The 144,179-nt window shown below is 37.1% G+C and overlaps 6 protein-coding genes, 1 long non-coding RNA gene, 1 other non-coding gene and 1 pseudogene across 9 annotated transcripts; 6 read left to right on the top strand and 3 right to left on the bottom strand.

Annotated features, from left to right (window-relative positions):
* Window positions 1-6,321: 6,321 nt before the first annotated feature.
* On the bottom strand, window positions 6,322-9,290 carry LOC145638764 (glyceraldehyde-3-phosphate dehydrogenase B, chloroplastic-like). The gene is made up of 9 exons (XM_081689774.1): window positions 9,071-9,290; window positions 8,887-8,991; window positions 8,633-8,794; window positions 8,353-8,520; window positions 7,944-8,104; window positions 7,735-7,796; window positions 7,475-7,524; window positions 6,744-7,150; window positions 6,322-6,593 (listed from the first exon to the last, which is right to left on the bottom strand). The coding sequence occupies exons 1-9, from the start codon at window positions 9,173-9,175 to the stop codon at window positions 6,458-6,460; spliced, it is 1,356 nt and encodes a 451-aa protein (XP_081545900.1). The 5' UTR covers window positions 9,176-9,290; the 3' UTR covers window positions 6,322-6,457.
* An 888-nt stretch (window positions 9,291-10,178) lies between these two features.
* Window positions 10,179-16,505, bottom strand: LOC145640760 (uncharacterized). Its single transcript, XM_081691993.1, has 5 exons — window positions 16,322-16,505; window positions 14,939-15,050; window positions 14,435-14,531; window positions 12,864-12,950; window positions 10,179-10,670 (listed from the first exon to the last, which is right to left on the bottom strand). The coding sequence occupies exons 1-5, from the start codon at window positions 16,380-16,382 to the stop codon at window positions 10,536-10,538; spliced, it is 492 nt and encodes a 163-aa protein (XP_081548119.1). The 5' UTR covers window positions 16,383-16,505; the 3' UTR covers window positions 10,179-10,535.
* A 39,799-nt stretch (window positions 16,506-56,304) lies between these two features.
* Window positions 56,305-64,118, top strand: LOC145640759 (protein S-acyltransferase 21-like). The gene is made up of 10 exons (XM_081691992.1): window positions 56,305-56,850; window positions 58,497-58,613; window positions 58,771-58,885; window positions 59,394-59,596; window positions 59,849-59,917; window positions 60,115-60,186; window positions 60,296-60,424; window positions 61,212-61,292; window positions 61,457-61,660; window positions 62,875-64,118. Exons 1-10 carry the CDS (start codon window positions 56,806-56,808, stop codon window positions 63,808-63,810), a joined length of 1,971 nt encoding a protein of 656 aa, XP_081548118.1. The 5' UTR covers window positions 56,305-56,805; the 3' UTR covers window positions 63,811-64,118.
* An 11,021-nt stretch (window positions 64,119-75,139) lies between these two features.
* On the top strand, window positions 75,140-75,211 carry TRNAD-GUC (transfer RNA aspartic acid (anticodon GUC)). Its single transcript has one exon. It is a non-coding gene; the product is annotated as a tRNA-Asp (tRNA).
* A 57-nt stretch (window positions 75,212-75,268) lies between these two features.
* On the top strand, window positions 75,269-81,516 carry LOC145640758 (MLO-like protein 9). 2 transcript variants are annotated; one of them, XM_081691989.1, is made up of 15 exons: window positions 75,269-75,965; window positions 76,728-76,785; window positions 76,912-77,144; window positions 77,643-77,759; window positions 77,901-77,961; window positions 78,503-78,591; window positions 78,885-78,959; window positions 79,042-79,130; window positions 79,246-79,295; window positions 79,406-79,446; window positions 79,539-79,712; window positions 79,946-79,981; window positions 80,078-80,145; window positions 80,562-80,622; window positions 80,811-81,516. In XM_081691989.1, exons 1-15 carry the CDS (start codon window positions 75,819-75,821, stop codon window positions 81,018-81,020), a joined length of 1,509 nt encoding a protein of 502 aa, XP_081548115.1. In that variant the 5' UTR covers window positions 75,269-75,818; the 3' UTR covers window positions 81,021-81,516. The 2 variants fall into 2 exon arrangements, with proteins under 2 accessions (XP_081548115.1, XP_081548117.1); XM_081691991.1 differs by having other exon boundaries at window positions 80,785-80,973.
* Window positions 81,517-97,966: 16,450 nt separating this feature from the next.
* LOC145640757 (dolichyl-diphosphooligosaccharide--protein glycosyltransferase subunit 1A-like) lies at window positions 97,967-103,432 on the top strand. The gene is made up of 10 exons (XM_081691988.1): window positions 97,967-98,148; window positions 98,624-98,668; window positions 99,490-100,124; window positions 100,217-100,364; window positions 100,454-100,630; window positions 101,707-101,775; window positions 101,913-102,002; window positions 102,331-102,489; window positions 102,595-102,819; window positions 102,971-103,432. The coding sequence occupies exons 1-10, from the start codon at window positions 98,020-98,022 to the stop codon at window positions 103,160-103,162; spliced, it is 1,869 nt and encodes a 622-aa protein (XP_081548114.1). The 5' UTR covers window positions 97,967-98,019; the 3' UTR covers window positions 103,163-103,432.
* A 932-nt stretch (window positions 103,433-104,364) lies between these two features.
* LOC145638763 (outer envelope pore protein 21B, chloroplastic-like) lies at window positions 104,365-109,284 on the top strand. The gene is made up of 5 exons (XM_081689773.1): window positions 104,365-104,528; window positions 105,333-105,404; window positions 105,651-105,812; window positions 106,273-106,371; window positions 109,008-109,284. Exons 1-5 carry the CDS (start codon window positions 104,436-104,438, stop codon window positions 109,089-109,091), a joined length of 510 nt encoding a protein of 169 aa, XP_081545899.1. The 5' UTR covers window positions 104,365-104,435; the 3' UTR covers window positions 109,092-109,284.
* A 6,842-nt stretch (window positions 109,285-116,126) lies between these two features.
* Window positions 116,127-116,987, top strand: LOC145640756 (RING-H2 finger protein ATL80 pseudogene; annotated as a pseudogene).
* Window positions 116,988-127,201: 10,214 nt separating this feature from the next.
* LOC145640755 (uncharacterized) lies at window positions 127,202-127,646 on the bottom strand. Its single transcript, XR_014114967.1, has 3 exons — window positions 127,590-127,646; window positions 127,440-127,519; window positions 127,202-127,348 (listed from the first exon to the last, which is right to left on the bottom strand). It is a non-coding gene; the product is annotated as an uncharacterized LOC145640755 (long non-coding RNA).
* Window positions 127,647-144,179: the final 16,533 nt, after the last annotated feature.

The raw sequence follows: 144,179 nt of genomic DNA, 5'->3' as shown, positions 1-144,179 counted from the left end.
CTTATAACATAAACTTAACTTATAATCTTAATAACAACTACTTAACTTATAACATAAACTTAACTTATAATCTTAAAAAAAACCAGTAATTGACAGAAAAAATAAAGTAAACACAAGAAAAACAGAAGGCAAATATGTAAAAAAAAACAGTCTAGTCAATAGATTAAGAATGAAAGATAATCAAAAGGATTATAATTGACAGAAAAAATAAAGTAAACACAAGAAAAACAGAAGGCAAACATGTAAAAAACAGTCTAATCAATAGATTAAGAATGAAGGATAATCAAAAGGATTATAATTGACAGATTAAATAAAGTAAACACAAGAAAAACAGAATCCAAATATGTAAAAAAAGTCTAATCAATAGATTAAGAATGAAGGATAATCAAAAGGATTAAAAAAACAGAAGAACAATTACAATTACCGCAAAATAGTCGAATTTTCGCTTGCGGTTTCCAGTTGAAGTGCTGCTTATGGAGGCTCTGGAATGTGAGGCATGTGCCATATCAGTGTTGTTGTTCAATGTTGATGATGTTCCAGTTTGGGCATATAGCTTATAAAATTTCTCCAACTTAAGATGGAGATCACTAACTCTCAAGGTAGCCTCAACATCTCCAAATATGTTTTCATAACAAAACTTTAGCACTGATAATTTGCAACGAGGATCAAGAATCATAGCAAACGCAAATAACATGCCATAATCATCTTGTTCTGAGTTAAACCAATACTTATCAAACTTGCTCTTCATTTCTATTGCCATTGTCCTCAAAACATCATCATCATCGTGCTCCAACTCTATCAAAAGCATGAGAATCTTCCAAACATTCCCAAAATAAAGATTTGAGGTAGGATACTCACTTCCCGAAAACATCTTAGTTATCTCATAAAAGGGTTCTAAAACATCTCGAATCTTCTCAAGAACATCCCACTCTTCAGAGGTAGGACACCATTTTTGAACTTCAGACATCTCCCTAAAAGCCTCACGATATAAGATAGCCCTATCAAGCATCATGTATGTAGAATTCCACCTCGTAGGAACATCAAGCCACAATGATTTTGTTTCTTTTATCTTAGCTAGACTTACACAAGATCGAAAAGTGTTTTTTCTTGTTTCAGAATATTTTACCTTCTTCACACAATGTCTTACTTTCTCAACTATATGTTCAATGACCTTAAGTCCATCTTTAACAATGAGATTTAATACATGTGCAGCACATCGTACATGAAAAAACTCACCATTATACAATAAAGCATCTCGTGCAAGTAGAGTTTCCTTCAAATAGTCTTGCATTCTATCATTACTAGAGGCATTGTCTAATGTGAAGCAAAAAATCTTATCATCAATACCCCAATCTTGAAGCATGGACAACACAGCAGAATACATGGTCTTTCCAGTGTGTGGTGAATCAATATGACTAAAGTTAAGCACTGTACTAATTAATTTCCAATTATCATCCACATAGTGAGCTGTCAGACACAAATATCCCTCTGTTTGACAAGAGGTCCACATATCACATGTTAATGAGATACGACTAGAGACTTTACTTAGAGTTTCCTTTAACTGGGCCTTCAAAGTTTTATGCATTTTTAAACAATCAGCTTTAGCAGTGTTCCTACAAATGAATTTTACATCATCACTTAAATATGCATGAATTTCTCTATTACCATCATGCTCAACCCAAGAGAAAGCATACCCATGTTTTATTATTGCTTTAGCTACCAGATTTCTGTACACAATTTGGTTAAAGATTTTACCTTTGTTTGAAGCGTTTCCTCCTTGGTTTTTCATATATTTCTCATATGCACTGCATTTTCTGAGATGTCTTTGCATATTTTGGGTTCCATAATGGGGGTCGGTTATGAAGGATGCTTTCTGGCAATGTTTGCAAATTGACCTCTGTTTCCCATCACTAGATTCCGTCTTGTCAAACGTGAGGAATTCCAGCCAAACTAGACTCCGTTTCTTTTCTACAGCTTGAAATCCAGATTCCATAGTGCTCACATTGTTGTTTTCAACTGTAAGTTCAGGATCACCGTCTTCTTCCTCTTGTGTACGAACATTGGCTCCTTCCTCTGGTGTACACTCATCCTCTGTACCCTCTGGTGAAATAATAGGCTCGTCATAAATAATATGATCATCCATTGCTGCAAAATAAGCAAGAATAATATCATTAGTTATTGTCAGATTAAGATAAGGTGTAGCATCTCTTATCCAATAATGTTCAAATATTTGAATCATAATTCTGAAACTAATATCCACACAGAATTTGAAATGTTGCAGTGGAGACAAAATAATAATATCTAAACCAATCAAAAAGGGAAAATCAACCTTCTGTTTTTATATACATTCAAATTAAGGCCATGTCAACACACTTATAAAAGATATTTGTTTGTTAGAATGCAGCTTGCTTGCAGTTTAGTTGTTTAATCAATCGAATGGACTCTTCCATTTGCATACCAAACCACATAATGGACAATTGAAATAAGCTCAAAACCCCATCAATCATTACATCAATTTCTATCTCATTAATCACTCTAAAACATATCTAACACAAAAATAAGTTAACCCCAAAAAATAAAGCACAGATTTATATATAATAAACAAAATGCAATACAAATTAATATGATTCATTCTTATAAAACTCAATAAATTTAGAATAAGAGAGAAATACCGTCAGAATTTATCTAATGCATTAAGATTTATCCCATAGAAACCCCCAATTGAATTTTTTTTTTTTAAAAAAACTAATTTGTTGTACGCCATTCCTACACATTCAGAAGAAAGCTCAAAAATCTCAGATTCCAATTCACATCTTCTAAATTACAGCAAACCTACAAGCTACAACCATAAAAAGCTGTCATCTCGCCTTTTTGGTGATCAGGAGCTAGGTGAGCACAGAGATACTTATGCTTTGCATAGTTAAACAAAGATAATGAAAGAATTGAAAGGATTTGATCATTAATCTCTAAATTAAAAGTAAAGCAGTCAACCTAAGCAGATAAACTATTTTCCGAATCATCAGAGATTAATTCAATATACATTATATCAGATCTAAGAAATAGAAGTAAATTACCTGAGATTCTGGGAATACGAAATCTTCTAGGCCACTTGAGTAAAAAACGCTTGAATGGAAAATGAGATTAAGTGTGTAGAGAATAGAGATTAGAGAAGAGTGAAGTCAGTGAACACAAAAGAGAGAGATTGGACTTCAATGGAGTAATGGATGGAATGAAAAATGAAAACGGCTGAGGAAGTGAGGAAGATTCTAGGGCTGTAGATTTTTTTTTTCTTTCTTATTGTTTTACTTTATTTTTGTTTTTTGTATTTTAGAATTTACTTAATTTCGTCACTTTACCAATTATCCTTTCACTCGTGGAAATTTGGAGGGAGTATTCCCGCTTATAATTTACCAATTATCCTCATAATGAAATACTTTTAGAGTTTTAGCCATTTGGGGGGGAAGAATTTCCCACAATTTTTAACCAAGTTAAATGTTTATTTTTGTTTCCCTCTTAAATTTTCACTTTTAAGTTGTAACTTTGTTAAAATTGAAATTTTGAAAATTTTTAATTGATCAACAGTGTGTTCGTAATCTTACATATGATTATCTGAATATGAGAATATTTCACTTAATTAATAATACCTTCGTTTTTTTTAGTTGACACGTTTTGACTTTATTCACACACTCCTCTTTGACCGTATTTTGTGTTTTATATGTAATGAAAAATATAGTATGTGGGATCTTGTAACATTCGTCACGATATTTATTTTCAAAATATCAACTTTTCATAATTTTTTATTATCGGTGATTAAGGATATAAATGGTTGAAGTTATGCATCAGCAAACATGACTAAAGAAACGTGTCAACTAAAAAGAAACAGAGGAAGTATCATATTATGTGCAACTGGCCAACTGTGCACCAATTACCCAACACTCAGTCATTATAAGTTTATAATTTAATAAATTTTTTCTTTTTATAAATATAAACATCAATATATAATGCACGATAAATCTTATATTCAATCAAAAAGTAATATTCATTTATTACATTAGTTTAGTTGTTTAATTGAGTAGTAGACTAGTAGATAGATACAAGCATAGTTGCATAACTGATAACTGCAATACTTCATAATTCATTAATTCATAATAGACTAATAGTGATGAGACATCCTATGAAGTAATTTAGACCGGAGAGTCGGAGACTGAGCTATTAAGTAGCCCGAAAAAGCTTTAATCTAATCTTATCAAGTTTGAATTTGAGATCAAATTACCTTGAACAGGAAAAACCTTGTTATGAGTTTCGTTTGAAAAAAATTGATTGGAATCGGATATGTTTACAATAATGTTGTTAATCAACTTTATAATTAAATTTTGTGTCGTTTTCCACCCTTATGTTTAAGTACTTGATCACATATATTATTATACATTAAAGCATGTAATTTTAAGAACTAATTACAACTGAGTTTAAGTTGACTTGAATTCCTAATTAACAATAAATTTTTTATCAAACGAAGCATGTTATAACCTATTTTTGATTGAATCGGTCACAAAAATAAAATTGAGTATATGTTGGCTGGTTTGACCTCCTAATTTGCAATTTAGCAGTAAATTTAATTTCAAACGAAGCATGTCATAACATATATCTGATCGAATTGGTTAAGAAAAGTTCACAACGCGAGTAAGTGTACTTGGTGTCCATCCACGCTACTACTCTTTAAGTCTTTATTAGAAAAAATATAGTCTTGTCACTCTTGTGTCATTGTGTGTACTTGTTGAAATCGCCACCACAATAAATATTTTAAGAATATTCAATTGGTAAAATTTTATAATGTAAATTACTGATAATTATAATAGGAAGTCCATTATTGATCAATTTCCTGCACTGGCATGCCTGCATACATGTATCAATGTATGTCCAGTTAAAATTAATGGAGCACTTAAAAAACATAGATTATATTATAGATTATTATAAGAATAATACAAAGAAATTATTACAACAGTGACAATGATAATAAGAGTATTAAAACTAAGGTCAATAAGAGAGTGAGGTATAACTCAATTAGTTAGAGCATCCCTCTTAGTTTCAGGAGATCCTGAAATTGATTCTCAATCTAAACACCAAAAAAAAAAAACGTCAATAAAAGTCTAACAATTACTATATTGGTATATTCCATGAAAAAAGTAGCCTTACTAAATAGTAAATAATAAATATAGTGAGTTTCTCGTCAAAAAATAAATAAATATATATACAGAGTTGAATTTAACCCAATGCATCGACCCGAATATGACCCGACCCGAAGTTGACCCGAATTTTGGACCCGAAAATTGACCCGACCCGAACTGACCCGACCCGAAAATTGACCCGACCCGAACTCACCCGACCCAAACTCGACCCGACCCGATCTCGACCCGAAGTGTTGACCCGATACCCGACCCGACCCGATTATCAGTCGACCCGAAATCAACCCGAAACCCGAAATGACCCGACCCGACCCGAACTTGACCCGATAACTTTTTGACCCGAAATTGACCCGACCTGAAATGACCCGACCCATACCCGACCCGAATGACCCATTTGCCAGGTCTACACCAAACTAGTTAAATATAAACATGCAATTTACAAGTAAATATGAAGAACAATCAATAAATTACGCTAAACAAGCACACCAGCGAAAATACTTGAATCATGTTTCCATAAAAAATACCGATTACATGCCTAATAATCTTTTGTACGTTCATTTGATGAGTTATTTTAATCTCTCAATGATCAATATGACTGGCAGTGCATAACACAAAGTTATTTGCAGTTAGATTAATGGTTTCTTAATGAGCAAGATCCACTAATGTACATACGATTAAGCATTGTTTGTAGCTGCCAGTCAGTGACACGTCCGAGTTATCAGCCTTCGTATGGGAGGATGTTTCAATTCACTCTAGATTGTGGTTGCTCTGTACAATCACTGAACTGATCCAAACGCGAACTGCATCAGCTTACAATTTTTATAGATACAATTTGATTTGTAGAGTCTTTGGCGCTTGTATCTTGCAAGGCTAGATGTTGGAAACTATCTGAATATATCAGATTGCAAAACAGCGCGTTTAAATTGTCTGTGGAATAGATTATTCTGATATCATAATCTCCAAAGATCACCGAGTTTCTTTGGAATAGTTTAACAAATGGTCAAGTTTATTCAGAATTGCTAGTAAAACTCACTGGAATATCTAGATCTAGTCCCTTACAGATTCAGATTGGAAATTATGAATGTGGTTGTGATTTATTAACCTCAAAGATTGTTCTTACGCCTTGGGCTGCCGGCAATTTACAAAATGAGAAGCTGATGCAACTGTGTTATAAATATATAAATGTGCAGCCTTTGTATTAGGCCAAATGCTGAATAACCAAAAAAATAAAAAGAAATGGAAGTGGTATAAGATATAGGAGATCACATTGAAATCTACTCGTAAACTTTGCACTCCTCATCAGCAGGGTTGTCCTTGCAGAAATCCTCCAATGGGTCTCCACTTGGGACAGTTCCCTCCATTCCCGGCCACTTGCTTGCTACGAGGTGAGCCAAGTCCACCACCCGTTGGCTACAAAAAACACCACAGCACATTGAATGAATTGCATTTAATAACTTTCGGCTAGCTATCTTCATGCTAAAAAAATCTTTGGTGGGATTATTTTAAGAAAAACAAAATTCAGAACACAAAATAAGTGCCTGTTTGATCAGATTATCTCACCTGTAACCCCACTCGTTGTCGTACCAAGCAACAACCTTGACCATATCATCACCCATGACCATGGTAAGAGATGAGTCAATTGTAGATGAGACATCAGTGCACCTGAAATCCACTGACACAAGAGGGATGTCACACACTTCCAACACACCCTTCAATGGACCTGCTGCTGCTTTCCTGAAGGCGTTGTTTACATCCTCAGCTGTGACACCTTTGTTCTCGATATTGACAACAAGATCAACAACAGACACATTAGGGGTTGGGACACGGAGGGCAATGCCATTGAGCTTTCCCTTAAGCTGGGGTAAGACCAAGGACACAGCCTTAGCTGCACCTGTGCTGGTTGGGACTATGTTTAGTGCTGCAGCCCTGGCTCTTCTCAAGTCCCTGTGGGAAGCATCCAAGAGTCTCTGTAGCAACCAACAAAAAATTATTTAGGATCAACCAAATCATACTTTTATCTAAAGAAAAAAATAGTATGGCCTACTACTACGTAGTTGATAGAGTGACAGTTCAAAGAGATGTCAGGGAAACAATTTCACTAGACTAATATGTAAAAAAACTAAAAACAGACAGAAATTAAAGAACAAGTTGGATGAATTGGATCCAATCCGCACTCTGCCCTAATCTTCAGAGTCCAAGTACTATAATGAAGCAGACTGTGCAATAAATTGCCCATCAAAAAGAACCAACTTTATTTTTCAATAGAACCACTGATGTTAATGAGTCATCACCTGGTCACCAGTGTAAGAGTGAGTGGTGGTCATTGTCCCCTTTACAATTCCTGCAAGCAAATTCCAGTATAAGATATACTCCGTAGAATTTACTAATCGCTAAGCGGAAAGAAGAGCTACTAATATTTTATACTGAATATGTTAAATAGGATCTGAGCAACAATCAGGTGACAGAAACAGCCAGTGTATATTTCCTTGGCAGAGATTTTGTCAAATATATCTAGATTGATGCATCGGGTTATTAACTCTTTGGTGCTTACCTAATTCTTCATCCATGACCTTCACAAAAGGAGCCAAACAGTTGGTGGTGCAAGAAGCATTGCTGCAGATTATGGAGAACTTCTAATCAATTTCACGTTTAATGTTCCAACATAAAATCAATTATCATTTACATAAGAAAAAAAAGGTAGGAATTAATGCTGTACAAGATTTTGGAGTTATAGATACAAATAACTTGAGGGTTACAAACCTTATGATGTTTGCAACATCGTGAGAGTAATCTCCCTCATTTACTCCAACAACATAGGTCGGGATATCAGAGCCCTTAGCAGGAGCAGTGATGATTACTTTCTTGGCACCAGCTTGAATGTGTTTGCCAGCACCAGGACCATCAACAAAGACTCCCGTTCCCTATTTATTACAGGACGCGACCATCATATCAGAATCGTTTACATGTAATACGACAGCTTTGCATATATATTTAGATAATCAGGTGAGATTTATCTGACATAGTTAAAGCTTACTAGGTATAAACCATTAACCAACCAGACTTAATTTTCATCTTATAGTAAAAGTTTACTATATTGAAATTTATAATTTTCTATGATTTACAAAGTCTCAGCTTCACAAAATCAAAATAATGTGAAAAAGAAGATTACCTCAATAACAATATCAATGCCAAGATCAGCCCAAGGGAGTTTAAGAGGGTCCCTGCCAGAGACAACCTTGATAGGCTTGCCATCGACAGTAAAGGTTTCGTTGTCAACAATTTTAATATCAGCCTTGAAGGTGCCTAGTATGGAGTCATACTTGAGCAAGTGTGTCGCCTACATTAACAGCAAAATATATAAAAATTCATATCCATAGAAAGCCTATATTCTTGTCATCTGTAAAAACCATTATTTCAATTATCTAACTTTGTGTAAAAATAACACTTACATTCTTGACACCTCCGCTGTCGTTGACAACAACAACATCAAGGGGAGAGTCCTTACGGCCGTGCCAGCACCTAAGGAAGTTCCTACCAATGCGTCCAAATCCATTGATTGCCACCTTAAGCTTAGCCACTGTCTCGCCCCTAACAGGAGCTGCTCCTGTAGGCTAGATTATCAAAACAAACACATATTCATCAGGGAAAGTTAAGACAAATTCTTTACTGCATACTAAAACACAATCTGTAGCATAGGATATACCTTGGTAGTTAGCTGGGAAGCTATAACATCATGAAATGAAGCCTCCCGGGTGAATGTCACGCAGTTGCTGGATCGCAACCCCGAGAAATCAGCTACTTCAAGTTTCTGCATTAGCATAATGAATTTGATCAACACCCAAACAACCAAAGAAACAAAAACAACAACAATGAAAACAGTAAAAGACCTTGAAGGAGCATTGAGTAGGAAAGGAGTTCTGCTGAGAAGCCTTGGATGAGAGTCTTGTGCTTGCAGGGATTCTTGATGGAGCTAGAGCTGCATGAGAGGCCATGGTTGATTCTATTCAACTGTGGCCAGCAACTACAGAAGAAGTAAGCTCACACTTTCTGGCAGATATATTAATGATTTAGATTTATACCATATAATTTCTTACCACATACTGATTTGTCTGATAAAAAAAAGGTTGAATATTATGGTTCCAAATGCACTGAAGAAATGAGTGGTAGAGAACTTGGGATGGTATATCAACAAAACATGAAGAGATAAGATGATATATGGTGCCTCAGCTTTACAATCTGAGCCAATAATGGGTGTTGTATCCCACAGCATCTGGATATACCCACAAGCCACAAATATCTTTCTTGGCACCAGCTCGTACACGGCTTGGACCGGGGATGCAGATGGTTGAGTTGGGGTCTGTCTCAATAATTAAGGCCCAGACACTAATCAGGCCGTTAAGGCCTTAATTAATTAATTAGGCAATTTTAACTGAATCAATAGGCTCGTTTGGACCCACGATAATTAAGACCTAGGACTAGCCTATGTACCGTCCCGCCCTGAATGATTAAGTAGTTCATGGCTTCATGCACTATTCCATTTTAGTGATCCAGATGTAGACAGTTTTTTTAAGAAAAAATAATAATAATAATTTCAATTTATTTAACAATTCATTAATCATAATATTCGTATGTTAACACATCAGGTGCATTATGATCAGACAAGAGAAATGCATATGTTTTGAGCCAAGTTTCTATAGTAGTAGATAGCACCACAATATCTAACCAAAGGGTGTCTGCCTGTCTGGTAAAGGTCTCAAGTTTAACTGGCGCTTCAAAGACCAGAAGTTTAGTGGAGATATTCAGTACATGACGAGGCCGAAATTAAACCTGTCTGTGGCCTGAAATCTGGATGCAAAAGGCTAACCCTGCTGCAGCTAAGTCACTATCCAATTACATACTTGATCTAAAGTTACAGACTGAATTTCGGACAATCTATTAGTCTTGCATCAAAAGGTGACAGCATCTCCTTTACCCTTTTGTGGAATGATTATCATCTCAAGAATAATTGTCTTTCGTAAATTTAAAAAAAGAATGCAGGTATGCCTTTCAAGCCTCACATGAGAGGGGTGATATCCTGTGCTACTACATACTCGGTGCTAAAGCTGGAGCAACTCGCACAGCTAGAATACTAACCAATTACAAACATCCAAAGTAGACACAAACTTGCTAATTTGCTACTTCAGTGTGTAGAATATTTGGGCACTTATATCTCATAATAGCTGAACAGCAAATCCGACAATTTGTTCCAAAGACAATATATTACCAATACGGAGTGAGCTTCAACATCAAATTTCACTAGTACACTATTTGCTGATTAAGACGCACATGAATCGAAGAACATGATTTGACAAGTCATATGGTAGCTTCAATTTCATCAGAGGTCACAGCAGCTCCATTTGGGGTACCATCAGAGCGCAGCTGAGATGACACATCATCAATAGCAGAGTTCAACTGATCAATTTTCTCAGTCAAGATTTTTCTTGTCCTCTGCAGAAGCAACCATCAAAAAATTGTTCAGCCATGATAAGAGGCGACAGAAAATATAAAAAGTTTCATGGTTGATGAGTACATAGGAATGTTCAAAAATCTTCCACTCCCAGTCTGAGGTATCGTATTCAGCCTGTAAACTATATGAATATGCTTGACAAGAATTCTGGTGATAGCTTACCGATTTGGTCAACAAACCAACTCACTGAACCAGCATTATTCTATTATACAGTACACAAGTACAGCTTCTTAAACTTGAACTTGTATATTAGTTCTTAATCTGTTAAAATTTGATCAAGCTTATCATGAATTAATTTCACCATAAACCCCATCATATTTAAAAATTACAGAGCATCATTCTCCTTAAATGTCCATCGATTCTTTATTACGAATTCAACAGCTTCTTTTATCATACACTTTTAATACATTCAACTAGCTTTAACAACTTTTCAGATTTAACTAGCAGTTTCACAAGCACCAAATAGCTTTTCATCTTTCAACAACCATTTTGCCAAATTTTACCAAATAAAGCCTTAAAATGTATAGTTATAATTTAATCCTACAAATTTGTGAAATTTTCAAATATTGGCTGACCTAAAACACGTTTGAAATTTATCAAAATATGCTGAGAGTGCATAAAAGATTAGACTAATCATGATATACATAAGAGGGCAAAACTTCAACAAAATACATTGAACGATTGAGGAATAATTTCAAGATTTAAAAACAGAAAAAAGAGTACAACTTCTAGTTCCAACAGAATACAGCAGTATACCGGCAATTAGAGATTAATTTGGAAGAGGAACAATTGAACAAAACAAAATTCTAAAACACTATATACTAAAGCTTGCTACTCCCTCCGTCACTTATTTTTTATCCCCATATGACTTATCATGGACTCCAAGATGCGTCTTAAAAGGCACATATCTTCATTTCTATACACGTAAAAATTTTAAAAACTTGATATTAATAAATCCAACAAGATCCCGCTTGACTATATACTTTTTTTATACATTAACCGGAATTTAGGGTCAAAGTTTTCAAAGCTTGACCTAATATTAACAATGGGGCAAAAAAAATAGGGATGGAGGGAGTACATGATTAGAAACACTACCGTAAAACAAACTGTTTTTGGAATATGATCAGTATTTTATCAAAGCTATGACACCAAGAAATAGGATAACAACTAGAACTGGACATTCAAAACATGACCAAAAATTTCAAACACAATAGCTTCTTCCACTCATGGGTCAGAGATTTAGCAGCCTAACCTCTAACCACACAAAAATATAGGAAGGGGCTGCTTCAAGATATCCGCCAGAAAATCTTTTCATGAACAGGGGTAAGAAACATAGTTGGAAAAAATAAGTTATGGCGTGTATAAATTAGTTGAGTACCTTTCTACAAGCAGTGACCAAAAAAATAATAGGAAAGAAGAGCCACACAAACAAATTTAGTCATTTTCAGACTTCAGAATAGGCAGAAGAAGAAGAAATTCACTTGATACACTTGCTGGTTTAAATAAATGAATTCTCCTTTCGGAATATTATGATATTGGAAATTGGGTCTGGGACAAAAACTATATCACCAAGGTCCCGCCCTCCTCACCATAGCTGATCTACATAGAAATAAGGGTAGGCACTTGTCTACCTCTACTCAGTATAGGAAAAAAAATAATAAATACTAGGAAATTGCCAAGCATTAGGTCGTAGCTTTGTGTCATTTGCTTTTGCTTTACATGAATGTTTTAGTACGGATGGTATTGGTCATGGCTTCATGGGTTCCATCTTCATACCAAGGCATAAATTTAATATTGCTCTTTGTTTTGTTAAGCAAAGTGCTATATTTAACATCACCACAATGTAAAACTTGGAGACATTGTCTTAATAAACATGTACAATCTTTGGTTTAATAAGCTGTCTACCCTATTTGAATTTCCAGATTTCCAGGATATTCCTGACACCCCTGTAAAAAGCAGGGGACAAAATGGTATGAAGAAAGGTCTAAGCATCTTCAGGACATTTTTCTACAACATAAAGGACAAAATGGTCAAAATCTAAGTAGGTCAAGCTTGAGGAAAGTTGGAAGAAAGCCAAAGCTACAAAGATGTATAAAAATACATTTGGTGATACGAAAACAGCATGTATCCAGCCTCTAGCAATATATTATTTACTTGAATGAGTAATCAATTACCTCCAAAGCTTTCTCCTCGTCATAGATAAATTTTGGTAGTTTCCGCATCAAATCCTTTTTGTCAGCTCCAGCAAGAGCCTTACTTATCTATCAAATAAGTGAAGTAACAGAATTAGCATATATTTCTTATTATTAAGTATAAGATAGAGTGTCAAAAAGAATCACATGTCACATTTCTTACATATGAGTATGACAAGGCAAAAGCAGGAAAGAAAAAAGATAGCAAAAACATTATTTTAAACACTCCAGGACGAAAGTCAATCACATAATTACATTACCAAGCATAGAGTCACTGGTGTGCTAATATATTGAGCATACTAGAAATAGTATTGCAACACTGCAATTTGATTAAGGAATTTACTGATGAATGTGCTTGGACAGCCACAAGTCCCTTCTGTTTGAACTAGTGCTATAGGTTCAGGCACAAATACGGGCCTCTATAACTTTAAACCAAACATTGTTTTTTTTTTTTTTTTTTTTTTTTTTCCTGAAATTGGTAGTTCGCATAAAAAGGATTGATGACTGAAATTTTGGATCGGACTTGGACTCGAAAAAGTCTGAGTAACAGCTCGCACAATTTTAAATTTGACTCAGGCTACACAAAAACCTAAAGTAGAATTTGAAACCTTAGCGGAAGCAATCAGTTGGTTTTTCCTTTCCAAGTGCACCCCTTAATCCCTATAACAAGAGAATGTATTCATGAAGGATAAAAAAGACCAACATATTCTTCATCCTTAAGACACAAATTGCAACTTGGCCACTTGGGATGAAAAAAGGTCATTTACTTAAGAGCATCCTTAGTTTGAATCTTCTTTCAATCGTAGCCAAATTAAAAAGTTACTCTTACTATGCCACTGAATTATCTGGTCTATTCACTCCAAAATAATCAAGAGCTAAAGTACTGCCAAACTCTTAAGACTTCCAAGAGGATGTTTACACTCACTAAACTGCACTAAAAACAACTATCAATCAACCGTAAAGGAGAAGATCCAGCTTACATAAAGGAGATCAGCACACCTCTGCATAAATCTACCAACGATGCAAATATTACATCTAACCTAATCTGCAAGAGGGGGATTTCTAAAATCTTGTGAACTAAAGCAATGATGTGAACCTTGAAAACTCAATTGTAAGTATAGTGTATACAATATACTATCTTTGAGCAACTGAACAATTACTGCCAATTTAGGTTAAAATCCCATAACATCACACACATAACTAGCCACTAATTGCCACTATTTCATGTTCCAAGAATGGAGAACCGGTTAGATACAGCATAAATTTTGTCTCAAAGTAGCCTTCCCATGGACAACCTTTTTTCCTATTTTTTCATTTCATTATGGAATTGCCAACAATGTGCAAGCTTCAGGTCAGGTAACCACAAGACATGTGCATTCAAAACCATCCAAAGAATCTTTCTTTTCCAGATCAATGATGAGAACAAGGTATAAATCAGCACACTCGATACAACACTCTTACCATGCTTCACAATTCACAAGTTTAAAAAAGATAGGACACGGCAAGGATAACATAAATTGCCAGAATATAATCACGCATTGAATTAAGCATACCTGGGGTGCATACACACAGCCAAGGGTACCAACAACTAGTCCTCCCAGAACGAACCCACTAACAAAAACGCTTGCACTGCTGGGCCTACCACCGTCACTGTCACAAATTAAACAAATTCAACATGTGGACTAGATTATTAAACTCAAACTCCTGATAAAACTTATGAAATATGGGGATCATGAACACTCTTTAAATTTGGAAAAACTTCTCAAACCCTAAGAGATTGTCACTTTTTTGCCAATTCTTCCCTATATTTCCTACTCGGTAACTCACTTACATAAACACCTAAGCCTTGTAGCCTTGTAGCCTTGTAAGAAGGTGAGAATTGGATTGGCCAATAATTCTAGAAGAAAGAATATGAGAGCATAATAAAACTACAAAAGCCAAACATCAGACACATCATGATTTTCCCAACAATCATGTAGCCTTCAGTGTGATGTTCAATGCAGCTCCATCAGAAACTAATATAATTGTGAGAGCATGTTTGAGAGAAACAGTAATACCTATAGGAAGCCTGGACAACAAGAGGTTTTTGTGTAGCCTTTTTGGTATGAAGTGGAGAGAAGCTTGAGTTGGTTGGGCACAATACTCGATCTGACTGCTGGAAAGAATAACCTAAACACCCATTCAATTATAATCAGAGAACAAAGATGAACAAAACCCACCACAGATACAGGACAACAAGAAGTCAAACATGTTTCATGATATAAAAGTTAAGACAAGAAACTCGTAGAACATGCTCATCTGAATCACACACTTCAGGATTTACGGTATGAAAACTTCAGTCAAATAAGAACTAAAATTACATGTGCCTTTTGTGTCTTTCGGATTTTATAAAAAAAATATAGGGAGTGCAATACAAATGCAAAGTCAACCAAGGGATTCAAACAAAAAGGATTAGCATTAGGCTTCACCTTCAACAACAGCCGAGGAGGCAAAGATAGCATAAGCACAAACGGAACAGAAGCACATAAGTGAATAATCTTATCAATGATGCCAATATGTTAAATGATTTAGCAATTGCAGTGAATTGCAAGCTTCATTTTACTACAATTACACAAGACAATTTCATCTCCAATTTAGTTTATCCACTCATGCCTACCTATGAATGTGAAAATAAAATCAATGGAGCTGAAACTTCTACAATTCAACCACAAGAGACCAGTACATCTCATATCCATTCACATGAATATCTCTATCAATAATTTTGTATAATCAATGGGGCTGGAACATTACAGCACAATCACCTAAACCATAAATAACGAGAGAATCGTGTATATCCTACAAAGACTCCTTAAGCAACAACCTCAATCCCTCAACATGAGATGGTCCCAGGTAGGCAAGTAGTCCAAACAAAGAACAACCCCCCGGCAATTAAAGAATGGTCTGGGTCCGGGTCCAGGTCCGGAAAGGTCTAGACGTAGGCAACCTAAAATCCTAAGCAATCTTACTGAATAAGTTGATCAAGCTATTCAATAAATCAATCTACTCAACAAATATCAAAATAGACTTTCCTTTGACTGTATCCTTACTACAATACTACCCCCCAATATGATTGTTTTTGGTATTTCTGGGTAAAATTGCACCTTCTTGTCAAAACCCCATTTATCTATAAATTGAAAACTGTCTGTAACTAAGAGTTCGACCCATTTTGACCCATTAAAATTCGATCAAACAGAATTCAAAAAGCATAACCACATTTAGCCATAATCTAATTCAACAACAATATGCATCAAATCAAAGATACCCACATCAAAATACCAGTAAAATGATCAATTAAATTACTTATAAACCCCAATTACAGCAACTAAAGACATTACAATTAATAAACAGTGTATGATAATAATATGACTAAGCAGCTGAAAAGATCAAGTTTAAATAATTACCAGATGAAAGCTGAGAAGGGGAGTTACGAGCCAAGACCAGAGAGCTGGATAGAGAAGACATCTTTCGTATAACAATGAAGGGAAGAGGAGAGAGAAAGTCAGATTTTAATGGGAGAAAATTCGATAATGCCGAAGCTCTCTTAGCAAACTGATGATTGTTACGTACATCGTAGCTTAAGTGTGAACCTGTGAAATTGTAACAAAAATGTTACTAAAATATTACTCTCTCCGTTACTAATTGTATAATTGACCATAAAATTAAATATTTGGATAAAGCTTTAAAACATTTGATCCGTTAATTTTTAAGATGTAGGGTCTGTTTTCTTCAGCTTATATTCAGTTCAGTTCAGTTCAGCTCCAATAAATTCAGTGCATTTCTTAATTTTCTTCTCTCATAAGTCATAAAATATTCAGTTCAGTTCAGTTCAATTCAGTTTAGTTAAGTTCAGCTCATTTCACTTAATCAGAACATGCCCGTAATATAGTCATGTGGATATTGTTTTATTATCAGTTTTTATACTCAATCCATCCCATAATACTCGACACGGTTCTCATTTTCGTCCATCTCACAATACTTGATACGTTATTAAATATGAAATGAAACCAATATATATATATATATATATATATATATATATATATATATATATATATATATATATATATATATATATATATATAAGAATCAATCAATTATCAATTATTCAATTATATTATACTAAAGGCGAAACTTAGAGAACACTTGGCAAAATATTATAAAAAGTTTTTCCTCCAAAACCACTTACTAAAAAAAACTTATTGTAATTAAATTATGACTTTTAGTTTATATAAAATCTAAAATAAATTTCCTTAAATATCAAATTGCCCATTATAACTATTACATGTTTAATTAATTTCTTTCACAATATTTTGTACTTTTTACTACTAAGTCTATTTATAATATTTATATCCATTATTTTTGGTAAAATTTATTGTCATTAGATTATTTAACAACCGTGCATTGCACGGGGTTTAATCTAGTTATTTTATAAAAAGGGTATTTTAGTAAATTTATTTTATATTCATATTTTCTATTTCCTCAGCTACCCTACTTCCACCCCACTTAGAGATGGCAATGGATTTAGACTCGATTCAGATTCGTTTTTCACAAATATGGTCTTCAAAATTTAGAAACGTCAAATTTATATCTTGCTGAAAAAATGGATCTGGATCCGGGTCTAGCCCTTAGACCCGAACCTAGATCCCTTTAACCGTTTTTTAATTTTTATTATAAAAAAAAATAAATAAAAAATTGTTTTTTTTTTAATTAAAAATGTTGATAATGTTAGTAGTGATAAAGATAAACCCTATCAAGAAATGAATTTTGGATGTTCATATTGGATACATCATCATTGTTTTTAATTTAGGTTGAACTTAATAACGCTGACGAAAATTTAAAATGCATTTTTTGACCCAAACATTACATTTATTGCAAAAAAACTAGGCAAAATATATTGGATCCGGATCCATTGGACCCGTCGGATTTGGATCTGAGTCTCCATTTTCCAGACCCAATGGATCCGGGTCGGATCTGGATTCTAGATACAAAAACGAATCTAGATCCGAATCTAACCGACCCGTTGCCATCCCTTCCCTACTCGTTCTTTTCTTACAATATAAATAAAAGAGAATTTTTTATACTACCTCCGATTTTTTTTAGTTGCAACTTTGGAATATTTTATGTCTCTCAAATAATACCCCAAAGTTGTAACTAAAAGAAATCGGAGGTAATATAATAAACAAATGTGTTTTAATGAACGCACTTGTAGTTTTCTTAAACTACGTGTCTACCCCAACGTACTAAGTATTATGAGACGGAGGGAGTAATTTTTACGATACACGTTTTGAAGACCATATGAAGCCAATAGGGCAAAATATTAGGGACATAGGGGTACTAGCATATATTTTTCCATATATTTTGCTCCATTGTCCCAATCTTTGAAAACTTCCATAAATTCTTATTAATGTATAAAAGATTATATACTCACGTAGATTGTCCTGTTTATATTGGATTCAAATTTTTTAAATTTTTACACGTATAGAAATGAAAATATATACAAGTACATTTTAAGACGCGTTTTAGAGAACATAATTAGTGTGTGACTCAGGTATGCACCGAGTTTTACAGTGAATATCAATATATAAATAATATTTGAGCTATAAAATATAAACTATATTTTTTTTTTGTTTTTGAAAAAAATAAACTATATAATTAGTGAACAATAATAACTATGAAAATAAATAAGTGCTCTCAAATTGATATTTTATACAAAGTATTTATCATATTATTATTGAATGTAAAAAATAATTAAAAGATAGTAGAGATTGTAGACATTTATGTCTTATTGGTCTCGTGCATGTACAAACCTTGTGATAAACATTATCATTGCCATTAAAACATGTTTATAATACTTGATGAATGATGTATCACACAATACAAGAAAGGTGATGTGGCATAATACATGTGAAGGGTTCCAGGTGGCACATATGCTATTTTAGGAACACTTTTAAATACTATACTACACAACCTTTTTTTTTTTTTTTTTTTTTTTTTTTTTTTTTGATAAAAGAGCTTCATAAATAAATAACAAAGATAAATTACAACCTAAGAACTAAGTAAAGACATATAAACACCAACTTAAACACACAGACAACAAAAGAACACCTTGTGGAGGAAGACCGAAGTATATGATATAACCCGAAAAGCCTTGCACCATACCATTTACTCTGGAGCTTGGACAACCATAAAAACCTTACCAAAACCTTATTGTGGACCGAGAATTGCTAAATGACCCAGAAACCTCGAGATGGACCTTAATCGCAGGTTAAATAGAACCGAAACTTGCAATGGCTCCTAAGGCAATTTGCGATGAATGCACTCTGGTGCTGTAAAAACCCTTGACATGACTCCACTCCCAGGTAATGAAAAGCATATCTACTTCTTAGGAGTCCAGGAACAGAGCTAAAAGAGTCGTGTGTTTAAACGACTCTACCATGAGAAACCTGACACCAAAATGCAGGTTCCTTTTGACAGGGTAAAGTCGTATCCCCTAATCAAAAATAATTACCTAAATCACTAACTAAGGTAGATAGGGAAGTAGGGTCGATCTCCACAGGGAAACAAGTCTTTTTACTCCTAATTAATTATTATAATCTAAATTATTTAAGTAACCAATATTTATAATTAAGTAGGAAACTAAACTACAAAGAATAAGAGTAGGAAGAGAACAATATATAAAGGGATCTAGGGCATAGGTTCACCAATAAATAATACTCCAGGGTAAAATAGGGTAATCAATCATTGACATTGCATAAATAACATGATTAACAGGCTCTCGCAATTTATTAACCAACATAGATCTAACAGGCTCTCGCAATTTACTAGATCTAAGTTCTTATTGAAAATAGCCTTTAATATCAAATTAACATATGCTCGATTCATCAATTTAATATTGCTATACTTTTACAAGCCGCAATTGTAAAACATTAAAACAATCCAATAAGAAATTATCATGCAATAACAACAATCAATAATGGTCAATCATCAATGCATCAATTAACCAGATTGTAAAGGGCTTTCGCTACGTATTACAATCACACAATTAATTTACCGGTATTAAATCTCATCTCTCGATTCTCGACTTAACCATTTATAAATTAATCTGCCTATTGAAACTAGACCTAAACATTAATTCTCATCTCTCGAATCTTGAATCAATATTGTCAAACTCATGCATAAAAGATAGGCCTAATCTAGTCACAGAGCATTAAATCAATCAATAGGAAATTAATCTAGCATTGATAATTAACAATAATAATTTACCCCTTCATATTATTTATTAGATCCCCATAAACCCTAGAAATTAGACTACTCACACATATTAAAAACTAAACTAATCAAAATAATAAAAACAATCATGATGAGAGAAATAAAATAAATAACTAAGATTAAGGGAAAAGAAATCGTTACCAAATAATCTGGAATTAATCAAAGAAATAATAACAAAGGTTTAGAGAGAGAGTTTAGAGAGAGAGAGAGAAAATCTAAGAGAAAAGATTAAGAGAATAAGAAGTAGAAAGAGTAAAGAGGAGAAGAAGAAGAGAAGATAGAGAGAGAGAAAGAAGAGAGAGAGAGAGAGAAAACTAAGTAGAGAGAGAAAGTCTAAGAGAAGATTAAGAGAAGAAGAAGTGGTCTAAGAGAAGAGACCCCCTTAATCGTCCTAAAAAACCCGTACTTAAAACAAAACTAAAACAACTCCTAATTAGAAACTAATTGCTCGACAAAAGAGCCTTTCCAGAAACACATGCCCGATCGGGCGAAGGGCCGCCCGATCGGGCCCGCCTTTTTACAACACCCATTGCTGGCATGCCGCGCCCGATCGAGCCCACGCTCACCCGATCGGGCCCGGTCTTCTTCTTCGAGGCTTGGACTTCGATTGGGCTAGATTTCTCGGCCCAATCCGGAATTCCTCTCGGGTCTCGAATACTTGGTCCAAATGCCTCGTGATCCAAATAACCGAGCCCTTAATCACCGGCTCTCACCGGTCTTGGGCTCCGAAAGTGGTCGCGTCCTTCTAGCTTTCGTAGTTGATCCATAAAGCCCGGGAAAATGCTCCAAGAGTGCAATTTCCTGTAAAATACAACTAAAACTACAAAAACACTAGATCACACAAATTAGTAATAAAAGTGGCCCGAAAGAGCCAAAAACACTACTAATAACGACCAAGGGACGGGGGTAAAACACTATATAAAATGAACATATCACCTTTCCTGCTACTCTACTAACATAGAGTGCAAGAGAATGGAGGACTTTGCTTACCCCAAACATTAAATATTGGGAGCCTCCTACAAGATTTAGATTAACATTGATGACTATCTCTATTATCACCAACACCAATAATGGGATGATTGTAACTGTATGAATACCCAAATCATCCCACAACCTAAAAGAACCAGAAAAGGCAAACAAACCTCTCCCCGCAAAACCACCCTCCTCCTGTAGACACCAAATGCAGGCTAAACTATTTGCCTACACAAATAACACTACCCCTGGAAAGTATAACACAGTAAACCTCCCAAACTACCGAGGGGAACCATGCATTCAATCCTAAAACTCCCCCTGTAATACCCTATATTTTCATACGTATTTTCTAATTAATTAATTAAAGAATTATTTTATAAAAAGGTTATTTTAGTAAATTCATTATTTAGAGCCAAAATAATATTTGAATTTTGGCGCCAAATATAAGTATTTAATCATTTGAATAATTAATTATTTTCGGATTACTAAAATTAATAATATAGGTTTAATTATCTTTTTTAAGGTCGGTTCATATTTTATTACTAGGTTAAATCCCGTGCAATGCACGGTTGTTAAATATTTTTGACTATTTTATTATAAATTTTTTAATATAATGACTTGAGTATTAAAAAATATAGAGTATATTAAAAATAAAAGCATGCAAGAGAAAATATTTTAAAAACATGTAATAGTTATAAACTTATAATGGATAGTTTAATCTTTTAGGAAAAGATTTATATTTTATAGTATAAAACAAACACAATTATGTCATAATTTAGATATAATTTATTTTTTCCTTAAGTAACAACAATTTATTTAGAAGGTACTTTTGGCGGGAAATTTTTTGATAATACGTTGACAAGTGTGTCTTAAGATTCGCTTTTAGTAGTATGTAATTGATACTAACTATTTCAAGAGAAATATCTAATATACATTATGTATTAAACTAATTTTAATATTATCTAAAATATATATTTATTCAATTATTTTATTATGATTTTTCGTTTTTATTTTTAAAAAAAAATTAAAAAAAAAAATTGTGAACGTGAGTTATCATGTTTTTAAGAGTGATTTTATCACCTTAGTTTGTTAATAATTATTTAACTTAACCTCTAATTCTCTATCTCATTTTGTTCTTAACTTCCTTTTCCCAACCATATGTGTATCCATTTAATTTTTCTTATCTTTTAACCAACCTACTAATCTAGACCAAATGTTACTCAAATTCATTCAACAAACATAAACTTATCATATTATTATTCTAATCTCATTCCACCTTAAGCTCTATCCTTTCTACACCCTCAATACTATAAATAGACCATTAATTCTTCCTACTTATTCACACCAATTCTCTACTTTTCTTCTCCTCTTTTTACACAAATCATCCCGTTTATCTTTGAATCCAATTTTCGGGCACTTCTGATCAGTTTTGGGGTATTGACGTTTCACATAATATTGTTCCTCTTGAAAAATCCTTGAGGATAGGCTCAAGAATCACCCAATTCGGAGTTATATCGAAGGAGTTATAGCTTCTGCAAGTTCTGCTTATTCTTTCCAACGCAAATCCAATTCTTCTCTTTTCCTTGGTTTCTTATCTTTTCTTATTCTCTTCTCTTATTCAACTATTATTATTATAATTATGGGGGATTTATAAATAATTATTATGAGTAGTTTTAATTATATAAAATCAGATTTTTAATAATATTTATGTTGAAAGGTTCATGTACATATAGTTGGGAGGTTTTATTTAATTATTTTGTTAACCTTATATTGATTAAGGTTATATTTATTTGTAGGGTGTGTTCAATCAAGGTTCTTGAGGTTCTTTTTGTGTGGTTTTTCTAGCAAGGATCAAGGTACGTTTAGGTGGCTAGATACCTTTGAGAGTAATTGGTTTGAATAACATGTTTTACATGATTTGGTTGGTGATTGAATTAAATTGATTTTGAAATAAATTATGTTTGAAGGTATTTATTTTAATAAAAGTATTTGAATGATTGATTTTTAAATCATGTTTTGAATGGTTTGGATTACTTATCGTGTTTAAATAATATTGGGAATTATTGGATATTAAAAGGATTTATTGAACCATTGAATTATTATTACTAATGCTTTATAAGCATGTTAGTAATCCCACTATGCAGATTTGATTTATTGATAAGGCCTTGGACTTTGTATGACCGGTTCTTTCCTCAAGAATAGCCTTGTAATATAAGGAGACTAGCTTGGGGGGTGTGCACACTTGGGTGAGAAATTGGATTAAAAGGAATTGGTTCTTAATAAAGGAATTGGTTTTATTAACTATTATTTTGAATATTGAATCAGTGGAATCGGTTTTGGAATAATGAGTTTTGAATTTATTGGATTAATTATTGGAATTGGTTTTAAAAGCATGTTTGCAAAGAAATTGAGTTTACACTATCTTGCACTTATCGTACTTAGCATATTTTGCTAATCCGTATTTCTTATTTGTTTAGGTTCGCCCTGTTTACCATAATGGTAAACAGTGTTGACTATTTTCAGGTGGAGTCATGAATGAGCATATGGGAGTCCAGGATTGCTTCACCTAGTTTAGGAGTGTTGGTCCTTTCTTTATTTTTGAGCATTCATAACAATGTTACTATTTTTATAAGTATTAATAAAAGAAAATTGAGTTTCCGCTGCAAGTTTTGTAGTTGAGTTAAGTACTTTGAGTAGTCTTGCGTAATCACGCGGTGGTAATATGCCCAAGTCTATCTCTACGGTATAATTATACGTATTATACTAGTATTTTCGTAGAGGGAAATTTGAGGGTGTTACACCCCCTCACCAAAAGGCTTATAATTTCCCGGGAAACATATTTCCATCTTGAAAAGGCAATCCAAAGGACCACAAACCTAACAAGCCACGCACTGCCTAAACTTACATCCCTTAAACCCAAGGGGAAACATGACCAGCCCAACTCCAAGAACAACAACACTTCGAACGCTTCCATAACTAGAGCTATCCTATGAAACTTCAAGTTATGAACACGAAGAGCAGGAGTATTCTTCAAATACATAAACCCAAAAAACAAAGCGAACAAACTATGCAAGAAGAACACAATAAAACTAAAGCAAAACATAACTTAAACTAAAACAAAACAACTGACTGAAGCAAAGAAAACCAACTAATACCCACAAATCAACCCATGAGTCCCGGAGAAGCAAATAGGAACGGTTTGCTACCTCATCGGTGTTATACTACTAAGCAATAAAACAGAAATTACTTATCTCTTGATGCGTGAACCAAAGTGACAATAGCCGCGTCGTGGAAAACCACTGACCTAAAAGACGATTCCGCGCTACCTCCCGGTGCAGTAGACTAGAAGCGGTCGCCCTCCAGGATAAGCACGGCGCCGGAGTTTATGTGCACTCACAAACCCGACTGGAACTCAGAATACTTGCCCAGAAAACAGAACAGAAGAAACTCGTGTTTAGATAATTTTAGAGAGGAGAGATAACTGAATGTGTTGTGTATTTTTGACTGGAAAAAGCAACGAGTATATATAGGCAGAAGAAGGGAGACATGAAACGTAAAACGAGGTACGAATCTGGCTAAGAAAACGACCAGATTCATTCAACCAGTCAACAACGTAAGCAAGAAACAAGGAATTAATTAATCGGCTATAATCAAGGGATTAATGACTGACTTAATTCCGTAATCCCAAAAGTCAGAAAAGAATATTCCCAACAGACAGAAAAGAATATTCCCATCAGACATAAAAAGAATATTCTGTTTAACAAGGAAAAAGAAATAAAATTCCTCCAAAAAGATAACAAGGACCCACGCCCGCGCATCGCATTCCCCAAGACCCAAGTCCCGAGGCCCGAGCCCGACCCGACCCGGCCCGGCTCGGCTCGGCGCGCGCGCGCGCGCGTGTGTGTGTGGAGTAACACTTAACTCCCACTCACTCAACTAAGTAGTGTTAAGACACTACAATATAAAAACAAGGAAAAACCTTTCCCCCCAACCAATGTGGGATTTTCCCCTTTCATTTGTTTTTCTCTCTCTCTTGTTTTCCCCATCCCTCTTATTTTATATCAAGAACTTCCAACAATCCTCCATAGGTTCGAAGATATGGAAAAGAAAGGAAGGAAAAGATGAATTCTGGGCAAAACAAAACAATCGCATAAGTGTCAATGTCTCGCGACTTGAATTAACACATAGTGGACATTAAGCTATGATCCCTCACCTACCAAGTGACTTTCTTCTTGAACTTAATAGGGAGTTAGGAACCCGTCACTTTGAGCCACACAACTGAACATGTATAATATTCTGAAATTCCGCGAATAAAGGTGACGCATTATACTGGCCATACGTCCAGCCTGGATGCTCATAGGTGCTCTAGAGTATAAGCCCACGAAATACTCATAGGAAGCGGCCACACTTCCACACCTAAGTAGGTGAACTCCATCAAGTGTGAGCTACAACACACCTCCAAAAATATGGATATGGGTTCATTAAGAGCCATATGCTCAACCTCCTTCTCATTTGTAGCTAAGCACAACAAACATCTAGAGATGGTCCAATAAAACAAAATGTGCTTCCGAATTATTATATAATGTTCCCCTTTGAACTCATGGTGAGTAGGAGTTCACTATTTCACAATTCATACAACGGGCTTTAGCCCCATCTCTTCCGATGTTTCCAAAACTAGTTTTTTACATAGGCCTTTAGTTAACGGATCCGCAATGTTCTTTTCGGACTTAACATAGTCCAGTGATATCACCCCTTCAGACAACAGATTTCTGACGGCTTTATGCCTCAGACGGATGTGTATCTTTTTCCCATTATAGGCATGGTTGTGAGCAACAACAATAGCAGCTTGCGAATCACAATGAAGTGCAACTGAAGGAGTTGGCTTCCCCCACAGCGGAATATCTGCAAGCATGTTCCTCAACCATTCTGCCTCATGACCTGCCAATTCAAGAGCAATAAACTCAGATTCCATTGTAGACATAACAGTACAAGATTGCTTACAAGATTTCCAGGATACAGCTCCACCACCAAGGGTGAAGACATAGCCACTAGTAGAGTTAACTTCATCATTATCGGATACCCAGTTGGCATCACAAAAACCTTCCAAAACTCCAGGAAACTTGGAGTAGTGCAATCCCCAATCCGCAGTACCCTTAAGGTACCTAAGCAACCTCCTAAGAGCAATCCAATGATCACTGCTTGGGTTATGAGTGTACCTGCTCAACCTACTAACAGAATAAGCAATGTCAGGTCTAGTGTAGTTCATTAGAAACATAACACTACCAATAATTCGAGCATACTCAGACTGATTAACTGGATCACCATTATTTTTCTTTAGGTGGAAACTTGGGTCAAATGGAGTCTTAACTGGATCGACATTAAATGAGTCAAACTTTTTAAGAAGCTTTTCAACATAGTGTGACTGATTAAGACAGATGCCTTTTGGAGTCCTTTTGATTTTTACTCCCAAAATCACATCTGCCTCACCCATGTCTTTCATTTCAAAATTCGAACTCAAAAACTGTTTTGTCTCATTTACTCGATCCAAGTCAGTCGCAAAAATCAACATATCATCCACATAAAGACAAATAATTACACAACCATGACTATCATGCTTAAAATAAACACAAGAGTCACCTTCATTAGCATGAAAACCATTACCAGTCATAGTCTTATCAAATTTGTCATGCCATTGCTTTGGAGCTTGTTTGAGCCCATACAATGACTTGACTAACTTACAAACCTTGTTCTCTTGGCCTGGAACAACAAACCCTTCAGGTTGGACCATATAAATCTCCTCATCCAAATCACCATTCAAAAAAGCAGTTTTGACATCCATTTGATGAACAACAAGATCAAAAATGCAAGCAAGAGCAATTAAAGTCCTAATGGTTGCAATTTTAGTAACAGGGGAGTAGGTATCAAAATAATCAATGCCAAACTTTTGAGTAAAACCCCTTACCACTATCCTTGCCTTATACTTGTCTATGGATCCATCGGCCTTTAACTTTTTCCGAAAGATCCATTTACAAGTAATGGGCTTACAACCTCTAGGAAGTTCAACCAATTCCCAAGTGTTATTATTGAGAATTGATTGTAACTCACTATCAATTGCTTCTTTCCAAAAAACAGCATCAACTGACCTTATTGCCTCATCATAGGTTCTTGGATCATCTTCCAAAACAAAAATATGCACAAAATCATCATCAATTAAGGAAGATTCAGATAAACAGGAAGTAATAAAATCAGGACCAAAACTGTTTTCCTTTCTTGCCCTTTTGCTTCTCCTTGGCTCTAAAACAGAATCATCGTTAGTAATAGGAGCATTAGCAATAGGCAAACTAACAGAACTACTAGCATGCAATTCACTATCATTAGAAGAAGACATCTTCAAAGGAAAAATGTTCTCAAAGAACTCAGCATCTCTAGCTTCAATGATATGACCACCTGCATAAGAGTTGTTAGCACCTTTAACAAAGAAACGATAAGCTGCACTTTGATAAGCATAGCCAATAAAAATAGCATCAACAGTTTTGGGACCAATTTTATCCCTCTTGAAACTAGGTATGCCTACTTTTGCTAGGCACCCCCACACTTTCAAGTATTTCAGGTTTGGCACTCGACCTTTCCATATTTCGTATGGAGTCTTGTCAAGCTTCTTGTGAGGAACCCTGTTCAAAACATGACAAGCAGAAAGAATAGCCTCCCCCCACATGTTATTAGGAAGCCCAGAACTAATAAGCATAGAATTCATCATATTCTTTAAAGTTCTATTTTTCCTTTCAGCTATACCGTTCTGTTCGGGTGAATAGGGAGTCGTCGTCTCATGCACAATGCCAAGTTGCTCACAAAATGCCTTAAGAGTGTCAGGGCTGTACTCACCACCCCTGTCACTCCTAACCCTTTTAATCTTTTTGTCCAATTGGTTTTCTACCTCAGCTTTATATTTGAGGAACATTTCCTCAGCTTCGTCCTTAGACCTGAGAAGATAAACCATGCAAAAACGTGAACAATCATCAACAAAAGTAATATAATACTTTTTACCCCCTCTACTTTCGTGATTATTAAAATCACCTAAGTCACTATGAACAAGCTCTAGTACTTCAGTCTGTCTATCTACCGATTTAAATGGCTTCTTTGTAAATTTGGCTTCAACACAAACTTGACATTTTGAAAAATCCGTATTAGAAAAACTTGGAATCAACTTTAAGTGTTTAAGCCTTTTAACAGAATCAATATTAACGTGACCTAATCTAGCATGCCATAAATCAATAGACTCAGCAATATAAGCAGAAGAAGTACTAGCATTCTTATTCATAGTGTCAATCTTAACATCAAGAGTAAAAAGCCCCCCATTACAAAATCCCTTCCCCACAAATTCCCCATTGCGAGTAAGAACTAATCTATCAGAATCGAAAGAGAGCTTCAGTCCAGCTTTCATGAGTAAACTGCCAGAAATTAAAATTCCTGCGCATTTCTGGAACATGCAAGACATTAGTCAGAGTAAGCAATTTTCCAGAAGTGAGAGTGAGAACGATCTTCCCTTTGCCTTGGATAGAAGCAGAAGCTGAGTTGCCCATGAAGACATTTTCACCTTCAACCTTGTCATAGGTAGTGAACATGTCCTTGTTGGCGCAGATGTGCCTGGTAGCTCCAGTGTCAACAATCCACTCAGCAGCATTACCTGTAAAGTTAGCTTCTAAAACAACAGCAACAATAACATCAGAATCCTCAATAAGATTTGCTTGACTTTGCCCATTCTTCTTCTTGACCCTGCAATCTTTAGCCTTGTGACCAGTCAGACCACACTCAAAACAAGTACCCTTAAACTTGTACTTCTGAATCTTCCCTTTAGGCTTAAGGTTACTGTTTTTGGCTTTGGACTGGTTGTTTGATTTGGGTTCAACAAGGTTGGCTTTGGCAGAAGAAGAGGAAGGAAAAACAGAAGGGGTTTTGTCTTTGATACGGTTTTCCTCCTCGATTTTGAGGTGGGCAGCAAGTTCCTCTAAGGTTAGGTCTTTCTTTTTGTGCATGAGTTGGTTACGAAAATCCTTCCAAGAGGGAGGGAGTTTCTCAATCAGAACAATAGCAAGGGTAGTATCACAAATAGACAGACCTTCAGCAGCCATATTAATACAAACACTCTCATAAGCATGAATCTGATCAATAATAGGCTTATCATCAACAACTTGAAAACTTAACCACTTACTAACACAATAACGTTTAGTACCAGCATCATCAGTTCCATATTTTTTCTCTAAAGCATCCCAAATAGCCTTAGCATGATAAAAACCCATATAAATATCCAACAGACTATTCGACATATAATGCAACAACATGCCCTTACAGGTTCTATCATCCTTAGCAAACTTAACATCACTTTCAGACAAATTATCCTTATCATCAGGTTCAACAATATCATCAAGAACATATGCAACATCAATTTGCTCCAAATAAAAACGCATCCTAACAGCCCAACGTTTATAATTCTTTCCATCTAGAGGTTCTAACTTAGACATATCAGGAATCAGAAACTTGGAAGCCATAATCGTCTTTTAGATTGTTATACTACTAAGCAATAAAATAGAAATTACTTATCTCTTGATGCGTGAACCAAAGTGACAATAGCCGCGTCGTGGAAAACCACTGACCTAAAAGATGATTCCGCGCTACCTCCCGGTGCAGTAGACTAGAAGCGGTCGCCCTCCAGGATAAGCACGGCGCCGGAGTTTATGTGCACTCACAAACCCGACTGGAACTCAGAATACTTGCCCAGAAAACAGAACAGAAGAAACTCGTGTTTAGATAATTTTAGAGAGGAGAGATAACTGAATGTGTTGTGTATTTTTGACTGGAAAAAGCAACGAGTATATATAGGCAGAAGAAGGGAGACATGAAACGTAAAACGAGGTACGAATCTGGCTAAGAAAACGACCAGATTCATTCAACTAGTCAACAACGTAAGCAAGAAACAAGGAATTAATTAATCGGCTATAATCAAGGGATTAATGACTGACTTAATTCCGTAATCCCAAAAGTCAGAAAAGAATATTCCCAACAGACAGAAAAGAATATTCCCATCAGACATAAAAAGAATATTCTGTTTAACAAGGAAAAAGAAATAAAATTCCTCCAAAAAGATAACAAGGACCCACGCCCGCGCATCGCATTCCCCAAGACCCAAGTCCCGAGGCTCGAACCCGACCCGACCCGACCCGACCCGACCCGGCCCGGCTCGGCTCGGCGCGCGCGCGCGCGCGTGTGTGTGTGGAGTAACACTTAACTCCCACTCACTCAACTAAGTAGTGTTAAGACACTACAATATAAAAACAAGGAAAAACCTTTCCCCCCAACCAATGTGGGATTTTCCCCTTTCATTTGTTTTTCTCTCTCTCTTGTTTTCCCCATCCCTCTTATTTTATATCAAGAACTTCCAACAATCCCCCACAGGTTCGAAGATATGGAAAAGAAAGGAAGGAAAAGATGAATTCTGGGCAAAACAAAACAATCGCATAAGTGTCAATGTCTCGCGACTTGAATTAACACATAGTGGACATTAAGCTATGATCCCTCACCTACCAAGTGACTTTCTTCTTGAACTTAATAGGGAGTTAGGAACCCGTCACTTTGAGCCACACAACTGAACATGTATAATATTCTGAAATTCCGCGAATAAAGGTGACGCATTATACTGGCCATACGTCCAGCCTGGATGCTCATAGGTGCTCTAGAGTATAAGCCCACGAAATACTCATAGGAAGCGGCCACACTTCCACACCTAAGTAGGTGAACTCCATCAAGTGTGAGCTACAACACACCTCCAAAAATATAGATATGGGTTCATTAAGAGCCATATGCTCAACCTCCTTCTCATTTGAAGCTAAGCACAACAAACATCTAGAGATGGTCCAATAAAACAAAATGTGCTTCCGAATTATTATATAATGTTCCCCTTTGAACTCATGGTGAGTAGGAGTTCACTATTTCACAATTCATACAACGGGCTTTAGCCCCATCTCTTCCGATGTTTCCAAAACTAGTTTTTTATATAGGCCTTTAGTTAACGGATCCGCAATGTTCTTTTCGGACTTAACATAGTCCAGTGATATCACCCCTTCAGACAACAGATTTCTGACGGCTTTATGCCTCAGACGGATGTGTCTCTTTTTCCCATTATAGGCATGGTTGTGAGCAACAGCAATAGCAGCTTGCGAATCACAATGAAGTGCAACTGAAGGAGTTGGCTTCCCCCACAGCGGAATATCTGCAAGCATGTTCCTCAACCATTCTGCCTCATGACCTGCCAATTCAAGAGCAATAAACTCAGATTCCATTGTAGACATAGCAGTACAAGATTGCTTACAAGATTTCCAGGATACAGCTCCACCACCAAGGGTGAAGACATAGCCACTAGTAGAGTTAACTTCATCATTATCGGATACCCAGTTGGCATCACAAAAACCTTCCAAAACTCCAGGAAACTTGGAGTAGTGCAATCCCCAATCCGCAGTACCCTTAAGGTACCTAAGCAACCTCCTAAGAGCAATCCAATGATCACTGCTTGGGTTATGAGTGTACCTGCTCAACCTACTAACAGAATAAGCAATGTCAGGTCTAGTGTAGTTCATTAGAAACATAACACTACCAAGGCCACCCCTTAAAAACACCGACGACAGCTTTCCCCAGAACACAACCATGCCAAAGCATGAATCATAAGTACAAATAAAGAACCCAGCTTTGGAGAAATCTAGGATGTTGTTCGATCGGAGAGGGTGATTCCGGTGACGTTGGGTTTGAAGCAACCCCTATGATGAGTAGACCCGAATTCGTCAATGGGTAAATATGGCTCGATTGTCAGATTTGCTTTTGTTTGATTGGATTTCAGCAAAGGAGAGAGAAATAAAGTTAGGAAGAAGAACTGAGTTTATGGTGGTGATGTGGTGGCAGTGGGTCTATTTTGAGGGTTCTGGTTAGGGGAGAGGGAGTTTTACGACGTAGGGGAGGGTTGTCAGCATTTCCCGGTGGCAAGGGGAGGGGGTGATGGTGTTTATCGGTGGGGGAAGGGGGAGGGATGGAGTGCTAACGGTGGTTTCCAGTTTTGTAATTTTTTTTTGTTTTTTATTTTATTGTTTTTGACTAATTAAATTAAGACATGTGTCATTTAAAGAAAAAAAAAAAAACTAAAAAATAACCTTTTAATCAGGTCATCGGTCATTAAAACACCCCTTAAAGTTGGGATTATTAAAAAAAAATCGATAGTTGGGATTAATGAAAGTAAATGGCGCAAAGTTGGGACTAATAATAATAAATTTTCCTAAAAAAAAAAAAAGCATACTTTCATCGGGATTGATTCAACAAACTGATAAAAAATCTTTAACAACACAAAATATAATCCACTAATTGACTAATGTAGACATATGCAACTCCACACTCTTTTTTTTGGTCCAATATAAGAACGAAGTTACATGTTACAAGTTATAATTTTTTTTTAAGACTGTTACTACTTACTAGTATAATAGATTAAGTTATAGTATTATGCTAGTGATGAAAGTCATTGTAAATTGTTTATTATTATTATTATTATTATTATTATTATTATTATTATTATTATTATTGTTAGAGATATGAAATCATTAGTATCGGAAAATATGTGTGATATATTTTCCGTATCGATCTTATTAGGAGAATAATGATATCATATCTCTAACAAAAAAAACAATTTACAAAAAAACCATAATTTGAGCTTTTGACCTTGATTTGAAAAAAAAAAAAAAACGGCTCTCTTGCATCGTGAGACAAGACATTATGGTTTTCCTTACTATGCAATAGAGTTTGTTGGTTGATTCTAGCATGATTTTGCTCTTTTTTTTTTGGTGATCACGTGGGGCAAGCCCCAAAGAAAAGAACAAACTAGAAACTAGAAACAAAAGGGAATAAACGAAAGCAACAAAATAGAAAAATAAAACAAAGCAAGAAAGAAAGAAAAACTACAAATACAACAAACACTAATCACTCGGACTAAGCAGGATCAGGGATCATCCTAGCAGGCCTTGTGACACCACCAAGGTCCTCCAATAAAACGGCACAAAGATCCTCCGGGACCACCTCAAAGTTCACCAATTTTTAGGATGAAGACTATGTTAGCTTCTCTATAACAATGTTTTATGGTGACTTTCCAATCTCTTCTGGAAATTAGCGACTTACATTTTTTTATCAGATGATAATAAGGAGAGTTAGGAGGAGTAGGATCCACCAACAAACGCACTATTGTGCTGGAATCAACCGTAACTTGGACACTTCGATGGCCTCCATTCCAAGCTATGGCCAAATGACATGATAAAGTCGTATCCCCAAATCAAAAGTAATACCTAAATCCTCTAACTAATGTAGGTAGGGAAGTAGGGTCGAATCCACAGAGAAACGAGTCTTTCTATTCCTAATTAACTAATATAATCTAGATTATTAGGTAACCAAAATTTATATTTGAATAATAAACTAAACTACGGAGATCAAGAATAAGGAGAAAATAATATATAAAAGGATCTAGGGCATAGGTTCACCAATAAATAATATTCCAGGGTAGAATATAATAATCATTCATCAATGCATATATTAATCAGATTATACAGGGCTTTCGCTACGTATTACAATCACACAATTAATTTACCGATATTAAATCTCATCTTTTGAATCTCGACCTAACCATTTATAAATTAACCTTCCTATTGAAACTAGACCTAAACATCAATTCTCATCTGTCGAATCTCGAATTAATATTGTCAAACTCATGCATAAAAGATCAGGCCTAATCTAGTCACAGAGCATTAAATCAATCAATAGGAAATTAATCTAGCCTTGACAATCAACAACAATAAATTACCCCTTCATATTATTCATGGATCCCCATAAACCCTAGAAAGAAAACTACTATACTCACACATAATAGAAACTAAACTAATCAAAGCAGTAAAGCAAGACATGATTAAAGGAATAAAATAAACAACTAAAATTAAGAGAAGAGAAATCGTTACCAAAATAAATCTGGAATTAAGAATGGATTAAGAACAAAGGTTTTAGAGAAAGAAGTTCTAAGAAAACAATTAAGAGAGTAAAGAAAGAGTAAAAAAAAGAGAGAGAGAGAGAGATCCTAAAATCGTATTACGGAGGAGTATTTATACTTCGTACAAATCCTAAACTAAAACAAACTTAAACGACAAAATTAACTCCTAATATTTACACGCGCCCGATTGGGCGCGCCTTTTTGCTCTTCAGGTAGACTCTCGCGCCCGGCCGGGCGCGTCATCGGGCGTCGACCTTCGTTTCTCCTGCCCGGCCGGGTGCGCCTCCGGGCGCCAGCCTTTTTGGCCGGGCGGCTCTCTTGGGCCACTATTTGGACTACGATTGGGCTCCAATTTTTCGGGCCAATCTGGTTTCCTCTTCCGGTCTTTAATACTCGGTCCAAATGCCCCGGTATCACCTATACCGAGCCCTTAATCACCGGTTCGATGGCTCTAACCGGCCCTGGGCTATAAAATCTGGTCGTGCTTCTCCAATGTTCGTGATTGCTCCAAAATATCTCGGGAAAATACTCTAAAAGTGTAAATCCCTGCAAAAGTCAACCAAATCTACGAATACACTAGAAAACATCAATTAGTAATAAAAGTGGCTTTAAAGAGCCAAAAAACACTAGTAATTATGACCAAGGGACGGGGGTAAAATACTATATAAAATAGACACATCACCAAACCTCTCAAAACACCAATAAGTTCAGCTTTGGTACATGAGCATACTCCACAATTAGTCGCATAAAGCTGAAATGATTCCCCTTGTAAGTCTTTGATTACACCCCGAGCTACATCCGGTTTCCCATTGAAGCATCGTCAGTATTCAATCTCACCCAATCTTCTCTTGGGAATTCCCACAACACAAGAAACTCTGTTCTTCGACGCTTGCTTCTGTTTTCACCCCAAAAATTTGCTTCATATGCACTCTTGATGTCTCCAATTCTAGCCATTATAAAGATTTCTTGATCTAAAGTAATTGACACATCTCGATTGAAGCTTCTCTCGTTGAGCCACCGCCAAAGCCGCCGCCAAAGCCACTAGCAATTTGTGGAAAAAATTAGCTATCAGTCTTCATCTTTCGAACCAATGTTTACATCCAGCCACTTCTTGACAGGTAATTGTAGCCATTGACCATTTGAATTTCTTCGAATATTTTCCCAAACAACCTTAGCAGCCGGTTTTCACCCACGCAACCACACATGTTTTCTTCTTGAGAGGTAATTCTAGCAATGTTTTCGTCCACACAACCACACATAAAACATCTTGGATCATGAGTTAAATGCCGAAGAGATTTTCTCCAATAAAATCCTCTTCTTTTCTAATAATCGACAGAGCATACTTAATTAAAAAAAAAAAAAAAAAAAAACTCCAGCAGGTGACCCTCCCCAATAGATATTATCAATGGCATCTTCATCTTCTATTAGTTCATGAGACTGAATTTGGAGTAGAATGTTAGATGGAAGGTAATCTGAGAAGAGATCAATTTTCCAGCCTTGAGTGTTATCCCAAACATCACTGACAGTCTGCTCAAGGACTATGTTGGGAGGTTTGGGATCTGCTAGTTCAATCAGAGGTAAAGGAGTAGCCTACTTGTGCATCCAGAATGAAGTAGCCTTTCCGTTTCCCACTGCAGTGCTTATATCTTGTTACAGAACATCAATATTCTCAGTGATCCCCTTCCACGCATTCGAGTAATCCACTTTTGCAACAAACATATCTGTATCACACCGGCCTTTGCAATATTTGTGTCTAACCACTCTTGACCACAAAGAGTCAGGTTCGGCTAGAACTCTCCAACCAAGCTTATAAAGAAAAGCCGCATTAACCTGTCTCATAGATCGCATTCCCAATCCTATAGCCACCTTAGGTTTTGTAACAGTTTGCCAATTAACAAGATGCATCTTTTCCTTTCTTTAGTGCTGCTTCAAAGGAAACTTCTCGCTATACTGTCAATTTGATCACAAATTCCCTTTAGAATTCTAGTACTCTGCATCGCATAACATGGAATTGAAGCCAAAGAGGATTGCACCAAAGTTGCGCGACCAACAATTGACAGAGTTTTAGCTCTCCATCCCATCAATTTTTTATATACTTTGTCTAGAAAAAACTGATAATTTTCCTTCGTAACTCTACCACTAATCGTGAGAAAAAGACATGGCTTTTGGTGACACTTAGGGATGTTAGTGGGGCGGGGATAGGTCTCAGTTTGGCGGGTGGTGGACCAGGGATGGGGATAAAAACCATATCCGCTATGGGTGATGGGGCGGGGATGGATTTTAAGTTGTACTCATTATGGCGGGGACGGGGATGAATATTGGACCCACCGCGGGGATGGGGATAGGGATGGGGATAAAAATGTTAGGTGGGGATGGGGATGGGGATGGGAAGGCCAACATCCGCCCCGACCCGCCCCGTTGATATTCTTAGTGACACTCACTTTGCTTCTTGAAGCTTGACAGAAAGTATCAAGACAATTCTTCATCAACTCGGCTTGTTCAAGAGAAGCTTCACAAAATAGAATCAGATTGTTAGCAAAGGCAAGGTTGGATATCGGGGGGCCATTCTTGCTAGCCCGTACAGGTTCCACGATCCCATTTTGCACTCTTTATCTATAAGACGTGCAAGGCGCTCCATACAAATTACATAAATGTAGGGAGAAAATGGGGTCTCCTTGTTGGATCCCCCTTGAAGGAGTGAATTCTTCCGTTGGTTCACCGTTCCAAAAAATCCTCAACTTCGTAGAACTCATACACATCGTGATTAAATCAATAATATTCTAAGGCAGCCTTAACTCCAACAAAGAATCTCTGATAAACGACCACCTAAGTCTGTCGTAGGCTTTTTCAAAATCAATTTGACTGCCATATAGCCTATTCTTCCTTGCTTTCATAGTGTGCAACATCTCTTGCACAATAATGATATTATCAGTAATTTATCGTCATGGAACAAAGGAACATTGAGTTGGGAAATCAGAGTGGGAAGTAGAGGTTTAAGTCGATTGACCAAAACCTTTGTCACAATCTTATATGTGATATTGCAGAGACCGATTGGTCGGAATTGGTTTGCTTTTTGGGGAATCTCCTCCTTTGGAATTAAAACTAGAAAAGCATCAGTGAGGCCATTAGAAAAACTTCTGCCTTTAAGAATGTCAAGGATAGCACGGTTTAGACTCTAGTGTACTACATCCCAAAACTTCTGGTAAAATATTGGTTGGAATCCATCGGCCCCTGGGGCCTTATATGGGTCCATACTCTTTTGAATTTAATATATAGGAGCAAAGGGTCTTGTGAGCGTCTCCCATGAATCCGCATCAATCTTGGGAAATAATTGAGTAACATATATGACAAATTGGATGCAGTATTTTCCTCCTAAAATAGGTTTCTCCAATAATCCATAACAAGTTGTTTAACTTGTTCTGGGTCCAAAGTCCACTCTTCATCACAGTTTTGGAGCGTTTTAATCATATTTCTTCGCCTTTTGATTCTGGTTGAAAGATGGAAATACCAAGTATTCCTATCACCATCACATATTGCATTAGCTCTCGATTTTTGAAACCACAAGATTTCTTCCTATTCTAGGATGTCACGCATTTGTTGCATTAGTTTCTCCTCTAGCTTCAACAAATAAATAGTAGCACCATTCTCTTTTGCTTTCTGAATGCCTTCTAACCTAGCCCATAGTTCTGATTTCTTTCTGACGATGTTGTGAAATTGTTCCCTATTCCACACAGTAAGTTTCTCCGCAAATATTTTCAAGAAAGGAATAAGAGGTTCTTGATTATTCCACATGGAATGCACATAGTCTTCAAAGCGATCATGCTTAATCCAGGCGGTCTGGAAACGAAAAGGTTTGATCGCCGAGGGAATTGGCGCAAACCCATTAGTATTGATCAAGAGGGGACAGTGATCCAAAGCTAGTCTAGGAAGGTTACGAATTGCATTTTCCTCAAACCACAATCTCCATATTCACTAGACCTATTTGTCTATTCTAGTCGTTTTATATGTAGCTGGAGATCGACCCCTACTCCACGTATGCTTAGGCCCCGAGCAACCAATGTCAATAAGCTGATTATCATTCACCCAATTCAAAAAATCTCTGCATCTTTTCACTATCTTTGAACCCCATGTGTCAATTCTTTCGGTCATATACATTGTATCATTGAAGCACTACTACAAAATTGGCAATAGAGAACGTCTTAAATAGGTAATATAGAACGCCTTAGAGGCGTACTGCAAGTGGGGTGCCTTATAAAGTATATAAGACGCCTATTTGAGGCATTTTATATTTAATGCAATACATAACACGTATCTAAGATAGGCGTTTCCAATTCTATGTACCAAATAATATAAAAATAAGGGAAAGAGAATGCCTATCTTGTGATAAGCGTTCTATAATTATATGAAAAGAGAACGCTTATCTCAGTTAACAGTTCTTTTTTTTCTCTCTCTTTTTTTTTAAAAAAATGAATTGGAAAATATTTAAATTATTGGCCAGTATATGATTTGGTGTATTAACATTTCCAATTCCGTAAAAAAAGGTTAAATTAAACGATATGATACTCCGTATTATTGATTTATAAACCTTAGTACTTTGTACAATACAATTGTTCTTCAAAAAAAAAAAAAATATTAATACAGAAATTAAACTTCTCTCAAAAAATATAAATGTGCAAAGCAAATTAATCAGCTACTGTAGCTTCCATTGATATTCCTTTATCAAAAGGAAAACAAAGATAGAGAAAATTAAGATCAAAAGAATTAAAACTATTGGTAACATTATCAAACTTAAAAGAACTATGCTATGTATGGAAAAACTACAACAATTAAACCTGGTTTTTTTAACCTTTAGTCGATCAACATCAAGAAATTAGAAATTGCGAAAAGATCAGTTTTAGATCTTCATGAATATATTCATTGATTTGCAAGAATAAGATAACAATAATTAAGATGAAAATCAGTTTAAATTCTATCGAAAAAGACAGTATAAAATGTGTAAACAAAGCATGCATATACAAATCTAATTATTTTCACCAAAATCTCTAAAATTGAACCCAGGTCAAAACCACACTAATATCTAATTTTCCTAAAATTAAACTGATTAAACTAAATTCAACATCCATGGGTTAAAAAAAATTAGATAGAAGAAAAAAACGAGCAATTCGCTGATTTCAACAATATTAGTAGCATATTCAAAAGCAAATCGATAATTTCAAGATGAAATTTCAGGAAATCTATAATTCATATCAGGCCAGAGAAAACAATTACTAGAAAATTGATGAAGAAATCGTAAGACAAAAGACTACGGGCGCCGCTGCCGTTGACAAAATCGGAGCCGAAGGTGGCCTAGAATCAATGCTGATGATAAGACGTTTTAGTGAAGAACGGTGGCGAGTTGGTGATAGTTTGAAGCTTATAACAAAGGAAAAGGAGGGAAGAATTAAGAGAAACTTTGGTGAGATAAATTATAATGGGTAAAGGAGGGTTTGTGGGAGACTTACAGTTGATCTATTTCATTTGTGGGAGGAGATTGAGATCGTGGGATCTGAAGGGAGGGAAATGAAGGGGTGAGATTTAGAAGGTCATAACAGAAAAAGAGGCGCATATAGTGAATAAATGGATTTAGGTTAAGATTTTTATTTTGAAAAAAATATTTTGTTATTAATATGGTTATATGGTAAAACTAGAGAGAACGATTCTAGAGTAAAGGCATTATGTTTGACTCCATTTACAAAACTGTGATCATTCATAGGTGTTCTATATTATGAAGTTAGATTTTGCTTAATTTTTTTAAAAAAGGTAAAATCAAATGAAACTGTTATTATAGAGAAGCTTTCTATATAATTCAGTGTATAAAACTGTCCTCCAACAAAGGCGTTCTATATCATTCTATAGAATGCCTATCCAACTTGATAGTTCTATATTACGTGTCACTTTTTCCTCTTTTTGTGGTAGTGAAGTCTCCTGTTACCATCCAAGGACCATTTAAGCCTTTTCTAATATTCTCTAATTCCTTCCATAATTCTTTTCGAATGGTCGAGTCTGGACTTGCCTAAATGGCATAAAAAACCCAAGGTGTAGGGAATATTTCAAGTATTAACCCCTAGATTGAACCCCACTGTGATCATACACTAAAGTACGGTGGCGTCCAAAGGGAAAGAAGATAGAGCAAAAGAGTCGCCAACAAGTTTTTTTAGGAACTTGTAAACCGTTCACGAGGTGAAGGTTACACCCCTTAACGATCCAAGAGATCGTCAACTCCATAAGGTCTTGAACCATGACTGGTAGTTCGGAGATGAAGGTACAAATCCAACCTAAAAGAGATTGAACTTGCCCTAATAATAGGCCTCTACTTTATTCTGATCGTATTCATGTGCGATTTCTGACTAACATGCAATCAATAGGATTACCCTAAACATGTTTATCTATGTTGGTTGAATATAATGCACAAATAAAACTATTATTGGCGATCACTTGAATTATAATCAAATTAACCCTAAACAAGATTATTAATTATCTTATTAAGCGTGATTACAAGTACCAATTCCATTTAAACATGCATAAAAGGCGTGATCAAACAATAACAATAAATATCAAGCAACATAATAAATAATCATCATAATAATAACCATAAATTATAATAATATTCTTAATCATGTTAACAATCATAATAATTAAAATAATCTTGTTAAAGCATAATAATAGCAAAATCCTAGGCATGATACTAATAAGATTAATAACAAACCCTAGCATGTCACTAAGCAATAAAGATCAAATATTTATCCCTAACATGATACTAACATGAATACTAGGAAGAGAATAGGAAGCATCGCAGGAATCATAATTGATATAAGCAAATCACCCTAAATATCATACTAAAGAAAGCATCCTAACATGATACTAGGAACATCCTAAACATGATACTAGGAATCAATAAAACATCCTAACATGATACTAGGAATCAAAATAACAACCTAGACATGATTTTTATATCATAATATCAATAAATCAATTAAAGCACTTACTTGGATGTCTCGTACTTCTTTCTAATAACAGAATACACGCGTTAGTAACTTTAAGGAAAATAATAATTAAAACAATTAAATTAAATAATTGAAATAAAGATTTGGGACCAAACCCTCAGAAATTAAAACCTTTCACGTCTAGGGCGAAGGCAACTTCGAATATGGCTAGGTGTATCTAAGTCTTGTGAATGCGGAATTTTGTAATTGAGAAAAGGCTAGTTTAGAAAAGAGAGAGAGAGAGTAATCAAGAGAATCTTGATGAGAGTTGGTGACTGAAAACGGAGTTTTTAGGAAGCTATTTATAGAGAAAATCAACCAAAAAGATAAAAAAATCAAAAACAGAGTTCTGACGCGCAAGACCAAGTTAGCGCCAGGCGCTAAGGCTAGCGCTAGGCGCCAAGCTTAGCGTCAGGCGCTAATGCTGGCGTTTTGCGCTGACTAAGTTTTTGACGCGTTTTCTTAAAATCAGATAGAAATTGCCGTACAGGAGGATAAAATCGTATTTTCCTCAAAAACGTTCTTTTATTCTGATAAAAAATCTAAAAAGTCAACAAAAGTCAATTTATCAATGCTAATCGAATTAGGAATGAAAAGAACCTTCTAGAAAAATCTAGAAGACTAAAACCATTCCTAATTGCATTAGGAATGATAAATCTAAATTAGGCCCTCCTCTAGATCATTGGGCCGCATATAAGGCTCAAACCAGGCCCAATTTGGTAATTTGGCCATAACTTCCTCAATATTCATCGAATTGAGCTTATAATATATCGCTGGAAAGCTCTTTTCAAGCCCTATCCAACTACACTACTATTGGACACATATCATGGACCAACCAAACTGGATTGGCTGTTTTCTTTAAAATAGGTTTTCAAAAACAGAGAGAAGAGAAAAGAAATTAAAACTTTCCGTAACACTAAACTTTCCACACTTTCACTTCATTCGATTATGATTCGACGTGAAAGGTACTCATCACTTGGTTTTGTTTTGGGGAGACACAAATGGGTGTCTACACAAGGGTCTTTATTCCCTTTCTTAATTTCAACAGTCACATGTTGAGTGTGATTGTATAACACAGTTACAGTAACCACTTCTTGTCTCAAAAAAAGCCAAATCCCACTACTAAACCCTTGAGCTTTGACTCTAAATTGTCCCAAAAAGCCAATTCAATCACAAATTTTTTGAGCCTGATCACCACATATATGAGTTTCAACCAATGCTAAAACCGTTAGATCATTAATTCTAATTAGCTTGCGGATAGCTGATAATTTATTACCAACAGCGTACCTTGAATGTTCCAAATCATAATTTTAATTGACATATTAAACATTGGGAAGTAAGGATAACGATCATGAACATTCAAAGGAATGTTAGGCAAAGTGCTCACGAACGCTTCTCTCAACGCTTGCATTGGTCCGTCTATCTCCATCGGAATCGCTATTGAGGCGAGCATATCCGATGGATTGTGGATCGGTGGCAAGAATGTACTCACTTTGAGTAGTTCTTTGTTCGCTAAAGGATGAATTATCCCCATGGTTGGACCATCCATCTAATAGTCCATGAACGCCGTATAAGTCGGGGGGATTTGTGTTGCCAAGGTGATTGGAACTTGCGGGTATGCCATTGTTAGGTGCAGTTAGCTCACGAGGGGAACCACGTAAGGTAGAAGGAGTTTGAGATACAAAAGAATATTCCTACTAAACTCCCCCTAAAGGTGGGATAGATTTTGGAAAAGATTGGAAATTATCTTTTTCCAAAATTATATAATCACGAGGGTCCACATTTTCTTATTGCTCATAATATTTGAATTGTTTCCTAGCATAGAACTTTGAATTTTTCCAAAATAAACTTGATTTTTCTTAACCGTAATTTGCTCCTCTGTCATATCTTTTTGTGGAGATTCTGCCAAATCAACAGTTGGTTGAAAGTCTTCATCGATGTCCATCCCATTGCGAGATTTTAGGTCCAAAGAATTATCTTTTTCCTTAGATACATCATCTCCATCAAGATTGATGGCTTCCCCCGAGATATTCTCATAATCCGAACTACCCAAAATAGGAGCATTACCCACAGCAGTCGGGCTTCTATCAAGGTCCTATTTGTTAGTTTCCATATCCTGATCTTGGTTTAGAACATCAAACCTAGAAGGAGTAGACTTTCTACTTTCTTTTGCCTTAGTCTTGCTTGATTCTCCAACATGCTGTTGTTGAAGCCTAGCCCCTTGACTATTCTTGGACTAAAGATTAGTATCCCTAGTCTTTCCTGCCTCTGGTTGTTTTTTCTAGTAGGGTCTCTTCTCGATTTTAAGAGCTTGTTTACTTGCTTATCTTTAAACTAACATCCATGACCCATATTGATCACATTCTTCTGGCCTTGCCTTAGGAACTTGGTTGACATGCATCTAATTGACCTTTTGCAAACGTTGCTCCCCATTATCATCATGAACAATATTAAGAGAACACTCACTTTCCTTGTGACCAAGTTTGCCACATTTGAAGCAAATCTGCTTTGTAGACACCCAAATGTATCTCCCCAAAACCAAACCCAGTGATGAAAACCTTTCACGTCATTTGAATATCGAATAAAGCGAAAGTGTGAAAAGTCTAGTGATGAGGATGTTTTTATTAAAATATCTCTTCTTTCTGTTTTTGAAAATATTTCTTTTCTTACCCTATTTATGAAAAATGTGAATTCCAGTTTAGTTTAGTCCATGATAAGGGTCCAATAATAATGTTGTTGGATGGGGTTCGAAAAGAGCTTTCCAACGATATTTTATAAGCCCAATTCCGATGAATAATGAGGAAGTTATAGCCAAATTACTAAACTGGACCCGGTTTGATCTTTATATGCAGCCCAATAATCTAGAGGAGGGCCTATTATGATTTATCATTCCTAATGCAATTAGGATTGATTATAGTCTTCTATAATATTCTAGAAGGTTCTTTTGAATCCTAATGTGATTAGCATTGATAATTGAGTTTTAAGAGTTTTATTAAGAATAAAAGAAGTGTTTTAAAGGAAATTACAGTTTTACCCCTCGTTCGCTTAAATTTTATCAAAATATGAAAACGTGTGAAAAAACTGTCTGCAGCGCCGCACCACAGGCTGTCGCCTGGCGACAGGCCTGTCGTTGCGGCGACACGTCTGTCGCTTGGCGACAACGTCGTGTTTTATTCTTCTCGAAACTCTTATTCTTTTTTATCATAATCTAGGTGATTTTCGTTATAAATAGCCTTCTTAAACCTCCGTTTTTAATCACCAACTCTCATCAAGAATTTCTTGATACTCTCTCTCTCTCTTTCTAAACCAACCTTTTTCTCAAACAAAATTCCGCATTCACAAGATCTAGACACACCTAGCCAAGTTCGAAGTTGTCTTCGCCCTAGACGTGAAAGGTTTGATTTCTGAGGGTTTGGTCCCAAATCTCAATTTAAATTATTTAATTTAATTGTTAATTTTATTATTTTCCTTGAAGTTACTAACGTGTGTATTTTGTTATTAGAAAGAGGTACGAGGCATCCAAGTAAGTGCTTTAATTGCTTTATTGATATTATGATATAGAAATCATGTTTAGGTTGTTATTTTGATTCCTAGTATCAGGTTAGGATGCTTTTCTTAGTATGATGTTTAGGGTGACAACAATAAGTTCCTTATATCAATTATGATTTCTATGATGCTTCCTATTTTCTTTCCTAATATCATGTTAGTATCATGTTAGGGCTAAAGCTTTGATTTTTAATGTTTAGTATCATGCCTAGGATCTTGCTATTAATATTATGCTTTATTTTTAACATGAACATGATTATTTTAATTATGATTGTTATTATGGTTATGATTATAATTATTTGGATTATGATTATTATTAAGTTACTTGATGTCCATTGTTATTGCTTGATCACGCCTTTTATGCATGTTTAAAGGGAATTTGTATTTGTAATCTGGCTTAATAAGATAACTAATAATCTTGTTTAGGGTTAATATGATTATAATTCAAGTGATCGCCAACAATAGTTTTGTTTGTGCATTAATATTCAACCAACATAGATTAAACAGGTTTAGGGTTAGCCTATTGATTGCATGTTAGTCAGAAAGCGCACAAGAATACGAGAAGAATAAAGTAGAGGCCTATTATTAGGGCAGGTTCAATCTCTTTTAGGTTGGATTTGTACCTTTATCCCCGAACTTCCAGTCATGGTTCCAGACCTATTGGAGTTAACGATCTCTTGGATCGTTAAGGGATGTAACCTTCACCCTGTGAATGGTTTACAAGTTCCTAAAACTTGTTGGCGACTCTTTTGCTCTAGCTTCCTTCCCTTTGGACGCCGCCATACTTAAGTGTATGATCACAGTGGGGTTCAAATTTGGGGTAATGCTTGAAATATTCCCTACATCCTTCAACCCTTCATACTGGATGCGCCACACCCTCCCATTGAGACTAGACTTTGATAGCAGTGGCTTCGAAAGATCAACTTCAATACTAACGTCTAAACCTAACAAATTGGCCTCTGCTCATAGACTATGTATTCTTATCTATGCTGATAACCTTCCCAATCTTTGATCCAATCCTATGAAGGAATTGTTTATCAAAGTACTCTACTGACAATTGAGGAATACGAACCCACACAGTAAAAAATTTAATAGGTGCCTCATCCACAACAAAATTTGGAACCCATTTTCGAATAGTTGAATAGCTATCTCCAATGATCCATGTTCCTTGGGAGAGAACAAAATAGTAGTCATCCATGGATGTGAACCTCACTATGCAGTAGGAAAAACCCACATCAGTTAAGGTTATATCACCCTTGAGACTCCATTTGATGCGCAATCTCTTAATCAATACCTCATAACCCATTTTCTTATCAAAAAGCTTGATAATTAAAGCATTTTGTCAAGGCTTTCTCTAAAGCCAGCCGCTCTCTCTCTACTCCTATCACTGATTGTTCCACAGGAAAACTAGAGCTAACTTCTGACAGGCTAAAGTCGAATCACCTAATCAAAAGTAATTCCTAAAACCACTAACTAAAATAGATAGGAAAGTAGGGTCGAATCCACAGAAAAACGAGTCTTTCTATTCCTAATTAATTCAAGCAATCTAAATTATAAAGTAACCAAAATATTATAATCAAAGGAAACTAAACTACAATGATTAAGAGTAAGGAGAAAACAATGAATAAAAGGCCTAAGGCATAGGTTCACCAATAAATAACATTCCAGGGTAAAACATAATAATCAATCATCAATGCATAATTTATCAGATCATAAAGGGCTTTCGCTACGTATTACAATCACAAAATTAATCTACCGGTATTAAATCTCATCTCTCAAATCTCAAATCTCAACTTAACCATTTATAAATTAACTTGCCCATTGAAACTAGACTTAAACATCAATTCTCATCTCTCGAATCTCGAATCAATATTGTCAAACTCATGTATAAAAGATCCGGCCTAATCTAGTCACAAATCATTAAATCAATCAATAGGAAATTAATCTTAGCATTGATAATCAACAACAATAAATTACCCCTTCATATTATTTATGGATCCCCTCAAACCCTAGAAATAAAACTACTCATACATAATTAAATCTGAACTAATAAAAGCAATAGAATAAGACATGATGAAAGAATTAAAATAAATAACTGAGATTTAAGTAGAAGAAATCATTACTAAAGTAATCTGGAATTAAGAGTAGAGTTAAGAACAAAGTATTAAAGAGAGAAACTAATCTAAAAGCTAAGTAGAGAGAGAAAATCTAAGAGAAGAATTAAGAAAGAGTAAAAGAAGATACTAAACTCGCTTAACGGAGAAGTATTTATATTCAGCAAGAATCCTAAACTAAAACAAACTTAAACGACGATTAAACCGCCTAATAATAACACGCGCCCGATCGGGCGAGGCAGCGCCCGATCGGGCGCGCCTTTTCTCATCAGGTATGTTTCTCGCACCTGGCCGGGCGCGAGTTCGGGCGCGGACTTTACTTCTCCCTCCTGGCCGAGAGCGCCTTCGGGCGGGAACTCCTTTGCCCGGGTGGCACTCTTGGGCCACTCTTTGGACTTCGATTGGGCTCCAATTCTTCGGGCCAATCTGGATTTCCTCTTCGGGTCTTGAATACTTGGTCATACCGAGCCTTTAATCACCGGTTCGATGGCTCTAACCGGCCCTGGGCTATAGAAATTGGTCGTGCTTCTCCAATGCCCGTAGTTGCTCCATAATATCTCGGGAAAATGCTCCAAAAGTGCAAATCCCTACAAAAGTCAACCAAATCTACGAAAACACTAGAAAACACCAATTAGTAATAAAAGTGGCTCTAAAGAGCCAAAAACACTACTAATTATGACCAAGGGACATGGGTAAAATACTATACAAAATAGACATATCAACTTCTACTACTAAACACTTGGATACCGTGTCAGGAGATGATCATCTAGTGAAAGATTTTGCTTTGCCAAATTTACACTCCTCCTCTTCTCGTGTTTTTTCCATAAAAGAAAACCCTACACTTGAAATAAATACTCTAACCACTGCTTTAACTCCCATTTGCATTACTTCTCCTTAAATTACTCCTTTTGTTCTTCCTTCATCTTCTCCAAGGTTTGTCAAAAATGGAAAATAAAAAAGTCACCGTCCTTTCTTCCTTGGCAATGGCTCAACCTCCAGTGACAACAACATCCAGATCACCACCAATATGGAAACCAGTTCCATCTCGTCACCACCCAATTCCAGCCCTACCTCCAAATATAACACCTCCCCTAAACCCTTGTCCCACTTAACCCTCCCTATTGAACCTCTACCAACCACCTCCTTAAACATCGCCTTCTCAGTCTCTAACATACCATTTTCAAGGCCCTGCCTTGGTTCAGAACTGGACATACAAACCCCAGGCTGCGATTCAACCTCTCCCATCCACTCTAGCCTGTTCCCTTTGATACCAACACCAATTTGCACTACCACCATAACTCCCGCCACTACATCCCTCTAGACAACCTCAACCTTGGTAGCTATGGATGCTCTAAGAAGGAGGGAGGAGCAGATGCCCCCTCATGCGAGAATGAGCCTATCTCTCCAATGGCCATCTCACGAGAAATTGTTGCAATTCCAACGCATGCACGAAAGCCTTCCATCCATTCCCTTGTAGTGCGTCACTGAAGGACAAAACATGGTCCAACAAGGGCGCCATATGACGATTTATCAAACACAAGGGGACATGTTAGGGATATAAGCTCAGATTCTTTGTCTGAGGGACCCTCGTTCTCATGTAGCTCTAAGGAGCTACATCTTATCACTCAAGGCGGAAGACGTCCATGGACTGGGGCATTGGGCTCATTGGAGGGATTGGGAGTTCTTCCTACCATTGAACCATCAACAAGGTGATATTCCTCGTTTATCTCCTCAAAAACCACTTCCCAATTTACAATTGAAGCTTATTAGTGTGGAATGTTAAAAGAGTAAATAATGATTATTTTATCTCACATGCTTGGGATTTAGTAAAAACTCATTAACCTAATATTTTAATCTTGTAAGAAACTAAATGTGATTCTGGGAAGGCTTTGGAAATTAAGAAACAATTAGGTTTTGTTAAACATAGAGTCATTCCTGCTAGGGGTTCAAAAGGTGGAATATGTGTTTTTTGGAAGGCCACTTTGGATTTGGTCTATTATACTGATGATGATCACAAATTTCACTCACTGTTCGAATTCCATAATCATCAACCTAATCTTTTTGCCACTCCTTGGTTGGTAGTAGGAGACATGAATGAAGTGACATTTCAAGGAGAAAAACAGAGGGGGGTAGACCTTTTTGAGCTAAATAGTGTAGGGATTTTAATAATTTTACAAATGAAGCTGGTCTTATGGATTTGGGGGATGTTGGTAATCCCTACACTTGGGAAAATGCAAGGTTTGGAAGACGTGCAATTAGGGAACGGCTTGATCGTGCCATTGCCGATGCAGCATTTGTGGAAGTTTTTCCTCAGGTAAAGGTCACTAATCTTGTTAGAACATACTCTGATCATCATCATCCCATGTTGTTAAAATTTTTACCGAGGCTCAAAATCTTGCAGATGTCAATCACTCATACATATCCCTTATCCCTAAAAAAGATCATCCCATGTCAATTTCTGAGTTCATACGTACCTATAGACCTTTGTAACACAAATTATAAGCTAATCACAAAAATCATTTCTTCAAGGCTTAGGAATGTGTTACATCGTTTCATCAATCCCTTCCAGTCAAGCTTCATCAAGGATAGATGCACGGGAGACAATATTATTTTTATTAAGGAAATAGCTCATCTTTTTCATAAATACAAAAGAGGGAAAAATGTGATGGCTTTAAAGCTAGGCCTAGCCAAAGCTTATGACTATTTAGAACGGTCCTTTATTTCTGATACTTTGTCTTACTTTGGATTTACTGACTCCACTATTAAATTATTGACGCATTGTGTTTTCTCCACTCAAATTTCTGTTCTCTGGAATGGTGAAATCACAAGTATTTTTAGGCCTTCAAGAGGGATAAGACAAGGTGATCCTCTCTCATCTTACCTCTTAATCTTATGTATGGAAAGATTGTCTTTTATAATTGAGGATAGTGTGAGACCAGGGAATTGGAAGCCTCTCAAAATTTCTAAACACTATAGCCTTTCACATCTTTTTCTATGCAGATGATGTTTTTTCTTTTTGGGGCAGCTAATACTCAAAATATTAACAATAGGATGAGTATTTTGGATGAATTTGGTGCCTTCTTAGGTCTGAAAGTCAATGATCTTCAGCCTAGCTAGTACTATTTTCCATTCAAAATGGAACATAATATTAGGAGTCAGTTAGTCCAGCTCTGTAATTTCAAGTCTAGATTTTATTTTGGTAAGTATTTGGGCATTAACATTGCTCCAAACAAGCTAAGAAAGGCAGATTAATAGGAGTTAGTCACAAAAATCCTAGACAAAATTAAAGGTTGGCAGGCTAAGCTTCTAAATATGGCTGGTAGATGCACTTTAATTAAATCAGTTCTAAGTTCTTATCCAGTTCATGCTATGCAACATAGCCTTCTTCCTATCTCCATCTTGACTGATACTGAGAAGCATTGCAAGAGGTTTTTGTGGAATAGAACTAATTCAATTAGATATACTCCTAGAACAAAATGGGATAATGTTACTATCCCTATTTCTATAGGGGGCTTAGGTCTAAGATCTTTGTCTAATTGGAACCTCTCTTTCATGGCTAAACTAGGCTGGACCTTCTTGACTAAACCTGATAAACTTTAGGTGAAAATCTTGAAGGATAATTATGCTAGTAGGACTAACTTGCAAGACTGTATCCCCAACTCCTCTCAATCTTCCATGTGGAGATCGAGATATTTTAAGGGGGAGAGATTTGTTGTTTAAGGGTATTATCATTAGGATTGGGAATGGAGAGGACACCTCTTTGTGGTATCATCATTGGGTTGGGAATTGTAGACACCCATTTATGTCTCCCCAAAACCAAACCCAGTGATGAGTACCTTTCACGTCGAATCATAATCGAATGAAACGAAAGTGTGGAAAGGTCTAGTGTTGCGGAAAGTTTTTATTTCTTTTCTCTTCTCTCTGTTTTTGAAAACTTTATTTTAAGAAAACAGCCAATCCAGTTTGGTTGTTCCATGATATGGGTCCAATAGTAGTGTAGTTGGATGGGGCTTGCAAATACCTTTCCAACGATATATTATAAGCCCAATTCCGATGAATATTGAGGAAGTTATGGCCAATTTACCAAACTGGGCCCGGTTTGAGCTTTATATGCGGCCCAATGATCTAGGGGAGGGCCTAATATGATTTATCATTCCTAATGCAATTAGGAATGGTTTTAGTCTTCTAGAATCTTCTAGAAGGTTCTTTTCATTCCTAATTCAATTAGCATTGATAAGTTGACTTTGTTGACTTTTCAGAGTTTTAATCATAATCAAATAGCATTTTCGAAGAAATTATATTATTTTATTCTCCAGTACGGGAAACTTATCGGATTTTCGAAAACGCGTTAAAATCAAGACTGGCGTCCAACCCCAGGCCTTGGCGCCAGGCGCTAGCCATTGGTGCCTGGCGCCAGCTAGCCAGGGTTGGCGCCAACCTTGTTTTGCGTGCGTCAGACTCTGTTTTGTTAAATTATCTTTTTTGGCTGATTTTCTCTATAAATATCGTATTAAAAACTCCGTTTTCATTCACCTACAATCGAGAATCATCTACATCTACATTCACCTACAATCAAGAATCATCAACAACAAGTTTTAATTAGCATTCTTTAATTCATTCAATTCTTTCTTACTTTGCTTTTCATACAAAATTCCGCATTCACAAGATCTAGAAACACCTAGCCATATTCGAAGTTGCCTTCGCCCTAGACGTGAAAGGTTTAATTTCTGAGGGTTTGGTCCCAAATCTCTCTTTCAATTATTTAATTTAATTGTTTATTTATTATTTTCCTTGAAGTTACTAACGTGTGTATTTTGTTATTAGAAAGAGGTACGAAGCATCAAAGTAAGTACTTTAATGGTTTAATTGATATTATGATATAGATATCATGTTTATATTGTTATTAAGATATTCCTAGTATCATGTCTAGGGTAATTTTAATATTAAATATGATTGTTATGATGCTTCCTATGTTCTTCCTAATATTTATGATTGTTAGTATCATGTTAGGGTTAAAGATTTGATTTTTATTGCTTAGTGACATGCTAGGGTTTGTTATTAATCTTGTTAGTATCATGCCTAGGATCTTGCTATTTTTATTAGGCTTTAATATTAACATGAACATGATTATGATTATAATTGTTATAATTTATAATGATTATGAATATTATATTATTATTATTTTGATGATGATTATTTTATTTATGATGATTATTATTATGATTATAATTTTATTGTCATGACATTGATTATTATTATGTTGCTTGATGCTTATTATTTATTGCTTGATCACACCTTTTATGCATGTTTAAAGGGAATTTGGTACTTGTAATCATGCTTAATAAGATAATTAATAATCTTGTTAGGTTAACTTTGATTATAATTCAAGTGATCGCCAATAATAGTTTATTTGTGCATTAATATTCAACCAACATAGATAAACAGGTTTAGGGTTAATCCTATTGATTGTATGTTAGTCAGAAAGCGCACATGAATACGAGCAGAATAAAGTAGAGGCCTATTATTAGGGCAGGTTCAATCTCTTTTAGGTTGGATTTGTACCTTCATCCCCGAACCCTTATTTGGTTTATGACCTTATGGAGTTGACGATCTCTTGGATCGTTAAGGGGTGTAACCTTCACCTCGTGAACGGTTTACAAGTTCCTTAAAAACTTGTTGGCGACTCTTTTGCTCTATCTTCTTCCCTTTTGGACGCCACCGTACTTTAGTGTATGATCACAGTAGGGTTCAAGCTAGTGGGATTTTAAAGGCTTGAAATTATTCCCTACAGGAATGCACCTCTTTATAAAATTCTACTAGTTGATATACCACAATCAAAGTGTCATTAGAGGGTTTCAAGTATTATCATAAATGGTCAATGGTATATTGATGACATCAAGTATCTTTTACCAACATATATTTGCAACCAAATCCTATGCACTCCCATTTGCCTATTTGATCCTCCTTTATCTTGAGATCAACTAAGATGGAAACATCATGTGTCTGGAGTCTTCACAATAAAAATAGCTTATTTTCTCTCTAAAGATCCCTCTCCTTTCATCCTCCCTTTTGCCTTTAGTTGGAAAGCTTTTTAGAAGCTCAAAGTATTATTTAAATATAAAATGTTTATGTGGAACTGTGTGCACTCCATTTTACCATTTGTAGCTCTTCTTGCTTCCAAGTTTCCAGGATTTGATCCTGTCTGCTCAAGGTGTTTATCACTTTCTAAAACCTTTATTCATTTGTTTAGAGACTGCCACACTTTTGGTATTCTCTGGAAAATGATTTTACAAAAGATCAAGCTACCTTCTAATTTCAATTATTCATCTTTTATGAATTCTGGTTGGAATGATTGGATATTGTATAACTTCTCCCAAACACCAAAAATGGAAATCTATTTTTATCGTGGGCCTTTGGAATATCTGGAGATTAAGAAATGGATTTATTTTTAACAATGAGATCTATAACTGTAATTCTGTGCTCAACAGATTCATTATAGATTATTAAATCAATTCATTTGTTCTACAAGGTACCTCTGGTTGCAAGGGGAAAAATTCAGATGGTGTAGGTCCTTCCACTATTAGACCTCCTTGTTGGTGCCCTCCTAGACATGGCTGGATCAAGCTTAATACAGATGTTGCTTGGGTCTGTTCTGAACAAGGTGGAGGTGGTGGAGTTTTCAGAAACGATAAGAGAGAGTGGTTTTTTGGCTACTCCGACAAGTATAATGCTCCAAATGCCTTAGGAGTTATGCTTTAAGAGAAGGACTTAACTTTGCTCAAGCCATGCCTCTGCAATACGTAGAAGTGGAAACAGATGCGCAGGCCATAAAAGGGTTGCTGAACAGAGAAGGGAATTACATGCAAAATGAATTAGCTACAGTTATCATTGATGTGGCCAGGGCTCATAACAACAAGAAGATGGTTGTCATGTTTAATACTATCCCAAGGGAGCTGAATCCTCTGGGCCACTACTTGGCCAAATATGCAATGACTATGGCTGTGGGTCATAAACCACATTATATTGTTATTGCTGCCTATGAAGACAATCTCAATGCTTTACAAGCTAGGCCTAACCCCTAGCCGTTTTCAGTCTGTCCGTATTGTTTTAGTTAAGCTTATGAACACCTTATATGTAGTAGTTTTAAGAAACTTTTGCACTTCTGGCATTCAAAGAGTGCATTTTTCTTTGTGCACTGCTTGATTACTAATATGCACTATTAAGGCTAACACCTAAGTAATATATGCTTCCTTTTGTGTAAAAAAAAAGGATATCATTAGTATCGGAAAAATATATATGTGATATGTTTTTCGTATCGATCTTATTATTAGGAGAATAATATATTTAAGTTTATTTATGTTAAAGATATTATTTAGAGAATATTTCTTTTAGGTAGTATGGTTATGGTAGATATCTTATAGGAAAATTGTTTTCTATCGTATGATTTTAGGTTGTATAAATAATCAACCTATTGATGAATAATAATAAAGCCATTTTAAACTATTTCCTCTCTAATTTAATGTCATGATGCTTTACAATCAAATAATGAGGGAAAAATATTGTGTAGAACGGACTCACATGAGTCCAATCATACAAACAGGAAAAAATAAATTTTTAATTGTCAGAAATTAAATAATAATGGTCCGGTATTAGATTATAAATATTAGATATTAGATTATAAGTGTCAGAATTTAGATAATAATGATCAGATGTTAGATTTCTTTTGTTTGATACTAGGTTATATTGGTCAGGTAATAGATTTCTTTTGTTTGATAATAGGTTATATTGGTCAGGTATTAGATTTCTTTTGTTTGATAATATGTTAGTATGGTCAGGCATTAGATTTTTTTTTGTTTGATAATAGATTATATTCGTCAGGTATTAGATACTTTTTGTTTGATAATAGGTGATATTAGTCAGCGACTGTACCACCATATAATCATCACCACAATCACCCCCCGCATCCCGCAACACCGAACCACCATTCACCATTTGACCACCCAAATCAGCCACAAACCGCATCCACCTATCGTAGCCAGCCATCTCCACCTTCCCTCACGCACCTAACAGCAGCATCGTTCCACCAACTCTCATTTCACAGCCGTGTCCAGCCACCACTTCGCAGCTCACAACCCCACAATCCGTCAACCACAAGCAAACCAAACGACCACCTCCTCAACCCCCACAATAAATTCGTAACCACAATCCTAAATCGACCCCCTGCTAATTTTATTCTCAATGACATTGATAAATCAACAAAAAAAGTTGGAAAGAAGTGCAACATGTTTGATGGTCGATGGGTTTATAAGCCAGAGGAGATTCGTTCTAGTATGAAGGTGTTGCAAGTACCTTACTTAGGTGGGGAAGGGTCATCGGCGCCAGGATGGGAGGAGGAGGGTTGCCGGTCGCCGATAGGGGACTAGACAGTGGCAGTGGCCGGGGATAAATGTGTGCATTATAAACCGAACTCACGTGAGTCCGTTCTACGCAAAACCATCTCTCAAATGAAATATATATCTATACATAATACAACATTATAAAGCACAAATCACTCTATGTAAACTCTTCAATTGATCTTTATTATTTTATTTTGAATTATTTTTCCAAAAATCCTAGATTTTTAGGCATCTAATGTAGTTTCAAAAAAAAAAAAAAAAAAGTATCAAATGTTGTTTCTTTCATACTCTCCTTGTTTTTATGTCTTTTATGAACATATCTATAGTTTCATAAGAGTATATAATTGATGGATTATTTAAATTATAAATAACTCAAGAAATAACAAAAGTAGTTATTACTCCGAATTGATTTGATATTTGTGTTGCTTTGTTATTTATAACTTCTAAATTCTAATAAGTATGGAGTAATAAATAAATTTTTATAGGTGAAAATGTGAACTTATTGTAAAATACGTCACATATTGTGTTAAGAATTTGTTATTTTTTCAAATGAGTAAACAAACATTTTTAGGGGTGTAAATATACGTGCGATCCCCTATTCATAAGCATTTGCTTATTAAACATTTTAAATGGTAAGCCTCAGCCTTTATATAATCCTCAATAAAGACCCTACCTTGTGGTGAATGATATTAATTTCAAATTTCAAACGATAATAATATGAGTATTAGTTCAAACAAAAATACCAATTGTAATAAACAAACTACAATAATGAATACAAGTATACAAGGTACAAAATATTATTAATTGAATTATTTCTCAATCAAGCACCTATCATTGAAAATTATAAATTCATGTCATAAATAATTTCCTATCCAAAATATTAATTTTGATTTCATTCCTAAACGGGAAGATACAAATTTGTTACAACAATAACCTAAAATTGCTAAACGAACAAATTAAATAATTTAAAATTTTGCGTGCCGTCTTCCACGGTCGTCTCTAGTCCCAACACCCTTCACTAAACTATTGCAATTTCCAGTATTTTACTTATTTTCTCTCTCCTCCTTTCTCTCTCCTCTCTTTCTCTATCATATTCACTCACATTGCTGTTGTTGCTGTATTCAATGGCAATTAGTGTAAGATTAACACTAAATTAAATTAAATTAAATTATTGAGAGCAATTATTTTTTGGAAAAATGGGGAATTTTTTCTTTTAGGAAGAACAGTTTTAAAAAACCAGTAAGCAAATCCTCACATTTTGCTTCATTTTTTCTGGGTTATGAAATTAGAGCTTCATAAACCCTAATAATTCAAGATCATAGTATATAAATTAGTGGGTGTTCTCCAAATGTGGTTATAGCAAATGGGTCGAAGTCAGAATTATGAGATAAGCAGCAAATGTTTCAGATTTTGTTATTCAAAACTGAGGGAAAGAGAGTAATAGTCTAATTAATTTAGTGGGGTTTTGAAGGGTGTTAATTGTTGCTGTTTGTGGAAGCTTTAACAATGGCTAGACGTCATGGGTGGGAACTCCCTGCTCATTCTTTGCAGGTACATTTCTATTTTGAAGTTACTTAGTTTTGGTTTTGTTTTATGGTAGTAAAAATTTCAGCAAAAATGCCTAAAAATGTGATTTGATAACAATAGCGTTTACATCAAATCCTTTATTGATAAATTCGTGAACCCGGCTCCAATTCGGATTAGTCAGAGACTAGTAGGCTCTAGATTGTCAAAGAAATTATAATGGTATTATTATTTGCAAAAATTAAATTTAGTAATTTTTGTGTTTATTGCTTTAGAATGAGTCTTTTTTTTTTTTTAAAAAAGGTGGATCTTTACGTTTCTTCGTTGCTTTTCTTAGAATTGTGAATTGTGCAAGTTTTTGGTCTGATTTAAAGTAATGGTCTAATGGAGATCTGTATTTTAGGTACTTGTTGGTTTGTTCGTTTGCTATTTTGGATTTATTTAAGTATATATACTTCATGATGGGTTTTCTTTTTTGTCTTCTTTAGCAATTGAATGATTACCCATTTGAGTTTCTGAGTGTTGTTTTAATTTTTGATGGAACTTTTGGTTTGCTTCATTTTGTCCACTATTAGGGATGGTAGACTGGTAGTTTAGTTAGGGATTCTTAATTACAGACTAATTGCTAATTTCCCCCTTTATTTTCTAATGCAGTTAAAATAAAATAAAAAATTATAGTAATTCTAGTGGAATCAATTGATGTGACCAAACTAAAGAGAAATTGAATTTAGGTAGCACATCAGTGTCATAAAAGTGAGTAGTTATTTTTTGTGCCTTTTCTGGTAGTGTAAATCAAGTGAGTTGGTGGTAGGAATTACAAGTTGACTGTTGGAAGCAACTTTTCTTGTATGACTTAGTCTAGGATTTTGCATGAATTTCCACAAGCTTCATAATATTCTTGGTTGTCACTTTTGTGAATATTTTTACTGTTCTTTAGTATTGCCACTTCGTGATCCAAATAAATTTGTGTTTGAACTCTTCCCCAGTTCCCCTAATTAAAATCCAACATTGGCTGTTAAATTGCTGAAGCTCTTATAATTTTGCTGGTAATATTGTAATAGGTACATTGATGGGTATCTCAATTACATGGAAGTATGAGAGCATCACCTTGTATAATATGACTAATGGTTTTGTTCTGTTTCAATATTTTTGTGAGCTGTGAGCATTTAATAATGATGGCTGAACATCTCGGTTATTCGATAAAGATTAGTAATAGTATGGCAGTTCACAAATATCTTTGATGATAATTTGTTACAAATGCCTAATGTTGGGTGTGGGGAAGAAGCATTAAAATAGTTTGTTGGGCAGTGGCAGTGTGCTATTGGGAATATAAGGAAGTCCTGATATTGATGTTGTGTTCATGTATTTGATCCCTCAAATTTTTACATTGTTTGCTTTCCTGAGCCATTTAACTAAGTAATTTACCTAGGAGAAATCAATAATTGGGTTTTCTTGTGGAGTTCAATGCCTGAGACATGAAGATCTGTTATGTTCCCAAAGTGATCTTTGTTAGACGAATGATTGCTGCTTTGAAATTGTAATCGTTCTAAATGAATTTGTCTTTACTGGAGGTTCTGTAGTGGGTTTGAAATGTATATGTAACCGTATCACAGTTTATATCTAGCTAAATTTGTAGCTCCTAACTTTTTTTTTTTAATCTTTGCTGTGACCAGATTGTGGCTATTACGGTGTATTTCCTGCTAACAATTGCATATTATGCGTTCTTTGCACCCTTTGTTGCCAAGGATGTATTTTATGAGTATCTGGCTATTGGTGGTTATACTTTCCTGGTAAGATTTGACCCTTCCATGTAATCATAGCACAAGATAGAGATCCATGGAGCACATAAATCTCTAATTTATTCTAATACCCATTTGGATTTCATATTATTGATTACCTTACTATCAATCCCCAATGATCATTCATAATGTATATTAATACGTGCAGGCCTTGGGTGTGCTGATACTTTATGCTAGAAGCACAGCTATTGATCCAGCTGATCCTGGTATTCTGATTGAACCAGACAGAACAGCTAGGTCACAATGTGAAGCCAGTTTGCCAGGTCAGTTCAAGTTGCATTAGTTGTGTCCTCATCAGGAAAATTTTATACGTAGTACACTTCGGTATGTGGAGCGAGTAAGAAATTGCAATAACCTAATTATGTAATATCAGCACAAAAGGTCAAAAGTGTTCTGGCATACTAGTATTTGTGTTCCAATATGCATTTTACCAATATGCTATTCGTGGGAGATGGGGGCATAAAAATCCCGCAATGTTTTGAGGGTCTTTAAACTTATGAGGCAATGACAGGATTGGAGTATTAGGTAATACTGGTGTTCATAAAAATCTTGCAATGTTTTGAGGGTCTCCAAACTTTTGAGGCAATGACCAGTGTTATGTGATGCCTGCTGTCCTTGTGTCTAGTTTTATATTTGTTGGTGAAAATTGGGGCAACTGGTTTTCCTGTTGAGTATATGCAAATCTATCGTAGCAACCTATTGAATTTAGGGACATTTAGCTTCAAATCTAGCTTTTGCTTTTGCTCTTGCTCACAAGGCTTTTATGAGCAGGTAACGCATCTTCAATAGAAGAGCCATGCAAAGCTGAGTTTGGGGTTGGTGAAAGGTCAAGTGCACAGCTAACTTTTTGTTCAAAAGTTGGAGGAGTCTTTTGTTTTTGCCTTGTGCGAGAAGATTGTCGAGATGATGAGGAGGCTGCTCAGCCATCATCAGGAGAAGAAGATGCTTTATTTTGCACATTGTGTAATGCTGAGGTAAAGGATCATTCATCTTGACGAATTGCCTGAGTATGAGATGATATTGCTTTCTTAGCAAATGATGCATATTCATGTTTACTGTTGCAAAATTTGAGTGGGACCTTTCACAATTTGTTGGTGGGGTGATCCGTTTATTAGTGACTGGAAATTTATAACTAAGAGCGATAAGGTCGATAACATTATTGGTTTTACATTTCACTTGACCAAAAGAAGTCATAAAGTTAAAGTTCACTAGTTGTTGCCTTGCAGGTGCGTAAGTTCAGTAAGCACTGCAGGAGTTGTGACAAATGTGTTGATGGGTTCGACCATCATTGTCGGGTGAGTTTTAAAATATTAGTACTTATATATTATTTTCTACTTGTGAACTGAATGCATTATTCCATAGCCCTAAGTATGAACATTCTGTTCAGGAGACGTAATTGACTATTCACTACCTCTTTTGGTGAAGGCAAACGAATTTCTTCATTGTTAACTCCTATTACAGCTTATAATTTTTTTCTACTTGTTTTGTGCAGTGGCTGAATAATTGTGTTGGCAGGAAGAATTATTTTACATTTGTTACACTTATGGCAATGAGCCTTCTTTGGGTGAGTCCTGAAAAATGTTAATTATTTTCATTTTTTTCTAGTTACTTGCATCGATCTTTCTTAATCACAACTTGCTAAATATGGGATACATGTTGCATTTTAATGACAGCTTGTTGCGGAATGTGGTGTGGGCATTTGGGTCCTTGTTCGCTGCTTCGTTTTTAAAGAGGCCACTGAACATCAAATAATCGAGAGGCTTGGAGATGGATTTTCACGCCCTGTTTTTGCTACTATAGTGGTACTGTTTATGGCTTTGTCACTGAATTTTTCTGCTTATGCTAATTTTTTTTCCAGCATTATGTGGTTCTTGAGGTCAAATCTGAGGCAGGATTACTTCTCTTTTGGTGTCTATATGGTAGTTAAAATGGAGATGCTTCAATTGCCAAAAAAAAAAAAAAATGTTGGGACAATTTAGCTTTATCTGCTACAAGGAAGATGTATCTGAGTCCTGTATCAAAAAAAAAAAAAAAAAAAAAAGGATTTATCTGAGTTATCTGTACTGGTTGGTGATGGTGCTTTTGTCAGTCATAGTTTCTCTGGCTGTATACACTTTTCCTTTTAACAAAAAAAAATACTACGTATCTCCGTTTCATATTTTTTTGCAACTTTGGGATATTATTTGTGAGATATAAAATATTCCAAAGTTACAAAAAATATGAAACGGAGGTAGTAAATAAAGAAGCTTGAAGAAAGATGAATAGAGACAAAGTAAGAGAAAGTTTAGGGATTAAGACTTAGGAGAGGTAAAGTGGGAGAAAGTTTGGGGATGCTGATAAAATATGTAAGATGAAATGTAATTGAAAATGTAAGTGTCATGTGTACTTCGAGGTGGGCAATTAAGGGAGTACAATTTTGTTTTTACTAAATTAGCATATATTTCTCCTTGTTAAAAATGTGATGGACCATTTTTGTTCCTGTTGCTGTTTGGCTTTAATCTTCTTGTGTAGATTTATCTGTATCATGGCCATAGCTCTCCCTGTGGCCGTTTTCTTTTGAAATTTGATTCTGATATTGTTTTTCTTCAGGCCCTTGGCACACTAGTCTCATTTCTGGCTATCATACCCTTGGGAGAACTGTTCTTCTTCCATATAATTCTTATCAGAAAGGTCTGAATTTCAATTATCTCAACCCCAAATTATTTACTCTGGTGCCCTGCTCCCTTGTTCAATCAAAACTTTTTCTAAACATGTGGATTTCAATGAATTATTGTGCTGCAAACTCTTTTGCATCCCATTTATTTCCTTTTTAAATCATACAATCATTGCTACAGGGCATTACGACTTATGAGTATGTTGTTGCTATGCGGACTCAAAGTGAACCACCCGGACCATCAGTTGGTGGTGATCAGCTAAGTCTACCATCTTCACCAACAAGCTCTGCAGTTACTGCCATAAGTGGACGAAGCTCGGTTGGAATGGGTTTGCAATACAAAGGAACTTGGTGTACTCCACCAAGAATCTTCATGGACCAACAGGTACTTTAATAGTCTTATGTTAAGAGTATTTGTTTAGGCTCCGTTTGTTTGAACGGAAAACAATTGTTTGGGAAAATGATTTTTCATGGAAAATAATTGTCGAGAGAAAACACAATTGTAAAAATAGTTTTCCATTGTTTGTTTCCTTAAAAGAAAATTTATAGAAGGGAAAAATAGGAGTGGAAGATAGAAGATGGTTTAGAGGAGAGTTGATGGATGTAAGAAGTAGAAAGGCATGTGGCATACCTTCTTTACGAAAGGAAAACATTTTCAATTCTAGGCAGAACTATTTTCCACCTTTGGGAAAATTGTTTTCCATCTGGTTACTAACCAAACAATGAAAAATGGAAAACATCTTCCAAGAAAATGTTTTCCGTCAAAACAAACAGAGCCTAAATCAGTTATCCACCCCAATTTTGCCAACGTATAACAAAATACAAAATCACAAAATTACCTCTTCTTGAAACCCTTTTGATATTAGGACCCTTTTAGCACATAGTAAATCAAACGTATCTGCTTACAATGCTATAGGACAGGGTGATAAGTGCAGGTTTGCTGTTAGGATAAGATGTTTCTATATTAGTAATAAATGTCATACCTTGCACAGGTAATCAATGGGGCTGACAGATCTATCTGTGGAAAAAATCTTGCGTATGGCCCCTTAAACTTAATGAACTAATCTGGAGTAATGAGTATTTTGCCTCCAAGGAAATTTATCTTCATTCCGCCCATACATCTTTTGTTTATAGAATTTTTTTATTCTTATGCTAACACTAAGTAGCAACCGGCCCTAACTCGTATCTACGTATCTTCTGGATATGACTATTAAATATTACGAAGTAATTGATTAGATTTTGATTCAATTTGCTAGTTATATCAGATTATCAGACATCACTATGTGTTCTCCCTGCTCACTTGGGAGACAAATATGTTCCATAGAAGTACAATTTGTGGCCAAGTTTAAGTTTTCTACTGCTTAGTGTCCATACTAATAATAATATCTAGTGTCAATAATCTGAAATTTGATATTGGTACTTGAGGCAAATCGAAAGTAAAGTCTATCGAAGGTGAAATGTTATCAACAGGGGTTTTAACTTTTAAGATTAAAGGGGTAGGTAATCTAGGTACATGTGCTCTTGTATCTGTCAAACATGTTCTTTAGCTGAATAAAAATTGATCTCTTTCTCTTTCTCTTTCTTGCTTTTCTTGAGCAGGATGAAATTGAACATCTAGAGCCTGGAACTGTGCCATCTACTGTGGACCCAGATGCTATACAACCCGCTGATAAGGGAAAAAGGGTACCCCAGCGCCCTGTCAAGATTAGTGCTTGGAAGCTTGCAAAACTAGACTCTAAAGAGGCAATTAAAGCTGGTGCCAAAGCTCGAGCATCATCATCTGTACTACGCCCAGTCAGTTCTCGACCGCACCATTATGACAGTGACCAGTTATCCAGCAGCAATGTGAGTGGGCTAAGCAGTCCTATGAGCATTAAGTCATCAGGGTTTCTTAACCGAAACTTGAGAGTAGGAATACCAAGGCTTTCTTCTGCCAAGAATTCTTATCCACCAAGCAGGGCAAGCAGGGAGGATATCGAGGCCTCTGCCCGGAGTGTAAGTAACATAAGTAGTCCTCCTCACGCATCACAAATAGCTACCCCTTCTCCGTTGCCCTCAAATACAGATCACTTTAATCCCATGTACCAATCATCAGCAAATCAGTCTCCTTTATCGTCAAGAGCAGTTGAGCTGAGTGATAACGCAGCTTCTTCTTCTAATTTGGTACGACCACCTGTGAAGAAAAACGAGCCAAACGTCAGAGAAAGCACAAAAAATACAGTTTTCTGGGATCCAGAAGCTGGAAGATTTGTGTCAGCTGCTTCTAGAGGCGCAGGTGTTTCTTCCTCGTCAGCAGCTCCAAGGGCTGAGCTTTCATATACTGGTCAATCTATTTTCTTTGGTGGTCCTCTCGTGAACGAGAATTTGACGAGAGGAGCCAGAAGTACTGGGGGGTCAGGAGCTGCTGGAGGAGTGGGCGAGAGAGATAGAGGAGGTGGGAATTTTCAGCAGGGCCGATCACAGAGGGGTGCACAGCTTCCTGTGTTCGTTCCTAGTGATTCCCAGTCAGGCCAGCTACCTTCTAGGTTGCCTTGAACAAACTATTTTCTTCATTATACAGCTGATTTAGATCCTAGAATTCAGTGATTTTTTTTCCTTAGCCTTTTTTCCATTTGGTCTTTTTTAATTTTATTGTGCAGCTACTAATAGTTAGGCAAATTTTGCATCATATTCTGGCAGTCAATGCAAAAGAAATTTGATCAATCTATCATCCCTCTGTAATCAATTTCCAAATTCCCACTTGAGGCCTGAGTGCTGACTGGATTAATACTCTGCATCCATTCTAACACTCCTCAATATGAAGAACCGAAGACTGATATTAGTAAACGACTGATATTAGTGGTGACTGGATCAATAAGGGCGATTGAATTGAATTCGCCCTCTTTGATCGTATATCTATAGTGAAAGAACCGAAGACTGATATTAGTAACCGATAGCTAAACAATTCATAGCACGAACATCATTATACACTATCAATTCAAACCATAATATTGTTCAAAAACAAATTATATTTATTGATTGAAATTGTTCAGTATATAAAGAATTACGATAATGAAATAGTTGTGAAAGCACACAAGGAAATATTTATTCCTAAAAGAAGCATCGTTCGTTAGTCATGGGATAACAAGGACGACTTTAAAGAGAAAATCATCTATCATCATTACTCATGGGACAGCAGGGACTCTAAAGAGAAAAGCATCCGCCCAAGAGTAGAAGTCTTTCTGAGCAGATTGATCAACAACCTCTAAAGTCCCGATTTCACTAGCACTCTACCATATGCCTTGCACTTGTTAGCCAATTCAGTAGTGCACTTCAAACTAGCCTTTTTCACTAGACTCCAGTTAGAGCCATGTTCAAGGCGCCAAAGATACAATGTACCAGTTTTATCACGCAACTGACAAGTCCACAGGTAACCACGACAACACGAGAATCCTTCCATAGGAGCGAGCCACAACCTGTTTGGGCTTTGCTGGTGGCTTCATGTCACCATGCATCTTATAAGAGCCATTAGCCTGCACATGTCACCAAGGGTCTGGAGAACCCGAGAATAGGCAGATCCATTACAAGTGTAGGGATCATACACAAGGTGACAACTGACAAGGATACTTTGTCCAACTTGCACATGAAACTTTCGAGTTAAGAATATGACTAGGGACTGAACTTTCATGAAATGTAAAAGTAGGGGACTGCAGTTTGGGAAGTTCAAAGCAGGGAACTATGCCTATAACTCCGGCCAAGGTGACCTCCCACCACCGTTTACCATACATTAATTTTTTTTTTTAAAAAAAATGTCACTGACAATCTTGAAATTGCATTGGGATACAGAAAAAGTACTGTAAGCAAATATAGCCGTTAGCCAAGTATTTATATGAATAATTTCTACCAATAGAGACATAATTTGAACAACAATAATAAACACTGAGTACTTATCAATTATTTTTACATCCAAAATCCAAAATCAAGCTCGAGCCTTAGTTTGCCTCTGACTTTGATCCTGCACAACAGGTTGAGTAACAATAAGTGAAATCTTTATTCCATAGATGTGTTGAGTTATGTGACTAACTGACTATTAATTTTCTGAATTTTGGTGTTCATTGAATCCAGAATAATGTCAAGTAGCAGTGCTAGTCCAAGCAGGTGTAATTGTGGGCTACTAGTGTCACGCACAAGGGTATGGACTAAAGACAACCCTGGAAGAAGGTTTCTTACGTGTTCAGACTATGATGCAGACACTGATAGAAGGGGATGCAAATTTTTTAAGTGGGTTGATGCTGAACCTCCCACATCTTGGCAGACAGATGTTATTTTAGGATTGTTGGAGGAGAAGCAGCGTCTGAAAGAAGAGATGATTTCAACGAGGAAGGATTTGTTTGAAGCAAACAAGTACTCGAGGAAGGTAAATGCTGACTACACTCTACTGAAGGTGAAAAGGGCTACTAAGATGGGGATCAGATTTCAAGTTTGTTTAAATGTTATTGTAATTGTTGTAATTTGCATATGGTTATATGTAAGGCAATGAATGCATTAAAATATGTAGCTTCAAGTTACCTTATTTTCTCTTCCTTGTATGCTTTGCCCTTGCTAGGTTCTGAAATAAAAATTTTGTAATCAGACTATGAAGTTTAGAATGATGTAGTAAATGTACTTGTTAAATTAAAGTACCTGCAGTTGCTGTGTTGCTACTGTTGTTGTGTGTTGGCTCTGTTGGCTTTGTTGGCTTGATGGAGGGTAATCCTCAGCCTGAAATGCATAGACAGTTTGCTCACCATCAAGATCTGAGTAATAAGCCCCATGCACCCTGTGTTGAACATTATGCATAGGCTGTGAATTAGTTCTTAGACCTGTAGTACCTACTCCATCCTGTGAAAGTGAGAATAAGTAAAGTATTACTTAAAATTGTTAGTTTGTGCAAAAGAAAAATATTGAATACAGTTAAAAATTTACAGTTGCAACTCTTTGAAAGCCATTTGGGTAGGTGTAAACTCCTACTCCCCTCATGTGCATGGGTATGTGACTGGTTGTAGTGTCCTGTTCTTGCTGCTCCTGCTGTTGCCTGGTTGCATTAGGGTACTGTGACTTGTTTAGCTTGTACCCTTTTTTGTTGTGACCTTGTACACCACAAAAACTGCAAGTCATCCTTACACTTGTCTTCCTTAGCTTCCTAGATGCTGAAACCTCTCCTGCTTGCAACCTTCTTTTTTTTTGGCCTGCGCAACACTTTCTTCAATTTAGGGGGGACCACAACACCATCAGAAGGTGGCCACTGCTGAGAGTCATTCAAAGGCTCTAACAAGTACTGATAAGCCTTTAAATATGTAGTTTTAGAGACATAATCATTGACATAGCTAGGGCTCAGGATTATCCCCTTTGTTCCACATTGCTACAATATAATGGCATGCTTACAGGGTATTCCACTAAGTTCCCAAGCCCTGCAGGTGCATGTTTTGTTGCCTAAATTCACCACAAACCTTTCCTAAGTTGCACCTTATCTAACTCCATAACAACACCCTCCATCCTAGTAACCATTCCATCCCCTAGCCCAAATTTTATTCCATTCTTATTTCTGCTGAATTTTGGGGCATAACAGTAGTTGCTTTTTTGAATTTGGTCCCTTTTCTTATGCAGTCTTTCCATGAGACCTTCCCTGATATCTTCTAGCATTGTAATGATTGGTTTGTGTCTAGAGTTGAGGATATATGTATTGAACACCTCACTCATGTTATTATCCACACTGTCACAGCATGACATTGAACTATAAAAATCCCTGCACCATTTCTTGTAATTTCTACCCATTAAATCATCAGTTGCATCAGTAGATATTGCCTTTAGTGTTCAATGTTTGCAAAAAAATCATTTTCTGTACAACTTTTGGCTATTTTCCAAAATTGTTTTCTGAATTCTAACCCACCCCCCATAACACCTCTAAAATTGCAGTACACATGCCTAGCACACACTCTTGTTTCTGCTGAAGGCAACACATTTGCTACTGCTACAAGAAGTCCCTTTTGTTGATCTGACATCACTGTATACCCAGCACCCTCAGTGGTTCCAAGGTCATCAGCAAGTAGTTCTAGGAACCAAGTCCAGGTCTCAGTACTCTCAACTTCAACCACTAACCATGCAATTGGGAACATTTGATTGTTCCCATCTCTGCCCACAACAACTAATAACTGACCTCCAAATGACCCCTTTAAGAAACAAACATCTAAGGATATGAAGGGTCTGCAGCCAGCTAGGAAACCCTTCTTCAAAGAGTCAAAACAGATGTAAATTCTCTCAAATACACAGCCATTGAGCGTTAACTTTATGGTTTTGTTTCTGTTACTTCTCTTGATCTCAGCAGCATACCTATAAAGTAGTGCATATTGTTCTTCATACATACTCTCCAACTATCAAGCTCTGACCAATTTTCCTAGCCTTGTAAGTCTTATACTTGCTCACTTTTACACCTTTCTCTGACCATATGGTCTCAATAATGTCATGAATTTTCATATATGGATTGACCTTAAACCTATCCTGGAAGGTTTTTGCAATCCATAATGTTTAACTCTTTTATTTTTAGAGGTTCTACCACAGGTATGATCACTTGTATGAGTTTTAACCATGAATGATTTAATTTGCTGCTTTGATCCCATGATTCCCAAATCTTCCATGGGCACTCTTTATCCTTATTAGAACAGTGACAACCAATCCTTTGTGTCACATTCTTTGAGTACATAATTTCTCTGCCTGACTGAATTGAGTAACACATTATTGCTTCCCTAAATGCAACAACACTCTCAAATCTTTTCCCAACAAAAAAGGACCACTTTTGTGAGAGTCTTTCCTAGTTTGTGTCCTCCTATGACCTGTCTCAGGTGGCAAAAGATACCCAAAATCATCTTCATCTGAGTCCTCATCAGCTGAAGAGTCAGTATGCATGTCACTCTCTGTCACTTTATCTGAGTCAGTGATATATCTGTTCTTTTTCTAGTGTTTAGAGTCATCTAATCTCTTTAGCATCTCTAACTCATCTTCATAAGACTTTTTTTTTTGTATTTTTTCCTCATTTACCCTATTCCTTGCATCAACATACTCAACATCATCCTCATCTGATCCTTCTGTATCATAATCAATTTCAGGTTCCATATTTCTAGGTGTGGATGTGAAGCTACCTATCCCCTCCATGTTAGTTAATAACTGAACTAAAGAACCCCTCCCTAAGTCATTGTAGTTAGCAGTACTGATATCACTTAACTCATGCTTTGTGTATACATGAATAAGCCTAAACTCAAGAAAAAGTGACAAGAAGGGATCACAGCTACTGCTATCAAACCCCAAATACCTAATACAATCTGGATGTCCTTCCTAGGGTCCAAGAAATGCAATTTCACAATATTAGTGTACCCCAAAGAATCAATCACTTCTTTCAAGTACTTTGCATCAACACTGTCATGAATGTCCTCAAACAATCTAACTCTACCTCCATTGTAGACTAAATGTCCTGTGTTTTGTACCCATTCCCCACCATGATGAACAATCATACATGGTTTTAGATTCATGTTATATGTGTTCATACATGAGTTGTAATTAATCAGTTTCATCATTTCATACTATACTATTATACTATCAGCAGTTTCATCAAACAAATAAAAGTATCAGCAATCACTTAAGTAATCATATGTGCATAACAGAATAATTTGTGCATAAGAGAATAAATAATCAACCATATTTGCATAAGATGGAACAAACTACTTCATTTCATTGCATAAAAACCTGGAAATGACTCCATGTATCCATTCATTACAACCAAAATATTTAATAATTACAATCATCATCATCAGAATTAGTTCATAAGATTCAGAGACACCAACTTAAACTACTAAACCATTGTCATGGCAGTGACAAGCACAAAAAGAAATACCATTGCTTGTCAAAGGCCCCTACATCTTGCTATGACAAAGGTAGGACTACAACTACCCCCAATTTTTACAGAATAAACATAAAAAAGCTTAAACTAAGCAGCTACCCAACCAAAAACCAACAGCTGCACAGACCAAACCCATGACCCCTGGGCTTCCTCCTCCTTGAACAGCAATGGAAAGCCGTCGAAGTACACAGTCATGTCCTTCTCCAGCCAAGCATGAAGGTCCCTCCCATTGTTGTAGAAGACATCCTTCAGGACCCACTCTTGGATGGCAGCCCTGGGGCCGTTGAAGGGGTAGGTGAACACCAAGTGCCTGAGCCCTCAAGTCCTCCACCACATCCTCCATTTCTTGCAGGTTAACTCAATGGCATCCCTCCCTTCCCAGTCCAGCTTTGGGAACACATGGGTCACCAGCAAGTCCTGCGAGCTAAACAGGGGGTGTGCATCTTCAAGTGCATCCATACCTAGGTCATAAGTACATGGAGTGTAAGACACTACTGACTAAGGTCTCAAGCACACACCCACAGAAATATGAAAAACCTAACAACATGTTTACTACTTAATCACAAAAAAAATTAAACTAATTACATACATGATAAAATAAACATTTCCAATCCTCACATAAACCATCATCAACATTAACAATAATTTTTAAACAATTTTATAACTTCAACCAACAGATTCACATGTTTTACATGAAAAGCATGCCAAAAATACTTGTTTATATGTAAACAACAGCAATATAATACAAAAAACAACTTTCTCAAGGTTTATTTATGAACAAAAAATAACATACATGTGTAAAGGACCACTACAAACCAAAAGAGCAGGGAATATACCTTCAACGGAACCGAGTCGTGCAACTTTTCTCCCAACTGAATCCTCAAAGCTGGGACCAGTAGGACAGTACACGGACACGAGCAGAGAATAAAGGAATTTTTTTTTTAGTTGGAGCTTTCTGAAAATGGTATTGTGGGCATTAAAGAAGATGATAGAACTCCTTTTATAGGAAAAAAGGGTCCCCTCCACTTCCTACAGAAGCTTCAAGAATCACTTCCTTTCCCGCCTTTCTCCTACGACTGATATTCATCATGAAAATCGAGCTCTAGCATTAAGTTTTTTTTTTTTTTTTTTTTTTTTTTTTTTTTTTTTTTTTTTTTTTTTTTTTTTTTTTAACTTTTAATGGAAACTCCCTATTACAAGTTAATAAACCGGTGATCACTTGTTCAGCCGGTTTTAATCCCCTACTTTGAACTTCCCAAATTGCAGTCCCTTACTTTTACATTTCATGAAAGTTTAGTCCCCAGTGATATTCTTAACTCTGAAACTTTCCTTGGTAAGTAATTACAAGTACAGGAGAATAATTTGTTTGGGTTATTTGCCTGTTAATTTTATGCAACATAAATCAAAAACTTTTGCATGTCCCTGGTTTACAATAATTTAATTGTACATCGAACGTTTTGTGAAAAGTGACCCTTTTTTCGTATAAAAGTGACCCTTTTTCTTTTAAAAACGTGACCCATATTTTCACAAAGGTGACCCCCTTTTTTTACACAAAAGTAACCCTTTTTTTTACACAAAGTGACCCTTTTTTTTTTTTTACAAAAGTGACCCTTTTTTTTTTACAAAAGTAACCCTTTTTTTCACAAAAGTAAACCTTTTTTTTTTCACAAAAAGTAACCCTTTTTTTCTTCACAAAAGTGACCCCTTTTTTTTTCCACAAAAGTAACTTTTTTCACAAAAATAATTAAACTACATATGCAAAACAGAGTATCAAAATAAACACAAAATTAACAATAGTCATGAAAAAACAGTACAATCACTCAAACAAATCAAAATTCTCCGTTGGAACCACCGCTAGCGACGCCAATAGCGCTGAAACCATCGCCAATTCCACCATTTCCAACCATCTCAACAAGCAAAGCGACGACGATGACGACGACTCTTTCTTCGAGTTAGAGCTCACTTCATCTTCTTCCGACTTCAAATCTTTCTCTCTCCACTCTTGCTCAAAAAATTCATCGAAAAATACTCATACGAGTAGTTTTTTTTTATTAAAACACTGAAAAATTAATGAAACTAATTAAAAAAATATGAACAAAAGAATATTAATCGAAAAAAAAAGATGAACAAAATACAAAAATCAAATTTGGTTTTAGAAAAACACAAAAAATTGAAACAAAAAATTTAAAGTTGGAAATCAAGATGATATTGCAAATGGAAGACAAAGAATGCTATATAGTTCAGCAATGGAGATCAGAGGAGAGATAAAAAAAATCAGAAAAGAGAGTTTTTGAAAGTGGGAAAATAAGGGAAGAGAAGTATGAGTTTAATTTTAGGAGGGATATGACGTATGAGATAAAGAAAGGAGAGAGAAAATGGAAATATTTTCATAACATGGAGAAATAATCTGTATGTATTACTCACATGTGTCAGCCCAACTCAGACACCCACACTTGCTATATGGACCGATTTACAGTGAGTTTATTGTAAACCGGGTGTTTTTTAAAGTTTGTGAACATAAATTCATGGGCGGAGTTACATTGGTGCACAGTGCATCACTAGCGGCCTGAAAAAAAAATCAATTTTATTCTTTTTTTTAATATATATATATAAAAAGACATGTTATTATAAATAACCGGTCTCCTAAATGATTGTAGTAATGTTGGCAATGTTTAAACTATTCACAAGTCACAACCGTGTTTTTTTTTTTTTTTTAAATAAAAAATTAAAGAGACCGGTTGTTTAAACAGTCGGTCTCTAAAGTCATATTTTTGCTATAGTTAAAACCAATGGGTCAAAGCAGTGGCGTAACAAGAAATTTTACATTAAGGGGCCAAGATGATCAAATATACAAAACATTTGTTTATTTTGTCTAGAAATAATTTTTAATATCTCATTGCAAAACTTATAAAATTTTGAATACTAAACTATAATTAAGCTTATAAAAAAAAATTGGTGTTGAACTCTGGTCTGGAGAAGAATCCTCCTTCAATTTTCTCAAGGTAAACTAACTTAGCTACAATGTATAAGCTATAAATTCATGCATATTTAATTTTTAACTGAATCATAGGAGGGGCCATGGCCTACCCCAGCCCCCCTGATTATTTCGCCCCTGGGTCAAAGAGACTGGTTGTATTAAACAACAGGTAAGGTCATTTTAACTTTTTTTTTTCTTTGATATATTAAAAGTGGATATTAAAGCACTTTCTCGCTCCTCCCACCCATTTCTCTTCAAGAATTTTTTTTTTTTTTTTTTTACCACATCTATGCTTATAAAAAAAACACTCCTCACCACTATGACACTATCTCTCTTTTTATTTCCTGTACATCACCACAATAAACATTATATTACCTTGAGAGTGAGGGGTAGCTCAAGTGGTTAGAGTTTTCCTCCGGATTCCAAGAGATCTTAGGATCGATTCTCACCCCCGCCCTTGTAGCTCTCTAAACAAAAAAAAAAAAAAAAAAAAAATAAAAAAAAAAAAAAAAATACACCTTACCTTTTTTATTTTCAATATTCTTTTTTTTTTTTTAATAATTGTTTATACTAATAGGATACACTTATGAATACAATTATAGTGCAATTAACGTTATAAAGTTTTTGTTTTGCTTTAATAAATTACGTTATAAAATTTGTGTTTTGCTTTAATTAAAATAAAGTGAATATTAGAGCACTAACACTAATGAGGAGTCTCTCTACCCACTTTCTCACTCCTCCCACCAATTTCTCCTCAAAAATAACTTTTTTTACCACATCAATGCTTATAAAAAAAAACTCTTCGCCACTATCTCTCCTTCTATTTCCTATACCTCACCACAATACACATCACCTTTTTTATATTCAATATTCTTTTTTTTTTTTTAATAATTGTTTATACTAATAGGATACACTTATGAATACAATTATATTGCAATTAACGTTACAAAGTTTGTGGTTTGCTTTTATTAATTATGTAATAAAATTTGTGTTTTGCTTTAATTAAAATATATATTTTTTAAAAAAAAAACCAAAAAAGTTTACTATTAAAAATGTTTTTTTGGAACTTAATTATTTAATTAAAACTGCATTTCTTAATTATATTACATTAATATAAAAATACAATGGAACTTTAAATAACGATAAAACAAATACTTTGGACCTGAAATAATGGTACGGATACAGACCAGATTATTGTAAATTAACTTTACTTTAACATAAACCTGAGTAATTAACGACACATTACAATAATTTACTCGACATTATTAGGACCATATTTTTGCCAAATGTGCTCTACCAAATTAAGTTTGAGAGATAAATGGGTCTGATCTCTCTATCACACGAAGGGCAATCCGTCTCTAAACATACATGTCAAAAAATTCAATGTTGGTTGGACGTCCGACATTGTATTCGAAAGGCTCGTTGTTGTTAACCGTGTCACTTGTACTCAGTCCCGACCAAACTGTTGTACGTTGGGGGCGATCTTCTTCGTAGTACTGTCTCAAAACTTCAGCACATGTGTAGTTTAATTTTGCCGTTCATCCTCTACGATCATGTTGTGCATAATGATACAAGCTATTATGTCACACAAAATGTCTACATCGAAAGCAAGTGACGGTTGTCGCAGTATAGTAAACCTAGCTTGTAAAACTCCAAAGGCCCGTTCAACATCTTTCCGAGCTACTACTTGTTTATTAGCGATTAACTTGTCTTTTTGAGGTCGAGGATGTGTTATACCTTGTATAAAAGTTGGCCAGCTCGGGTAAATTCCATTGGCTAAGTATTAGCCCAAGTTGTACTAATGGCCGTTCACCGATAGATTTATTGGTGTTGAACGACCTTATAGTACATCATCAAACACCGGAGATCGGTAAAGGACATTAAGATCGTTACATGAGCCAAGCATTCCAAAGAATGCATGCCAAATCTATAAATCTTGATCAGCAACGACTTCTAGAATGAGGGTTGCATTCTCGCTACGACTAGCATACTACGCTTTTCAAGCCATAGGACAATTCTTCCACTCCCACTGGCCACTGCATGCAGTCTATACTACCAATCATCCTAGGAAAACCATGCCTATCATTTTGGTGAAGGATTCTCCTTATATCTTCATCTGTAGGACTTCTTAGGTAATCACCTTCAAACTGTTTAATAACCCCTTGACAAAAATGTTGCAACGCCTTCCTAGAGGTTGTTTGGCCAATACGCAAATATTCATCCACAGCATCCGGAGCCACAACGTAATCTAGTCTAATAATAAATATAATAGATTAGATTTCTAGGCCCAAAGTTCGATTTTTTTTTTATTTTAATAAGTTTTGATATTTTTAATTATTAAAAATAAGGACTAATAAAAAGGTGACAAGTGGCAAGTCACCTTTTAAAACCGGTCAATATAATAGGCTCGTTTTGAGCAGATCGAGCAAATATGAGATTATTCATTTTATTTTTTCCTTAAAAAAAAGATTTGAAAATGTTGCGAGCATTATGTGACATCCCTTTTTAGTAAACGTTACTAAGAATACGAAACGGAAGGAGTATTTTTTTATATATAATAAAAAAAAAATAAAAAAACTTAGGGAGTAATTATGTAGTGTGTTTAAGCTTTAAGCCCATGGAAAAAGATAAAAAAGAATCAAAATGCTAAGGGTTCGTTTGACATTGCTGTGGTTTTCTGTTTTTTGGTTTTTTTGTTTTCTAAAAGTATATGATATGAGTCCCATAATGAATCTAAAGTTATATAAACTTATTAAAATTATGATAGTTTTGAAAACTGACAACAGAAAAGTGGAAACACCTTTTTCTTGTTTCCTGTTTTTGGTTTTTGGTTTTCAAAAAAACAGGAAACTGAAAACCAAAACTGATGCCAAACAAGCCCTAAATATTGGACTAAAAATGTGATTGTAACAATTGTAAGTTTTAAAATAATCACATTTATTATAGTAACATTATTATTGATGCAAATGTACAACAAGGTCGTTGTAGTATAGTGGTAAGTATTCCCGCCTGTCACGCGGGTGACCCGGGTTCGATCCCCGGCAACGGCGTTTTTACATATTTTTGGGTTTTCTTCATATTATTATATTACGGAGTATCATATTCTGTCTCTCCTACTTCACCAATCAGTAAATTTTCTTCCCATGTTCATCAATTATTCAATTCAATTTATCATTTTCTCTCTCTTAATTCATCAATCATTGAATTCAACGGTATTTCTCTCTTCTTTTGATCGATTGATTATTGATAAATAACAATAATCTTTCCCTAAAATAATGGCCAAAAATAACTCTTGGGGCAGAGAAAATCTAGCCCAAACCATTCATTTTCGCCTTCATTTCCCCCATTTTTGCTTTTATCTGCTTATTTTTAGAATTAAAAAAAACTCCATTCTTTTTTTGCTATTCAATTTTGTTAAAAAAAATTTTTTTAAAAATTTGGGGAAGAAAAACCTTACCCAGAAATATATGGATTGTTTTTTGAATTTCTGGGTTTGGGTTTCTGAGAAAAAAGGATGATTGATTTTACCCGAAAAAAATAAATAAATAAGCGTAATTAAGAGGAAAGTTGTAACTTCTTGTCAAATTAATTTTGAAGGGAGTTATTTAAATTAAAAGGGAAAATTCCCCAAAAAAAAAATTAAAAAAAAAATTAAAAATGGGAGGTGGTGGAGGTGGAGGAGGAAGTGGTTTAAGCAAGCCAAGGGAGCTTGATCAAACACCAACATGGGCTGTTGCTTCGGTTTGTGCTATTATTATTCTTATTTCCATTGTTTTGGAGAAGGTTCTTCATCTTATTGGCTCGGTAATTTTTTTTAATTTTTTTTTACCTTCAATTATATTGTTGGATGAATTTCTTTGTTTGTAACAATGTTTGGGTAGATTAGTAAGTTGTGACTTAGTGATTGTTGTCTAAGATACCGTCCACGTAAGATCAGGAGACGCTCGTGTTTTTTAGTTTTTAATAATTACCAGTACCTTAAATGGGGTGCAAAGGGATTCTATGCAACTTTGATTAATGCCTCTAGTTGAAAACAATGTATTAGACAAGCCTTTGGAAACTAGGGGTAAAGTTGTGTACATATGGATTTTGGACATCCCATGTCCCTTGGCCGAGTCGAGTGTATGGTGAAATTATGACTGGATTGTTGTTGATGCAATGAAATGAAGTGTAAGGCATTAACAACAATGTGGAGGGCGTTTTACTCTTTTTAGTTTGGTTTTATTCATGGTTACTCCACAAGTTTAGGAATCATTTTTGGGTTTGGCAAAATTTGTAGAATGAAAATGAGAGCCTATGCATATGATCATGATAGGATTTGCATAACAAAAGTATCAACATTATGGAATGACAATAATTTTGTTTATATATATAAATAACTGTTCTTCATTCGAGTTATGCATCCTTGAGCTGATACTCAACATCTGTAATGTATGTTTTGAGAAGTATTTCGTATGTTACCTATGCGATGTAGACAATATAATTGGTGTAGAAGCATTTATGATCAAGTGTTTTAGACTTCTATGTGTGCTAACATTTTCTTCCTTACCTCAATGTGATCACCAGTACTTTCATAAAAATCATAAGAAAGCTTTATTTGAAGCCCTCGAGAAGGTTAAAGCAGGTTAGCAGTAGAAAGTTAAGCTGTTTGAGTTATTTTTTGGTTTGTAGGAGCTATTTTAAAGAAAAAATCTGTAAACATTTGAACTATAATAAAAACTATATCAGCAACTTCTTCACCTATGTGCAGAGCTGATGGTGCTGGGATTCATTTCTTTACTTCTCACATTTGGGCAGAACTACATTATCAGTATCTGTATACCCTTGGAACTCGCAGATACGATGTTGCCTTGTGCCTATAAGCCCAAAAGCCATAAAGGAAATCAAAAACCCGCAGAGGGCAATGGAGGACATCATCGCAGGCTCTTATGGTATGAGCATAGAATGTTAGGAGGAGGTGGGGCTGCTGTTGGATGTAAGGAGGTGAGTTGGTATAACACTATAGTGTAATGTGCTTACTATTTGATGCCGTACTGTACATGTTTAGTTTCTAGTATTCTAAATCCTAAAGCTGCATAATTGGAAAGACATTAGATTTCTACTCTCTTGATCATGCAATTTTGTAATTGCTCTCAGCCTCTCATACATCAAAGTAAGTTGCTCTATAACCATCTTGTTCATTGCTAAGAGTTGCAAAGTATTTCGCTCATGAAGCTTATCTTAATGACTATTAGCTCTTGGTTGGATGGAAGAATATAAGTTAGTTTGTAGAACTCTCAAAACCTCGGTTAATTTTCTTCTCTCATAAGAATCAATGCCAACAGCCATGATTGTAGAATCTGCTAGAAAAAATAAAAGACTTGCAAAGGATCCACTTCACTATCATTCATTTTAAAAAGCTGTTATCAGGTTTTATGTTTCTGATCATGGAAATTGAAAATTTGTGTCTGGTGAGTTTCACTGACATTTTTCCATCAACAGGGTTTTGTGCCTCTGATTTCTGCCAATGGATTGCATCAACTACACATATTTATATTCTTCTTGGCAGTTTTTCATGTACTTTATAGTTGTATTACAATGGCACTTGGGAGAATGAAGGTGAGGTTTTTTATGTTTAATAGATGTGCTTCATTTAAGTTATTTCATAAGGGTAGCTCTGAAATTTAATGGGACATTGTCTCACTGTTGGGTTTGGTCATGGGCTGAACATAAATGCTATATGTGGTTTTTTCTACGTAGATTCGCAGGTGGAAAGATTGGGAACTGGAAGCAGTAAACAGTAAAGGCAGTTTTGACTCTGGTATGATATACGTTGCCTTTGGGTTCTATACTGTTATCTCTTTTGTCTTAAATTATCTGATATAATGATTTCTCTTCAAAAATCTGAAATTTAAATAAACTAGCATCAATATTTTGCCAAGCATGGGCTCATTATATAATTATCTTCTAGGCATTTCTGATTTTCTGAGACTGCAGTATGACTGGATTTTGACAAAATTTTGTCCAAAAGATACATTATAGAATCATGCTTAAAAGTTGGATTCTTGCTCACATTATTGAAGCCCAAATCACCTCTATGTAATTCAGACTGACCTTATGGTATCACACTTAATTTTTTTAAGTTTTCTGTGTAAATGTAGTTATCCTCTTATAACTGATCTACCAAGACTAAGATGGCTTATAGTGGGAGGAGAGCCATTTCTGAAATGACAGCAGGACCCCACTAACTACCTAAATGTAGTTGTAACCTGGAAGACGATTGGAAAGTTGATGACTATTTTGATTACTTAGTGTTCATTGCATTGGTAGTGTTTATGATGAATGAAATTCTGTGTTTGCAGATGCTGCGAAGTTTCGACTAACTCATGAGACGTCATTTGTAAAAGGACACTCCAGCTTTTGGACTAAAAATCCCATTTTATTTGCCCTTGTAAGATTTCCTTAAGCATTGTTGTTTTTTTATTTGTTGTTTTTGGGTTTCAATATCTATGTTTACTTTTTTTGCCTACTCTGTTATATATTTTCTGCTTATTCAATTATTTCCTTCTTGTTACCTTTAACAGTTAGCTTTAGCATGTAATTGGAGGTTCTAGATTTATAGTTTTGACTTTCAGGATAAATTATGCCAGCAAAATGTGCATTGCATGATTTGCATCCTAATCACACTTCTGTTTTTGAATATAAAGCTAGGTCGATTTGTTACTAATAAGGAAACCTTAACAGGTTTGCTTCTTAAGGCAATTCTACAGAACTGTTCGTAAATCTGATTACTTGGCACTGCGTCATGGATTTGTTAGCGTACGTTCTTCAACTGACACCATTTTATTTCTTTTGTAAATTTGTTACTTTGCTAAAAGTTAATTTACTACCATTTTCATAGGTTCACCTAGCACCAGGAAGTAAATTTGATTTTCAAAAATACATAAAAAGATCCTTGGAAGATGACTTTAAGGTAGTTGTGGGTATCAGGTAAATATCTATATACATCTTTTTTCGTTGTTTTTTATTTATTTATTTTTTTTTATTGCTCTTTGTCCTTAAAACCTTTCTATTTCTGAATTCAATTTCATTTTGGTATCGGCAGTCCTTTGTTATGGGCATCTGCAGTCTTTTTTCTACTTCTTAATGTTGATAGTAAGTTGTTTTACTCTGCTAGACTTTTTATTTCTTGTTCATTTTATTTTCCTTCTCTGGGGTGCATTTTATTGTACTTTTCTGATTCTAGTCAATTATTATTGTCTCAGAATGGGATTCAATGGTCTGGTTGTCCTTCCTGCCTCTCATCGTAAGATACTCTCATATTTTTCTAGTATATTCATATCCTTTATGCTGTACAATCAAAGGTTTTTATTAAAATCAACTGTGAGGGTCATGCAGGTGATCTTGTCAGTTGGGATGAAGCTTCAAGCAGTCATAACACGGATGGCAGTTGAAATTACAGAGAGACATGCGGTAATCCAAGGAATGCCTCTTGTCCAGGTCTCTGATAAAAACTTTTGGTTTGGCTGGCCGCAGCTCATCCTGTATCTCATCCATTATGTTTTGTTTCAGGTATCATCATAACTACTTCCCCTAAAAAATCGCTTTGTTTGATACTTTACTGCAATTGTACGATTGAAAGATGATAAAATAACTCTACTACAGTAAAAGCCTAAATAGGTGTATTTTAAGAAGTTGGGATAATGTAACAGTTGATTTCGGATACAGGGATAATAAATTTATTGTATCTTTTTGTTTACTAAGTTACAGAACATTTAACATTAATTTCTTGGCTTTTGGCTCAGAACGCTTTCGAGATTACTTATTTCTTCTGGATATGGGTAAAGAACTTTCTTTTCCAGTTTTGTTTTGCTAGCTTTTATGAACCATAACAATATTATCCTTGCTGACTTGAAATGATGGTTCTGTCTTTGCAGTATGAGTTTGGTCTAAGATCTTGCTTTCACTCAAATTTTGCCATGACTATTGTCAGAGTTTGTCTTGGGTAAGCCTTTCTTCTGAAAATCGTGATTTTGGCAAAGATGTGATAAATTTGTCTTACAGACCCGGACCTCTTACGGTCTACAACTTTTTCTTCTTCTAAAGCCTAAACCTTGTATCATGGGTGGAAGCTGGAAAAATGAAAGCCTCTTATATCTCAAGCATCTGACTGGGGAATTTTAGTAAGGGCTGTTCTATATGTAATGTTGTTGCAATGCACACTGTTTCCGGACAGTATTTGCAATTTTAAATTGGGAAAGAAAATGTTAAGAAAAGTAAAAGCAAAATTGTCATTAATTTACAGTAGGCATATTACATGAAATTATCAATATTGCTTAACGTATACTTTGCATAAACAATTAAAAAATAGTTCCCAGCTTTTTTGCTTCTTTAACATTATGGAAAAATTTCCAATCGCAGGGTAGCAGTTCAATTCATGTGCTGCTACATCACACTCCCGTTGTATGCCCTTGTGACTCAGGTAAGCTATTTCATGTCATTTGTGCCCTACTTGGCTATGTTTAGCTTGTTAAGACTGAATTTTTCAAAAGAAGTGTTTATATAAACAATTCAAGGATTCAAACATTCATTTCCTCTTTGTATTTATGCAATAAAAACTAATTAAGTGATTACCTATTTGGAGGCGCTTATTTTTGTTGGGATTGACAGATGGGATCAACTATGAAGAGATCGATATTTGATGAGCAAACGTCAAAAGCTCTAACAAAGTGGCGTAAGAATGCCAAGAAGAAGAATGATGGGAAACCAGGACCTGTGCCAACCCAAGTCCTTGGTGGATCACCAAAACATAATGAAATGGCCGACATGACTACAGTAGATCTTCAAGGAGAGGATCATCCTGATCATGATCATCCATAACCTGTAACTGTTGACTTCAGCAGAAGATATTGAAGCTCAAGTTTGTAGAGCAGAAGACCCCAGTGATATGAGAGCTTTTGTGGGTGAAAAAGGACTTCCTTTTTCCAGTGTGTGTACGTGTGTTAGAAGACAGAACAAAACTCATCTTTGACAGTTGAGCTCGTGAGTGACGTATCATTACTGATTTGCTGTCTTGACGATTTTCCCTAGTATATCATATACACTGCAATGCTCATAGATGATGCATTATACTCAGTTTTTGTGTGTTTAGACTTGTTGTCTCCCCTTTTTTGTGTGGTGATTCTATACTCTTTAGGACCTCATTCAAAATTTTGCTGTTAGTCAAATGGCAAATTGTAAGAGTCCGTGTTTAGTAGTAACTAAAAAGTAGAGTTGTATAGTGTTACTTTGAATGTTATAATGACAGAAGAAAAGGCATTGAGATAGAAGTACATTGATTGATTTCTTGCTAAGTTATAAAATCCCTCATTTGATATATTAATTGGTTGTTTAAGATTTGAAGATTTTTAAACAATACTGGTATTATGAATTAAGGATTTTTAAAACAATGGAAATTTCTTGTCTTGCATAAACTTATTAATCTAGAAAGACCAATACTATATATGGAGTATACATGTTGTTTCGGGTGAAAACAATGGGACCTAGCCGAAGGTCCGATGAAGTGGATGAAGACTCGTCCGGTCCAAGTAACGCTGGGCCGAAGGTTTCCTGCACAGCAAACACAAGTAAACTGGCCTCGGGGGTGGATCCGAGGAAGACCCCTCCGATGCCGAAGTCAAACAGTGTTTAGAGGGAAAAGCTATGCAAGAGAGTTAATGCTTGAGGCTTTAGTTGTGTATCCATCATAAATGGTAAGATTGAAGGCTTTTATACCTTAGTATGACAAAGGGATGAGAATGAATGGGCCAGACTTAGTCATGGGCTGACCATGACAATTTGGGCCGCTTGACTTTATGTTGACTTGGCTTAATGGAGGCTTGGGCCTTGACCTTGGAATATTGGATCATTTAATGACTAGGCCCAATTGGCTTAATTGGACCCGAACAACTTGCCCCCCAGACCCGATTTGGAAGGATGACGGGTCGGGTTTGAATCCAATAAAAATGGAGGGAAGTAAATGATTTAATTAAATCAAAAGATTTAAATTTTAAATAGTCATTAACTAAATAACTGTAATTAAGATAATTAGTGGGGAAGTTGAATGGATAATGAGCGGTTATTTGAGAGAGAGAGTGTTTAACGGTTACTTAAGGAGGTGTTTAAGAGAAATTAAGCGTTTGGACCTTCGAAATTCCCATTTTCTGGAAATATAAGTCCGAATTTGCTCTTCTCTCCTTATTTCTTCACCAAATTACACTCGAATTCTCGCAAAAACGCCATTTTTCCGCTTTGAAAACTTCGCGCAATATCTCCGAACCAAAGGTCGACACTTGAATCCGCCGTTTCGACTGACTTAGCCGGCGCATTTCAATCCATTTGAAGGTAAATTTCTTCGAATTTCCCTTGATTTTCTTGAATTTTTGAAAGAATTCCCTTTTTTCCCCCTTTTCTCCTCCGAATTATACTATGGCTCGAGGAAGAGGGCGTCAACCCGGGCGGCGGGGTCAGGCTAGGGACCCCCGAGACTGTGCCGATGTTTGGAACGGGGAACGAGTCGAGGAAGACCCGGAGAGGGGGATTCCGGCCGTTCCTCTGAATGTCGCGCCACCCCAGCAAGACGCCGGGGCTGACGAGCAGAGCAGGTAGAGGATTTGCCTGCTGTGCTTTGGGACTTGCTCCCAGGCATGCTAAGTGGCGAAATGCCGAAGCCTAGCAAGCTATGGTAAAAAAATGCCCCTTACTCTTGGTGGGTTAGGCATGCCGAAGCCTATCGGTTTGCCGAACAAATAGAACTGCACTACGGCATTTTCGAGGAGGATGGGTACTGGTGCCGAGTGCCTTCGCCGACTGACATAATTCACCGTCCCCCTCCTGGGTACATCGGAGTATATACTCGGCAGCTGCAGTATGGGCTTCGGTTCCCTCTAGATCCCTTCATCAGGGACATTCTAATCAAGTACAGGATCTCCCTGTGCCAGTTGACGCCTGTCAGCATTCGGCGAGTGATGACCTATCTCTGGGTATGTCGGTTTTTTGCCGTTGAACCGAATTTGCATTGTTTTCGAAGGATGCATCAGCTGGTGCAGAACACCCAGAGCGTATACGGTCACCATGGGCCTGGCTGGTGGCGAATCGAGAGCCAGCCACAATATTTGACTATGTGGCCGAACGATTCTTCGGATAAGGATTGGAGAGGCAATTGGATCTGGGTAAGGGCTCCCTCTGATCCGGAGCACCCCCATTTTTTTGGGGCTCCCCGTTATCTCTCTAGGCCCGATCCGAACATGCAGGATTTGGGCCCCGAAGACCCCGAAGAACATGCAGGATTCTTCGGGAAGCAGAAAAATCCTGGGGGGACTGGCCGAATGAAGTTCATCCCAACCAGATGGCTTCCAGATTACCATTACGTCTTCCAAGAGAAGATGTTGGCAGTTGTCGGCCTCAGCCGAAAGCACAGAGGTGGTAAGTATCTTCGGCTGGGGCCGAGGACTTGCTTTATTTATTTTTTGCTTATTTTTAGCGTCCATTCCCTCAGTCTAACCTTCGTTTTTGCCTTTTCAGAGCTAAGCGAGGCTACTTCGGGCATCGACTACGGTCGGCTGGGGTTGAACGCTGAACGGGTCATCTTAGACCGAGCTCCAGCGATCACAGCTCCGAAGGACCGTCCGTTACATTTGCATTCAACGGGCCTTCAAATTGAGGCTGCTGCGGATTATACCAAGCAGAAGCCTTGGTGGGAGAAGCGAGATCCCCTGAGGCCCCTATTACCCGAGGAAGCACAGGTTGCTCAGATAGCCGAAGACGTATCCAGAGCGATTAATTCCTTGGAAGGAGGTGTAGGAACGTCTGGCGCTGCCGAGCAGGGTACTTCTGCAGCCGAAGCTCCGCCGAGGGTTTCGGTAAGCTCCTTAGCTTTTGTTTTGTTTTTGTTTTTGTTGTTGTGTTTTGTTTTGTTTTTTTTTTTTTTTTTTTTTTTACTCAAACCTTTACTCCTTTACTGCCCCCCCTTTCTGCAGTCCGAGGAAGGGAGCGGAAGGAGAGAAGAGATAGCACCTGCTCGTCCTGAAGATTCGCTTTCGTCTGAATCTGAAGAAATGGACAAACAACCCTTGGCCAAGAGGAGGAGGAGGATAGCAGTGCTGGGACCTCGCCAGTTTCAGACGGGGTTGATGCCTACTGGAGGCATTCATATCAGGGAGCCTGATGAAGGTAGAGGCTCGCCGAGGGCTCCCCCTCCGCCAGAAATCTCGCCTCCTCGAACCCCTCATCCACCTCCCGAAACTCAAGAAATGGAGGTGGACCAAAGAACTCCCGATCCGAAAGAGGGGGTTCAAGGAGAAGATCTGAATCAAGGGAGTGCCATAGGGCGCTCTGCTGAAGCTGCTGAGAAACCAATTGCTGAAGGTTTCTCAGTCGACATTGATAGAGAGGTTGACGCCTTGCTTCGTCAACCTGAGTTAGGGGAGGAAGAAGAGGTCATTGTTGTTGACCCTGATAGAGACCAGCTGGACTCCGCCGAAGGGGAAAAGAGTGCTGAGCCGGATAAGGCTCAGGAGATTCCTTCTTCTTCCTTTCCCTCTTTCCAGACGCTGAACTCTGGAGACCTGGGTTTCTCGGCCCCCCGCATCACAATCCCCGAACCCGTTTGGGAACGTATTTGGGGCCAGAACCGAGAAGGAGCTGCGGGCTACTTCGGTGACCTTACTGGTATGTCCGAGGTAGATCGAGCTAGGGTGTGGTCGCTGAAGGCCACTGCTGGAATGGGAGAATCCAGCCGAAGGGTCCCTGACCCTGCCAGGGACAACCAGCGCTTGCTGATGCAGGTACTTAACCGTTTATGCTCTTTCCTCTCTTAATTCAGCTCTTCTTTTTCTTCTCTCTCTTTTTTTTACTGATGTGCTCCTGTAACCAGGTTGTGCACAATCAGACTCTCATTGTAGAGCTAATAGACACCCTTTAGGACAAGCTGGAGCGTGCCTGGGAGGAGACCAAAATTGCCCAGGAAGAAGCAAATTTGGCAATGCTGAAGCAGCAGGCTGCTGAGGAGAAGCAGGCGGCAGCCGAGAAATATGAGAAGCAGGCTGCCCAGGCCCTTCAGACTTTCTGCCACGCCATGGAGACTGAGGTCTTCCCTACTCTAATGGCCGGGGAGAGAGTTATCAATGAGCTTGGGGCTTTCGACATCCCCAGCTTCAGGGAGGCCATCTCACGCCGAGTGGCTACCGAAGCTGCTGGGCGAGTCCAGGAGGTGGAGCAGAGGCTGGAGGCCCTTGAATCCAGTAGGATGGCTGCTGAAGAGGCTCATTAGGCCAGGGACACTCAACTCTCTGCTGCCCAAGCTGCTGCTGAGGCCTAGGACCAGAAGCTGAAAGATCTGGAAGATCAGTTGAAGGTTAAGGGAGATGAGCTGACCCAAGTCAAGGCCGAGACTTCAAATGTCCAGCTGGAGCTTGACGAGCAGAAGACTTCTTCATCCAAACTCTCAGAAGAATTAGAGAAATCTAAAAAAGATTTGGAGGAGAGTTAAAAGAAGTTGGTTGATGCTGAAGCCCTGCTCCGGGTTCACCTCTACACCCAAGAAGAGTATGAGATGGGTTACATGAATGGGTTTAGGGTGGCCCGGAGGCTGGCTCTCCATGCTGAGCCCTCGCTGGACTGGGCTAAGTGCGCGCTCTGGGTTCAGGATCCCGAGGATCCACACATGATGTATCCTACTCCTGCTGAGCATGAAATCCTACAGGCTGAAGCAGCCGAGGAAGAAGCTGAACGAAGGGAGCTGGAGGCTGAACAGAGAGTTGTTGATGCCCAGGCAAGAGCCCAACCTGCCTCCTCTGCTGCTGGAGCTGAGGCTGCCCAGGGACCAGGCACTGCTGACCAGCCTGACCCTTCGGCTGAAGCATAGGAAATCGGGTAGTCGTCTTCAGAGTCCTGCGGATCAACATGTGCTTAGCTTCAGACTTGCCGCTTTCTGAATCCCTTTTTGCCTTATTTTTTGCTTCAGCTTGCCTTGATGTACAAACAGTTTATTTTTGTCTTTGTACGTATTTCGGCAGCTGTTATTTTCCGCTTGTGGGCGACTGCCGATATTATCTTTCAGTTTGGTTAAACACTTATGTTTGTAGCTCGTAATCCGAGCATGATTTCGTATTTATGGATTTGATATTTCTCTCATATTGCCTTGCTTTGAATATTTGAAATTTTTTTTTTTTTTTTTGCTAAGTACAAAGTTTCGGCTTAGAGGCCTCAGCTGAGGAGGTCTGCACTTGTGGTGCTCCTTTCCCCCCCAGAGATTTGAAGACTTGTTCTTCAGATTTCTGAGATAGTTTTTGTTTATTTTCTATCAGTTTATGCTTTTGCTCTTGATCTTCTGTCTATCTGAAAAAATGGATAGTTAAAACACAGGGTCAGCTGAAGGCAGTGTTTTAAATAATGGCTATCTGGGATACAAGGCTCAGTTAAGGCAATATCCCAGATTTGTCCATGGACTCATTGCCTTATAGAACAAGTCTTAATGAGGTTTTCACCTTAGCTGAAAGACCAGAGTTCTTTAAAAAGGCGAGTTTATCGGCAATCCGAAACCTGGTGCTCTAAGGGCAAAGGTTTCGGACAGGGCCGAAGGAAACCCTTAAAGAGTAGATAGCGTAAAGAAAAAATGGAAAAGTAAAGGTTGCAAACGTTTGTAGAAAATAGTGGCTCGGAGGCCTTTCATTAATAATTCACAATGTACTTACAAAGATTGTTCTGCCCCGACGGGTTTACACATGATATTTTTTAAGCACATCAGCATTCTAGTGATTTTTCAGCTCAGTTCCATCCAACTGCTGAAGTCGGTATGTTCCCGGCTGAAGCTCATCATAGATTTCATAGGGTCCCTCCCAAGCAGCTGAGAGCTTCCCATGAATTCGGCCTTTCTGTACTGCAGCAGCATTCCGAAGGACGAGGTCTCCAATTTTGAGAGGCCTTGCCTGGACTCTTCGGTTGTAAAATTTGCTGATTCTCTGCTTGTATGCGGCCATTCTGACTCGGGCCGAGTCTCTTACTTTGTCGAGGAAATCGAGAGATTCCTTCATAAGTTGCTCGTTCTCGGCCGAGAAGTGGTACACTCGCAGACTTTCAGTGCTGATTTCCACTGGGAGAACAGCTTCGGCGCCATACACCAATTCGAAGGGTGAATGGCCCGTTGCTTCTTTTTCGGTTGTCCGAAGGGACCAGAGAGTTCCTGGGAGCTCCTCCAGCCATTTGGACTTTTGATCCTCTACCCTCTTTTTGAGGGCGTTCAGAATCTGTTTATTTGCAGCTTCGGCTTGTCCGTTACTTTGCGGGTGGCATACCGCTGAATATGCCAGTTTGATGCCGAACTGATCTGTATACCGCTTCAGCGGTAGATTATCAAATTGCCTTCCATGATCAAAGACAACCACTTTCGGGATGCCGAAACGAGTGATGATATTCTGCCAGATAAATTTCCTAACAGTTTGCTCCGTAATGTTTGAGGCGGCTTCGGCCTCAATCCATTTACTGAAATAGTCGACACCGACTATCAGCCACTTTTTCTGGTATGCGGCATCCGGAAATGGGCCCAGGATATCCTACCCCCATTGGGCGAATGGAAGTGGACTCAGCACGGGCTGAAGCTCTTGGGCTGGCCGATGGATGACTGGTGCGAATTTTTGACATTTTTCGCATTTTCTGACCAGTTCCTTGGCGTCTGAGATCATGGTGGGCCAGTAGTACCCTGCCCTTAATGCTTTGTGGGCTAGGGTCCTTCCCCCAATGTGGTTCCCACAGATGCCGAGGTGGATTTCTCGAAGGATGTAATCTGCATTTGCCGGCCCCACACATTTAACAGCGGGGCTGAGAAGGATTTCTTCAGCAGCTCTCCCTTGAAGACAATGAACCTTGAACCGGTTCGCTTCAGCTTGGAGGCCAAAATTTTGTCTTCGGGAATTTCTCCCCAAAGCTTGAAAGCTAGGATGGGATCCATCCAGCTTGGTTCCTGGTCAACGCAGCACACTTCAGGTGCTTCATCGACACTTCTTTCTCGGCACACCTCCACATAAACGGACCGGTTCAGCTCAGTGAGAGTTGAACTAGCATGTTTGGAGAGTGCATCGGCTTGTGCATTTTGACCCCTTGGGATCAGCTGAACTTCAAAAGTTCTCAGCTTTGCAATAACTGATTTGATCTTGGCGAGGTATGATATCATCGAGGGCTCTTTGGCCTCGTAACTGCCACCAATCTGATATGCAACCAGCTGAGAGTCTGTTTTCAGACAAACATGTTCGGCTTCCAGCGAGATGCACAATTCTAGGCCGGCAATGGCCGCCTCATATTCGGCTTCGTTGTTCGAAGCTTTGAATGAAAATTTTAGTGCATACTCGAAGGATTTTCCTTCAGGAGAGGTTATAACCACCCCTGCCCCCGAACCATTCACGGTGGAGGATCCATCCGTGAACACGGTCCAGGTTTTCTTTTCGACATCTAGCGTCTCCTGGTACGAGCATTCGGCTAGGAAGTCCGCCAGAGCTTGAGCCTTTATGGCCGCTCTCGGCTGGTAGCTGATGCTGAACTCCGTGAGCTCGAAAGCCCATTTGTCCAACCTACCAGATTTCTCAACTTTGCCGAGAACCTTTTCCAGCGGCTGATCAGTCAAAACCACTATCTGATGACAATCAAAATAGGGTCTTAACTTCCGAGCAGCTACCACCACTGCATAGGAAACTTTTTCGAGTAAGGGGTAGCGGGTCTCGGGTCTCGGCCTCCGTCGGAGTGTGGCTGACGAAGTAGATCGGTTGCTGAATCTTGTTTTCTTCCCTCAACAGCACTGCACTTATGGTGGCTGGGCTGACAGCCGCGTATAAGTACAGGGACTCTCTCTCTACTGGGCTAGCCAGTGTTGAAAGCTGAGCTAGATGCTCCCGAAGCTGCTTGAAGGCCTCTTTTTGCTCGTCCTCCCAGACGAGCTCCTTTGTTTTCGGGAGTTTCAGGGCTTTGAAGAAAGGTAACCCCTTATCCGAGGCCTTGGAGATGAACCTCGAGAGGGCTGCCATTCTTCCGGTGAGCCGCTGAACATCCCTTTTTGTTTTCGGCTTGGGAAGATCGAGCGCTGCCTGCACCTTAGCGGGATTGGCGTCAATCCCTCTTTTGCTGACCATGAACCCAAGGAACTTCCCTGACTTCACGCCGAAAACACACTTTTTCGGGTTCAGCTTCATCTGGTGCTTTCGTAAAGTGGCGAAAGTTTCCGCCAGGTCCCTAACATGGTCTCCATCTTTTTTGCTTTTGACGATTGAATCGTCAACATAGACTTCCATGTTTCGGCCCTTTTGCTCGGTGAAGACTTGGTCCACCAGCCTTTGATATGTTGCCCCCGCATTTTTCAATCCGAAGGGCATCATTATGTAATTGTACACCCCGGCGTTCGTGACGAATGTCGTCCTTGCTCGGTCTTCGGGGTGCATGAAGATATGATGATACCCAGAAAATGCGTCCATGAAACTAAGCAAGGCATGGCCACTTGTCGAGTCGACTAGCTGATCAATCCTCGGCAAGGGATAGAAATCCTTCAGACATGCCTTATTTAGGTCCGTGAAGTCAACGCACATTCTCCAGGTGCCATTTGCCTTCTGAACCATCACCACATTGGCCAGCCATTCTGGATATTGACAGGGTTCGATGAAGCCTGCATCCAGTAACTTTTTGACCTCGGCTGCGATGTCTCGGTTCTTATTTGCGGAGTAATTCCGCTTCTTTTGCTTAACTGGCCGACACGTTGGGTCGACGTTAAGCTTATGAGAGATGAGGTCTGGACTTATCCCAGGCATATCAGCTGCCGAGAAAGCAAACACGTCTCGGTTGTCCCGAAGGAGTTGGATGAGCTCAACGCGGACTTTCGGATCAAGATCCAGCCCGATTGTAACGCATTTTTCGGCATCTCCTTTGGTCAACTCGACCGTTTCGGTCTGCTGGTCCAGCTCCATTGCCATGGGGCTGGACTCTTCGTTTTCTGGCCTGTTGTCTATGTCAGCAGGGGCCCCAGATTTTTTCTTATTCGGCTGGCTCTCTGGGTCTTTCGGCTCAGATGATGAGCTAGCCTTTTCTTTTCCTGGCCCTTTTTCCTTGGCCAGGTCTCCTTGAGCCGAAGCACTTAGGCCTTTCGGTTTCTTCGCGCTCGGCTGCCTGTCTTTCTCCTCCTCCTCCTCGTCGTCATCTTTTGAATGACTAGTGGATGGCTTGAGGTAGTTGCACCTTCGGGCCTCCTTTTGGCTGCCCTCGATCCTTTCGGGGTAGCCGGCATCTTAGACATAGATCATCATCTGATGGTACGTCGAGACTACCCCTTGGATCTCGTGAATAATAGGTCTCCCCATGATCACGTTGTACACTGAAGGAGCATCAATGACCAAGAATTCGGTCATGACATTCCTGGCTGCCTCCTCATAGCCGATGGTGACAGGAAGTGTTACCTTCCCGTCCGGATAAGTTGAAGCCCCATTAAATCCGGATACCGGGTAGGGTACCGGTGTGAGGTGCTTGGGCTTCAGCTTAATTTGGTTGTAGGCCTTTCGGAACAAAATGTTTGCTCCGCTGCCACCATCAACAAGAACCTTGCTGACGTCGTGGTTGGCCACCGTGGCGATAATCACCAACGGATCCTCGTGAGGGTACGTTATCCCCCGACAGTCGGCGGATGTGAACATCATGTTCGGCACCGGCGAATGGGGAGGTTGAATGCTAGCATTGTTCACCTAGTGGGTCAGAGCCCTAAGGTGACGTTTGTGCTCCCTCCGAGAACATATTCCTCCCGAAATAACGTTGATTGGAGGAAATTTTCCCTCCGAATTTTTGCTGTTCTTTCGGGGGAAATCGAGTTCTTTCCAAGAGTCCTTTTCGGATTTCTCAGCCTCTTTTTTCTCACGGTGATCCGCGATGTATTTTTTCAAGTATCCCTTCCGAACCATATCTTCGATTTGGTCCCTCAGCTGGATACACTCTTCAGTGTTGTGTCCCGGTGATTCATGGAACTCACACCACTGATTTTTATTTTTGTGCTGGTACCACTTTGGGAGCCGTCTCGGCTTCCTGTAACTCTGCTCTTCCTTCGTCACGCTGTAAATCTTAGCGCGCGGAAGGGCCAGCGGAGTATAGGATTCATATCTCCCCGTGAAGGGAGCAGATTTTTCCTTCTTCGGCTCGTTGGCCGAAGATTGTTCGGAGGCTTTTGCCTTTCCTTTCGCCTTCTGGCCTTGGTCTTCGGACGACTGTTTTTGCTTCCCACCCCCAGATTGGGGTTGGGATTTTGTTTTGTTCCACTCTTCGGCTCGGATGAATTTATCCGAGGCGTTCAGAGCCTCCTCCAGGGTCTGCGGGGTATGCATGACCATGAAGTCAAGGAACTTTTCGGGCTGAAGGCCATTTTGCATTGCAAAAATGGCCAACCCTTGGTCCAGCTGAGACACGCTTGATGACTCATTGCTGAAACGAGTCAAGTAGTCTCGGAGACTCTCGGTCTCCCCTTGCTGCAGACCCATGAGCTCTGCAGTGGTTTTCTCTCGGCGGTTTGCCGTGGAGAATTTGCTCTTGAAATTGGTGGACAAGTCGTCCCACCCCATTATAGAGCCTTCCTTTACTCCCTTGGAGAACCACGCTTGCGCGACCCCCTTGAGAGTGGTGGGAAAATATTTGCACCAGGTCGCTTCGGACCTGGGGCAGAGATGCATGTGCCCCTCGTAAGAGGCAATATGGTCCTTCGGATCTGAAGTCCCATCATATGTGATGTGCAATGGGATTTTAACCGTCGGCACATGCTCTTCCAGAATCCATTGTTCGAATGGAGAACTGGTAGGAAGCATCACCACCTTGCCCTTGTTCCTGGCCGAAGGGACCGCGCTCTGCCCTCTTAGAGAGGTAAGAGTGGTTTTCGTCCCTGGCTGGGAAGTTCAGGCCTCGGCTACAGGGAATGAGAGGCGGCTATGCACACTCGGCTCCCTGCCGCCGAGTCGGTCGAGGACGCTTCGGCGAATAGTCTCTGGCCTCTCTCGACGAGCAGTTTCTGACCGAGAGGCAGAGCTGCTGCTCTTGTGAGTATCTGGCCGAGAGGTAGAGGATCCTTTGAAAAAATTAGGGTTCTTTTTCCTCTCTCTTTCAATCCTCCAGGTGTCCTCTTCCCACTCTTCCAGCTCCCTGAAGGAAGGAGGTTTCTCTCCCTCATGGTCGAGCTTCCTCCGCTGATGCCTGGTATGCGGGGGAGTTCGATCACAAGGTGGAGGCATATTTTGCGCCCTCATTGCTTCCATCAGCACCGCCAACGCTCTTGCCACCTCTTCCGAGCTAGGCCCCGTTAAAGGGGTACTCGGTTGAGTGTGGGAGTGAGAGTGGACGGTCAAAGGTCTGCTTTGAGGCACTGATTAAGTCCTACGATCGGAGTGACTTTTGTTAGACCGAGAAGGACTCGGTCTATGATGAGATTGATGAATTACGGGGGAAAGGGAATCCCCCCGGTATGCTCTGTAATACCCCGTATTTTATACGTATTTTATTTAAAGTATGTATTTTATAAAGTATATTAAATAGTTGTGATTATTTTAATTAAAGTATTTTAATTAATATTATAAAAGGAAAGTATTTTAATTAATAAAGTATTAAAGTATTTTATTATAAATGGAAAGTTTATTTAAGTATTTTATTTAAAAGTTGGGGATTTTATTTTAAGGAAGTTTAATTTTAACAAGTTTTATTAGGGAAGGGATTAGGAAAACCAAAAGAGGAAAGTTTAGGGTAAAAGGGTTGGTAGAGAAGGGGGTATAAATATCCCACTTATGAGGCAAATCAACTTTGCCCAGAGTGGAGAAAACCCAAGGTAAGCTTCTCCCCTTTTCTCTTTACTTTTCTTTCTTTTTTTTTTCTTCCTCTTCCCCTTCCCCTATTCACGGCCGGCCACCACCACCACCATACACGTGGCCGGACCACCACCACACACCACCGCGCACCACCAGCACACGGCCAGCAGCCGCGGCGGCAGGCGGCAGCAGCCCAGCCGTGCCGTGGTGGCTGCTGCTGCCGTGGGGGTTCTCGAAAAAAAAAAAAAGATTTAATCTTTCCTATTCTAATCTAATCTATGCTTAGATCTAATTACAAATTATGAATTTTGGGATGTAATTTTGATGTTTGAATGTTGTAATCATGCTAATTAATTTTCAGCTTTGGTTTTAATTTAAAAAGCCCCAATTTTTGAAACCCTAGGTTCTTGATTTATGAAATTATGGAAGTAGATGATGTATGAATGTTTAGATCTTCAATTTAAGTGCTTTGAAACCAAATTACAACAAGTTTTAATTAGAACTAAAGTGCTGGAATTTTATGTAGAACCCTAAATATTATGTTTTTGAAGGAAATTTAAATTACCCATCAAGTGGGACTTAATTAGAGTGTTTTAAATATAATTTTAGCTTATTCTAATTACTCTAAGAGGGATTTTAGGATAGTATATATTGCTGGAAATTTGTTTAGAGTGGGTTTTAATACTCTATTATAATTTTAATGTGTAGGAGACTTCGAAGTGAGCAATTTTTACTAGTTGTGACGAGTTTAAGATCGTATTCAAGGTACGTTCGCGTACTTAGTATATTTTGATGATGTAGAATCATGCTAGGTTTAATTTCAATCAATTGCAAGTAGTATCATGCTAAGGTTTATGTATTAAATTGTGAATTATTGGTGTTGGTGATTGAACTGTGAAGCATGAATTATTTTGTGATGGTTTATGGATTGGAAAATTATATTTTGGCATGGTTATGTGGACTACATATTTATTTATGGCATGATAGAGAGCTTGTTTAATTAAACTAATGGTTTAATTATGTTTGGAATATTGAAAAGGAATTTAATTATGGTTCATATAAATTTTATTGATGCTTTAAGCATGAGGAAAGAGCTAGATAAGTGTCTATGTACACGAGGAATAAATTGTATGTCGGTGCCTTTGTGCACTTAAGGTGTGGTTAACACCGAGGGATAGGATTTGTGGCGCATTATGCGTTTAAGGTGTCTTTGACACTGAGGTAGAATTAAAAAGGGTTCAACATTTAAATATTATGTGGTCACTAAATATTCAAGAATTAAATTGGCATGTTTGTTGATTGAACAATTATTGATGATTGAATAGTTATGCTTTGAGAGTCATCACCAAGTCTAATAATATGTAAATAACGTAAAGTGAAAGATATTACGCACCAAAACTCTTGGAACGTATATACCTTGAGTATGAACATATGGGGGGAGTTATGTGACTTTATATTTGATCATAACTTCCAATGGAGTACAGGACGCTGTATATTCCTTTTTATTATTTATTATGCGCAGGAATTCCGCCACCTTTGTGTGGTTTGTCGCTGGCACGGTTAGCTCCCGTGCCAGTTAACCTCAAATTATATTTGGGGGAGGTAGAGTTGGAAACCCGTTCGATGCGTAATCAAGGCAAAATGAATTAATTATTGTCTAGTCATTGTGTCTTGTTTGTTGTTGGGTGTGCTTGTAAACAGGTGCAATGAGGTAAGTGTGTGTGATGATAGGAGAATGCATGCTAGTGTGTTTAGCTACGCTTATGTACTCAGCTTTGCTGATTGTGTGTGTTGTTTGTGTCTGGCCATGTCTTGATCTTGGCCCTACGATGATCCATTTTTAATGGAGAGTAGTGGGGGAAAGTAGAGATACTCTTTCAGGTATTGAGGCATGTTCATGACGGGGCATGAGTGAAGAGGGAATCATGCTAGCTTCCATTAGGATATGTTTTGTTTTATGCATTGAATGGTTTATTATATTACTTTGTGGACTAACACTAAAAGTTGGGTTGTTTTGGTTTTGAATAAGGGCCTTAAATGGTTCCAAGTTGTAGTGGATTTCAATTGGCTTTGGTTTTGCTGATTTTCATCTTTATTTTCGTTGGTTTAGTTTTAAATTGTGTTATTTAAATAGTTTTGGTTTTCAAGTCTTCCGCTGTGTATCTTTGATATTTGCCTTAACCGTTTTCACGGTGGCGGTAATGTCTTAGATATTCCTAAAACGTATTTTAAAAGGAGTAAAGTGTGCATTTAAAGGAAAGGAATTTCTAGGGTGTTACATGCTCCTCCTGAACTGGCACCCCTGAAAGAGTTCCGGTCCGGAGAAGGTGATGGAGTAGGAGTAGGAGGGTCTGAGGGCCTTTCGCCTACTCCTTGACTCACTCGCTTGTTCTTGCGGTTCTTAGCCATTGCTACTAAGGTCTTTGCAAGATGATTTTAATCGGCTTAAAGATTTTTTGAAAGTCTTCCCCACAGACGGCGCCAAATTGTTTCGGGTGAAAACAATGGGACCTAACCGAAGGTCCGATGAAGTGGATGAAGACTCGTCCGGTCCAAGTAACGCTGGGCCGAAGGTTTCCTGCACAGCAAACACACGTAAACTGGCCTTGGGGGTGGATCCGAGGAAGACCCCTCCGATGCCGAAGTCAAACAGTGTTTAGAGGGAAAAGCTATGCAAGAGAGTTAATGCTTGAGGCTTTAGTTGTATATCCATCATAAATGGTAAGATTGAAGGCTTTTATACCTTAGTATGACAAAGGGATGAGAATGAATGGGCCAGACTTAGTCATGGGCTGACCATGACAATTTGGGCCGCTTGACTTTATGTTGACTTGGCTTAATGGAGGCTTGGGCCTTGACCTTGGAATATTGGATCATTTAATGACTAGGCCCAATTGGCTTAATTGGACCTGAACACATGTTAACATTGTTTATCAAAGGGAAAAAAGAGTGCGGAGTATATTGCAATACCGCCTTAATTACCTGTAGAAAACACATTCATTAAATGTTATACTAATGTTTTTTTTTCCCCTTTGTGATATTGACTCATTATGTCATTTATAATAACATACATAATACAAAGATTTTGTTTTTTTGGATTGAATGAAACTAAACCAAATTGAGTCAAATGAAATTATTAAAACCAAAAAAAAAAAAAAAAAAAAAAAAAAAAAAAAAAAAAAAAAAATTGAAACATAAATCAAAGCGAAATCACACATGAGTATATCCCAACTTTTCAATACTTGGTACTACAAGTAATCTATATCTATACTTAGTATTTTAAAAAGTTAAAAACACAAACCATAATTTTTCATATGACATATGTCATTACAAGTCACTCACTACCACATATGACACATGTCACCCCTTTTGATCTTTTTGTTTAAGTCTTTATACATTCTATAACTTGCAAATTCAATTAAGAAAATGAAGTGTTTCATTTCCATCATAATAAAATAAAGTTGAACCAATTAATATATATCACATAAACATATGAATTGAATTATATAAAAATTATCTTTTCAACTAATAGACTTAAAATATAACTTAAACCAATATGTCATTTCATATCCTAAAATCTTCATGTATATATATGTATCTAATAAATTCCTTTATCTTTTTCCACAGTTCTATCCTCATTCTTTTTTTCCTTTTAAGTTTTAGCAATGAAACAATTACTTCGTATTTCATATCAAAAGTTTCAACTATTGAAAAACATACCTACATATGAAATAACCTAGATAAGAACCCGTGCATTGAACGGGCCAAAAGGCTAGTTACATAGTTATGCAAAAAACCGTTATATATAATCATTAGAACATTTTCTTACTCTTTCATAACCTAATCTTAGTAAAGGGTGACGTGATAAACGAATAATATTCGAGCCGAACGTAGTTAGCACATGCGAGTAGAGCTATCAATTCGGGTAAACGGGTCGGATTGGTGTGAGTTGGGTCATTTCGGGTCGGGTCAATATGGGTTAATGTCATAACATATGCGGGTCGGGTTCGGGTTGGGTCATGCTTGAGTCGGGTCACGTCGGGTCATACATCTTATCGGGTTTGGATCGGGTTTTAGGTCGGGTTAGTAAAAGGTCGGGTTACATTCGGGTCGGGTGAAAAATAGGTCGGGTTAAATTCGGGTCTTTACGGGTTTAAACGAGTTAGGGTCGTTCTCAGGTTCGAGTCGGGTTCGGTTCATGTCAATTATTTACGGGTTATAATCAGGTCGGGTCATTCTCGGGTTCAAGTCAATAATTTACGGGTTATAATCAAGTCGAGTCATTCTCGGGTTCGAGTCGGGTTCGGTTCAAGTCAATAATTTGCGGAAAACTTGTTTCGTCCCAAAAAACATGTTGTGAAACTAACCTCTTAAAATTCAAAGTGAAATATTGAAGGAATAGAGTTAGGATTCAATTTTCGTTCCAATACCAACATGAGGGACCTATACATATTGATTCAATAACAAGTCGGGTTGAATTTGGGTTAGGTCAATAACAAGTCGGGTTGATTCGGGTCGAGTTTGTAACAGGTCGAGTTGAAATTTGAGTCGGGTTTGTAGTAGGTTGGTTAAATTCGGGTCGGGTTAGGAATAGGTCAGGTTGAATTCGGGTCAGGTTGAATTCGGGTCAGGTTAGGAACAGGTCGGGTTGAATTCGGGTTTTGACGGGTTAAAACGGGTTTGGGTAAATTTCGGTTTAGGTCAATAACTTACGGGTTACATTCGGGTCGGGTCGTCTCTAGGTCGGTTAATGTTCGAGTTCGGGTCTCAAATACTCGGATCAACTCGGGTCTAGGGTTGGTTTCAGGTTGGGTTAGGTCGGGTTCGGGTCACCATTTTTTTCGGGTTCAGACGGGTCGATTAATAGATCAGGTTAGGATCGGTATTTCGGGTTGGGTCAGCTTTTGACAGCTCTACGTGCAAGTATACAAAATAAAGATTCGTGGGTTTAAGAGGTTTAATTTTTAGGGACAATCCATAAATAAATACAATAATCAAACTCATACCCCTTTTCTTGTTCGTACTAACATATCACTGAGATGACTGAACCCAGAAAAATGGGGTTAGGCAGTAGATTAAAGCTAGATCTATGTATCTTCATCTTCTCAATTGCTCTTTTCTCTTCCCCTGTTTTTTCCGATCTAATCATCTCCAAGGTTGACCGTCGCGTAAGTCTTTCTCTTGCCTCCCTTCGTTTTTTATTTTTGATTTCTGAAGCTCTAGTATTTTGTATTCCAATTGATTAATCGAAGCTTTTTTCTTGAGTGATTATATGAATTTTTGATCTGGGGTTTAATAATATTGTAATTAGATAGAGATTCAATCTGGGTTTTAGCTTATGATCATTGTTAAGCAGTCACTTGTATCTTTGTCATTTATTAATTTGGGATTTTGGGTCAATTTCAAAGGAAATTGATGAGCTTTCAATGTGATTAGTTGCACTGCGAATCAGGTTTATTTATTTTGATGCCTAAAGGTTGTATTTGGGATTCCCACTTTCTGTAATTTGATGGGTTGGACTTGAATAATATAGGGGTTTAAGGGTAGAAGATGAGGTTTTGCATTTGCTTCTTTAATTGCTTTTGAATTTATTACCTTTTTCTTCAAGTTTCAGCTAATTTTATACTCCTTTTATTGATGCAGATTGATTTGACATCCCACATTGTGAAAGTTACCTCCAACATTAAGGTGATTTTGGTTGCTCTCTTTTTCCATTGGCATCAATATCATATAATTTTGTTATATTTTGAAAGAATCCAACGCATAACTTTCCACTGGATGAGGCCCTGACATATACGAGAGGCTACATAGTGTTTTTTTCCTTAGTGACTAGCTGCTTTAGTTGCATCAAGGGTTGGTTAGTGTTTAGATGAATTTAAGTGACTTTTGATGACTCATGAACACACCAGTTGTTACAGCCTTAAACTTCAAACTTTGTAAGAACATATAAAATCAATTAATGTCCTGCCAATTATTCACATTCCTTGTAGCTTCGCTTTGGTTTTTTGATGCAAAAAGAACTGAGGAGGGTTACTCCGGCTTCCGAATTGGGTAGTGTTGAGATTGCATAATTCATATCTATGAAATATATTTTATTAGGTTGCTGGATGTAAATGCTGCGTAGAAGTGAGAACATTTCATTTTTTGCCGCTTACACTATTATGATTGGTCATATGCAAACTCTGTTATGTTAAACAAAGTTTAAATTAGTTGATTTATGCTAATTTGTCCCCAAAGCTTAAGAAATAGCTTGCTTTTAGGTCAAGATACTGGTTTTTATGCAATCAAGCGTTAGGGCCAATAGAGCAATAATAAGCTTAGCTTTTTGAGGAGCTAGCATTTAGTTTCCAGGTTTCAGCTTTGGATTGATCTTGATTAAGCATGTGGTCTAGCAATTAGCCTTGTGTTATTTTACCTACCAACTTTAGGTCCAGCAGCTACTGTTTTATCTAGATAATTGCTTCCCTATGTAGAATTTCTTATCTTAATCCTGATATTTTTCTATGTAGGTGGAAAATGATGGAAATGAACCAATTTCAGACTTTGTGGTTGCCTTCCCTGATCACCAGGCGAAACATTTGGCCTCTTTGTCAGCTTTTCACATTGAAGGCAAAGGGAAGACAAAAAGCCATGGAGCTAGTCTCCCTCTTAAGCCTGTTCAATCTGAGGGTATCCCTCAATCTTTAACATCCTATTCTGTATCTCTACCCAAAAAACTTGTTAAGGGAGAAAGCTTATCCTTGGAAGTTTTTGCTGTATTCGCTCATATCTTGAAGCCATTCCCAGAGAAAGTTTCCCAGGGTGATTTTCAGCTAGTTGTATTCCAGGATAGTGCATATTATCTATCCCCGTATGCAGTTAAGGCTCAAACATTAAGTGTTAAATTGCCTGATGCAAGAATTGAATCTTATACCAAACTAGAAAACAGCAAAGCCCAAGGTTCTGAAATAAAGTATGGACCATATGAGAATCAATCCCCTTTCTCATATTCCCCAGTTGTTGTACATTTTGAATACAACAAGCCATATGCAGTTGCACAAAAATTAGTGCGTGAGATAGAAATTTCACACTGGGGCAATGTGCAAATCACTGAGCATTATAACCTTGTCCATGGAGGTGCCATTCTCAAGGGAGAATTTTCCAGGTGTGTTTCTTTTCCCAATATTTATCAATTTTGTTCCGACCACAAGTATCATACGTTTATGATTATATTCCATGCATTGTTTTTGTATGCAGACTTGATCATCAAATGAGTTCATATGTAAAGGGTGCTTCATCATTTAGCAGACTAGTAGCTAAACTACCTCCAAGGGCACATTCAGTCTATTATCGGGATGAAATTGGCAATATTTCCACTTCTAATCTGCAGAGTAATTCAAAAAAGGTATTGTTCTTCTTGTGAATACCGTCCGATTAATTCTGCTTTGTTAACTTTGCTCTTTAGTTATTTATTTTCAATTTTCATACTTGCAGACTGAGCTAGAAATTGAACCAAGGTATCCTTTGTTTGGCGGCTGGAAAACATTTTTTACCTTTGGATATGGCTTGCCCCTGAAGGATTACTTATTTGAGGCTGAAGGAAAGCGTTTTGTTAACATCTCATTTGGAAGCCCTATTGATGAGCTGGTAGTTGATGAGCTCATAGTAAAGGTATTACTTTAGGGTTCAATGTGGATACCATCTTCTTGTTCTCCATTCATGTTATTACCTTGAAATTGCAGCTTGGCTGTAGACACTATGTTTATTGGTTAATAGTATTGCATACTTTCTATACTTCATTTGAATAGGGTATGGAAGTGTAAGCTTGTTGACCTCATCTGTGGATCTGTCAGAGTTAGAATAATAATTTAAATACTAGTTATAATATTAAGGTTCTATTGTGCTTTGTTTGTGTGGAAGATTGTGTTAAATTGACTCATTATCCTAAGCAGAAAATGCTGGTTGTGCTTAAATGCTTGATACTGACTGTGCTGACTGCCCTAGGACAATTTTGTTGGGAGTCACCCTTGCCAGGGCATTAGAGACCTCTTGGTCATAGGATGTATGATCTCCATAATGTCATAGTTCTTGCACTCTATGGGTTGCTAATTGTCTGCGGTTGATAGTACAATATTCCCTCTGCCACTTGGAATCCTCACAATTTCATGTAAAGAGTTGTCAAGACTGTCATCCATGCCATGAGCGAACATGGTTTGAAAATGTGGTTTTGATCATAATATTGGGAACGGAAATGATGCATTAATTGTGGTCCATGTTGTGTTTGCTACAATACAAATTTGATTTTAGAGTCTTTAAGATTAAATAATAAGTTTACACTATTAGAGTGATTAGAGCAAATGTGCAATATTAGAGGCTTAGTGCTATTTAGCTATTATTGGGGAGAGGTATAGGGAATCTTTCGTTGCTTCTGTGATTGGCTAGTAACTTTTGAGTAAAACAAGAGATGTAACATTTGATTTGGATGAGATCGCGGGTCTATAAACACCCCAACCAGACTATGTCAGTTCTGTCAATTGAATATCCTTTACAATATGGATGAACCAAAACAATGCGGTGATATTTTTGCAATGGCCATGAATTTCCTAGATATTTGTCTAGGATTCTACCCCAATATATGATGAAATGAGTGGGAAACTATTTCAATTTGGAAACCTTTTCCTTTTAATCAAAATCTTAGAGCATTATGTAGTCTTGCATAAGTTTCTGATAAATTTAATGATCTGCAGGTTGTTTTGCCAGAGGGGTCAAGTGACTTGTCTGTTTCTATTCCATTTCCAGTGGAACAATGGCAAGAGGTAATTAATCTAGCAGGATGAATTGCTTTAATATCCCGGCTCAATCCCCACCCCCTCCCCGAGCTGTACCTTTTTTACCTTCTATGAAAGCAAAATATTTGAACACGTACTAATGTTGTTACTTCTATTTCAACCAGACCAAAGTCAGTCACCTGGATATAAGTGGTCGACCAGTAATGGTTCTGCGGAAGGTCAATGCAGTTCCAGAGCATAATCAACATTTTCAGGTATAAATTACACAAATTCATCCTCCAGATTCCTAGTTTAATTTACAAATGTGCAAATGAAAGCATTATAGCTCTTTGATTGACATTAATGTTTTGGGTTAAAAGTCTGAAGCATAATTATTATTTTCACTTGATAGCAGTGGTATTACTTTTATATGCTATATTAGATTGGCCGATAATGAAGAAACACTTGGTTTTATATTACTTTGACAGCTCTTATGTTATTACTTTAATATTATTATAGTTTTACTTTATTATGAGCATCGATAATTATGGTTTTGTCAACCATCTTATAATCTCACCATCTTATGTGTGTCGTGATTCTCAGGTATATTACAAGTTCAATTGTTTGTCCTTGCTCAGGGAGCCATTGATGTTGATTTCAGGATTTTTCTTCCTATTTGTTGCTGGCATTGCATACTCTCATGCCGACTTTTCAATTTCTAAGAGTTCTGCCTCCTATTTGGCAAGAGTACAAAGGGAGGAGGTGAGTTTATAATGTCTCATTTGTGTGGACTGTGGAGCAATAAGTTCAAGTAAGCAAATTTAATTTGTACATGTCTTCGCATGTTCTGGTCATCTTAATATTTAGGTGCAAACTATAATCCAGCAGCTTGAGAATATTATCAGCCGATGTTTAGCAATCCGTGATAAACTGGAGGTGTCATTGCGTGAATTATCTAGAACCGGTAATGTCCAAGCTTGTAAGAATGCTCGGAAAGCCGCGGACAACTTGCTCAAAGAGCTTTTGAAAGAGTTGAAGCCCTTGCTTACTTCCTTGCAGTTGTCTCCACAGGCGACCCAAATCTTTCCTAAGGTTTGTTTTAAATGTTTATTTTAGACAATTAAGGTGCTCCCCATTAATTTCTGTTCATGCTCTTTTGAATCATTTTTACTATTTTCAATTTCATAGGAATGTTATTTAAGCTTTTACAAGATTGATACAATTGTAATTGGTTGTATTGCAGGTGGAGGAACTTGTTACAAAGGAGCGAGAATTGCAAGAAAGGTTAATTACTAAACATTCAATCGTGGTGGACTGCTGCGAAAAGAAGCTGAGTGGTCGGGAAATCGAAAACCGGGTTGCTCCTATCCAACAAAAAATTACAGCCTTGAAGCAGGATGTTGATGATCTTCTAGAGTATATCGATGAATTCTGAAATCTGAATAGCATCTTTATAACTTAGTTCCTGCAACTGATTATCATAGCAGCGCAGACATGGGCTTTGTTTGTGTTAGATTGCTGATCTTATGCGATAAACTTATCCAATTTTGTACTCTGAGTCTTTAATGTAGGAAAATTTGATATTATATGAAAGATACGGCTATCTATTGCCTAGGACCATGGATACATAACAAAGATTGATCATATGATTATTATTGTGAAAATTTGAAAAGCATGCATAACAACTTTACTAATTCTTTGACCATTATTACTTGTTCTCATGGAAGCAAAACTGGGCTGTTCCGTTCTATAATGGCTGTAATAGATATTGGGATGCCGTTCCCAACGGCGCATTGAAAATCACACTCAACTCGCCGGCTGTTATGTAACGGTAGAACTACGTTCTATAACTCTATTTTTTTTTAAATCGCCGGCTGTTAGGAAGGTGAAGTTGGCTATTGACTCTTTTGCATGTCAAAGGGTGAGACACCCTCTAACTCTCCTTATATACACATACTTCGCAAATGCAAGGCTCTCATCTTTGGTAGAAGTTGGGAGATTACTATTAACCACTGTTGTAAAGAAGACAATCGAGCGGCTGATTGGTTAGCTAACTATGGAGTGGTGATGGAGCAAAGGCTAATGCTCCTTGAGGCGATCTTGAAGAATCGTCATGCTAATTTAAGTGAAAACTCGCTAACACCATTAGTGTTTTTTTTAAGTACACCATAAGTCCTGTGTGACACACGATATTTACAATTTTTCATATAATTTTTTTAGGAATCATAACCCATTAGATTGATTGAATAATAACTTTGGTAAGTTATATAATATTAGTAAAATTAACTAAAATTTTCTTATTAAATACGAAGTAAAATTTTATTTAAAGGGGTGTTAAATATTGCCATAAAAAATGATTAAAACCGCCAGCATTTAGTGTGAATGGACAACTATGCCCTTAGTACTTCACCACTACCGGTGTAAGTGAAGTTGGTAAAAAATGTTGCAATTATTTTATAATAATAGACGTAAAATAAAAGTATTGCGATTATTATGAAACGGTTAGAGTATAAATTTATTAATTTAGTGCTATATCAACCAATTTAATTTAAAATTTGTCACTTTATAAAGAAAAATAATACTCCGTATGGATTAATAAATAAATAAATAAAAATAAAAACCCTTATATCCGTTTGTTCACCATTCTCTTCTGACCTTCACTGTTGTTGTGAGCAGAAATAGAATACAGCAAAGAGAGAGAGATAATTATGGAGACTTCTCTAAGATACAGTGCTGATTCCAAATCTCTCAGAATTCATGCCAAGCAGAAGCTTCCCATTGATTCTGACACTTTCTTGCAGGTTTTTCTTCATTTCTTTTCTTTTTCACTTTTGTGCCTCTTAATTTTTATGCTTTTATTTTGTTTCTACTGATTTTTATTGCTTTGTTAATGTTTTATCATTTTATAATTGCATGTTTCAGTTAATTGTTAGCTTCCATTGCTACTGTAATTTTATTTTTATTATTATAGTTTTGAATTAGGTTTTAGTGCTTTTAATTTGTCAAGTAATGGCTGAATTTCTGCAATTCTGAGGTTTTCTTGGATTATGACGTTTTGAGTGAAGGGTAAGCTGAATTAAACAAGTGTAGTATAAATTATTGTGCAAATAATTTTTGTGAGTGTGGAGGATTTAGCAAATTTTATCATGTTGGTGTTCAGAAATTGTTGTAATAAGTGAATGTGTTGTTTTTAGTGGCTTGATAGAAGAATGTGAAATGGGTAAAGAGAGAAATTGCTGGTTTTACCGCGAAATTCCTCACCTTTTGAGCTGCATTTTATTTGGCTGATTTTGTTGAAGGGTCTCTGAACGTTTGAAGATAACCCCTTTAATAAAAGTTATCATGACTGTATTTGGGGTGAACTACATTGTGCATTGGAGACTATTTCTTATCTGTTTTTCACTCCTTTACGAGGGTTTGGAGTGTCAGATTTTTTTTTTTCTCTTTTTTTTCACGATTTATTGGATTGTATATGTCCTCAAGTTGCTAGTTGTATCATTGTATGAGGTGCCATTGGTTATACATTCGACCTCTCAATCTCTTATCTATGCTGTATTTTCCAGTTTTCGTTTTATGATATTCGGAGGGTTTTTCCTTTATGTCAGGTTCATGGAGAGCTAGATACAAGATATGGGTCACCAAACTACTTCTGTGCAATGTTGAGGCGCTTCTATAATGTATGCTGCTCCATAAGCTATCTTGCTTCACTCAATTTATAAGTTTCTTAGGCCTTGTTCTTTTTGGGTTCTGTGCTCAACAAATAAATCTCTTTTCTTTGTACCCTTTTTTCTTTTTTTTTTTTTTTTTTGATATTATATAATGTGCTTGATTTGACAAGTCATATTGATTATTTGACAGTCTGAATCATTTAACTTCTTGCTCTTCTTCCTCTTTGTTTGCATGACAACTATTTCAATTGATAGCAACCACAACTGTCATCCAGTGTTGGCTTGGGGGTGCAATTTGATAAGCATGAGAAGCTTGGTTACACTGCTCGTGGTAAAATGGCATTCCCTGTGACATCTAATGACTCAATTAGCTTTAACGTCAAGGGACGATGCGAGATTGACAAAGAGTTTAAGCAGGTTAGAGCTGATTTACAGTTTTTTTGACAATTATGCATTTTGGAGCATCCAAATATGTAGCTCAAGTTTGGTAACACCCCCCTTCCCCCAATACCCCCCCCCCCCCCCCCAAAAAAAAAAAAAAAAAAAAAAAAAAAAAAAAAAAAAAAAACAATGGGAACTAGGAAAGAAAAGAAAGAGTTCAGGAAAAGTGACTGACAACCTTTTCCTGACATTACCTACCTATTGTGCGAGATTTGCTATCGTTGAGAAGGAAACTGACTTTATGTAAATAGCTTTTAAGTAATTTTATTAGATACTCAAGTGTATCTGCAGAGGCACCCCCCACTCTCTTGAATTAAGATTATATCCATCCTTCTGTATGTTGTATGGGATTTTTTTGTACATTTTGTTAGGTGAAAAGCTTGAGGACCTTTTATTATTTGTCAAATGTCTTATCTTCTTCCCCACTCTTTTGTAGAGGAGGGTCAGGGGAGGTGCAGAATTCACCTGGTGCATTTTCAATTTTCAAAAGGAACAAGATCTGAGGTTCAAGGTTGGCTACGATGTCACTAATAAGGTAGGCCTTATAATTGTTCAAATTTCTTTTTTGAAGAATATAGTATTCTTCTCCACATATCACCTCACTTAAAGAGTGACTTACAAATAGTTGTGGTAGTGCTGGTTTTTACATTTGATTCAAAAATATATCTTCTAAATTTATTTCTTAGTCCACCATCAGTAATTGCATATCTGGGAATTACATTAATTCAATGAAAAGTAACCCATTTGACTTTCTTCTGGTACAGTTTAAGCAATAACCTTCTCTGATTTTGGACTTTGTTGAAGAGTTAAAGCCTAATGGTTGATTTTCAGTAAAGGATTTTCTATCTATGTTAATTGAATTGAAATGATATTAAGTATATTTTTTTAATAAAATAAAATTGGAAACAGCTCTTAAGCTAATTATTGTATTTTGGAGGCTGACAGGACAATTCAATTTTGTGCATTCTCTAGTTTATAAAACATTTGGGCTTCTGGATTGGCAATCCAATCCAAATCCAAAAAGAACATTTTTTTTTGCTAAGAAGTATACTTGTCCACGTTGCTTTTGGGTTGCACAATTGCACTTGGGAACCCTAAGGAGTTCTTTAATTTTCTTGTCTCCATGGCTTGTCCATATGTGTGTACACTTGAGGTGGCTGCCCACCTCTTACTGTTATACCCTAGTAAAGTGGTATAGTATTTCTTCAAGGACTTCATTAATACATCTTCCCCATGTAATTGATGATATCGACTTAGCTTTTTCTTGTAAACATTGTCTTTCTCTTAATTAACAAAGGTTACAATAATTTTATTTGTATCCTGATGTATGCTTTGCATTAAACTCCTTTCACTGTCCTGATGGTTAATATAGAACAGAATATGACAGTAGATGTATGAATTGAAGTTGCATTTGTTGCTGTTTCAAGCTGCACCTTCGATAACTTGGGGACATTGTGGATGTATTGGGTGTGAATTTGACTGCAATGTATACTTCGTATATATTAAACATAGTGGTGCAAATAAAGAGAACAGGACTGTTACTTTGAAATAGAGATGTTTATTACTCCCTTTGGTCTCAACTCAAAATCACCATTTCCAAATAGTGATTAAGAAAAGGCTACAACAGAGAGATATTTTCAAAAGATCGGTAACAAAACTTCCTCTTTATATTGTGACATCATTTTTGGCCTGGTTGAAATAAATAATCACTACCTGATACCATATTGAACAAAAATAAGGCAATTGAGCAATTAATATCTTTAATATCAACCAGTAGAAGAATCAGCTTGATAGGTTTCAACTTGGCTTTCCACTTATGTGGTGATTTTATGGAAAAAAAATATATTTTTTGAACTTTGGCTTTGCAAAATAGTTACTTTTGTCCCAAGTCAAGTTTCTTGTCATTTTTAAGGATGCCCATGTGAATAATTTTCCTTTCTAAAAATGCATTTGTCTATATATTACAACATTTTATACTACTCACAACCAATCACTAGGGTACACGTTTGAGTATACATATGACTTTATTTCCTCGAAAAGGAAAGGAGTTCTTTTGTGGCATTCCGTATCAATAATAGGATACTCCGTCTGTTTTCAAATAAATGTAACAATTTACATTTTCGGATAGTTCACTATTAATGAAACATACTTTATTTGGTTTGTTGTTTCCCTTGTCTATATCCTCATCTTATGGTCATTTCCTCTTATTTATCTTCACCCCTCTCCTCATCATATGGGCCTTCTTTATATTCATCCCATACCTCTTTGGTAAGGTTAGCTAGATTTATACTTTATACTAATACAACTAAAAGACAAAATTTGAACCATTAGGGGGGACGGGGGTGATCATTAAACATGATCGGTTTTGCGAAATAATGTCCATGGTTAATACAAAATGCATAAAAAGACGGTGTAAGACCTTGTCTTACTATGCGAAGTGATGATGTTATGATGTGGCTTTTCAACGGAGTGAACGGACTAAGTTGGTCGTTTACTAATCTCTCATAGCTCAGCCACCTTCTCATTCCCTATGTCTGGAATTCTGTTATGCATGCTTTTCTGTCTGATGAAATTTATAATTTGTAGCGAGCTACCTCTGCTTATCCACACTTTCTTGTTGAGTTGGTTAGTCGAATGATCAAACCCTTATAAGCTGTGTACTTATTGGGATTTGTTCAATGTTACTTTGACTTAATTATCTCCAGTACTCGTTATACCTTGGCACTTCTACAAGTGTATGACCTGACCCTTAATTTTTCACCTTGACAGTTGATACCTAATTATCTTGATTCACATATATGTAGAGGAAAAGATGAGAAATGTAAAATGTATGTAATTGTAATGTGAACTTCCGTACAATGTGAACAGTCATTTGATAGAAATTTCAACCAGAACCTCCAATCAAGTAAATGTATATTCTACTTGTGTGATTATAATGGGGAAAGACGTGCAAAAATTGTTTAGAATCAGAAATATACTTCATGTATGCTGGGCCTGCATCTGAGTAACATGGCATACTTCATATTTGTGTCGGCTCTAACTCTGTTGCCTATTGGATTCTTGTTATATCTGCTTTCCTCAGCCACCAAACATTACTCAGAGCTGTGTAGCCAATATGTATTCCTTTTCTTGTATTTTAATTAGCTCTACTTTACCCTTGTATCTCTGCAGATTCCATACATGCAGTTCAGAGAAAATAATTGGACTGTCAATGCTGATGCAAAGGGCAGGTGGAATGTTCGATATGATTTGTGAGAAAGGATAGGTCATCTATATGAAAATTTTGAAGGTTAGATTATGATATAGACCTTGAGAAGCACTTTTTCGTGTGTTAATCTGATGGACAGCCATTTTGCTGACCATATTCATTGATGTTCTATGTCCATCGATGATTTTACTTTTGTAAGTTAGTTATTGAAATGCTGCCCATGTGAATGTTCTTGTCTCATCACCAAACTTTTTTGCTGTCAGGGTCTCTTCTATATCATATAGCACCTTCATAAGTCTTAGATTCCTCCCAAACACTAAAGTTTAGAGCACCTGAGTTGATGGTGCTAGGATTGTGGGCCTTTCACCACTAGTGTTTCACAAACTCAAACAGCAAGTGCCCACTACAGAACCTTTCATACCCATACCGTTAGAAAAGAGTATGCCGTACAGCTATACTTGTGGTCTCACTAGAAAATGACCCATATTTGTTCTCATTCATTTGTGGACACATTGGTGGATATAAACTCTTTCAGTTAGATATTTGGAGATTAAAGTTTTAGATTTTGGTCTAAAAACTAGATTTAGCACCCCGTATTTTCCCCTTTTCATCAAGTTACGGTTACTAAAAATAAACAGACATTGGAAAAATGGCTCTTGATCGAAGATGGGATGAATATCGAATTTTTGCATGTTGTAAGTGGGTGGCCTGAGTGTAGGATATTCCTTTATGGAAAAAAAGTTGCTTATTGAGTAAGAATTTGAAGTCTTGAGGATAAGGTCTCTACTGCTTTCTGATGAAAAAAGGGAATTTAACTGGTAGAGGGATTCTTCTTTTTCTGAAAGTAGTTTATGGGATAAGACTACATGCAAAGCTCACGTGGTGTTTATGATTATAACACTTAACACATGGTGGTTGTGGTTGGAGGTAGGAGGTGATGTAAGCTTACATATCCATTACTAGTAGGGAAAAAAGGTGCTATAGTTAAAGTCTTAAATTCGGTTTATTTGGAGCAACCTTGAACAAAATAAGGAATATTTTGGGGCGAGTGGACTCTTGGAGATGGCGGCATACCTAGAGTTAGCAAAACAGGTAACCGGGACATGTTCATGTTTAGTTTCGTGTTCACCCAATGTACCAAATTTCATGTATAAAGTAGGATAATTGCATAGCATGACAAATATTGCCTAATTGGGTCGTGTTTGGGTTGTTTTGTGTTCACTATCTTCTGGTTGAATTAGTATCGTGCTGTGTTGTACTCCGTATCAATGATTGGCAGCTCTAGGTATACCATAAACGGCCTTGCAGGTGAGGCCTTGAGGGTACTATTTGGTGTAACAGTGGCAATTCTACTTTAACTTTATTGCACAATGATGCTGTGATACCCACATGGAGGATTGGACCCCAAGGGGTGATAAATCCATCTCAAAGTTAGATTAAAATTAAAATAAAATGTAATCTTGAGGTTATCTTTCATATTCCTAACATGCTTGTATATAGTATAATTTCAATTTAAATAGGATAGTACTTTAGAAAGAAACTTTTTAGATTGGATGATTTTGCAGATTTTTCAGATGAGGTTATCAGTTATCATGTTCTAATTGATTCTATATAAAAATATGTTTGATGATAAGGTCGATTATAAGTACTAAATAATTTCCTACTCTAGATCATTAATATTCCACCCACTTTTTTTTTTTTTTTTTTGAGTCAAAAGAGTCTGTAAGTTTGCGTATGCCTTTTTCATTCCCATTATCAGTTATTCCTTTGACGATTGTCACTGTTATTATTAGATCATTATAACAAGATCCTAACTTACTTAGACCAAGGAAAGTGCTGTTGGTAGTTTGCTTAGTCAGTGGAATCCAACATCATATCCGCCTATCAACGTAGACTGGCCGACCTTACCTTATATGTACTTAGAATCACTCCTTCTATCCCACTAAGATTGTTCTATGTAACACTTTTTGAATGAGGTTCCACGAAGGGTTGTTCAAGAACGGTGATAGTGGTCAAAAGGCTTCACATGGGATGATGGTGGTGGTTTGGCAATGGGAGAAGGACGGTAGGAGTGAAGATTGTTGTGGTCAATTTGAGGTGATTTGAAACGTAATAGCCGTAATAGGATAGATAAAGGTGTCATTTGTGGGATCTTAAATTTGGTAAGGCCCCGTTTTCATACGTTGAAATTCAATTCAGTTCAGCTCAGGGCCTGTTCTCTTCCGTTGAAATTCAATTCAGCTCAGTTCAGTTAGTTCAATTCACTTCAGCTCTTAATTTACGTCTAATGATATTGCTAATGATATAAAGCCAAATTTCATTCTTTTAAGCTATTATTCTGACGACGATAATAATAATAATAATAATAATAATAATAATAATAATAATAATAATAATCAATAAGTAATAAATAATAATAATAATAATAATCAATAAATAATAATAATAATAATAATAATAATAATAATAATAATAATAATAATAATAATAACAATAATAATTGAAATAATAATACTAATAATAATAATCAATAAATAATAATAATAATCATCAATAAATAATAATCAATAAATAATAATAATAATAATAATAATAATAATAAATAATCAAAATTAATAATAATAATAATTATATTAATAATAATAATAATAATAATAATAATAATATGTACATTTGTATATACACATATGTATAGTAATAAATAATCAATAAATAATCAAAGATCACTACTCCGTAGTTAGAAATCACTAATTAATCAGTTCAGTTCAGCTGAGTTCAGTCAATCGGAACAGGCCTTAGTTCAGTTCGGCTCCTAATTTCCTTCTCTTATAAAATATTCATTTCAGTTCAATTCAGTTCAGCTCAGCTCATTTCAGTTCAGCTGAGTTCAGTCAATGAGAACATGCCCTAAATTAGGAATAGGAGTAGCAAAACATAAAATTTTTTGTGTTTACTAACAATATTGTGCAATGTCTATTATACACTTTGGTGTATATTGTAATTTGTGTTTTGACTCATAGAGATAAGGAAACTTTACTTAATACTTCGTATCATCTAAGTGTTTTTTTAAAAAAAAATTAAAATCTAAACTACGCTACAATTCATGCTTTGACAACCTTTAAGAAGTGACAGAGTACGTAATAGTTAGATACTAATCAATGAATGTGGTATAAATATGACAAGGACACACCATTAATGTAATAATACTACCTTCGTTTCATATTATTTATAGCGATTAGACAAAATATTATGTGTAATGTGATACGTTTTGTTAAGTGGGTCTAAAATATAATTCCTAATTATTATGAGTGTTACTATTAACAAATTGATTACCATTTAAAATTCATTTTTTTTAAAAAAAGTTGATTAATATATAAAATTAAGAATAATACTACCTCCGTTACATATTATGTGCAACAAAAACATCGTCACGGACTCCTAGACAAAATTTGTATGTGAGTGGTAAATGGAGAGAGAAATATAAAAAAGCATGTGATGAGGAGAGAGATAGAGAGAAAAGACAACCAATAAAAGGAAAGAAAACATTTGTTGCAAATAAAGTGTAGCATCTATTTTTAGTAAATGTTGCACATAATATGAAATGGAGGTAGTAATATATATTAAAAAAATAAAATAAAATAAATAGTCATGCTTTGGGCATTTGACAAGGGAGTTTAGCAAAAAGGAGTGAAGAAGAGTTCTTGTGCAATATTTGAGTTGCGTGAAAGATGCAATATCCTTGGCAGTAAGTGGTAACCGCGCCGAAAGGAGAGAAACGAGAGTTGGGAGATAAAGATTCACTATTAAGACCCTTTATAAAATACTTTTTATTATTAAAAGTAGAATTGTTTTGTACTTTTTCGACCTATTCACTTACGTTGAAATTCAGTTCAATTCAGTTTAGCTCAGTTCAGTTCAGCTCAGTTCAGTTAAGCTTAATTCAGTTCAGTTCAGTCCAGCTGAGTTCAGTCAATGAGAACAGGCCCTAAAGTAGGACATTTAAGCATATGTTAATTGTTATAGATTTAAAAGTAAGAAAAATAATCTTTCGCTACATAACTAGAATGCATCTGTGTCAATGCACGTGATGTTTCATCAATTTGCGGAGGGACATAAAATTAAGATTTTCTTTATTTTCACTATCGAAATATATAGAAAAAAATCTTGTTGCTTGATTGATTTTGATAATACTCGTAAATGAGATGATTTTCTTATTGTTTTTTATTTTATTTTCTTTCGTAAGATACTTTATAACTTACACTTCGTAATAACAATCTCCCTCTAAGTTTAAAAATACATTTTACGATCTCTATTTTGTTATACACGTGTTACGTACCCATTTTCGTATAATCTATCCCTAAAGCCTTAGAGAAATATTGTGGTAGGGCAAACTTTAGTTCAATGAAAGATCAAGTGAAAGTGTTGAAGATCCGTGAAGGAGGGAGGGGGACTAAATGTTAAATTTCTAATGGAGTAGGATAAGGAGACTCACATTGACGTTTTTAGTGTTGGAGGGAACACTACTCAATCCATTTTTAATGCCTAATGACTTTATTATCCCAAAAAAAAAAGAAAAAAGAAAAAAAAGGGTCTTTTGTTTCAAAGATACCACCCTTGTCCTCACTTTATTCAAGTTGATAATTCTCCTACGAGTATACCTATATATGGGATGCAAAAATTGGATCAATTTTTGATAGAAAAATATACCACTCTTATATCTTTTTCATCCTTTTCACTTATTTTTTTGATGGCGGCATATTTTTATAAATCGCTTATACTAAAAACTTTTATTTATATTATCGGCTATTCATCAAACATAGTCATATATACCAACCATTTGATTAAACTTGGACTTTTTTCAATATTTTGAGAACTCAATTGTTTTAAGAATTAAGACGATTAATATTGATTTGTACAAAGTTATTTAATCTTATTAATTTTGAGAACTCGGTTCTTTCAATAATTTGTACAAAATTATTTAATCTTAATAAATGGAACTTATTTGGACAAAATAAAACTAATTAACTTATTGGAGGAGGGAGATTGAAGAGAACACTACTTAAGTTACTTTAATTGTTATATTTTCTATTACGAGTATTAAAATTGAGTGAAGAAATAGCGAAATAATTAGTGAAGTGTAGAAATAACAAAAAAATATTTTTCTTAAAAGTTTCATACTATTGGACTCTTTAAATATGAGAAGAGTTAAAGATATGAGTGTGGTGTGGTCCAACCTAATAAGCTATTTGGTGATATTTTAATAGCTATGATCATCAAAGAAAAGGTGGTTGTTATACATGTTACATCAAAAACAAACTAAATTTAGTCTTCTAACATCATCAAGGAGTCGACTATAAAATTGGATGAGGTCAATCTTTTTTTGTTTTTGGAGTATAATTGTTCAAATAATTCTAATTAATGTACTCTTATATTTTGTCTAGTATTAATAATTGGGTTATCTTGCTACCAAATCAATGAATAATTAAGTTAAATTAGCAAAACTTATAGCGTATGTGTCATTATTATATGTTCATTTAGTTCATTTTCATTTTTTAAATTAAGGTTATCTAATTCTTATGAAGTTTTATCCTTACTTCTATTGTACATTTCACTAATCGGATCATTATACTAATTTATTTCGTTTAGACGATGAATCTATTTTCATTTAGCTAGTTTTCTATCTTTGATTCATCAATTGTCTAATTTTTAACCCTTCCTTGTATTGATAGCATTGTACATTTCGCGTATTAGATCATGATACGACTAATTAATATCTAAGACGGACACCTAACCATGCAATTAGGTGCCTAAATATAGACAATACATACACTTCCATACGAAACCAAACAAATAAAGAATTAAAATCAGTGTGCTACAAGTAGATTTGCAGATATTATTTTGTCTTTCCCCCCTAACTTAAGGCCGCCCCTAATCCTCAATTACCCAAAAAAGGCAAATCAAAATACTTTAAAACAAATAAAAAGGAAAACACTTTTACTTCTTTAGTGAAAAAGATATTACTACACTATATTGCAGAATCTTATCCCTTAAACCCCTAATATGATTAGAGCTCTTGACTTTTCTATTTTTAATTTTAAATCAAATCTCCTCTTTAATCGGACAATTAAGATCTATAATCTCATCATTATCAACCATTTAATTTTAGATTAGCTAATATTCGATTAACTTACCCACAACAATGCCACTTGTTTTAGCTTGTTAAGTCACAAAACACTATGGAGTAATACTTACTTAAAAAAATAAGATTAACCATATTTAATTATAGTAACTCCATCTCCTAATAATACAAATATCTTTAAAAAAAAAAATAGATGGTTTGAAAATACATATCAAGATACTAAGAGTAACTTAACAATATATTGCCTAAACTAGAGTAACTTAACAATATATTGTCTAAACTAGAGTAACATTTTTTTTTTTATGTATATATGTATCTTAGTAAAATAAAAATATACGGAGTAGTACTATTAAAGAGGTAAGCATAATACAGTCCCTCAACTATAGTAAATATATAAATTAATTTTAGTATATGATACGGAATACCATACTACGGAGTACAAATTTATGCTTATTACTCTTGAACATCCTTAAACAATACAAATGTATGTAGTAAAACAGTACTCCATAAGTCCATATATGACTAGCTATGCATTATCGGTACTACTATATATATATATTTTTTTAACAACGTAAAGAAAAACTTAACGTTATCCACAAAAGTAAAACACGAACACATACTAGATCATAAACAAGAATGATAAATAAAAAAAAGAACTACTAGTATAACAAACAACAATCTTCAATTTAACCGTAACTAAATAGCCAACACTCCATCCAATCCGCTACTCGATTTACTACTCAATTTGCAACACATTATCCATACACACACAATTGGATAAATTGGATAGAGTATAATCCTGTATAGAGTTAGACTAAAGAGTAGAATTACAAAAAGAGGTTTACAGAAATACAATAGATAAATGTTGCATTCACATTACACACCCATAACATTTTTATTTTAATTTTAATTTTTTTTTATATATTATATAAACACATCTCCCAATCTCACTCCCATATTCTTTCCTTCCTCTGACCTCTTTCTCTCATCCAAATTTTCTCTCTCCTCCAAAACCTCTCTCAACAACCACCCTCAAAATGAGATTCCTCCGAAGCTTAAACAACAACACCACCACCTCTTCGCCGCCGTCCTCTGACGACACCGAAACCGTCGACTCCGACTTCGTCGTCATCCTCGCCGCTCTCCTCTGCGCGCTCATCTGCGTCCTCGGCCTCGTCGCCGTCGCTCGCTGCGCTTGGCTCCGTCGCTTCGCTGGTGGTGCCGCTTCAGCTCCGGCGAACAAAGGCTTGAAAAAGAAGGTTCTCAAGGCGTTACCTAAGGTTGCTTACTCCGCCGAACAACACGCCGGTAAACTCTCCGATGACTGCGCTATTTGCTTGTCGGACTTCTCCGCCGGCGAAGAGATCCGGATTCTTCCTCAGTGCGGCCATGGCTTCCACGTGTCGTGTATTGACACGTGGCTTGGATCTCACTCTTCGTGTCCTTCCTGCCGTCAGATCCTCGCCGTTAGATGTCAGAAATGTGGCGGCGGATTGCCGGAGAATTCCGCCGCCGGAGCTCCGACTTCGACTGATAATAATCATAATCATAATCACATTCATAATAATACTTTCTTACCTTAACATTTTTAATTTTTTTAGGGGTTAGGTTTTTAGCTTAAGAAATTACCCCTTTTTCTATCTTTTTCTATTGATAATGGAGTACAGTACATATTTGTGTTTATTTTTTTCAGTTAGTGTAGTATATAGATAGAATTTATATATAATGAAATCAAATTATGTAAGATTTTGTGTTTTAATCAAATTAATTTACCCCTAGTTGCCTAAAAGAAGGCGCAATTGGAGCTAAGGTTTGTAATTTGTTATGGATTACGCGGTAGAGTATGAATTATGTTATTCGGACTCTTTATTTTATTCGTACATATATTAACATGATACGAGAGTTCGAAATTAGTACGATATTTGTAGTGAAGAGGTTGGAAATAAAGGTGATAAAAGAACAGTAAAAGTTGTAGAGAGGAATCTCAATCAATTATCAAAATTTCTCGTTTCATCTAAATGTCCCTTAAATGGAAGAAGACAATTGGAGATTTTTTTTTTTTTTTTTGAGCTTTATTTCTCTTTAATCTTTAGTCTTTAGGAGTATCTTTTCATGTTCTCTTAGCACTTTGCTTAATTAAGGGTCCCAACTTACTAATGCTATGACATGAAATAAAGTAGTAATTGGGTCCTATGATTGTCCCAAATGTGGGTTAATTTTACTCGTTAATTTCATGATTAGTGTTGATCTATTTCTAATCATTAAGATTTTCTTTTGAGGTTGAGGATTAGTCATTTGGCTTATTCGTATACCGTATTTTTTTTTTTTGTGTTGGAATAGATGTCAGCTAATTTAATAGGTTACAAAATCTTTAAAACGCTATCCAAAATATATGATCTAATCTCATTTACATTGTGACGTGTCAAAGTCTTTCTTTCCAAGTGTTTTAGATAATATTTAAGTCAAAGTAAAATAGTCAATAGGGCAAGAAAGAAAATTGGTGAGAATTGAACAACGAAAGTTCCCAATCCCAAGGGGAAAGAAATTAGGAGCACATATCGTGTGATTAGTATTAGTATGCTAATTTTTTGTTTCTTTTTGTTTGGTCGCATATTGAGTGAACTAGGTGGAGTGCAAATTGCATGGGAAAAAGATTAGTTGGCCAAGTTAGTTGTCTCTTTGAATAAAACATCTTTGAAAAGATCAATTTTTTTATATTTACATATCTAATTTATTTAAGTCGTGTATGAATTGATTATCTTTATTGACTTTTCTAATTTTTATGGTCAATTGTTGGCTATTCAAATATTTTTCAGTAATTATGCTTGAAAATTTAATATATTCAACGTAAATAGTACGGAGAATCATATTAATTACATGAAGTCTTATACGAAGTATGTGGCTGGTCATACGATCCGTTGTGGTCATACATTCTGAGGGTTACTTTGTTGGTGTTATAGGGGTTACACATTCAGTTTTACAGAGGTTACTTTGTCAATGTTATAGGGGTTACCTGGTCAGTATTACAAGGGGTTACTGGATCAGTGTTACAGGGGTTATATTGTTTTTTAACAAGTGGTCACATGGTGTGATCAGCTGTACACAAGACGCGGAGTATTAATTGATTTCGACACTAATTACTTCCAACCATCTTTTACGACTTCTATATAATCATATTATATCAATACTAATATATAAAGCTGGTCTCGCAGTTAGGCCACGAGACATCGACACTTGGCATTCCAATTTTTGGCCAAGTGTCCGCGTCATGTATGTGATAAATAGGTGTTATTGTGACATATATGATGCTAAATAAACTTTTTTTGGATAAATTTTTTTAGATTAAAATGTTGTATAGAGTTTTATTATCACTATACTTTTAATATATTTTATATATACAAAATTAATCATAACTTTTCATAAATGTCATTTAACTCGATTTTATTTCTATCATAAAATTCATTTCAAAAAGTTCTTTAAAATAAGATCCATTTATAATATATATAACTAGTTTTGTGCCCCTGCGATGCCCGGGTTATTTATTGAATAACATAAATTTTTAATCTATATGTCAAATTTTAAAACATATCATTGATACAAAATTAGATGATTTAAATTATATAGTAGGCATGTAATGACTAATAATAATAACATTGGTGAAAAACATTTCTTGACCCGTAACCTGAAATAATGACCCTGTCCGAAATGACTCATGACCCGACCCGATTGACAGGTCTACACAGTAATAAAGTTATATTAGATTGTAAAGTATATTGTTTTAATTGATTAGAATATATTATAAATAATGGATGTGGTGCATTTTGAGTTAATTCCTTCGCTCCAAAAAAAATACTATGATACAAAAAATAAATTTGTATGATAATTTATGAGTGTTACAATTTTTTTTTAATAAAATTATAATTTAATTTGTACATACGAAATATTGATACTTTATCGAAAATAAAACTCTAAATTAACAATTTTATCCTAAAATTCTATCCAAATTTGATTGAAAATATAATTCTAAAATTAACTTTATTATCCTACAAATTGAATTTTATATAACTCTATCATACGTGGCGCGACACTTGGCGAAAAGTTGGAACGCCAAGTGTCGCTATCTCGTTGCCTGGCTAAAAGTTTAGATTTATATATTAGTTATATGATTTAGTTAACAAGATAATAGAGAATAAGTAAAAAAAATTAAGTTTTAATCTGTATAAATAATTATGGTTTAGTAAAAATACTTTCAATTTAGTATAAATAATTTAAGTTCAAAAACAATGATTTCAAGTCAATAATAACATAGATATCTATTTACAAATAGAACTACAAAAAAAATATTATTCTATAAATAAGCGATAAGATGTCAAATGTCTAAATATCCTGCATTATCAATAGGGATTACTAGACGACCGTACTAATGGACATTCAAGCCAAAAAATTTATCACAATTAAAATTTTATGAACAATCCGGACATTGCTGGGCACAAAACTAGTAACTAATATTTAAAGCTAAGGGCTTGTTTGACATCAGTTTTGGTTTTCAGTTTCTGGTTTTTTTGAAAACCAAAAACTTAAAACTGGAAACAAGAAAAAGGTGTTTTCACTTTTCTGTTGTCAGTTTTCAAAATTATCATAATTTTAATAAGTTTATATAATTTTTGATTCATTATGGGACTCATATCATATACTTTTATAAAACAAAAAAACAGAAAAACACAGCAATGTCAAACGAACCCTAAACTTTTAGCCAGACCATTATGAGACAACGACACTTGGCGTTGTAACTTTTCGCCAAGTGTCGTGTCACATAGGAAATAATTAATTAATTATTAGTATGACACATGATTTTATTTTGATATATTTTTGTAGGATAAAAAAGTTTGATACATTTAGATAGATTTTTAAGGATAAAAAGTTTTAGTTTAAGGTTTTGTTTCCAATAAAATTTGGCTAGATTTTTAGGATAAAATTGTTGGCTCGGAACAGTTTTGTGTATAAATTGAATTATAGCTTTCAATTATTATCTTATAAATTTTGTTTCAAAAAAAAAATAATTATCTTATAAATTTAATATTTTTATGTCATATTGGTTTTTCAAATATTTCAAAAAAAAAAAAAAAAAAAAAAAAAAAAAAAAAAAAGCTCAAGAGTGCTTAAGCCACTATATAAATATTTCAGCCATTGTTAAATAATATAAATTTGTAAGATTAGTCAAGTCACGATACAACAATACTTAAGACATACGATTAACCAAGGAAAATTCCCACTTTTCGTAAGTGTAGTGCCAGTAACAACAAACAATACATGAGTATGTGGCTACAAGAGATTTGAGCCAAAAAGGAGGTTTCATGCAAATAGGGTTTATAATTTAAATGTTGAATATTTTTAGCAAATCTTAGAATAATTTCTGAGTTAGGGGAACCTACATATGTGTCAATATCAATAAACAACCCGAGCGTCGTCTGGGGCACAAAATTAGTATAAAGAATAATTTATATTAGGCAAAAGCTAACGAAAGCCGCCCTATAGTGTTAGATAAGATTTTGACATTTATTTCCAAATTTATATCATTTTAGGAATATATTAGATATCTAAGTATTGTATTTTCTTGTTTACTTTTATTTTACAAACTATGATGAACAATTTGCCTTTGCTATGACTCTTAATTTCTTTGACTATGAATTTTTAATAAATTGTGAAAAATGGATACTCCGTATTATGAAAGTATATATTCCAACGAGATCCGTTAAATTAGATTTCCCTCTAAAACACATACTTCCTCTGTTCTTTTTTACTTGACCTGTTTATTTTATCACGCTTGTCAATGCAAAACTTTGACGGTCAATAATTTTAATTTTCCATAATTAAAAAATATAAAAATTAATTATATATTATGATAGTTCTTATTGAGACGAATTCAAAATGATCCAACATGAATATGTTTTTCCTTACATATTATTCAGAAAACACGGTCAAAGGAGGGGTGGTGAATAGTATAAAAGTCAAAGCGGGTCAAGTAAAAACGAACGGAGGAAGTAGTAGTTTAAGTTATTTTAGGGGAGCTAGATTAAAGAAATAATGCTTGCATTGGAGTTGAGCATGAGTGCCATTAAATTATAATTACATTAATACTTCCTCCGTTTTCTTTTACTTGCAACACTTCCTTAAAAAGGAAATATCACAATACTTGCAACACACTATAAAAGGAAAGTTACTTTATGGAAAAACTATACTATATCCCTTATTTAAAGCACATGACCCACTAAATTGCACTCCTAACAACCACTCATCCTATTTTAAAGTTTATTATATCATGTAAATTCCACCTTTCTTAATTACCGCGCTAAAGGGTGTGTTGCATCTAAAAGAAAACGGAGGAAGTATAATGCATAGTATAGATGTTCCAATATCTTTTTTCATATATGCTCGTATCAATTTAGAAAATCGGGTAGCGTACAGCGTACTCTGTACCGTAGGTATGATTCAAGGAATACCTAATTATGGACCACAAATACTCAAAGTTATTTTTTTATTTTTTATTTTTTAAAGATACATACTTCGTATGGTAGATTAGGAACGTCTTCTTACAGAATGTTAAACTCAACGTTTTCTCCATAATATTCTTGAGTTAATATACAACCGTAGGTGCCCTAATCTGATGATGAAAGAGTATATCTCAAAGTTAAGACTATTATCAGAGCTATACACATGCATGCATAATACATTCTCTTTGAGAAGAGAATAAATTTAGAATATTACTATTTATTTATTTATTATTATTATTTTTTAAATATAGAAGTACGGAGTATTAACTTCTAAACTAGATTATATTTGCACAAATTGACAATTTTAATTAAGTAGATGTACTGAGTAATATATGTTCTTAGATTTTAATTTCATTTGTTCATTTATTCAAGAATAATTGATATGGTTAAATTAAACACACTTGATAATAAATTAGATCATAAATATATACAATAAACTATATATATGTAAAATTTATCCTTAATAACAACAACAACTACAATACTCCGTAACATTTAAATTTAAAAAGTTCAAGCAAACTGTTTAGGGTATTTTCACCCTGCCACGTGGTCCAATCAGAGGGTGACACGTGTCAGCCCCAGATTGGCCCAAAAGGGACCAATTCCTGCTCGACACGTGTCCTCCCAGAAATCAAGGGAAAAGGCGGCCAAAGGCCTGAATCTCGAGAATGCCGCAAAACGGCGCAGCCCACCAATGATTAGGGTTTAATGACCTAATCAGGGGCACAATTCCCAATGACCCTATAAATAGGGAGATGTCCCCCATTTTGAGGACACGTTTTACCATTTTTTAATACACCTGCATTCTCTTACATTAGAGAAACACCTGAGCTTGGAATCCGAGCAGATACCCACCTAAATTTCCGTACTCTTTATTCCTTTTCAAGTTACTAACTTGATCGTTGGAGGCGGAGCACCACCCAACAGGTGTCTCCGTTTGTTTTGCAGGTACAGCTCATCCCGGATCAGTCTTCGTGTTGTAACTCTCCCGAGGGATAAAAACACCCAAAACATTTGGCGCCGTCTGTGGGGAGAATACCTCGAAGATGGTTCTAGAGTCTGTACCACCTCCTAACCGTCTGGGTGAAGACCCGGAAGTTTTTACAGACCATGAGGAGGATGAGGATCCTCAGGTCGAAACCTCTACAGCCGAAGACGGCTCTCTCAGAGTCAAGCGCATCCGGCCCAGAGAGACTCTGGAGCGGGGCGCCTCCCAGGCGGGTCCGAGCAGACCCCCTGGGCAGCCGGACGGGGCAACCCAAACGGCAGCTGGATCAACCCCTGTCACCCGAGACGAACTCATGAGGTTCATGACGAGTTTCAAGGGTGAAATTAAAGAGTTGATCACCAAAAGCAGGGCTAGCCCAAGTAAAGGTCAGTCGGCGAAGAAAACTCCTCCAGAGAAGGGGAAGTCAGTCAGAAACCGGCAGCCCACTCCTCACCCAAAGGAGAAGGCAGCCGGGACCATCGATTGGTAAAAAATTCTCCTTCCACGGGGGAACACCAATAACACTCGCCGGCCCCAACAGCCGGTGAGAAGTAAAAAACCAACTTCTGATGCCCGGGAAATTATTAACCGGAAGAGAAATCAATCGTTGTCTGAGTCGGCTTCAACGTCGAACTTTCCAGATAGCTTCAACAATGTTTCTGCAGGGAGTGCACCCTCCTTGCATGAGAGTCAGACAGGCGGTAATACCGTCCATTCTGGCCCTCATATGATTGGAGCTGTCCCGTATGTGCCTTCTCCGGCTTACGGGCAGTATCCTCCTCACTTCATGCAGCCGACCTTCTTTGGGGGTCAGGCGGCATATCCAAGTGTCCAGCCTTTGTACTGGCAGCTTCGTTTGCTGCGCCTGGGTGAACAACCTTCTGCGTTCACTCGGGAGATAACCGAGGCGGCTCAGCCGGCCAAGGTTAAGAATGTGTTGGTTGGTACCTATGACGGTACCTCCAACCCGGAAGATCACCTCATGGCTTACACCAACCTCATGTATCTGCAGGGGTTGGATTATGCCACTTGGTGTCGATGTTTCCCGGCTACATTGAAGGGCATTGCTCAACAATGGTTTGGTAATCTGCCAGCCGGGTCCATAGACAGCTTCAGGAAGCTTGCCATCCTGTTTGCCTCTAACTTCTCAATGAACATCCCTGCTAAGAAAACAAGCCTTGATCTGAGCACTGTTAAGCAGGGAGAGAGAGAAGGGCTGCGCTCATATGTCAGGCGGTTCAACCTGATCAGAATTCAGATTCAGGGGCTGTCTGATGAGGTAGCTTTTACAGACTTTTTTAAGGGTCTGAGAGACAGGTCTACTTTTAAGTTTGACCTTGTCAGAAAAGGGGCTTTCACCCTACAGGCGGCCCTGAGGGAGGCGGAGAGCTACATCCAAGCTACCGACCTCTGCTCGCCTGGTAGCCAGTCGGACTCCAAAAAGTCCGACAAGCAGAAAGACAACCGGCCTGCTCAGCCGGCAAAAAAGAAAGAAGAGAGCAAGAAAAGAAAAGAAGTCTGGGCGGTTACTGACTCTGACCAGCCGTCCCAGAAGAAAAAGAAAGAGTTTAAATCGTACGTCCCCAAGTACGAGTTTAACAAAGACTGCAACTCCATCCTCATGGAGGTAAAGGATCGGCTGTCCATTGAGAAGCCGAATCCTATGAAGAGTTTCGTCCAGTCACGAAACAAGAATAAATTCTGCCAGTTCCATGAGGAGGTCGGCCATGACACCAACGACTGCTTCAGTCTTCAGCGGGCGTTGGACCGTCTGGCTGACAAAGGGCTGTTGAAGTCCTACATTTCTAAGTCCCCAGCCGGGGCAAAAAAGAAAAACAAGGGTCAGTCCTCCAAGACTACCCCCCAGCCTGCTAGTAGCTCGGATACCGATAAGGAGCCGGTCTACACAATAGCAGGCGGGTTCTCATGTGGTGGCCCTACCATCCGGAGCACCAAGAGCCATCTTTGAAAGACGGACAAAGATGATGATGAGCAGGCGGAAGCCAGCTCCTCCTTCCCAGACGTCTTGATCACTGAGAAGGATAGGGGCAGCGTCCGCCGCCCGCATGATGATGAGGTGGTCATTGAATGTAAGGTTGCCAACCAGCTGGTTGGACGGATCCTTATAGACACCGGCAGCTCATCAGACATCATCAGCCTCCGGTGCCTGCAAAAGCTGAAATACAATGTCAGCAGCATGCATCCGGTCACCCACCCCTTGGTTGGTTTTGGGGGTGGGATGGTCTACCCAGCCGGGAGAATTGACTTACCCATCCGGCTGGGGGAGAAAGGCCAGGGACGACACATTGTCGTCAGATTCTTGGTCGTTGAGGAGTTGACCGCCTACAACATCATCCTTGGCAGGCCAACCCTCAACGTAGCCAAGGCGGTAATCATTCCGTCCCTCATGCTCATCAAGTATGAGAGGGATGACGGCTCTGTTGGTTCCTTGAATGGGGATCAGAAGACGGCCCGAGAGTGCTATCTCTCAGCTGTTCGAGATACCGTGGCCCCAGGCGGTCAGGAACCAATAGAGCTTGACAATGTCAAGGATGCCGACCCAGCTCCCGCCCCACCAGCAGCCGGTAAGAAAAGAAAGGCACCTCTGTTGGTGGAGGTGAAGAAGGAGAAAAAATAGCAATCACTGACCGGTGAGCGGTCAGATGAGCTCCGTCCCCAACCGGCTGGCGAATGCATTGATCTCGTTCTGGATGACAGCCGTCCAGAACGTACTGTTAAGGTTGGGACGGTTGCGCATGCTACTTTGGGTGCAAGCTTGCACCTTCTGCTGAAAGAATTCAAAGACATTTTTTCCTTTGAAGTGGAAGAGATGCTAGGCGCCAGTCCGGATCTCGCTGTCCACAAACTCGCCGTGGATCCCAAAAAGAAGCCCATCCGACAAAAGAAAAGAAACCATGGCGAGGAAAGAAGTCAGGCAGCAGCTGCCGAAGTCAAAAAGCTGCTAGATGCCAGGTTCATTCGGCCTTGTAATTTTCCCGACTGGGTGGCCAATGTGGTCCTTGTTAAGAAACCGAATGGGACCTGGCGCATGTGTGTTGATTACACAGACCTCAACAAGGCATGTCCAAAGGACAGTTATCCGCTTCCAAAGATCGACAGTTTGGTCGACTCTACAGCCGGCCACGCCTTGATGAGTTTTATGGATGCCTATTCCGGCTTCCATCAGATACCCCTGTGGAAAAAAGATCAAGAGATTATTCTGTTATACTGTGATGCCGTTTGGCTTGAAAAATGCGCCTGCCACTTTCCAACGAATGATTAATACGGTCTTTGTTAATCAGATTGGGAGGAATGTGGAGGCGTACATTGATGACATGATAGTCAAATCCAAGCAGCAGGCGGATCACCTTGCTGATCTCCGAGAAACATTCACCACACTCAGGCGGCATAAGGTCATGTTAAATCCTAAGAAATGCGTCTTTGGTGTTGAGTCTGGGAAGTTTCTCGGATTCCTGATTGATCAAAGGGGGATAGAGGCTAACCCTGAGAAGATACAGGCGGTGATTGACATGCAGTCACCCCGTTCTGTCAAGGAAGTCCAGAGACTCACCGGTTGTCTGGCCGCCTTGGGAAGATTCCTCAGCCGGTCAGGCGACAAATGCCTCTACTTCTTCCAAGCAATCAGGAAGAAGACCAGATTTGAATGGGGGGATGATGCTGAGACGGCGTTCCAGAGGTTGAAAGAGCATTTACACTCTCTACCTAGGTTGGTCAGCCCTTTGCCTAGGGAGACGTTGTACATGTACTTAGCCGCCTCAGACCATGCCCTCAGTGCCGTTCTCCTTGCTGAGCGAGACGGCGTGCAACTCCCAATTTACTTCATTAGCCATGTTCTTAAAAATGCTGAACTCCGGTACCCCATGGTTGAAAAATTTGGTCTTGCTTTGTATATGGCATTTAAAAAATTAAAGCCTTACTTTTTGGCACATCCGATGGTGATCTACACGGACCAGCCACTCAAGCGGCCAATGTCTACCTTGGACTCATCCGGGAGAATGTTGAAATGGGTTATTGAAATGCAAAGCCTTGAAATCACTTACGAACCAAGAAAGGCAGTGAAGGGTCAGGCGTTTGCCGACTTCATTGTAGAAATGACTCGTCCGGTGGCTCCGGATAACTTTGATCAGGTTTGGAATAGGGATGGCAACGGGTCGGATTCGGAGCGGATTATGCTAAATCCGACTCCGATCCGACAGTGAGTCGGAGGCTAAATCCGACATCCGACTCCGACTCCGACATCCGACTCCGAGACTCCGAATCCGATCCGACTTAAAAATTCGACATCCGACTCCGACTCCGATCCGACCCGAATCCGAGTTTCTTTTATTTTTTGATTTTTTAGGTTTTTTTTAAAAAAAATACTAAATCAACAATTTCCAAATTCCACTAAAAAACAGTATTAATAAAAATTCAAAGTACAACAAAGAAAATATTACACATTTACACAGTACTTGTGAAATTGTCTACATTAGAACAATAATATCATAAAAATTCATAATAAATTACAAGTGCAATACAATTATACAAAACAACCAAGTTCATTCCTCCATGGCTCCATGCAACTCTTGAAGACTTCAATTCTTTAACATCAAGTTCACTGTGAAACTAACCAAGATAAAAAAAAATGAATTAGTAACATAATTACATAATATATTATTTTTAATTAATTAACCAATCAAAAACATATAAAATTCACCTTTGTTCATTATTCCTCATCAACTTCCACATCTTCATCTTCATAAATTAAAGCTAATTCTAGCTCAATCTTTGTAGTATCTAAAAATCATATAAAAAAGATACATTAGTATTATAAATTGACCAAAAAAAACTTTAATAAATGAAATACCTTTCAATAGTGAACGCCTCCAACTTTGAAGACACATCAAAGCTTCAACGGTTTCCGGTAGTAGTCTACTACGATGGGGTCCAATGATCCTCCCACTTGTGCTAAATGAACTCTCGGAAGCAACGGTGGAAATGGGTATCGCAAGAATATCTCTAGCAATCTTAGCAAGGGTGGGAAACCTATGTGACTCCGCATTCCACCAAGCCAAAAGACTAAACTTACTCTCATCAACTACAAGCCTCTCCACTAACAAGTAAGTTTCCACCTCACATTTTTTAGTCCTCTTAGGAGGTTGTTGCGAAACATGTCTTGCCCACAACCCCTCAACTTCATCAAATTCATCCATGGGCCTCTTACCATTCACATTGACAATGGAGGAAGTTACACTAAAAGGAGTGTCATCATAACTTGCATCCATCTCATAATCATGAACTAAATCAACCAACAATCTTTTCACCCTATCACATTCCATCTCAAAACAATCACCATACACAAGTCTATAATAAAAAGTCACAATATCCAATTTTCTTCTAGGATCCAAAACCGAAGCAACCGACAACATTACATTAATCACATTCCAATATTTATCAAACTTAACAATCATTTTTGAAGCCATAGATTCAATCACCTTATTCCCACAACAAACCCATTTTCTCAAAGCAAGTAAAATTTCACACACTTTTTCAAAGTACAAATTGGTCGTTGGATATTTTCTTCCCGAAAAAGCCTCCGTTGCCCTTTTAAATAGTGCTAACCTTTCACATATCTCACTAGCCATTTTCCAATCTTCTTTACTAGGTAGTTTAAATTTATTCCTTCTACTTTTGCTCACCTTTGAATCCAACCTAGTAAATGCATCTTTATACAAAAGGGCTATTTGCAACATATCATAACATGAATTCCATCTTGTCTTACAATCTAAAGTCAATTTCTTAGTGATAGGAATTCTACAATAATTACAAGCATCCTCAAACTTCTCATACCTTTTTGGTGTTGAAACACAAAAGGCAACAACACTACGAACTTTCTCAATTGCACCACTAATCATTTCCAACCCATCACCCACAATCAAGTTCAATATATGTGCACAACAACGCATATGCAAATAAGAACCACCCATAATAAGCTTGCTAGAGTTAAGTTTTTCACGCAAAACATCTACTACGGCATCATTAGTTGTACAATTGTCAAGTGTAATGGTGGATACCTTTTCATCTATATTGAAACTCTTCAAACATTCTACCAATGCCTTGCTAATTGATTCCTTGTTGTGTGGGCATGGCACATACAAAAACCTATCAAACACAATCAAGTTACATACATATCAATTATATATTCAATTAAATGTAAGTTCAAACAAAAATATAAAACTATTAAATTACCTAATGATAAGTTCACGCAAAACCCAATCATCATCAATGTAATGTGCCGTCACCGCCATATACCCTTTCCTTTGATTGCTACTACTCCACATATCGGTGGTAATAGCAATCCTAGAATCATTCTCCGCAAACAACCTCATTAACTTTGATCTTTCTTCCTTGTAATCTCGTAGAATATCCGCTTTAACGGTATTCCTAGAGATTACCTTGAAATCCGGGTTCAAACTACTTACAAATCTTCTAAACCCAACATGCTCAACAATGGCAAGTGGGTACTCATGTAATATAATCATATTCACCAACTCGGACCTTGACACTTGAGCATTAAACTTAAATTTTCCAATCCCTAAGGAAGAAGATCCACTTTTACTTGACATAGCTAGTAAAATTTGTTGTTTCACATCCATAGTATTTTTTATTTTCATACATCTCTTTATGTGATCCCTTAAATGTGTAGTACCACTCTTTCCTCCACCAACAAAAAGTTTCTTACAACCTTTACACTTTGCCTTGTCTTCTCCATTCACCTTAATTTGGTCAAAGTGTTTCCAAACAATTGAAGTTAGCTTCCTTCCCTTAACACCTATAATTTCGTCATCATCTTGAGTCATTTCTTCATCATTAACCTTTGTTGATTGTTTTGTAGTCACATTAGTAGGTTGTTTTGTAGATGGATCAACAAACCCCTCATCATCATCATATCCATTAGTAGGAGTAGATGAAACTTCTTCCATACCTAAATGCAAAATTAAATTGGGGATAAAAATCAATAATTTAACACACAACCAAAAATGAGAGCAGAATACACAAGTAACACAACCAAAAATTCGAGCAGAATTTTCCAAAAAAATTCAAGCAGAATAAACACAATCCAAAATTCGAAATTCGAGCAGAATACACAAGTAACACAACCAAAAATTCGAGCAGAGTAAAAAAAAATCAAGCAGAATAAACACAATCCGAAATTCGAAATTCGAGCAGAATACACAAGTAACAATCGAGCAGAATAAAAAAAAATCAAAAAAATTCGAGCAGAATAAAAAAAATTCAAGCAGAATAAAAAAAAAATCAAAAACATCGAGCACAATACACATAACACAACCAAAAATCGAGCAGAATAAAAAAAGAATTCAAAAAAATTCGAGCATAATACACAACCAAAAATCGAGCAAAATAAATTAAAAATCAAAAAAAAATCAAGCAAACTATTCGATTTCAAAATATTCGAGCAAACAATACACATAATCGAGCAAATAATCAAGCAAACAACACATTTAATCGAGCAAATAATTCGATTTCAGAATATAAAAAAAATTAAAAAAAAATGAAAATATACTTGACTTGTTGACGGTGATGCGCTGCATCGGTCTGAGAGCGGTGACGATAAGGTGGTTGACGTGGAGACGCGCCGCCGTGAAGAGCTGAACTACGTGCTGAACAATTAGCTGGCTGCGTGAAAGGCTGAACTGCGTGAGAAATTGAGAATGTGGGCTGGGCGGCTGGCTGCGTGAAACTGTGAAAGAAAGGGTGAGGGGTGATCTAGGGTTTTTAGACAAAAGACCACTTAGACTACAAAATTAGAATTAGATATTTTAATTTGAAAAAAATACATAATTTGTTCATTTAAATCTAACTTTTACATAAAAAAGAATGTCTTATATTTTACACATTACAAATATTAATTGTGTAACAAGAACATAATTTTAAATAATTTGTTCATTTAAATCTAACTTTTACATTAAAAAGAATGTCTTATATTTTACACATTACAAATATTAATTGTGTAACAAGAACATAATTTTAAAATTGTGCAACTAAATTATTATGTCATTATATATCAAATTGGTCTAATATTCAAGAAAAAAAAAATTTGGTCTAATAAAGTATGGAGTAATAGTCATTAGAGATTTAGAGGTAAGGTTTAAGAATAGATCTCGTGAATCAAGGTAGTCCACATTGTTGAAAACTATCCTAATCAACTATTGATCGATCAACATTATACTTCGTTGATTGAGTGATCGACTTTATAGATATAAAATAGAATTAGTAACCGTGAATTAGTAAAAAGTTTATAATTTTGACCGATTAACAATGTTTGTGTTATTGTAATTTACTGCGTAGTTAATTGTTTGGAATAAAGATCGATTAACATTATACTTCGCTGATTGAGTGATTGACTTTATAAATATAATAGTGAATTAATAGCTTTAACTATGATTGTGTAACTGTGAATTAGTAAAAAGTTTAGAATTTAGACCGATTGAGTATTTGAGTGTGCTATTGAGTATTGACTTACTATGAATTATTAAAAAAGTTTAAACATTTGATCAAGACTAAACTATGAATCGATTAACATTATATTCCATTGATGGAGTGATTGACTTTATAGATATAAAGTACAATTAATAATTATATAGATATAAAGTACAATTAATAATTATAAATAGTTTGTGTTACTATGAATTAGTAAATGTTTAAAACTTTTGATCAAGAATTAACTATTGAGTATTGATTGGTCTCTGTTGATTGAGCACATGATTGACTTTATAGATATAAAGCTGAATTAATAACTTTAAAGAAACCACATATATGTTTATGTTTATGTTTTTGTGAATTAGTGATTGACTTTATCGATATAAAGCTGAATTAATAACTTTAAAGATATATCACATATATGTTTATGTTTATGTTTTTGTGAATTAGTAAAAACTTAAAGTTTTAAATATTGATTTTTTTTATAAAAAAATTAAAATATAAGGGACACACCAGGAAGGCAGGAAATGACACGTGTCATTGTTGATGTGTCTTTTAGTATATAATGTGACGCAACTAAATTGTGTCATTGACTCATTGTTGGTGTGTCTTTTAGACTTTTAATATACTATCGATTGATGATTGATGATTGATGAATCATATAATGTGAGTATGTGACGCAAAATAAATATATATATATGTATATATACATATATATATATACATATACATATATATATATATATAAATGCAAAATAAATAAATAAATAAATATATATATATATATATATATATATATATATATATATATATATATATATATAAGTTAGAGTACACAATTACACAAATCCCAAAAAAAATTGTATATAAGTCGGAGTCGGAGTCGGATTACGGGTCGGATTATCTCGGAGTCGGAGTCGGAGTCGGACATCCGCCGGAGTCGGATTTTTTTCTCGGATTTTTTGTAGGATCCGACTCCGACCCTCCTCCGATTCGGATTCAGATTATTTTATCGGAGTCGAACTCGGATTAATTTTTTCTCGGACTCGGAGCGGATTTTTTGCCTCGGATCGGGGCGGAGTAGGGTCGGATCCGGATTGAATTGCCATCCCTAGTTTGGAAAGTGTATGTAGACGGGAGCTCTACAAAGAACGGTTGTGGTGCAGGTGTAATTTATGAGTCTCCTGAAAGAGACAGATTTGAGTATGCACTACGCTTCAGGTTTCAGGCCTCTAAAAATGAGGCGGAATATGAAGCCATGCTAGCCGACATGCGTATGTGTAAGGCGGCGGGGGCCATGAAAATTGACGCCTACTCTGATTCTCAATTGGTTGTTAGCCAGTATGAGAGAAGTTATGAGGCTACCCATCCGGCTATGATCAAATATCTTCAGGCAGTCAAAGAGGAGGCCGGGGCACTTGAGGAATTCCGGCTGAACCAAGTGCCTAGGTCTGAAAATAACCAGGCGGATGCGTTGTCAAAACTGGCATCTTCCGCCTGCCATGATACGCCTCGGTCTGTCTTTTGGGAAGTTCTGGAAAAGAGAAGCATCAATGAAGATCCCATTGGAGTTTTGGACCGAAGCTCCACCTGGATGGATGGCATCCGGGCTTATCTCTCAGACGGCACACTTCCTGATTCGCCACAGGAAGTAGCCGTCCTGAAGAAGCGAGCTGCAAGCTTTGAGTTGAGAAATGGAGAACTCTTCAAGGCGGGGTTTCTGAAGCCTTTGTTGAAGTGTGTCACCCCAGAAAAGGGGAAAGAAGTTCTCGAAGACTTGCACTCAGGATTCTGCGCCTCTCACATAGGCGGCAGGTCCCTAGCCGTCAGAGCCAGACGACATTACTTTTGGCCCACTCTTGAGGCAGACGCCAAGGAATTGGGGAAAAAATGTGACAAGTGCCAAAAGTTTGGAAAACTTATTCATCGACCGGCTACTGATCTGACGGCCATCCACAGTCCAATCCCGTTTGAAAGTGGGGTATGTACATTTTGGGTCCCTACATGCCTGCTCCAAGCGGAAAGCGCTATATCTTAGTGGCTGTGGATTATTTCACCAAGTGGGTTGAGGCTGAGGCGGTTAAAAACATCAAGACCTCAGACGTAATTTCCTTCATTTGGAAGAACATTATCACCCGGTATGGGGTACCTATGTCTATGGTGTTTGATAATGGTCCTCAGTTTGAGACGCCTCAGCTAAAAACTTGGTTGGGAGATCAGGGGATCTCAAGCTATTTTGCATCTGTTGGCCGACCCCAAGCAAACGACCAAGTTGAAGCCTTCAACAAACTCATCTCAGACGGCATTAAGAAGAAAATAGAAAGAGCCGGTGGCTTATGGGCAGAAGAGTTAATCCATGTCCTATGGGCCATCCGGACAACAGCAAAAGGGGCAACCGGTGAAACCCCATTTCTCATGGTTTACGGTGTTGAAGCCGTCTTGCCCATCGAACATTACGAGCCGACTCTCAGAATCATGTTGTATGATGAAGAGGCAAACTGGGAAGCAATGCGCCTGGCATTGGATTCACTCCCAGAACGCAGGGGCAATGCCGCCTTGCGTCATGAGATTTACCGTCTGAGAATGACTAGAGCCTACAACAAAAAAGTACACAAGCGTCCTTTGAAAGTTGACGACTTAGTGTTACGAAAAATGGAGGCAACCGGTAGGGCCAATGAGCTGGGGAAGCTAACCCCAAATTGGGAAGGCCCCTACCGGATCTATGAGGAAGTAAGGGATGGTACCTACCGCCTGGAAACTCCAGACGGCAGGCGTCTGCCAAGAACTTGGAATGTAGACAATCTAAAAAAGTACTACTTCTGAGATTGTAAACTTTTTGTAAACAGTGAGTCAATTAATGAAGATTCAGACTTTGTTTGCAAAATTGAGTTATTGTTTGATTATCCATCCGGGTCATACCCAGGCGGATTCCCCATCTACCTGACTAAGTTCGATACTTAGTGAAGGTTACATTTGTTTATCCGCCTGGGTAATGCTCAGACCCCTTGTTTACTTAGGTTGGATACTTTGTTTATTCAACTGCTTAACATGATCCGCCTGGGTGATACTCAGACGGATTCTCCATTTTTCTAAAACTAAGTTTGATACTTAACATGATCCGCCTGGGTGATACTCAGACGGATTTTCCATTTTTCTAAAACTAAGTTCGATACTTAGTGTAAATTCAACACTGATTAAGAAACTAAGCACAAAAACGTTTAGTGGCTACACAACCGGTCTCAAACAAGACCAGAGGCTAAAAAGGCCGGATGGTTGCTCTTTTTATAAAATCGCCTGTCCCAACATGGACAAAGGCGTCCGGCAACACCTTTCCGGGTGCAATCGTCGCAGAGAACAGATTCTGTCGGTTCTACGTATCCATGCAGACGGCAAAAATTGAACGACCGAATTGGTCAACTCATAGCCGTCTGACCGAAATAACCTACGAAGAACGAATAAGTCTCTAAATACCGGATGCCCATAGGCATCAGTCGGTCACCGGCTGAAGTTCTCACTTAGGTTATCCATTCCAAAAATTGCACCTCACCCCAATTGGGGCAAGAGTTCAATGGCTATGAAATCTCTACCAAGACGGGCATAAGCCGTCTGGGTAGTGACCGAAACGCCTGTGGGTGTACGGCTGTGCACTTGGTTTGGGGCAATCACTACTGTGATTGATTGACTTACAAACATATCATGCTCTTTGCAGCATCAGACGTTTTCAAGTCAATCAACCAGCTCCAACTGAAACCAATCACATAGCCGTCCAGGGGCAAGGACAGCCAGACTATTGACTAGTTAGGCAAAGAATCGCCGCATGCTTTTCATAAGTTAGGCAAAAATGAAAAATTCAAATGCAAAATAATCAAAACCGACTTAGTCGGCGCAATTCATAAAAGTCCATCCAACCAAACGGTTGTAATGGATCAAATGTTAATCGGACCTCGTCCGGGAGAAAGAAATTGTTAATTAACACGGCTCCTCAGCCGGTAAATACACAGATACTCGGCACGCAGGCCGGAAAAAGCAAGTTTTGGCATACAACCGCTGAATAAAGGGAAAATAAAAAGAAAGCAAAGATTGGCATACTGCCGCTGAATGATCACTTTTGGCCTGCAGACGGAGCCTCCTGGTCCTCTCCCTTCTCCTCATCGTCTGAGGGAACTTCCTGCGCTTCGCCAGGACCAGGAAGCTCAGGCGCGGACGGCTCAGTGGAGTTGACCCAGGCTTCGAAGGAGGCAGGCTCTGGCTCGCCTTGCTCCCGCAAGTACACCATGTACTCGGCGTAGCTGTGCGCCAGTGCCCAGACGCGGTAATCTGTGTCTGGGTACAAGGCAGCCCACGAAATCTTCATACGGGCGTCGTTGTCAGCGTCACTCTCAGCAACCAGGCGGTTTTGCTCCGCCTCCAGGGTTGCTGCAAAGTTCTTCTGAGCCTGCGCAGCGTCCTTCTCTAGCCTCTCAACCTTGGACTTAAGTTTGCCAAGGTCCGCCTGGGCCTTCTTGAGCGCCTCATCAGCCTCCTTGGCGCTCTTGTCTGCCTTTTTCTGGGCCTCCTCCGCCCCTTTTTTGGCCGTCTCAGCATCAGCAGCCCGCTGGTCGGCCGCCTTCAGATCTAGCTCCAGCTTTTGGATTTTGGACGCCTGTGTCATAATTATTGCTTTAGTTTCAAGTTCATTTACGATAGTTGAATGCAAAGCAATATTATCAGCGTCTATGGCAGACTTCTTGGCCCTTTTTACCTCTTCCCGTTTGCGGGAATAAGGACGTTTGAGCCCGTCCACCCGCAGCATGGCCTGCAAAAAGCAGGCGGTATAAGAATTACAGGCGGGGTAAAACACTTGGAAAAAATAACATTGAATTGACAAGTTTCCTACCTCAGCCAGAAGGGATAGAATGCGTTCAAGGTGGAACGTCTCTATCCCAGGGATTTCGTCCTTATCCCTCTTCCGGACGGCCTCCAGCATGGCCTTGGCATGCTTCTGGACGTCTGGCCAGCGGGGAGATTGAGTTTGATCTGCACCACAATCAATAGGTGATGAGTGCGAAACTAAGGCAGCACCTATTTGTTGCCGACCGTCTGAGGATGACGTCTGTTGGGAGTGGGATTTCACCCGTAAAGGCCACCCCAGCTCAAGCAGGGATTCAAAAGGGTTCTTACCTTCAGAGCCGGCCAAGCGGGAGACGCTTGCGGGCGTGGTGAACCCCGCGGCTACTGAGGGGTTGGCAAGATCAAGGCACACGCTGCCGCCTACCTTCTCGAGTCGCCCCGCTATCCGCATCGTCTTAGCCCCGGCTGAGGCGCCAAGAGTTGACGTAGAGGCGGGCTTTTTTATTTTATTGAGAACGGCTGGGGCCTCCTCTCTAGCCCGTTTGAGATTCTTCTCAAACGATTTTCCAACCTCTCCCCCCTGTGGAAATAAACAAGTCAAGGTTAGTATCCGGGCAAGACAGTTTATAGGATAAACTTAAGAAAGGGTCAGGCGCTTAATACCTTGGCCCTGAGCTCGGCCGCAGCTTTCTCCGCAAGCTCTTTGCGGATGGCTGTAGAAGACCGCTTGGGGGTTTTCTCCGTCTGCAGCATGTTCAATGCTTCTTCTGCAAAAAGAAAGAGATTGGTCAAAATCATAAATCAATTCCGATAGAAAAATATTACAGACGGTATGAACTCAGGGGCATACGTTTATTAAACATGTGTCCTAGCCCACAGGCGGCTAAGAAACATTCATCCCTGAACCAGGCGCTCTTGGGAATCCAGTTCTTTGGGACTTTTATTGTTTCCCCGGTTGACAGAGTTGCGTCTGTGAGGCCGAAAAAGTCTGCCTCGATTATTTTGTCAAAGTCTTCCTCTGGGATCCGGGGAAGAGCGCACTTCCTGCCCAACCGGTTGGGCTTCTTATTGTACAGACGAAATTCATAGTTTTCCCGTCTGGTTGGGGCTGACATCAGGTAGAACCTGTGCTTCCAGCCATCGAACTTGGAGACCTTGTCCAAGGTCATCATATATTGCGGCTGCGTGGTTAGAGTATACCACGCTCTCCAGCCGCCTGGGCTCCTGCTGAGGTAATGCATGCTTGCAAAAGCCTCCCAGCCGGGGTTAAGCCCTTGGAACTCGCAGGCGGCAACATACCCCAGAATGTTTGTCCAGGAGTTGGGGGTAAGTTGCCAGAGCCCCAGGCCGTAGCCTCTCAAAATTGCCTTCACCGCCTGGTGAAGGGGGAAGCGAAGGTCGGCTTTGAACGCCGCCTCATAACAGCCAAAATAGCTGTTGGCGTTCTCTTGATCATCCCCCCAAGCGATGGTGCCCAGCTCAGGCGGCACCCGGATCTTATACCCGTCTCCAAGCGGGTGCATTTTCTTAAAGTTCTCTAAGTTCTCCCCCATTTGGATCCGGTCTTTGGAGGAGACGTGGATGCAGAAGGGATCGTCCTTCTCACTCCATTTTTTCCTTTCCTCCTCCTCGCTATCCGGAAGAGGGGGCAAGTCATCGCTGCTCTCAGAGGTAGAGGCGGAGCTGTCACTCTCCGTCTCCCCCTCACTTTGGTCCATGGGGGCAGAGGCGGCATCGTCGCCGCCTTGGTCACACTCTTCCAAGAAAGAGTCAGCAGGGGTTGAAGGGGCGCGCGGAGGGGATCTCTCCAGAGCCGTCTGGTCTCCCTGACCAGACGTTTCTCCCTCAGGCGTTTGGCCGCCTGAGCCTTCGCTTCCGTAATTTGGATCATTGGCCGTCTACATTGTCCGAGCCATGGTGTCCTGCACAGACACATAACTGGTCGGAATCCATGGCAAAGGGTGGTCCCAACACCCCAAGCCGGCACTCCCAGTACTAGACTCAGCCGTCCCAGGTGACCGGCTGGACTCTAACCTAGGTTGTGCCGTGTGTGTTGGTGATGCATCAATTTATTGCAAGAAATATATACAAGCGGCGAAAAGAAGAAAAGAGCTGAGAGAGACAGAGACGGTACCTTTGGATCTGATATTCGAAGGGAGGCGGGTCCGGCTGGGTTGCGGAAGAACAAAGTTTCTTGCTTGCGCCTGACTCAAACGGATGACTTCTGCTCTCTCAAAGTTTTTCTCTCTAGAAAATTTTTGTAAAACGTACAAAATTATGAGGGTAAAACGGCTATATATAGAGGGTAAATACGGGGGCATTTCCGTAATTTACCTGGAAGGTGAACGGTTACTCTGTAGTGGTAAAATTACCGCCAACCGGAGAGTGACGTGTGTCACAGATGCCACGTGGCGTGCCACGTCACATCTGTGAGGGGCAAATGTTTAGGGTATTAGTGGGAGTAGCAGCTAACTAGTATCTACCACTCAATTAGTCTTCATATTTACGTTCTGCTAATCAAACTTCCTTCTCAAGGAAAGTATCGATTCAAGATATATTATGCATCTTTTCTTGTATTTTTGCTGCTTATTTTTTACACCATTGATTAATTCTATTCTTATTTCCGTGAGGGTAAGTTCCACCATCTTCTCTAGTTTAGGTTAACTAGTGGAATATATATATTTGTATTTGTATATAAATTATTCCTTTTATAGTATGATTAATCAATGGTTCTTATATTAAAGATTTATCCATCCAAATTGTATAAATATACAGGTAATTTAAATGTAGTACAGTTCTATCTATCTTACTTAAGAAGTTTTGCAATTACTCTATATATAGAATGAGGGTACGTGTTACATGCAAAACCCGATTAATCAAATATGCAACACTCTTTTATGTCCTTCATGTATAATATGTACGTACCCTAGTACAGATGCTCAATTTATAATATAATATTTCACGTAAGATTATCGACAGGCTCCATATCACCTCCAAATATAATAACTCTTTGTTATATCAGCATTATTATTGCATAGAGAATAATCTCCAATTAAATATTAATGGGTTTTTGGAACCCTTTACAAAATGCGTGATTACGCCTAGAGCATCCACTAAACCTCGATGCGAATGTGCCCTTAGTTATAATAAGAGTAATCTTGAAAACCCTCCAATAAATACTATATATAGCATTTAGAGAACAAACAAAGTCATGTGCCCTAGAAATTTAAAAAATGTAATGTTAATGGTGAATAAAGAAATACATGTCCCCTCATAACTATGTCCTGTTTTGCTTCATAGGAGTATATACTATTATGCACTTTAGAATATAACATGAACTACATCACCTTTCTCTCTCTCTTTTTTTTTTTTTTTTTTTTTTTTTTTTTTTTTTTTTTTTTTTTTTCAATACCAACAAACTTTGCTCCGCCAACTTCATATAGGCAAAACGATCAAGGATGATGGATGGCCAAATGATGCGACAATTGATGTTATATATATGCTTGTAGACGCATAAATTTGATCACTAATAATATTCTATAGGTAAAATTTAGGAATAATCGCTTTTTTAAAATAATTCAATAATATGTATTTACATACTACAGAATAATATTTTAGTCGTATGTTGTAAAAGTTGAATGAAGTGCTGTGAATCTTAAAGAACGAACTAGGATTAGGAAGAAGTATCGTGGTTAGCTGACACGAGTAACCAATCAATGGAGTTGACTGTATCACTACATCAATAATAACACTATAAAAAGTCAATTAGTTGGCATTGTTTATAGAGGTTGCGTTAGAAATTAATATGCATGGAGGAGTGTCTATTACGTACGTATTTATCTAATTTAATTATTATATTGTTATAGATACTTGTCACTCTTCAAAAATCAATTCAATATAGATCATCTATTGACCCTTTTAGTCAAACAAAGCTTGAAAGTTAGTAAGTACTAGTACTTAATAATATTTAATTATTCGTGTCATTGCCAATAACATGAAAAAGATTGTCACAAGATTCTATGGTTAATCAACCATTCTCTGGTGTCATCGAGTATATATGTAGTCCTTGGCTCTTTGCCCACTTGTGTTTTTCTTAGCTTGCGAATAGATATTTTATTAATTTTAAATATCGATAATAAAATATATAAGTAAATTATCCACTGAGTAGATTAAATATTCGGATATTTGCCGTTTAATAATGAGCATTATTAGAGCATAATAATCCCATGACAAAAGAAGTCAAAATCTTGGAAGTTGACAATAGAAATTTCCGTTGAGTAGAAACAAAAAGGAGAGACGAGGGTTGTTAGCCTACTAATTATAGTGGTAAGACAATGCAATGATTAATACCAATTTAAAACTCTTACTACAAATTTGGTTAATAAAGATAACATTTTATATAATTTTTGACCACTAAGTTGGAAAATTGTAAGTAAATGCAATTGCAGACAGCAATCATCTTTTTTATATTTGGTGAATTTATTTGTCCTTAACTTGTTAATTCTTATGACCTAACATGACACAATTAATGGCCTAAACAAGGTCCACGTACCACGTTAATTACTTGTTATTAATTATTATATATACTCGTGGTTCATGTAAATCTATGGTGGTTAATTTGTTTTTATATAAAAGTTATTTTTTATAAGAGGAGCTACATTACTTAATAGGTGCTAAATAAACCCCACACGAAACCCATTATGCAATTTAAATAAAATATTAGCCAATAATGTTATTATACATTTATATTACAAGTACTATATATAACGGGGGAATAATAATAATAATAATAATAATACAAAATATAATTTAATTGAACAAAAATGCATCTATTTGCCAAAAAAGACAAATAAAATGGTTATAAAATTGAATTTTATCTCTAAAATGGAGGTTTATTTATCTTTTGGTGAACAACTAGCTCTTTATAGACTATAGATGCTAAAATATTGTGAACGTAATTGCTTGATTTCATTAAAGACTTTTCCAAAGTATATATAATACAAGATCAAACCTATTGTGATAAGATTAGGAAACTACCAAAGATAAAATATATCAAAAGATATACTAGCACAAAATATGGTAAGCAAATATATCCTAATATTCCTAAATATATCACAATACCCCCTCCCCCTCAAGTTGGAGCATGAGGATCGTAAATGCCCAACTTGGAAAGTAAATGATCAAATTGAGTCTTCCCAAGCGCCTTAGTGAATATATCTGCAAGTTGCTCCTTGGTAGAAACATACGAAGGAGCAATTAAACCCTCTGTAATGGCATCACGAACAATGTGACAATCAATCTCGATGTGCTTCGTACGTTCATGAAAAACAGGATTTCGAGCTATATGTAGGGCAGATTGATTATCACATAACAACTTGATCACCTTAGGGTGTTGCACACCCAAACTCCAAAGCAAGGCCTTCAACCATTTCAACTCATGTATGGTTGAAGACATGCAACGATACTCAGCCTCAGAAGAAGAGAAGGAAACAGTGGGTTGTTTCTTGGTCTTCCAAGAAATAGGAGATTTTCCAAGAAACACAAGCCAACCTGTCAACGAACGACGAGTAATAGGACACGCCGCCCAATCTGAGTCACACCAACCCTCCAAAGTCAGGTCACTATCTGCACTCAACAAAATACCCTGACCCGGGGTACCCTTCAAATAACGAACCACCCTAAGAGCGGCGTCCCAATGCTCAATCCGAGGCTTGTGCATAAACTGTGAAAGAATATGAACCGAATATGCCAAATCCGGTCTAGTCACCGAAAGATAAATCAACCGCCCTACCAGTCTACGATAGGACCCAGGATTCTCAAGGAACGTACCACTAGCAAGGCTAAGCTTGTGGTTCTGCTCTACCGGAAAGCCACTTGGTTTTGCACCTAACAATCCTGCTTCAGAAATAATGTCCAAGGTGTACTTTTGTTGACACAAAAACAAACCTGCCTTACTGCGAGCAACCTCAATGCCCAAAAAATATTTCAAAGGACCGAGGTCCTTCATTTTGAAACAATCACCCACATAAGCCTTGAAAACAGTCAATGCAGCGGAATCATTCCCAGAAACAATAAGGTCATCAACATACACTAAGACATTAATTTGAACAGTGCCTTTAGTGTATGTAAAAAGAGAGTAATCGGAGTAAGATTGACAAAAACCATACCCTTTCAGAGCCGCAGTTAATTTAGCAAACCAACACCTTGGAGCTTGTTTTAACCCATACAAAGACTTTCTCAAACGACAAACCAGACTCGGATCTGAACTTTCAAAACCGGGGGGTAATTTCATGTACACCTCCTCGTCCAAATCACCATGTAAAAAAGCATTGTGGACATCCATTTGCCGAATTTCCCAATTTTTAGCAATAGCAACAGCAAGAAAAGCACGTACCGTAGTCATTTTTGCAACTGGGGCAAAGGTCTCACCATAATCTATACCCTCTTGTTGATGATTGCCGAAGACAACCAACTGAGATTTGAGCCGTTCAATGTCACCATTAGACATAAATTTTGTCTTGTACACCCATTGACTCCCTAGAGCCTTCTTTCCAGGAGGAAGATGCTCCAATGTCCAAGTCCCATTGTCTTCCAACGCCCGTATTTCCTCTTTCATAGAACGACGCCAACTTTCAGATTTCATGGCCTCCTTAAAAGATTTTGGTTCCTTGTCTTGAACTACGGCTGCAAGAAATTTACGGTAATTCACAAAAAACATGTCACAATTTATATAGTGTGCCAAAGGATAACGAGTACCTGAAGGAGTGTCGGATGACGGAGAGGACTGAGATGGATTATTAGCAAAAACGGAGTGAGTGACATAATCACGGAGTTTTACCGACGGAAATTTCTCACGGTGACCCTTACCAAGAACTTCGGATGGCTGGCCGTCGACAGTCGGGCTGCTGCCATGCGCGGCCGCCGTCGCACCACTGCTGTTGGCAGCAGCTGCGGAGTTGCTGTCCTCGCTCACCCCAGCTGCAGCCTGCTCGGCAGTCTGGTCCGTGGCCAGGACGCGGCTGGGAGCAGTAGCCCGCAGCCTGGTCGTGGACTGGGCTGTTTGGGGCTGTTGCGGCTGGCTGACAGCTTGATCCGCGGCCAGGTCGCGGCTTGGGGCTTTGTCCCGCAGCCTGGTCGCGGTCTCTGCTGTGTGGGGCGCGGCAGCCGGGTCTTCCTCCCCTTGAACCACCTCTTCGTCCCCAACAACCCCCTCATTCACCTCAAATAGGTCATACCCCACAAAATCATCATGCACCTCATTATGTTGCTTAAAACCCATAGACTCTATATTCACATCATCGGGAGTAGAAAACGGAAACACATCCTCAACAAATTTCACATCACGAGAAACAAAAAAAACTCTTGATTCAAGATCATACACTTTCCATCCTTTCTTTCCAAAGGGATACCCCAAAAAAACACATTTTCTACTCCGACTTGCAAATTTATCGCCATTTGTTTTCTGATTATGTGCAAAACATAGACATCCAAAAGTGCGGATTGCATCAAAAGAAGGGATTTTATTAAAAAGAATTTCAAAGGGAGTTTTATTTTGGATAATAGGAGTGGGGGTACGGTTAATAAGATGAGCGGCAGCAAGAACACACTCTCCCCAAAAATAAATAGGTAAATTAGCTTGAAATCTCAAAGCTCTCCCAACATTAAGAATGTGTTTGTGTTTGCGCTCAACCCTCCCATTTTGTTGTGGAGTTCCGACACATGAGGTTTGGAAAATAGTACCCGAAGCAACAAAGTAATCATGCAAGCAATTAAACTCCGTACCATTATCACTTTGCACAATTTTTATGGTTTGTGAAAATTGTCTATCAACCATTGCAACAAAGGCCAAAAACATTATAAAAACTTCAGTTTTATCAACCAATAAATAAATCCAAACTGCTCTTGAATAATCATCAACAATGGTAAAAAAATAACGAGCTCCACACGACGAAACATGTCGATATGGACCCCACAAATCACAATGTATTTTTTCAAAAATTCTAGACGCCCTATTTTCACTTAAAGGAAACTTGTCTCTAGGATGTTTAACACGCATACATACTTCACACCCCTTATCTAGACAATCTTTATTACTACTAATATGAGGAAGCAACTTAACTACTTT

Source organism: Chenopodium album, chromosome 7 (assembly GCF_948465745.1).
Source record: "Chenopodium album chromosome 7, dcCheAlbu1.1, whole genome shotgun sequence".
In the NCBI taxonomy this organism is placed as follows: Eukaryota; Viridiplantae; Streptophyta; class Magnoliopsida; order Caryophyllales; family Amaranthaceae; genus Chenopodium; species Chenopodium album.
The sequence above is the reverse complement of the archived record's forward strand: the minus strand, read 5'-3'. Positions and strand labels throughout refer to the sequence as shown.

What these genes read in the sequence shown, in the direction of transcription:
- LOC145638764 (XM_081689774.1), bottom strand. Translation starts at nt 9,175, where the DNA reads ATGGCCTCTCATGCAGCTCTAGCTCCATCAAGAATCCCTGCAAGCACA. An exon ending in ACAGCGGAGGTGTCAAGAAT is followed by an intron (nt 8,521 to 8,632) that starts GTAAGTGTTATT and finishes CTGTTAATGTAG; the next exon opens with GCGACACACTTGCTCAAGTA. An exon ending in GACAACGAGTGGGGTTACAG is followed by an intron (nt 6,594 to 6,743) that starts GTGAGATAATCT and finishes TGTTTTTTGTAG; the next exon opens with CCAACGGGTGGTGGACTTGG.
- LOC145640760 (XM_081691993.1), bottom strand. Translation starts at nt 16,382, where the DNA reads ATGTCTTCTCTATCCAGCTCTCTGGTCTTGGCTCGTAACTCCCCTTCT. An exon ending in GTTGTCCAGGCTTCCTATAG is followed by an intron (nt 14,532 to 14,938) that starts GTATTACTGTTT and finishes AATTTGTGACAG; the next exon opens with TGACGGTGGTAGGCCCAGCA. An exon ending in ACGAGGAGAAAGCTTTGGAG is followed by an intron (nt 10,671 to 12,863) that starts GTAATTGATTAC and finishes TTGCTTCTGCAG; the next exon opens with AGGACAAGAAAAATCTTGAC.
- LOC145640759 (XM_081691992.1), top strand. Translation starts at nt 56,806, where the DNA reads ATGGCTAGACGTCATGGGTGGGAACTCCCTGCTCATTCTTTGCAG. An exon ending in ATGTGAAGCCAGTTTGCCAG is followed by an intron (nt 58,886 to 59,393) that starts GTCAGTTCAAGT and finishes TTTTATGAGCAG; the next exon opens with GTAACGCATCTTCAATAGAA. An exon ending in CTGTTTTTGCTACTATAGTG is followed by an intron (nt 60,425 to 61,211) that starts GTACTGTTTATG and finishes GTTTTTCTTCAG; the next exon opens with GCCCTTGGCACACTAGTCTC.
- LOC145640758 (XM_081691989.1), top strand. Translation starts at nt 75,819, where the DNA reads ATGGGAGGTGGTGGAGGTGGAGGAGGAAGTGGTTTAAGCAAGCCAAGG. An exon ending in TGGCACTTGGGAGAATGAAG is followed by an intron (nt 77,760 to 77,900) that starts GTGAGGTTTTTT and finishes TTTTCTACGTAG; the next exon opens with ATTCGCAGGTGGAAAGATTG. An exon ending in TCTACTTCTTAATGTTGATA is followed by an intron (nt 79,296 to 79,405) that starts GTAAGTTGTTTT and finishes TTATTGTCTCAG; the next exon opens with AATGGGATTCAATGGTCTGG.
- LOC145640757 (XM_081691988.1), top strand. Translation starts at nt 98,020, where the DNA reads ATGACTGAACCCAGAAAAATGGGGTTAGGCAGTAGATTAAAGCTAGAT. An exon ending in TGCAGAGTAATTCAAAAAAG is followed by an intron (nt 100,365 to 100,453) that starts GTATTGTTCTTC and finishes TCATACTTGCAG; the next exon opens with ACTGAGCTAGAAATTGAACC. An exon ending in CGACCCAAATCTTTCCTAAG is followed by an intron (nt 102,820 to 102,970) that starts GTTTGTTTTAAA and finishes GTTGTATTGCAG; the next exon opens with GTGGAGGAACTTGTTACAAA.
- LOC145638763 (XM_081689773.1), top strand. Translation starts at nt 104,436, where the DNA reads ATGGAGACTTCTCTAAGATACAGTGCTGATTCCAAATCTCTCAGAATT. An exon ending in TTGACAAAGAGTTTAAGCAG is followed by an intron (nt 105,813 to 106,272) that starts GTTAGAGCTGAT and finishes ACTCTTTTGTAG; the next exon opens with AGGAGGGTCAGGGGAGGTGC. An exon ending in GCTACGATGTCACTAATAAG is followed by an intron (nt 106,372 to 109,007) that starts GTAGGCCTTATA and finishes GTATCTCTGCAG; the next exon opens with ATTCCATACATGCAGTTCAG.